The sequence below is a fragment of the Scardinius erythrophthalmus genome (assembly GCF_964197995.2).
Source record: "Scardinius erythrophthalmus genome assembly, chromosome: 21".
Taxonomy (NCBI): Eukaryota; Metazoa; Chordata; class Actinopteri; order Cypriniformes; family Leuciscidae; genus Scardinius; species Scardinius erythrophthalmus.
In genome coordinates this window covers 26,227,213-26,371,391 of record NC_138241.1, presented here as the reverse complement: position 1 = coordinate 26,371,391, position 144,179 = coordinate 26,227,213, and the positions used below count along the sequence as shown (strand labels likewise).

The 144,179-nt window shown below is 37.2% G+C and overlaps 3 protein-coding genes across 4 annotated transcripts in view; 1 reads left to right on the top strand and 2 right to left on the bottom strand.

Moving 5' to 3' along the window:
• The window catches only part of atrnl1a (attractin-like 1a), a 250,528-nt gene extending 207,110 nt beyond the window's left edge, over positions 1-43,418 (top strand). Inside the window, exons 29-30 of the mRNA XM_081351271.1 lie at positions 29,807-29,915; positions 43,284-43,418. Of these exons, the coding sequence (XP_081207397.1) occupies positions 29,807-29,915; positions 43,284-43,408 (234 nt within the window). The 3' untranslated portion in view covers positions 43,409-43,418. The remainder of the gene's footprint in view (positions 1-29,806; positions 29,916-43,283) is intronic.
• Positions 43,419-52,953: 9,535 nt separating this feature from the next.
• Positions 52,954-54,010, bottom strand: apcs (amyloid P component, serum). The gene is made up of 2 exons (XM_081350870.1): positions 53,920-54,010; positions 52,954-53,683 (listed from the first exon to the last, which is right to left on the bottom strand). The coding sequence occupies exons 1-2, from the start codon at positions 53,981-53,983 to the stop codon at positions 53,016-53,018; spliced, it is 732 nt and encodes a 243-aa protein (XP_081206996.1). The 5' UTR covers positions 53,984-54,010; the 3' UTR covers positions 52,954-53,015.
• Positions 54,011-59,421: 5,411 nt separating this feature from the next.
• On the bottom strand, positions 59,422-143,432 carry gfra1a (gdnf family receptor alpha 1a). 2 transcript variants are annotated; one of them, XM_081351001.1, is made up of 10 exons: positions 143,235-143,432; positions 142,413-142,715; positions 141,755-141,838; positions 127,565-127,702; positions 74,894-75,245; positions 73,437-73,546; positions 72,110-72,244; positions 63,364-63,569; positions 60,516-60,560; positions 59,422-59,759 (listed from the first exon to the last, which is right to left on the bottom strand). In XM_081351001.1, the coding sequence occupies exons 1-10, from the start codon at positions 143,350-143,352 to the stop codon at positions 59,616-59,618; spliced, it is 1,635 nt and encodes a 544-aa protein (XP_081207127.1). In that variant the 5' UTR covers positions 143,353-143,432; the 3' UTR covers positions 59,422-59,615. The 2 variants fall into 2 exon arrangements, with proteins under 2 accessions (XP_081207127.1, XP_081207128.1); XM_081351002.1 differs by lacking the exon at positions 127,565-127,702.
• Positions 143,433-144,179: the final 747 nt, after the last annotated feature.

The following is a 144,179-nucleotide window of genomic DNA, read 5'->3' as shown; positions in this document are numbered from 1 at the left end:
CGCTCTGACCTCAGTGCTGCGCTTCACCCTGAAACTCACTGAGCATATACTTATTTAATTAAAACTTTGCGATTTCGGTTTAATTTTGGTTAATTGTGCAGCCCTAAATTAACCTCACATTCACACAAAAAGGACACAAGCAACTCTGTTCACACGAATAAGCTGCACTCTAACACATGCAAATCTGTATCAAATGTGTGCTACTGTGGTAAATTTATTCATCAAACAATTTTTTTTCTATGTATGTGTGTCTTGGAGAGGACAGTGTAGTAGAAGTGATAGAAGTGACTGTAGATAATGCAGAGAAGGTGGTTTTAGGATCAGGAAACGACCCCGGTCAGGCTACAACTTGGGTCTCTCGTACATGTGCAGTACCTACCAGACCATGTCTCAAATTACATTTTTCCTGTCACTGCATTGCCTCAAAATATTTTGAACCCTTCAGAACTTGCACAATGTGATGTTGCATTACTTGAGTTTATCTATTTTCCCACAATACTTTCTACAGTCTACTGTTTTTTTGTTTGTTTGTTTTTTTAATAGAAGAGAGTGGAAATTGTGAATTTGCAGCAATTTCCTCATTCAGAGGTTGATTAAACAACATCTGGTGTAACAGTGTAGTCTTCATTTAGCATAATTGCATAATATATGGGTGAATATTCGCTCATTAAGCAGCAAGGCCAAAGAGCAGGGCCATCATCACATTTCATGCCTAAGTTGATGGGTAAGCACAGGCTGCGGATGGATGCTTTCACTAGCCCTGAGCATTTCTGTAGCAGTTAGAATGGAAATGTTTGTTGTTAAAGTAGCCTACTTTCCACAGAGATAAAGACAGCATTTGATCATTTTACACTATCTTTCTTTTCACAATGTTTAATTTCTTTGGTATGTGTTATAAGAGATCACACCAATTCTAAGATTAATTACTTGATATCTACTTTACTCACAGAGATATTCTTTTTACCTGATTTAACCAGGCTGTGATTGAAGTATATTTTATAGCATGCTAGCTGAATTGTTTTGATTTATTTTAATGATATGTGATGAGATTTCTTCCTCTAATCGGCCCTGTTTAAACTTCTCTCACTTCTTTTCAAAGACGCAGACTTTTTCAAGAATCTTTTAAATTCCATCTGCAATCATTGACCTTGTATATAAGTCAAACAAATGTTTGGCGGTCTGTTATTTATTTGACAGCTTCTCTACATTGTGCGGTTTTGTTGGTAGTGTGTTTTGGAAAAGAGCTCTGGGAACATATGCATGGAAATCTGGATATGCTTTCAAAATACACCTAAGCCTCTTAGACTTTTTTTTAATGGCTGCAATATAATTTGAATCCTACCATAACACTGCTAATTGCTGGAAGAACATACTGAGTGCTAGAAGTGTGCTAGACCTGCTGTGCTCAAGATCTGGACTGAAGTGTGTGAGAAACTTTCATTGACTGAGGTGTCCTCACTGTTACCTCCAGAACTCTTCAGGTGCATACAACATCTGCTGCATTGAAAAACTGTTATTTAAATTATTTTATATTTAACTACTAAAATAAGCTAAAAAAAATAAATAAATATATATTACTTAATTTATATATATATTTTTATTATTATTATTATTTGAGACCTTATTTAGTAGGGCTTCCCCTAATAATCGACTAAATGAGAGGAGGCATGGTCAACCGAGTTTTAATTGGTTGGTTGGTCAAAAAATAAAAATAATGTGGTAATTATGTCGGGCAGAAAATAAAAATTGTGGGATCATTTCGAGGAAACATGCAGGCTTATCATTTCAGGTAGTAGTAGCCTTACCTTGGTCTCTTTATATGGCCGCCAGCTCTAATGTTAACCTAGATGAATGTGTTCTATTATTAGGCGCATATCCAAGTGTTTGTGCGGAGTGTGGAAGCTAAATTAGTATCTCGCTTACTGCATGACATATAACTTAAAGTGCCTTTCTCTCTATAGGCACATCCACTATACTGTAAGGATGACAAGTCAGTGTCATCAACTTCTATGCAGTTGACACTGACTCAGAAAACACTAAATCATTAAGATGTTCAGACAGTCTCATTGCTGTTTTTTTTGACACATTCATAATCATTACTTTTGCCATAATCATGCTACTAGTCAAACAATGGGTTAAATTAACAACTACTAGTCGAACAGAAAAATCTTTGGTCGGGACAGTCCTACTATTTAGCCTAATGGAATCCACAAATAAGCCCCTTATAGCTCAGCTCAGTAGTTGATAACTGCTTGATCGAGTCTTAAATCAAGAGTGTTAAATTATTGATAGATTTTATGGAAGTGTTCCACTATAAGATCTAACAACATGCGTAGTAATAACAAGCAGACAAATCATTGGCTGCCATTCCTTAGATATGCTATTGTGTCACATCTGATTGCAGCAGCCTATGACCTTGCTGCATTATAAAACAAAGAGGTGAGCTATTAGCATAAATCTTCCATCCATATAATGTCCATACAATGTAGTAAAGCTGATGAAGCCGCAGCCCAGAGCACCTGCACTACGCCAAAACATATCTCTCTCTGTATCTGGACTGATCGATAACAGCTCAGTGTTTTTGTAATGCTGGGAGAAATGAATCAATTTAATATGTAATGTTTTAATGTGCTGTATTTACCTCCAGTGGGTGGTGTGAAGATAACGACTATTTATGACACTTATGAGCTGTCTGACTGGGTAAAGATGATTAGTATTCACACACATGCACAAACTTGTGTACACATTCACAGGCTCTAATATGGTGACCGAGATATAGGACATATAAATAGAAAAAACACCAGAAAATTAAGAAAACATCTTCATCAGTTTGACAACACGTGTGCTGCAAATACTCACAATGCAACCAAATACAGAAACTCACTGCAAATACAGCGCAACCAAATACAGGTACTCGCTGCAAATACTCACAACACAACCAAATATAGAAACAAGCTGCAAATACTCACAACGCAACCAAATACAGAAACATGCTGCAAATACTCACAACGCAACCAAATACAGAAACATGCTGCAAATACTTAAAATGCAACTAAATACAGAAACGCGCTGCAAATACTCACAACGCAACCAAATACGAAACACGCTGCAAATACTCATAATGCAACCAAATATAGAAACAAGCTGCAAATACTCACAACGCAACCAAATACAGAAACATGCTGCAAATACTTAAAATGCAACTAAATACAGAAACACGCTGCAAATATCACAACGCAACCAAATACGAAACACGCTGCAAATACTCATAATGCAACCAAATATAGAAACAAGCTGCAAATACTCACAACGCAACCAAATACAGACACATGCTGCAAATACTTAAAATGCAACTAAATACAGAAACACGCTGCAAATACTCACAACGCAACCAAATACGAAACACGCTGCAAATACTCATAATGCAACCAAATATAGAAACAAGCTGCAAATACTCACAACGCAACCAAATACAGACACATGCTGCAAATAATTAAAATGCAACTAAATACAGAAACGCGCTGCAAATACTCACAACGCAACCAAATACAGAAACACGCTGCCAATACTCACAATGCAGCCAAATATAGAAAAGCACTGCACATACTTACAATGCAACGCAACCAAATACAGAAATGCACTGCAAATACTCACAATGTAACCAAATACAGAAACACACTGCAAAATGCTCCTAACGCAACCAAATACAGATGTGTGCTGCAAATACTCACAACGCAACCACATACACCAAATAAAGAAGCACACTTCAAATAGCAAAGAGCAAAATGTTTCAGGGGGACCTGAAGTTACGAACCTGGCTGGGATCTCTTATTGTATGTATATACGTCAGTGGTGTTGTCGATGACCTGAAAGGTGAGGTTTTTTTTTTGTTTATTTTAACATCCTGATCGAATGTCGGTTGTAAGTATTTGCAGCACATTTCTGTATTTGGTTGTGTTGTGATATTTGCAGCACTTGTGATCAAACTGATGAAGATGTTTTCTTAATTTGCTGGTGTTTCTTTCAATTTGCTAGTTTTCTTCAGTTACAGCGCGTTGAGCTCTTTCAGCCACCGTACCTTAAAACATTCAAGGTGTGAACAGTTTTTATTTTTATTTAATGTACACTACCATTTTTTGTACGTTTTTAAAATGTTTCTTAAGATTACCAAGGCTCAGTTTATTTGTTATGATTAGTTTTTGTTTACATTTAAAAAATAAATTGTTTTGAATAAAACTAATGGTTTATTAAGTTTAGGTGTTGTAAGATTTTGGTGTAAACTTATTTTGTGGTTTTCATATGAGAAGGCAGCTATTGAATATTCTCTTAGCTAGTAGCTTTATTGTTGTGTATATAGAAAGAACATTCTTCTGAAGCTGCTTCAATATGAGGTAGCGCATCTCTCTCTCTTCTCTGCTAGGCATCAGTTACACCCTGCACTGTGGCCAAATATGCTTGATGTTAGGAAGCTGAGAGTGGTGGGAGCGATCAGGGAGTCCACAGAGTAGGGACCCAAACATCTGTTCTGTGAGCTGCCTGTCTCTGGACTGCTCTTATCAAAACAATCTCAGCTGTTCAAATCCACAGTGGCATCAGTGCCAACTCTCATGAGCAAAACACGATCCTCTCTGTTTCTGTCTGTCATGTCTTGCTCATCATGAGACAGAAGTGGGTGATGTTAAAGAGTGCTTACGCTCTCTACACAGATTATCTCTTCCTCCCTGCAGACAGACCTTTAGTCTTTGGTTAATTCAGAACAATGAGAACTCTTAAATTGTTGACCACAAAACGCATGCATGTCCCATATGTGTCACAATCTTTTGAGATGATGTACATATGTTTTATTTATTTATTTTTTATTTTAGTTTAGTTTTTTGTTTATTGTTTTATTTTTGTTTGGTGTGATTTGTTGTTTTTATTTTGGTTTGGTTTATTGTGTTTGTTTAGGTTTTTTTATTTTGGTTTTATTTATTTTTTATTTTGGTTTATTTGGATTTGTTGTGTTGTTTGTTGTTTATTCTTTCAGTTTTGGTTGTTGCTTTCGTATTGGTTTGGTTTGATGTTATTGTTCTTTTGTTTGGCTTGTTGTTGTTTTTTGTTTTGTTTTTGCATTTACCTGGAAGAGCTAACATTGTTTGTTTGAGCAATTTGACATGTCAAAGTCTGCCTAAAAAAATGCAGTGTTTTTAAATGGGGATTTCCACATTGTCTGACAGTGGCAGACATTTAGTCTTTCGGAAACCTGGCTGGGTCATTATTTTTGCATTTCTTCTTGGCATCGATAGCAAATGGCACAATTTCACTTTGAAGCAGCTGAATGGTGAAATCTATGATTTCAGTAGAAAGGGGGAGGTTCATTTGTTTGGTCTGTCATCTTTCACAGGTTTTGGACACTTTAATCAAAGCTAGTCCTATGCAGTGCATCGAGCAAGCTCAACATAATACTTGGCTCTATGGTTCTAATCATGGTCTTCGAAGAACCAAAATCAGGGTTTTGTTTCTTCTCTTTGGTTCTAATCAGTGTTGTGTCAGGGTGCTGATTTCTGTCACCTCTTATCTCTGTCCAAAACACCTCCTAGATCGATGATCTGTGAATGTTTTTTATGAGCTGCTCATAAATCCTACCTCTGCCCCAGAGCTCAACCGCGCTCAGAGCAAAGTTGAGCTTCAGTTCATCGCACATTTACAAGTAGCGATTTTACTGTTCCGGAGTCAGTGGGAATTGGGCATTGCGATATTTAACAGTGTATTTATTTTTTCCGGACCACAGTGAAACACACACTTCTGATTTATTTGATTAAATCTGGCATCAGTCATAGCGATATTTAACAGTGTATTTATTTTTTCCAGACCACAGTGAAACACACACTTCTGATTTATTTGATCAAATCTGGCATCAGTCAACTGAACTGAATTAAAAGCTGAACTCAATGTGCTTTTTGACCTATAGTTAATCCTTGACTACATCACTTAACCCTTATTTCTAGGTTAACAAATGTCAATTTCTTAACAGACTTAATCAAAACTCACAAACCCTACTTAACTTAACCTTGACCTTAGTCGTTTGTCGTCCCTTGAGGTCAAAGTGCCCTTGGAGGGCATTTCACGTCCATTTGGATTCTTCCCAGTCAAGCCCAATATTGATGGTGAAAGGCGATGCTTAGAAAAGTGCATACACAGATCACAGTCTATTATCCATATTAGCAGCTTTTTGACTTCATTCCTTTCCCTGTTTCCACTCAGCACTTTTGCTGCTCTGAGAGTTATTTGACTTTGCCCTGTCTCATGTTCAGCTGATCCTGCATGTTACTGTAAAACAGACATTTATCTGCTGCACAAGCCAGATCCGAACCAGATGTTCTCTTGACTGACAGGTGAAACTAAATAGTGTCTCATTCTGTTGTCCCTCTGGCACAGCAGGTTAACAAGTCAACATATGCTTGTACAAAGTGACAGAAGATTGTATTTCAAATAAATGAAAAGGAGAAGAAGAGGTTGACAGAATATTTGTGAACATTATGAAACATATAGACATATTCTGTTGCTTTTTATGGAAGGATGATGGGGAAACTGTTCTTGTCATTTATGTCCTTTTGCAAAGCTAAGTTTCCAGTAATATTGTTTTCCAATCAATCGTAAGAGCTAATTGACTTTTGGCCAATCATACTCATCTTTATTTAATAATATAATTTTAACTGAATTAATTACATGATATGCCAAATAAAATAGTTAATCAATTACAGTAGTTAATCAGTTACAGTAGTTAATCACACATCAGTATTTGCTGAGAAAAGTCCCTTGACATTTATGTTTACCTTGTCTTGCATGTCGAGGATACTGTGTCATGTTTATTATTTTTTTAAATATGTATTTGTTGTTATTATTATTAGTTATTTTAATTAATTACTAGCAAATTATTGATAATATATATTTAATTTAATCATTGTTTAATTTTAATTATTTAGTCACACTAAATTAACACATTTGAATTTGTTGCCCAGATATTAATTGAATTGGATGTACCTTGTGTTTTTGATGCAGGAAAGAACTCATTAGTGTTTGATCTTGGTTACTGACAAGCTTTCTCCGTCAGCACTGTACATTGCAGTCAAAGTTTCATTGGCTGTTTAGCCAATATTAGTTAAAGAGAGTCTGGGAAAGAGCCATTAGCCGATAGGGCTGGTTCAATAGTCTTGTAGTCCAGGGGTCATAAACCTTTTATCAATCAATCGATCCATTAGCAGTCTTAATATCACTCTATGTTTGACTGTACCTGAGCTATATCTGCTCAGAAAAGATAAGAGTGTATATCACAGTCCTCTCATGAAGGCCTGATTGGTCAGTGTGTGTAATTACTATGTGGACACACACTGTTAATGGATTTAATGTACAGTACAGTATATTTATTCAGCGCAGATAAGAGACATGCACATTGTTAACTTTTGTGGTAAAAGATGAATAAGTAAGTGATGTTCAGGTGAAACTCTATTTAAAATGTTTTCAGGTCATTAAGTTTTGTGATTTCCATGTTTATTGATAAGTAATGTGTATATTTATAAGCACAACTGGAACATTGTGTTGTAAATATTTAGTATTCAAACAACTTCAGTTGATAGACTTGTTGATAGCTTGCCCACCAAATCTACGCTGTCTGTCTGAAATAAAATATGTATAATATATAAATCTATTGATAGTGTGTGTGTGTGTGTGTGTGTGTGTGTGTGTGTGTGTGTGTGTGTGTGTGTGTGTGTGTGTGTGTGTGTGTGTGTGTGTGTGTGTGTGTGTGTGTATAAAAATGGCTTTAAAAAATAAATCTGCATCGTTTATCCTTTTGATCTTTCATTAAAAAAATTGGCAAAATCCTAACCTTTCATTTCAGTAAAAAAAAATTTAAGTGGGGGAGGAAATCACATTATGAAATAAATGTTTTTCTCCAAAACACGTTGGCCACAATTATTGATACCCTTTTATTAAATACCTTTTTGCAATCTCCTTTTGACAAGATACCAGCTCTGAGTCTTCTCCTATAATGCCTGATGAGTTTGGAGAACGCCTGACAAGAGATCAGAGACCATTCCTCCATACAGAATCTCTCCAGATCCTTCAGATTCCCAGATCCATGTTTGTGCTTCTTCTCTTCAGTTCAGGCCACTCATCAGGTCAGGGAACTGGGACGGTCATGGCAGAAGCTTCATTTTGTGCTGATTTTGATGTTTGTTTTGGATCGTTGTCCTGATGGAAGATCCAACCATGGCCCATTATAAGATTTCTAGCAGAAGGCATCCGGTTTTGATTTTTTATCTGTTGATATTTGATAGAATCCACGATGCCATGTATCTGAATAAGAAGTCCAGGACCTCCAGCAGAAAAATAGGCCCACAACATTACAGATCCAATTGTATATTAAATTGTACATATGGGGTACTTTTTATCCTTGTGTTCACCAAACCCATCTACTGTGTTTGCTGCCAAAAAGCTATTTTTTTAGTCTCATCTGACCACAGAACCCTGTGCCGTTTGAAGTTCCAGTCGTGTCTGACAACTGAATATGCTGGAGTTTGTTTTTGGATGAGCGAGGAGCATTTTTCTTGAAACCCTCCCAAACAACATGTGGGGATGTAGGGGTTGTTTGATTATTATTATTTTTTTAATAGGCTTTCTGACCCCAAGACTCAACTAATCTCTGCAATTCTCCATCTGTGATTATTGAAGAGTCTTTGGCCACTCAAACTTTCCTCCTCACCATCCATTAAGACAATATAGACACATGTCCTCTTCCTGGCAGATTCGTAACATCTTTAGTTGATTATAACTTCTTAATTATTGCCCTGATGGTCAAAATGGGGCTAAAAAAACTTTAGCTATTTTCTTACAGCCACTTTCTATTTTGTGAAGCTCAACAATCTTTTGCTGCACATCAGAACTATATTCTTTGGTTTTATTCATTGTGATGGATGATTATGTGAATTTGGCCTTTGTGTTTCCTCATATATAAACTCCTGTGAAACAAGAAGTCATAGCTGGACATGTTCCTAGTCACCCTGGTGTGCTAAAAAAAGGTAAATATTAATGGGAATATACAGTACTTCAGAGATATTTTATTCATAAAAAATGATAGGGGTATCAATAATTGTGGCCAACGTGTTTTGGAGAAAAACATTCATTTCATAATGTGATCCCCCCCCCCCCCACACACACACACTTTCAATTCTTTTACTTCAATGAAAGGTTAGATTTTTGCCAATTTTTTGAATGAAATATCAAAAGGATAAACGATGCAGATTTATTTTTTACAGCCATTTTTGATCATATTTACCAGGGGTATGATTAATTCTGAGCATGACTGTGTGTATAATGCTAACCCTTAAAAAAAGTCTGTCTATGCATTAATATAATAATTACTTTATTAATTATACTGTATAATTACTTTATTACAAGGTGTCGTTGTTACCATGTAATTACACATTTAAGTACTGAATAACAATTATTAACATCATATACTTATAGGGTTAGGTTTAGGGTTAGTAATTATGCATAATTTACTGTTATTACTATAGTATGTAACATATGTAACAAGCACACTGTAAAATAAAGTGTTAACCTGAATAACAGCAATTTACTTATTGTAAAGATTTAACTAATTTACTTATTGTAAAGTGATACCTTGTTCTTTATAATTCTTTTGCACTTTAATCTTTTTGGGGGGAAAATTACTTTCATAAATGTTTTGTGTATTGCTTTATTCTATTATAATGTTCAGTTTGTTATATAAGAAAAAAGTTATTAAACCTGTTATAGTATGACAACACGTTTTTTGCAACTTATTTCAATATCGCGATAATTCTGTATACCGTGATAAAAGCTTTAGCAATTATCGCAACATGAAAATTTGCCGTCACATGCCTACTCCATAATGCATTCACGCGCATTTTCATCGGTCTGACTTGAATCGACACCTTCATTTTTCAGTGATGTACTGCTGTTGGAAGAGGCTGTGATTCCAGTCTGCCCTAGAGATTAGTAATGCTTAAGAGTTAAACCCTCCTTTGTCAAGGAGATTCAGAGTCTTAGGTCAAAAACCCTGAAGGGGCCTGTCAGGAAAAATGCTTTCATCCAAAATGCTACTGCTCATCAAGAGTGTCTTTGCAAATCCTGATTGCTTCTCTTTTAGCTTTTAAAGATCAAAAGGTAAAAAAAAAAAAAAAAAATGGGACAAAATGTTTTATTTTTAAGAATATTCTTAAAATTCTTAAAGGCGGTATATAATATAATTAATTTACTTCTATGGGTTTGGCAGATGTTTTCATCCAAAGGGACTTGCTTTGCATTAAGAACTGAACCCATGACTTTGGCATTGCTAGCACTATACTCTATTCCTTAGCTTTTTTTAAACTATTTCTTGGAGTAGTTGTTGTCTTGATATTTGCAATGTGTGTCTTTATGTTGTTTCAGTTTAAAATGACTAAAGCTCAAAAATACACACACAAATATATATATATATATATATATTAGGGCTGTCAAAAGATTAATCGTGATTAATCACATCCAAAATAAAAGTTTGTGTTTACATAATATTTGTGTGTGTACTGTGTATAATTATTTTGTATATATAAATACACACACATGCATGTGTATATTTAAGAAATATTTGCATACATATACTGTATATATTTATATATAATTTATATTATATATAAATATAATTTTTTTATATATAAATTACACATTTTTCTTAAATATATACAAGCATGTGTGTGTATTTATATATACAAATTTAATTATACACAGTACACACACATATATTATTTAAACACAAACTTTTATTTTGGATGCGATTAATCGCGATTAATATTTTGACAGCCCTAATATATATATATATATGGTGTAGAAATTAAATATTGCCCATTTATCAGTTATTTTTCTGTATCTTCCTGAATTGTATTATTCATTTTTTATTTGTTCATCCCTATATTTATCTGTTTAATGTAATTTAAGCTAACACAGAAGTGTGAAATAGAAAAAGATCAAATGCATATAAGGGAGATTAAAAGAGAAAGAGTGGAAGAAAATAAAGAGTAAAGATATATCTTCCAGAGACAGAGGCACTTTACACATAACTGCGATAACGGCTCTTTAATCTGTGCTCAAATATGTTGTTTTGCAAAGCTTTATTTTTGCCTAGACTGTAAGTAATTATGTTGTTCATCAACAACAGATGTCTCCGTCACAGATGACACGGCCCTGGGTTGAATTTGTATCATCTTCCATAACTGGCACAGGGCATTCATATGTTGAAGCAGGTTTAGACTGCAGTTGGTTTCGCACCCATAACTTTCTGCATGGGTGAATTTAATTTCTTTCAGTACTTCCTTAAACTGCCTCTGCCTCTCCATTAAGAGTTTCTCTTATTTCCTAATGACAGCTGTGTTTCTTCTCTCCCTTCGTGTTTTTAATCAATAGCTTCATTCTCACAGCGAACCGAAAAAATCAATATTGGATTTGGAGCAAACAGTTTCTGAAATGTTTGGCCGTGTAATGTTTCATGCTTGTTTTTCTTCCGTACTTGTGAGCCGCCCATGTCTGAGACTCTGAAATTGCATTCATCTTCACTGTTAATAGCGGGAGAGGGAGTGAAGGAAACACTCCACCTTTTGTTTTGGAAGGGAGAAGTCTTGGCTTTTGCCGAGCATTAAGAAGATGATTAATTTGTTGTTCGTGTGTACCGACCTCTCTACCCCAGAGCATTTAATAGGATGGCACTTACTCTCCTTCTGTCTCTCTGTTTCCCTGTCTGCAATTAAAATGGAAATTTGGCAATGGGCCTCAGTGACAGGACGGTCCTTTTTTATATCCAGGAACTGGCTAATGAATCTGTCTGTGGAGTGGAGCTCCACATAACCAACACAATGAGCTCCCCTAAGACCTTGTGCTGTGCACTACTGGATGCCTGGAGCATGCTGGGAGGAATGTTGGAGGCCAAATGTGACTGAAGTGGAAAGGCAAACTCCCTACAGTTGTATATGTTTTTCAAGCAGTAATTCAAGTGCGGTAACACTCTCTCTTTTGTGTTCTCTCGCTGGGAACGATCACCCAGCTTCAGAATACTGCTGTCAGTTCTGGTTTAGAGTGCTGTATGCACAACATGACAGCTTCGTTCTATAAAAGCAATGGTCGACAATTGTTCTCCTAGTTTTTTGTGATATCTTTTTTATTTTATTTTTTTGCACCAGTGCTTTATGCTGAGCTGTTAGACACGGTATATACAGTAAATTATTCAGGGCTTCCTTAAAGAGATGGGTTGCCCAAAATATTATTTCTGTCATCTTTTTTCACCCTCATGTCATTACAAACCTTGACTCTCTTTCCTCTGTGGAACACAAAAGATTGAAAAATATCAGGGTTTTTTTCTCTTCCCTATTTTTTGGAAGTCAAAGCCAATGAACTTCATTGGCTTTCATTTTATTGACTAAAATATCCAAGTTTAAACACTCTTCAAGATCAGGTGAATCATCCTTTTAAGACCAAATTAGCTGATTAATTCAGGCAACTCAATGACTAATTAATTGTTTTTATTCCAATGAAATTAATGTACTATATTTTAGTTCAATAATGTTTAAATAGTATTGCTTATTCTCCTTTTTCTATAACTAAAGTGAATCTTTTTTTTTTTTATTGAAATTTTCAGGATAAAAGTACATTTCAGGACAGTCAGTTTATCTTTCATTGAATATTTTTGGCAAATCTTTCTCTGTATATCAGAGCCAAAACTTGATTGCAGTTATTTTTAATGTTTGGCCTGGAAACAAATCTGATTCAAAGTTTACTAACTCTATACACTTCCTATGAAACTAAATTAACACAGTTTCTAGTAACTCTTCACTGGAGAAACAAGAAATTGAGGCTGATTTTGAGTTCAGCAAAACAAACAACAGCTCTGTTTATTGCAAGGTACATGCGATTTCATATATATATATTTATTATTATTATTATTTATTATTATTATTATTATTATTATTTTTTTTTTTTACATTATCAAAAAACAAAACAAACATAATTTAGTATTATTTATAAGCTGTTTTCTCATGGGAGCAAAAATGTGAAATTTGATCACGTAAGATTGTTCTTTGCAGGCAACATGAGTTTTGCAATTATTTTATTTTATTATTATGGGGGAACAGAAGATTGTCCCAGTATATTATTTGACTGTTAGGTCATTGACTTTCCAAGTGTTTTTGTACTTGTTTATAAGTTACCATCGTTAAATTCCTTCTAAAATTAAATAAGTAGTTGCAGGATTAGCCAGAGTTAGTGAAGTTTGTGGCATCATATCTTAAATAAAGTTAAACTGCAAGTGGTCAAAGTTGTGTCTTAAGCCTGGAACACACCAAGCCGACGCCGACGAACTAGCGCTGATGAAAGCCGACTGTGTTGTCGCCTCGCGTCGGGGTAAAAGTGCACTTGAACACACCGAGAGAACTCCTGCCGACTGTTAGCTAGAAAGCGGGTTCTGCGCCTGCGTGTAAATGAGACAACTGTCTATTTTTGCAGATATATTCGTCTATATTCGTTATTCAAAAAGGGAAACGGACGCTGCCGGCTGCAAATACACAAACGTAAACAAAGCAGTGCGCGCTTACCGTTTTGAACATCAATCCTGCTAAACACTTTCTTTATTCCACTCCGCTCGTGTTAATATTGAAATATTCGCCAAGGAACACTCAGGTAAGATGACGTAACATTAGAACAGCCTTCTATCTGTACCGTTTTGACTTTGCTCGCTGTTTTGCTATTATTCTCGTGCACTGCCTCCTTCACTAAGCTGAACAGCCAATCAGAGTTCCCTCTTTCACCGACGGCCCGACGCCGATTCAACATGTCGAATCGGCCGTTACAAAGCCGACGAGGACCAATTTCAGCCGACGGAGGGGAACACACCGAGAAGATTTAGTCGGCCGACGCACGGAAACTGCCCGACGGCCGACCGTCGGCTTGGTGTGTTCCAGGCTTTAAAGTTTGCAACATATTTCTGTGACATATTCAGTGCTTACTAGTGATGCGCGGGTCGGCTTTTTTTCCAACCCGCGGGTCCCGCTTTTATGAAATTATTTGGCCCGCCCCAGCCCGCCCCGCACCACTGTATCTATTTTTACAACCCGCCCCGCCCCGCACCCGCGAACATTAAATAGACATATTAGGCATTGTAATGTAAATGAAAACAGCCTTTATTTCAGCCTGAAAGTGCTTGGAAACATCGCCAACTGGCAATAACAGACGATTCTGAATATGAACCATAAATCAGGTCATATTAATAAGATAATGATTTAAACATTTTCAATATTTACAAAGCAGCGTTTGTATTCATCTAATTCATCATTCACCTTTTTTTCTTTTAATTATGTAAAATCCCGACCTCAATTTCTCCCGCACCTCATCTTCCATCTTCACTTTTATTTCTCCGTCTTTGTTGTTGTGGCTGGCGGCGGGAGCTGCTTGGCGCGAGCTGCTTTGCGCGAGCTGTGTCACGTGACGCCAAAGGTTTGGGGAAATCACGCAAGTTGCATTGCTACGGCGTTATCAAAGAACCTACTAAAAAATATGATTAGATTGATATTCCCAAATATTTAATATGGGCTGGACATTGCATGCAACATATATGGATTTTTATTTTATTTTGTTTTTAATGACCCGCCCCAACCCGCCCCGCAAATAAAGTGACAATTTCTTTACCCGCCCCAACCCGACCCGCGGGCTACCCGCGGGGCCCGCGGGTTATGAGACGACCCGCGCATCACTAGTGCTTACTGCATCTTGCACAAAAAGTTAACAAATGGAATCCTCTAGTTTCTCTCGTGGTTGGCTGCAGAACGGATGTTTCTGTAATAATTTAAACAAGCTTTTAATTTTTTTGCAGAGTAAATTGCACAATGCGGAAGATTTTATGTGTGATGTTACATTTTCTGATTCAGAAAGCAGATTGCAGCTCTGAATTACTGACAGAAATTACCAAAAAAAAAAAAAAAACATTCAGGACACGTAATACGCATGTGCATGACGTCATCGTCTTCAGAGATTCGCGTTTTTGTTGTTTACATGGAGACCGTTTCAAAAACTTGCACTTTGAAATCCGTTTTCAAAACTTTGTGTTTTACGTTTATGTTTTACTTTTTAGTTGAAAACGGTGTCATGTAAACAGCCCCTAGGTCACTGGACGGAACCAAAAACACAATGAAAACAACAGAAAGGGGTATACTCGTAACAAAACCAAAGCACACCTATCATGCCGCCCACGCCCATCAAAATGAATGGGAATACCAAAGGATAGCTTTCTCTAAGTATTACAGACCTGTGACCCATTTTTAAGTGGCGACCCACCGGTTGAAAATCACTGATTTAGACCACTCAGTTCAAAAAAGCACAGCTACAAGGCAACCAGAAGCACAACAGCTAGCCTGACTGTGGCTTGCAGGCTAAAAATGAAAGACACTCGGCGAGAGTGTTTCTGACACGCTTCGGATAACCTGCCAGCCACCCGCATCCCTCTATTTTATTTAATCTCCTTCTCTCTCCCTTCTCTCTCACGTTCACTGTCTCTCCCCATCTTTCTCTCTCAGGATCTCTTTCTCACACTCTCTCCATCTCTCTCTCTCAACCAGCAGATGGCCTGTTTGCCTTTTTGTCGCCCTCTCAACTCCAATCATTTCCAGCATTTTTGCTCTCTGTCAGGCCAGCTCAGCACAAACAGGCACACACACACTCACGCTAATGTGTTTCCCAAGGTACTGACAGGTATATGAGTAAGTGTGCCTGGCGCCGTAAGGCAAACATGACGGGCTGGTGTGGAGTCTGCTCAGTTTTACAACATTACTGATGCACAGACAGAAACATAACACAGACCTGAACCTAGGAGCTGTTAAACTTTCAGTCAAGTATGAGATTCAATCTAAGCCTGATGGATCTGTATAATACATTATTTAAATCTATGTATCTGGTGGTGGCATATCTGAACATTTAAATGGGGAATGACACTCTTTAACACACACGCTGTCTTAATACTGTCAGAATAAAGATATACACTGTCTGTAGATATAATAGATTTTTAAAATCAAAAGTTGCATTTGTTAAAGTCCTCCTGTAGTCAATCATTTTACCCCTAACCCTCTGGGGTCTAAGGTGTTTTTGGGGTCCTTGAGATGTTCTGACATGCCCTGACATTTTTGCTTTTTTCAGTTGCTTATAAACATATTAATGGCAAAAAAAAAATACACACTATTTAGCACAAACAGGGCTACCATGAAATGTGAGCAACAAGAATGTACATGTCTGCATTTTTGAGAGAATAATGTTTATGCGTGGTTATTGAAAAAACTAAAAACTAAAGTTTCTGAAATAAGGCCATAAAACACATTCTAAATATGTGCCTATAAGACTTTTGTCTAAAAGATGTCATCGCCTAGTGTTTTTTCTTCAAAATGAAGTGAAAATCACCCTGCCTTATCATTCACATAACACAATACATTGATTTGAATTTTGCAAAGCACTTTCTGTTTGGAAAGGCCATATGCGGAGTGGGTGTCAACGGTCATGTATATGTAGTGGTTCACACCTGAGGAGACAATGGGGCCCGCATACTTAATTAGCCATTCATTCAGGTGAGTCACTGAGCCACAAGAATGCAAGAGCAACAGTTGGAAGCATCTCAATTCTTTTATATTTTTCCTCATATTGTGCTTGCAATTTGGCCTATAATATCCAAGGAAAACATGTCTAGTAATTGTGCAGTTAATTCTCATACTGTATTTTCAGTTTTGGAATATTTATGTGCTCCCCAAATTTGTCAATAATAAAACACAATAAAAGTTATTTAAAGAAAAGGCTTATATTTACCTTTTAATAGTTTGTTTACATCTACCTTGTAAATATATTTTTTTATTAAAAAGGTTACAATTACAACAACAATTCAAGTGTAATCTTTCTTTGTAAAAACTAAAGTATACATTTTATCATACATATTTCAAAGTTAAGGATTTGATTGATTATTTGATAACTTTATTTTTGACAAAACATATTATATTTAACATAAGCAAATATTGGCAAACAAAAGCTTATTTGAGGTGGCAGATATTTTACATTAAAAATTTATAATCTATCCAAAACTAATCAACGAAATGTTGTCTTTCATATGTCTGTAACATAGGTCTTTCATTTTTATTATAAGAAATATAAATGTTAATTTGCAGTTTAAATCCAGGAAATTTGTTAATGAAAAAATTATTAAAAGTAAGATACAATTGATACAAAACGAAATTCGTTTTAAAGAAAGGATTTGTACTTTCTGTTTTGAGGTCTCTGTGAAAGTTTGAAAGTCTTTTAGTGATTTTTTAGAGCGCTCGCGTCCATAATGGAGAACTGTCACGTAATATTGTTTTTTCCTCATAAATGCAAACACGAAAAATAAAAGACAAAAGACTTTTAAGTAAAACTTACTTCGCTCTTCAATATGCTGCCGTTCGTCGTCTGAGTTACAATCTTCCTCTGAGGAAAAGGTGCATTCTTCCTCGCCGTCCAGAATCATCTGAAGGGAGTCTTTATTACCGGAGAAGCGTGTCATACTCAAAACGCGATGAACTATCAGTAAGTCTGATGAAGAAACTTTTTATGGCATTGATCAGGGGGCGGGTGCGCTGCATACTAGATCATCTAACGATTTACATGTGAATCGCGCCGGGGGCGGGGCGGCCGCAGCTGATTATAGAGATAATGAGGCAGAAGGAAAAACGGTACCTCTCCTTGCTTTCAAACGGATTACATGAGTTGAAAACAATTGTTTTTTATATAAATTACTTCATTTAAAAGAGGAGATTTCAAGCTTCATAAAGACATATCTCACGTGCCTGTGTGAGAAGTATTCGCTGAGTTATGATTCATTTTCGGACGCGTTTCAGAATGGAAGACACGGACAGAGAGAAGGCAGAACTCGCTTCGTGTTTATTTTTCTTTATTTGGCGAAAAGCACAACACTTTGTTTTTATTGTGAGTGTACACAAAAATAATACACACTTAACAGGATAGATTGATGTATAACACAAGCATATAAGATAAAAATTAATATTTTTATTTTATTATTTTTTTGCACTCATACGGAAAAAAACGAGCCTATCGCGCCGGCGCGATAGCCGACCTCAGGGGGTTAAAACTCACCTTTGATCACCAAAATGACATATTTAAATGTTTTTTCCTTGAAAGAAAATTCTTTTTGCCTTAAAATAGCTTGAATGTAACTACATCCTTGCCTCGTTTAGTATACGCGATTCTATGAATATGTAAATTAGCCCCGCCTCCACTCACTCACACCAGCTCAGAGATCCACTCATTGACGTGATTGGTTACAAGGTAGTTTGTGACATCATAAAGACCAGCGATTTCAAACCACGTTTTTGAGACTGTCTTTGGTTCACTGTATACTTAGAAAATACTCATCAATGGTGTTGACTTATGAATTTACACAAGGTTTGTCTTAAAGCATATTGAAAACAACATTAAAACCTTGATTTTCACCACAGGGGGACTTTAACATTGTGGACTTTAACACACTGTGAACTAACATAAACATGAACATTTTTATTAAGCAACATTAACAGTGGAGAATCATCCAACATAATTGCAAATACATATTTTATTAATATTGCAAAGATGTTATTGACATGTCCTTTCACATGTAGTAGTGGCACGACTGAGTCCCATTTGCCCCATTATATATTCTGTGGTGGAAATACCAAATGTCCCTCTGGTATTTTCAGGATTCAGCCTACCACTGAACTCAAACTGAAGGTCAATGCTTACTGAAGCAAAAGATTTTTTTTGAGTTTTTTTTTTTTTTTGAAAGAAAGAAAGAAATTGACACAAGTGAAAATAAAGAAATTTATAATATGAAAAATATTAAGCAGCTTTTCAACATGAAATGTTTTTTGCACATTAAATCAGCATATCAGAATGACTGAAGGATCATGTGATACTGAAAACTTTATAGTTATAGTTATCAATATAGTTATTGTCCTTGGTGTGAATGGGCCTTAAAGGGCACCTATTATGCAAAATTTACTTTTACATGGTGTTTGAACATAAATGTGTGTTGGAAGTGTGTTTACACAACCACATAATGAGAGGGCACCCAGTGCTTTTTTTTTAAATCCCCATAAATCATAAGCAGTCTCAGAATAACCCATTCTCAGATTCGGGGCAATGTGACGTACTTTTGCACAAGCCCCTCCCACGACTGTTGACTGACACTGCCGTATGAGTATATAGACCCGAGTATATAGAGTGAGCTGTAGCGGCACAGGCCACCATTGTTTTGACGCTGGAGTAGCTGGTAGACAAGAATGTCTCCTAAGCGATTGAGGTGTTTTGTTATAAGATGTAAAAATGAACACAGCAGTCTTCATTTACTCTCGTTGTTACTCGAAGATTGATCTGTACCAACTGTTCGTGATCCAGCTTACAGTCTACAGAGATAGGCAGAAATGAAAGTGAGAGCGCGCACTTTATGACATCTCATCGAGTCGTTTTACTGATATAAAGTTTACCAGTTTATTAAGCACCCCCTGAAAAGTTGTGTATATATTTGTTTATTGTTAGTTGTAACAAGTTTTTTTGTTTAATTCGCTCATTTGGACGTGGTCCGCTACAACAGGCAACAGACTAATAGTGGATAAAAGCAGATGACAAATAAGCTATAACCGTAATTAAACTAAACTATACCAGTTATATCGCCATACATTCTCTGGCTCTGTAGGCATTATTGTCCGACTTTGGGTCGAAATGAACACCGCTACTGAGAGTTTCTGTTCTGATGTTATCATTCCATGAGATAAGATTGTCCAGCCACTGAGCACAAGCTCGTGAGGCTCCGCCCTCTGGGCCGGCAGCAGCAGCTCATTTGCATTTAAAGGGATAGTTCACTTTGAAATTAAATTTTGGTATGTTTTAGCTTACCTCAAGGGCATCCAAGATGTAGGTGTCTTTGTTTCCGCAGTAATTTCAATTTTGATATTTTTAGGTCAAACCGTTCTTGTCTGTCAGTCGTATAATGCAGGTCTATGGTCACCACCTCAAAGAGCATGCACAGAGAAGTCCAAATTAAACAATTCCCCATCGTATGTACACATTGATGGCCTAAGACACGAAACGAGCGGTTTGTGTGAGAAAACTAACAGTATTTATATCGTTTTTACCTCTTGTACACTTTCCGGCGCTTGCACAGACTAAGCCTGAACGCGCGCACACGTCACACACCAGGAAGCGCACGCAGCCTCAGATCACTTGGACGTGGTTGTGTAAAGGTAAAAACGATATAAATACTGTTCGTTTTCTCACACAAACCGCTCGTTTCGTGTCTTAGGCCATCAATGTGTACTTACGATGGGGAATTGTTTAATTTGGACTTCTCTGTGCATGCTCTTTGAGGTGGTGACCATAGACCTGCATTATATGACTGACAGACAAGAACGGTTTGACTTAAAAATATCAAAATTGAAACTACTGCTGAAACAGACACCTACATCTTGGATGCCCTTGAGGTAAGCTAAAACATACCAAAATTTAATTTCAAAGTGAACTATCCCTTTAAAGGGATACACACTAAAACGGCGCGTTTTTCTCAGCCCCAAAAAGTGACAATTTAAACATGCTGTAAAAAATTATCTGTTGGGTATTTTGAGCTAAAACTTCACATACACACTCTGAAATTATATATATTAAGCAATATATTTATATATATATATTACAGAGTTAATTTTGGGTTTTGTATATGTCAATAAAGTACAGAGTAGTCCTGTTGTTTTTACCAGTTATACAATTATTATTTTTAATTACATTTTAAACATGACATTTTGAATTTTGCTCATTCATGAAACACAAGCAGAACATAGTCATTCACACATAGTCATTTTACGAAGGATTTCATTCTGCTTGTGTTTTCACACACTAAACGCAGCGTAGTCACACGGCGTAGTGGGAGGTCACATCATAAAGCATTTTGGCCCCGATTTACACCTGGATTTAGTGCTGTCCACTTGTGATCTGAAACCTGAGTTGAATGTTGTTAAACTAATTTACTAGTCTTTCTATAGAAATACTTTCATTTAGGATATATAAAGTATAGTAATGCAATTCTCTTTGTGCTGTAATGTTTTGCACAAGACTTTAACTGGGTGCACAAGACTTTAACTGGGTGCTTGACAACCATTTTTTGCACAACCAGGTATTGCTTCAATGCCCTAATTCTGGCCCTAAGACACTGCTATTTGACTACTGAAAAGCTGAGGTATCTCTCTTAAGGCCTCTTTTAAGTTAATTAAGAATTTCACCATTGAACCACCATCACTTTGTGGAAGAAATGCAGCAAACTTTGTCAGAGTTTTCATGACTTCATGATACCCCAGAGGTAGATGACAGGGCTGAGAGCTTCAGAGTAAACAGTGTTAACTACAGTGCAGTCTGAGGCCACCCTTACAACTTCTTTAAATTGCCTTTTTCTTACTGCTTGTCTAATTGCTTGTCATTTAGCAGGCAGTTACATGTCATTTAGCAGGAGTTTATTATCCATAACAACTTACAGTACACTAATTACAGAGTCTCACTAGTACAGCAAGGGGTTAAGTGCCTCTCTCAAAGGCACAGTGTTCATAGAACCGGATGTTGGGATCAATGCTGTGATTTCAGTAACCCTCCATTATATCATGGGGGCTCTACAGGCTTTTCATTTCAGTTTTTAGAAGAAATGTTTATTTTAAAGTGTCTCACTTTAAAGTGCGGTTATTGTTTTCATGATGAATACTTTAATATGATTATGTCTAAATAATAGTTTAGTAGTTCAGTAGTTATGCAGCTAAATAATGTATTAGAATAGCGTTTGAATGACAAGGCCTATTGCATTTTTTAAATTGGCTTCAGAAATATTTTCTATAGCATAGTTTGCTTTAAAATTGACTTCCTAAAAACTATATCTTTCTTAAGACCTTAAAACTGAATGGCAGCAATTTAAAATCACATTCTGATTAAAACTAAAATTTACTACATTGTTATTGCACATTAATTGGATAGATGCTGTTTTCAATCATCTTATATAATAATGCACAAAGATATGTAACATTTCGTATTTAAGTATGAGTATGTGAAACTATTGTATAATATTTATCATTTATAATATTGATCAAGTTATCTTCATTGTGTTGGATGATTGCACCACACTTTTTTTCATTGTACACTGTAAAAATATTTGTCTGGAAGTTAAACACATTAAAAAAAGTCACATCTCTTACTTTAAACTTAACTGAACACTTTTGTTGTATGTGATGGCTTCTTGATGTGAGATATATATACAGTATATATATATATATATATATATATATATATATATATATATATATATATATATATATATATACAGTGAGGAAAATAAGTATTTGAACACCCTGCTATTTTGCAAGTTCTCCCACTTAGAAATCATGGAGGGGTCTGAAATTGTCATCGTAGGTGCATGTCCACTGTGAGAGACATAATAAAAAAAAAAAAAAAAAAAAATCCAGAAATCGCAATGTATGATTTTTTAACTATTTATTTGTATGATACAGCTGCAAATAAGTATTTGAACACCTGAGAAAATCAATGTTAATATTTGGTACAGTAGCCTTTGTTTGCAATTACAGAGGTCAAACGTTTTCTGTAGTTTTTCACCAGGTTTGCACACACTGCAGGAGGGATTTTGGCCCACTCCTCCACACAGATCTTCTCTAGATCAGTCAGGTTTCTGGGCTGTCGCTGAGAAACACGGAGTTTGAGCTCCCTCCAAAGATTCTCTATTGGGTTTAGGTCTGGAGACGGGCTAGGCCATGCCAGAACCTTGATATGCTTCTTACAGAGCCACTCCTTGGTTATCCTGGCTGTGTGCTTCGGGTCATTGTCATGTTGGAAGACCCAGCCTCGACCCATCTTCAATGCCCTAACTGAGGGAAGGAGGTTGTTCCCCAAAATCTCGCAATACATGGCCCCGGTCATCCTCTGCTTAATACAGTGCAGTCACCCTGTCCCATGTGCAGAAAAACACCCCAAAGCATGATGCTACCACCCCCATGCTTCACAGTAGGGATGGTGTTCTTGGGATGGTACTCATCATTCTTCTTCCTCCAAACACGTTTAGTGGAATTATGACCAAAAAGTTCTATTTTGGTCTCATCTGACCACATGACTTTCTCCCATGACTCCTCTTGATCCAAATGGTCATTGGCAAACTTAAGACGGGCCTTGACATGTAAGAGATTTCAGGTGAGAGTTGTCCTAGACGTGGCGTGGCGCGGCGCGGCGCTGAGCTGCGCGTCCGGTGTGCGACCCGCTTTAGTGTATTACCAACAGTAACCTTGGAAACGGTGGTCCCAGCTCTTTTCAGGTCATTGACCAGCTCCTCCCGTGTAGTTCTGGGCTGATTTCTCACCTTTCTTAGGATCATTGAGACCCCACGAGGTGAGATCTTGCATGGAGCCCCAGTCCGAGGGAGATTGACAGTCATGTTTAGCTTCTTCCATTTTCTAATGATTGCTCCAACAGTGGACCTTTTTTCACCAAGCTGCTTGGCAATTTCCCCGTAGCCCTTTCCAGCCTTGTGGAGGTGTACAATTTTGTCTCTAGTGTCTTTGGACAGCTCTTTGGTCTTGGCCATGTTAGTAGTTGGATTCTTACTGATTGTATGGGGTGGACAGGTGTCTTTATGCAGCTAACAACCTCAAACAGGTGCATCTAATTTAGGATAATAAATGGAGTGGAGGTGGACATTTTAAAGGCAGAATAACAGGTCTTTGAGGGTCAGAATTCTAGCTGATAGACAGGTGTTCAAATACTTATTTGCAGCTGTATCATACAAATAAATAGTTAAAAAATCATACATTGTGATTTCTGGATTTTTTTTTTAGATTATGTCTCTCACAGTGGACATGCACCTACGATGACAATTTCAGACCCCTCCATGATTTCTAAGTGGGAGAACTTGCAAAATAGCAGGGTGTTCAAATACTTATTTTCCTCACTGTATATATATATATATATATATATATATATATATATATATATATATATATATATATATATATATATATATAAATTGTGGTGCCATAATGTGTAATACCTATGTGAAATAAAATCAGGTGTAAAACTATTGCAAAGTGTAGACAGCATTGTCCGGGACGTAATTTTAAATAGATAGTTAAATTCCAGCCAACAGAAGAAGTAAACTGTAGACTGTCTTTGTTTTGCCATAATGTTTTCTCAGCACTGCTGATCATGCTTTACGTCCCATACGGTATATACATCCCAGTTCTTGAAGGGTAGACATCTGTTTTGGTTGACAGAGAAAATATGGCAAAGACACTTGAAACATACTCCACTGAATTGTTTTGGATTTGAATGTATTTGACCAGCTCTCTCTTTCTCCCCATTCATAATTTAATTTATTAAATTTATATTTATTCATTCGGCAGACACTTTTTCCAAAGCGACTAAAATTTAAGGTGTATATTTTACAGTGTTATTCCCTTGCAACTGAACTCATGATTTTGGCATTGCTAGTGGCATGCTCTTACAGATGGTGCTGCAGGATCTGTCCTCACAGTGTTTATTACCTCTTCATCACTTCATTTGATGAAGCCTTCACGCTTTATCCCTCCATGATTCACAGACCTGATGGCCACTCAACAAACGTTCCCACTGTTTTAAAGTCCTTCTTTGTGAACGAAGCAGGGACTTCACATTCAGGGACTGATGAAGTTCTGGCTATAACATACGACTGATGTGGGCGCATAATGTTTGAAGGCAGCACATTCAGAATTCAGGACGCACCACCTACCTCAAAATCCCATAGAGCAGTCAGAGCCCCTTAGGGCTGTTCAGCCTCTCTGAAGTGGGAAGACGGAGAGGGAAATGCAGAAAGTTTGCTAAAAAGCAAGCTCTTCCACATAAAGCACATAATGCCTCAGGTGAAGGATGTTAACACAAATGCAACTTTTTAACAAGCCTATTGTTTTTCTAAATGTCAAATATTCCAATATCAAAACATAAAGGAAGTCTTTAGTGGACGTACCATTAAAAATTCCTTTGGGAGTAAGTGTGTCGACTGTTTTGGTATTTTTATATACTGTATAATATTTTTCATGCACCTGTATCAGGTTTTTTTTTTTTTTTTTTTGTATTTGAGTGTTTTTTAGCATTTGTAAATGTCAAATATTGAAATTACTTTCCACCGGTCATGAAATGTCCAACACTATAAATGTCGCATATGAATATCCACCCATATCTTTTAGTAGATATTTCTCTAAAGCAACAGCCACTATGGGATCCCATACGAGGTATACCACTGCCCAGGACCTGAAGTCCTCCCCTGAAGGCGCCTTGTGCCCCTTTACTGATTTATATGCTGTATTACTTAGCTTGATTAATTTGGATCACCTCACCACCCGCTTTGAACAGTCAATCTCTCCATTCACACCCTGGATCAATCTGTCATCAAGAGTCCATCACTTCACTGTTAATGCCCTTCTTCTTGAAGGTGTCATTTTAATAAAATAGCTATTAACGAGGATTAAAATTAAATGTACAAATATCCTGCCCAGCTCTGGTGGATGAACAGGCTGCTTCAGCAAGTGGGGGATGGATAAATCTGAGCTAATGAAGGCTTTTAAAGAGATTAATGCTTCACCCAAGAGAAGCCAAGTCCTGCTTGGATGCACACTGTCTCTCTATCTCTTCCAGTCACTCCATTTTTCTTCCCCCTTTCCCAATGTTTGGGGCCACTGCAACAGGTGCAAATGTGAATATAGTTCCACTGCCACCTCAAAATAGAATTGAACACTTAATTCACATTTAAAATGTATGACTGTTGTTTAGGGATGCACCAATGTATTGGCAAATAATCTGTATAGGCCTAAAGCAATTATTTTCACTATCGGCCATACAGCTTATAAACAGCCGATGATCAGGACCGATTAAATCCTGTCCATCAGAAGGGGTCAGAAAAACCTCAGACTGCAACTCATACTGTGTGTAAAAAATGTCTCTTGCGTTGAATTTAGGGCTGTCAAAGTTAACGTGACAATAACACATTAACAGTTAAAAATATAGTGACGTTAAAGCAGAGTCTATTTGACCTCATGAATCACCCGTAGTTCAAGCCAGATCTGCGTTTTTTCTACACCAAACATTATTTGTAGCACGCCTCCCATCCAACTATCATAAGGAGCTTTGTGCTTTGCTCTACTTCTGATAAGAAATGTTGTCCATTTTTTCACGAAAATCAAATGATAAAAATATGACGTTGCAGGTCGGTGAAGTGCCTCAGTTCAAGCGGCAATGCAGAGCACGAGATCTCTTCCTCTTTAATACAAGTTATTGGGTTCCCTGTATAGTTTACTTTACAGCATTGAGATCTTTTTTACCTTAAGAAAATTAAACTATCGGTATCGGCAGATATCATTCTAAATAATCGGCTGTTGTTGGTATGGATGAACCACCTGTGTGAACTTGAAAACTTACTTCATACATCCATTAAACATAACTTTATAACCTGTGCCTAAAAGTAATTGCAAAGATGACTAGAAAAGTGAAGTTAGTTCTGAAATCTTTTGTTTGCTCTATTTGTTGGTCACTTGGTTTGATATTGTGGTAACACTTTACAATAAGGTTCATTAGTTAACTATAGTTAACTACCTTAGTTAACATGAACTAAGAATGAACAATACTTCTACAGCATTTATTAATCTTAGTTAATATTAATTTCAACATTTATTAATACGTTATTAAAATCAAATGTTGTATTTGTTAACATTAGTTAATGCACTGTGAACTAACATGAACAGTTGTATTTTTATGAATTAACATTAACAAAGATTAATAAATACTGTAACAAATGTATTGCACATTGTTAGTTCATGTTAATTAATATATTAACTAATGTTAACTAATGAACCTTATTGTAAAGTGTTACTGATATTGTTTCTAATGTAATGATATCCATACATTTTTAGTTGTGTCCTACTTTATTTTATTGTTACAGACAAACTATATGGTATTAGCATTAAATCGCTCCAAAATCTTATTTGTGTATTCTCAAATGAGGAGATATCGAGTGTATAATTCATTGTTATATTAGTATCATATTATGTTTCCTAGAATGTATATAAGGAGATATTGAGTGTATAATTCATTGTTATATTAGTATCATATTATGTTTCCTAGAATGTGGATGTGTTCCAATACTTTAGATAGATGTCAAAGTAAACTCTTTGTAGTTTCTTCCATTTGCATAAATTACATTACTGTATGTCATAATTAGTTGACATAATGTTTATACATTGTCAAACACTCCCCCACCCCTTTTTTTCCTCCATAAGAAGGAACATATTGCTGAGTGCAAAGTTAATGGCCATTGTATTTCAACATCTGTTCCCAAGGCGCGCTCAGTGGCGGGTTCATTTGGAAACTGATGTATGACGGATTGAGGATTAAATGGAACCTATTTCCTTCAAGTTGATGAATTCATCATCTCTGAAACCTAACACAAACATAGGTAGCACAACCTATAATTAGTCTGTACGCTTCAGCACTTAAACCTATTAGCCACATCTGTCAGAGGGAAAGGAGAAAGGGGACAAAAGAATTTGTGCTTAGTCAAATGATATGAGTTTTTAAGAGGGAGAAATAGAAAATAGGCAGATGGGGATAAAAAGAAGTTAAAAAGAAAAATTCTCTGCAGAACTTTTGTAATTGTGCACTACTTGTGCAGACATTGATTTAGAGATCAAAGGTTAAAAGCTTTAGCTGGCAACTACTGAACTGAAGCATCTCTATCACTGAATACCTCAGACAAGATGTAAGTAAACATTGCACTCCTCTTTGACCCCTGCGGTCATTGTACACCTCCCTATAGTCAGACAGTCTGAGGCATTCAATACAACAGCTCACCCTCAGCCGTGACCTTCAGGCCCCTCAAAACAACAGTCGTAAAGCTTGCACAGCATACTGCCTTTTGTCTTCAATTCATTTACTTATAAATTTTGTTTATAAACATTTGCATCATCCCTGATATTTGTTTTGGTAGCTAAATTAGTGTAATATTACACATACTGTATATGAACCCTCGTGGAGTTTTGGAAAAACACCTTAGATGCACTTTTCCACTAAGGTACAAGTGTGAAGATGCACTAGTTGCAAAAGTAGTTGCTCATATGTGTTTAATCACAAAGTTAAAGCTGGCAGATTTCATGTCCTTGCTAGAGTCAATATTTATTTGGAAAGCTGCAATTGTCTGGATAAGAAAACATATAGAAGTAATTTGATTTGGGAGACTGGCATAGAAAATCGTTTTTTTTTTTTACTACGTTTACACTAAACTCTTTAGTTCATGAATCCATAATGGAGAAAAATGACTGAAGCACTGAAGAATCCTGTCCTATGTTAAATTTCCTGTCATTCAAACACACTTTTAATGTGTATAACGGAGCTTCTATAATAAACAAACACCCAGCAGTGGGCCAACTGTATGCATTAATTTTTAAAGCTCTGCCCATTTTGTTTATGCACCATAAACAGCCCTTAAAATGCAAATGAAGGAGAAATCCACTTCCACCACCTGCTGGTGCTTCTCTGTGTAGTTTAGGGATTGGACTGCCCTCATTTACACTCAGTCAATCATAAGCCTTTATTTTACTATCGAATTTTTCACCTAAACAGGTGATGGGATTCCGACATCCGAAGTTTGGTTGTGGGCTTAAACACAAATGAATTAGCCCCTTTACCACGTCGCATGAAAAAAAAAAATCTTAGTTTTAAATGACATTGTCAGGAAAACTATAAACCTGTGGTGCCATCAACCACATACTGCTTTGAATTCACAATTATTGTTTATTGACCATCATACAGCCACCATCTAATAGTCTTGGGTATATACAAGGAAATAAGAGGGTCTTCTCATTCGGTTGGACTACTAGTATAACAAATCGATCATCCTCGATTATCCTTTCTCATGAAATTAGACAATGATGCGAGATGCTCATTCTGAGTTTATTTTTATATGTCTGTGAAGATACAGTATCTTGTTATAAATATGAATGTTTATAGCCATCAAGCCCACGTCATCTGCCTCACCACACGCATTCTAAACAGTGTTGTGTTTGGTAAATGAGTTTTAAGACATTTTGTGTAAGTGAAGAAAGCAAAAAAAATGGCACTTTAGAGATGCTACATCAATTTGAGATCAAAATTTGGCCACCAAGTTTTTCATCAGACTATTACTGATGGCAATTTCATTCAGTGGCATTTTGTTCTTGTGAAGTGCAGTTCATGGCCTGTTCTTTCAGGTGTTTTCATAGAAGGAGTGTGAAATGGTGAAAAGAGCAAGACCATTTACTGATACTCCTTTACTTTTTAAAACAGAAAGCTATTATGAAAAAACTGCAGTGCATCTTTGAACGAGACACGTTTGAAGAAAGAAAATGCTGGAAAGGCTTGACTGAAGCATAAATTACCTTAAATGCAGGCTTTAATGTGTGTGAATTTTCTTAATTGGAAGAATCACAAGTTATGGTATTATGGTTTGTTTGGTTGGGTTTCCCCCCCCCCCCCGAAGTTTGAAGGTCTGTTCACCATTAGTCGAATTAAGAAAGCTTTGCATCATTCTTATACTTTTCTCTTAGTGGCTTTTGTTGCAGAAAACTCTATATCTGTCTTACAGTAAGTTAATCACTCATCTTTTTTTTTTCTTTCTCAGGCTGGTCCCATAGCTGTGGAGCCATGTTCTGGGAATTATGCTGCTGTGCAAACATTGCTGATGAGTCTTCCACGGGCATCTTCTGGAGTGCCTCCCCCTGGCCAGTGTGGTGAGAATTCAACATTCAACATTCATTCTACATCTTAGCTTTGCTGTAGATGAAGTTGCAGTAAATCTTCCACATGCAACTTTAACATGCAGTTGTGTACTCGTTAATAATTTAGATTGGGTATGTTTGTTTACATTAAATTCACTAGAGAAAAACCCTCTAAACCCTATAAAAAATTTCACATGTGCATTGGCCGTAATCAAACCCTGGCAGAGGAATGTGGGCGGAGTTTCAGCTTAGCTTGCAGTTACTTGTTAATATTTTTGATTTGGTAAGTGTATTTATATATTTATATACTTATTTTTAGCTATAGCAAAAATCTCTAAAGCACAGTTAAAAGAAAATGACATTTGCATTTGCTGGGAATCAAACCCTGGCTATTCTGGACCACCAATGCAAATGAATGAGAAATGTGGGCGAGGAGTTTCAGCTTTAAATCTTTTATATATATATATATATATATATATATATATATATATATATATATATATATATATATACTAGATTAAAAAGTGTATAAAATAATAGTAATAATAGAAAGCATTAATTGTAAGATGCTCTGAGCAGCCAGATGGTGTAATTATGACATCTACCAGCAGGCACTAATGAGGCGAGCCAGCCAAACACTGACCCTTTAGATTCTGGCTGTGTACATCTCATATTTTTCTCCTCCTGTCCTTTCTCTTTTTCATCCTCATTTAACCAGCCAAACACTGACCCTTTGGATTCTGGCTGTCTACATCTCATATTTTTTCTCCTCCTGTCCTTTCTCTTGTTCATTCTCATTAATTGATTTTCTCATTGTTTCTGTGGTGTGGTTGTGCTCATCATGTTATCGTGATGAATGAGCTGCTGTAAATGGAACTGCAGCAGGAAGTTGCGGTTCAGAGACATAACACATGCGGCATTCGGCAATCCAGCAACATCCTCTGACTGCAATATGACACCGACACCACTGCACCTCAGTGAAAGACAGAAAAAAATAAAGATAAAGAAAGGGAGGGGTGGGAAAAAGGAGAAAGAGAGGAATAAAGGATTAAAGATGAGGTGAGAACAAGAGATAAAATGCATGTTGGGAGTCCAGTAGTGCTGACTGATCAGAGGAATAAATCTGACAAGGATAATGTTATCCCCGAGGAAAATCAAATCCATATACTCCAACACACTCAGTAAATGTACGCCTTTATCCCTTAAGCCAGCCCCCTTATTCCGGCACAGTAACTCACGCTCGGTCTATGAGGGCCTAATACCTGCTCTTTGATTTAATGAACACTGGCACATGTGAATCTGTAGGCTCCTGCGCTGCTTCTTGTGATAAAGACTGAAAAGGCGTATTTGGCCTCAAGGCATATATGACAGGTTTTTGGAGATGGTTTTGGTGAGAAGCTGGATGCCTTTGTATTTCACAGACACATATAGCAAGAGTGAATCATAAAATATGCAACAACATTTCACCTTGAATTACACTAAAATTTAGACTGATTCGGCCTGCAATGTGTGGTAATGCCACTCGTAGATAATGGAGAACATGTAAACAAGCCTTAGATCAAAAGAGTTCAATATTTTATCAGTGTTAAGGCAGAATTGTGGTTGCCTGAAGGTCTGCTGAAGTATTATTTTCTTAAAGAAGAAGTGTGTCATTGCTGCACCACCCAACAGAATTTCAAAAATAATAATGATTGATGAAAACAATGATTCAAACATTTCCATCTGTGTGGACTGTGTGGATGCAGCCCAAATAGTACACGTCATTTGTACCTAAGATTTGTTGCACTATTTGGGGGTCTAAGAGGTGGCAACACACAAAGTTAGCCTGTTGCATATATGAACTATTCAAAAATGGAAAATGGCCATAAAAACATCAGAACATTGAGATGAATTGACTAAAATGGGTATGTGAGGAGGAAGGTACCTCAGACTTGAGTTTGAACGGCAGGTGAAAAGAAAACATAGGCTTCAGGTCGCTATTCCATTTGGCACTGCTAGTGGGGCAAAAAATGATATACTTCTCCTTTAGCATACTGTAAAAAAGAATGTCTGTCTTGTCAACGCAAAGCAAGGAGATTGCTGTGGTTCAATACAAAATCAATGTGTGTATATTTAACATCAGTTATATATATAATATCAGTTATATATCAATCATTGCCTAGGAGAATTGACATCTTCACTCTTTATTCAAATTATATTTAAAAAAAAGTTAAAGATTTTGTAAGCATAATGTTGTGCTTGCTGTCCATTGTTTTATTTGTGCTAACACAATGAAACATGCCAAATTGTCCGGATGTAATTATTGGCCAGGCTGTCATAAAAAAAAAAAAATTATGAACACATGCAAAAACAAGAGAGAACCAACAAAATATTATTAAAAGATTATGTTGTAGTCAATGTATGCTTTTTCCTGTGAGCTTTTTGCTTTTTGCATAGTCAAGTAAAACCTTTTTGTTCTTCCATGATATTTAATATTTAAAAATACATATTTATGTGTGTGTGTGTGTGTGTGTGTGTGTGTGTGTGTGTGTGTGTGTGTGTGTGTGTGTGTGTGTGTGTGTGTGTGTGTGTGTGTGTGTGTGTGTGTGTGTGTGTGTACATGTACATGTTTTTCTATCCCGGTTGGGACTTCAACCTGAATATACACAGACTCATGGGGATTAGTGTCACCATGGGGACCTAAATTGAGATCCTTGTGAGGAAACAAGCTTATAAATCATACTGTGATGGGTAGGGTTAGTGTAAGGGGATAGAATATACAGTTTGTACAGTATAAAAACCGTTACGTCTATGCAGAGTCCCCACAAAGTTAGTTAACCAGACGTACGTGTGTGTGTGCGTGTGTGTGTGTGTGTGTGCGTACTGGCGATCCATTTCTTCTCAAGTGTGATACTTCTTAAAAGTTGCAGATGAAGGGTGAAGTAAGGAGAGATGTCAAAATAGAAGGCATTTGGTGTGAAAAGTTGTCTTAGTTTATTCTTTTGCTTTCATCTGAAAAGCACTGAAGGAGAGGACAGGGATGGGTCATGCTAGATCAAATCTGAACTGTGGAGTGCAAACAATTTGTCTCTGAAGAACAATCCAAAAAAGCCAGCTTGACTGTTTTTGGTATATATATTTTTGGTATGTAAAAAAATGCAGAAAGTTTTCTGTGATGGGTAGGTTTATGGGTAGGGTTAGGGGATAGAATATACAGTTTGTACATTGTGTGTGTGTGTGTGGTTGCACGGAGGTCATATTGCTTTTGAGCCGTGGAGTGATATTTCTTTTCTTTCATCATTTGCACCGTCAGCGTCTCTTCATAGGTCGCTTTGGGTCTTTATTTCACCTTTTGGTACAAACTCAATTAAAATTATGGATTGAAATCAAAATGACATCTTATTCACAACCCATTTTACTTCTGTTGTGTGACATATTTCCGAGTCAAACTCGATTTTATCCTGCAGGGTTTGATTGAGTTTGCTGAAACAATACCTAAAGAGCTATTTGGCTGTTTAATATGATCTATACTACCATTTAAAAGTTTGGGGGAAGAGAAAGATTTTTTTTTTTATTATTTATTTAAAGACACTATTCACTAAGGATGAATTCAATTCAAAAAATCAAAAGTGACAACAGCATTTATTTGAAATAAAGTGTACTATTTTGTAACTTTCTATCAAAGAATCCTGAAAAAAAAAATAGCATGGTTTTCACAAATTATAATAAGCAATACAACTGTTTTCAACATTGATATTAATATTTTTTTCTTGAGTTCCAAATCTGTTTCTACTGTATGTTTGATTAAAAAAAATGCAGCCTCGCTTAGCTTAAGAGACTATTTTCTAAAATATTAAAAAGTTATACCGGCCCCAAACTTTTGAACAATAGTATGACATCAGCAGAAAAGTAAAGTCATTCTAGAAAAGGAGCTGCTATATTCTAATTAAAGATATCGAAAGACAATTTTTGTTTTTATTTGGAATAACATGCAGATATGACGTGCGACACGTCGTATCTTTTTTCAGTTACAAGCACAAAGTGATTATGTACAATCTACCTATAACTTCTGTTTCCCTACATTGTAGCCCTCATGAGCACACACACATACACACTTACACAGGTGAATGTAGCGAGTCTCACACTGAGAGTCAGGTGGAAACAGCAGAGCAGAACATCTGTTTGTAAGATAACAGATTGTTTCTCCTGCCAGTACAACCTCAGCTCTCAGACAACATGTCAGCAGAGCACTTGCAAAACACAATCCCAGTTAAGCATCCATCTCATCTGCTTATTCTGATGAAGAGGTTCACCGCCAGTGACTAGGACGATGTGTGGTGAACAGGAAGAAGTAATAAGCACTGAAAGTCATTCCAGTCCATCCACATTTCATTTTTACTGTTAACATTTCTGTCAAACATAGATCTAAGCCACATCAGAGCACAATAAGCATGGGATAATGAACAGTCTTCTGGCCATTATGGCAAAATGAACCCCAACAGGGTGATCAAGATCCTATTGTGAAACCACCTGAAGGGGTTTATTTTATAATAATGATTATTCATTATTGCATTTCCATGGCTACTTATCAAATAAATACATGTACCTTCGATATTTATTAGAATAGAAATAATTATAAATGAAGAAAGGCAGCATGAAAAGTGCAAGCACATAAAAATTGTTCACCTTTAACTACTCTATTTAGTTTTTCTTTTTGGCAGGCCATTCAGGTTCTTTTTCTCTGGAAAAGAGGCTTTAGATTGCTTAGTTTCAATTGACAAAAATGTCATGTGTGAATATTTTTTGGTTAATTGTATTACCTTTGACCCTTGACGACCATGACATTGGCTGATGGGGTTATAGAGTATCCTCCCAGTATGTTTTTTTAGTGTTTTTTAGAACGAGAAAGCCTGCAATGTGTCTATATTGCCTGTTTACCCTTTTAAAATGTCCATTTAGTGCATTTAAAGCACAGTCAGCACCGTGGGGAAGTCGCATAGGGAATGAATGAGAGTGCAGTCTTTTGGTAGTTTTATAAGTGAGCAACAAAGCCAAATTGATTTTATTCTGACCTGCTTTATCTGCAGCTCCAATCTGTCGTGGCAGACTGACTTATTTATAACCCTTTCAAGCAAATGCATTTCGGAGTACTTTAAAAAATATTACTTCTGGTGTAATCATAATATTTATCATTTTATAAACAAAAATAATATTACAGGTTATTTTGGTTCCATTCCATTACTATTGCCAATTTGAGATCATCATTCAAAATAGTAGATTATCCATGTTGAAAATGGGTAATAGTATAAGACATGTTTCTTCGACAACAAATCAGCACATTAGAATGATTTCTGAAGGATGATGCGACACTGAAGACTATGTAATGATGCTGAAAATTCAGCTTTGCCGTTGGCCAGTGTCTTGGTGGGTTTGGGTTTTTTCCCCTTTGTTTTGGTTCTTCTGCTGTTGTAGTGAATTATTAGACTACAATTATAGAAATGATAATGTGTAAAGTGATATGGAAATGTAATCTGGTCAAGACCTTGAACTACTTAAAGATTCGGCTTTTGATACAGTTGATCATAAAACTCTTTTATCCCGACTTGAATATTTTGTGGGCATCCAGGGAACTGTCCTCAGTTGGTTTAACTCATATCTAACGAATAGAAGTTTCTCTGTTAAACTGGGTAATTCTTCTTCCTCGCCTGTTCAACTCTCCTGTGGAGTGCCGCAGGGGTCTATTCTCGCACCCATTCTTTTTTCCTTCTATTTACTTCCTCTGGGCTCCATTTTCAGAAAGCATGGTGTATCATTTCACTGCTATGCAGATGATACACAAATTTATTTGCCTCTGAAACGCAACAAAGATACTGCTCTGAAATCTCTTTTTGCATAGAAGAAGTAAAAATGTGGTTGTCTCAAAATTTCTTATTTCTGAATGAATCCAAAACCGAGGTTATAGTCTTTGGCCCCCATGACAACTTTAATAGCAGTAACATTGACCTGGATCACCTCTCTCCAACTTCATCTTGCATTAAAAACTTAGGTGTTTTCTGGGATCAGAACCTCAAATTTGAAAAAACAAATTAATGCGGTGATTAGTTCTTGCTTTTTCCAGTTACGTCTTCTCTCTAAGATCAAATCCTCTCTCTCTGAGAAAACCTTAGAGATTGCTGTCCATGCGCTCATTACATCGTGGTTGGACTATTGCAACTCCCTCTACTATGGCATACCCAAACACTCTATCGCTCGTCTCCAACTAGTACAGAATGCTGCTGCAAAGTTCCTCAAAAGAAAACGCAAATTTGATAATGTTTCACCTATTTTAAAATCACTGCACTGGCTACCTGTGCATTTTAGAATTGAATTTAAAATTCTTCTCTTTGTTTTTAAATCCGTAAATAATCTGGCACCGAGCTATTTGTCCGAGCTTCTCTGTCCACATAATCCCACACGAAACCTGAGGTCTGGTGATCAGAAACTTTTGTCTGTCCCCAGATCACGGTTAAAGAATAGAGAAAACAGAGCCTTTGCGATTGCTGGCCCTAGACTGTGGAACAGCCTTCCGTTTTACATCAGAGCGGCTCAATCTCTAACTGTTTTTAAATCCTCTCTTAAAACCTACTTTTTTTCTTTAGCTTTTAATTCATTGTGAGCTTTTGTTATGAATGTGTGGTTATGTCTTTTTGTATCTTGTGTATTGTTCAGCACTTTGGTCAGCCTTGTTTGCTGTTTTTAAATGTGCTATATAAATAAATACAAACTTGAAACTTAAAGGACAATTCCGGTATTTAACACTTTGAGTCTATTTTGTAGTTTGTTTTGGATGAACAAGAGTGGTGGACAAAGAAATTTTGACAATGGTTCCTGTCTCGACTTTTTGACTATTTTAGAATTGCCCATGACCGCTTTAGAATGGGAGTCTATGGCCATGCACAAACATGCCCTTAAAACAACCCTTAACGTTCGTTTTCAAAACTGTGCAACTCACGAGTGGTTAGTGGTGTTCGTTGATAATTAAAAACAAATATATAGGCGCAATGTATGATTTCAATCCGTTTATTTTTCTATAGTGAAACTATTTTTTCACATACCTCACAACCGCGTATAAACTTCCGCTCTTCCGCAACTTCCGTTGCTCTGCTCACGCTAGCTTTCTGAGCTCTATGCTTTTGAGAGACAACCGAGCAAAAAGACTACAACCAAATGTAAACAGACCCCTTTCCGTTTCCGGTAGAGCAGTAATATCAACGAGCAATGAGTCCTCCAACGGAAATCAATGGGATTTTACAAAATGCCAAATAAAACACGACAGAAACTGTATTTCGCTACGCTACTTGTTTTGGAACATCAACGAACATCAATGTGTTAAAGGGACCATCAAAATAAAGTGAAACCAAAGTTATTAGCCCATGTGTACTGTATTTGTTCTGCTGCTGCTGTAAACATATTATTAGCAATTATGTATTGTAATTAGTGGCATGACAGGTGTTTGGCTGCGCACGTTTGAGTGCTCAAAAATTGCTCTCAAGGTTACATTGCATACACGTACACACACCCATTTTTCTCTCTTGCTTTTTTCCCCAGCATGTTGTTTATGAGATGTAAAGTAGCTAATTGTGCAGCTTGTTAGCAAGGGCATGGAGGAGCAGACCTGTCTAATCTATTTGTGCGTTGTGTTCTGTGTTTTCTGTCTCTCACTCATGCTTTTGTGTTGGGAGGAACACTATTGACCTTATCATGTCAGGTAACTGGACTGTGGTCAATGTGGCCAGTCAGCGGCCGACAGTGATAGCAGCACAAAGAGGAGCGTGGGCATTATTGACCCTGAGGAGGGCAGTGGCTCTCAAACGCTTGCAAAAACATTTGCAAAGGAAAAAATGGCTGCTGTGGTTGCCAGAATAATTCTGTAAAAATAAAGTAAAAGGTAAACATATTAATTGAACAACCTGTAAATCGTACAATTTAAATCTAATTAAAAAAAAAATATATATATATATATATATATTTTTTTTTTTTTATTATTATTATTTTATTTTTTTTACCAGTAAATCAAACAGCCCTTTAGGCTGAATTAGCAAGGCCACGCTGCAACTAAAATATGTCTTGTAACTATTCTGATAACTGGCATAACAACATAGGGGATAAAAAGAAAGCCATATGATAAATCAAAGTAATCGCAAAAAGCTTTTCCACAAGCTTAGGTAAATACTAACATATAAAAGGTGCACACAAGGTCATTCACACTAACACAAAACACCAAAATAGTAGCCTGGCAAGCCAGACCTACATCAAGATGTTAGGTCTGGCAACTCACCATAGACATGGCTCAATCCGAGGGGCGGTCTTTCAAATTCCCTCTGCACGCAATAGGACAGAGCTTCAACCAACCAGAGCGTTTTCCCAACAGCGGAGCTAACGTTACCTGATAGATTCAACTTTTGAATCTGGCCGGCAAAACTACGAACACATCTTCCTTTCTTAAGAATGACTTAAGTGCCATTCTTTGCTCTTTTCTCAAAGAAAAACTTAACTCCAAGTCCTCCAGAGTCGCGGCCAAAGCCGATTCGAAAGACTGTTCTCCAGCAGCAGCAGCAGCAGCTCTTCTTTGTTTTCAAGTAGCAGGGAACCGTCGCAACTCTGTCGTCATTATGTTAAGCCCGCCCCGCCTACTCTATACACGATGTAATTGGCCTGACCCAATTTAGGTTTTTACAGCTCCGAAAGTCAGCGGAGAGTTGCTAGACTACCCTGGCTGCAAAATAAATTTTGCTGCCGCTAGGGTGCATCTAGATTTCTAGGCTACCAAAATATTGCATGCTGCTACAATAATGCAATAAACATTAATTTGACAACATGAGATTTAACATAAAACCCTACTGATAACAACAACAAAAACAAGAAGAATATTTATTCAAATGAAAAACCATCAAATGTTACTCAGGGAATTCTGCCAATGTCAGTTTTATGGCTTTTGACTGTAAATTCTAAGATGATTTGTTCGTTTTTACTTCTAAATTTTTTACATTTAACAGTTTTTCAAGTGTAAAATTACATGAAATGTAAGGTTAAATCAATTATAGTTTTTCCCTGTATGTGTAGTATTAGAACCAATTAACAGGTTTTTACCGTCTTTTACAGGAAGTGTTACAATAATGTTCTACAGTGTAAAGTTAAACTATAGTTTAGTAGTTAAGGCTGGAATGCTCTGACTATGACTTTTGCCTAGATTTTTGAGTCTGGACAAGACGACTTCAGTTGCTGAAAGATCCAGTCTGCAGATTTTGGGCAGTCAGAGTGGACAGATTTCAAAGGAAATTGCATATAGTGTATGATGGCCACATATTTTTTAGCTTCAGACTATGAATCCATCCAGTCGGAGGATATCAAATGTTTGAATTTTAGAACACATATTGTAGTGTATAATGTGTTTTTTTTTTTCCAGTTGTCTCTCCCACCCAAGGCCTTATCCAAATGCACTTTTTTTACAATTCAGAAAACAACACTAATAACAACAGCTGTCAGCTCCTGTACATAAATGTTTCTTTTCATCTGTCACGCCTTTACCAAGCAACAAGGCACATGTTTCTGCGTTGTTGTATGACTTTAAAGTCTGTGTGATCAGTCGTTTTTGACCAGTTTTTCTGTAACCATTTACAGTGGTAAATATAAAGCTATGGTAGGACTTCAAAAGATATGAAACATTGCACAACAGTTATATGGACTACTGTTATGTTGTTTTTATGTTTTTTGAGCTTTTTCAGGAGCTTGAAAGCCATTTGTCACTATGATTTATCATGGAAAGAGCTACTGTATGGAAAAATACAATATAACGTTCTCTCTTTGTTTTGAAACAACGTAAGAGTGAATAAATAATTGGCATAACTGTCATTTATGAGAGAACTATCCATTTAATTGCTGTGGGCCTCATAGCAGATGGATCAAAACCTTTGGTCAGCAGAAAACTGAAAGGCGAGATCTGAAGGTCTGCTAATGTGAAAAGTGATATTAGCTAAACGCAAGCTTTATCATAGAAATGAGCAGTGACTCTAATTATAAAATATGCCACATATAGCTCAATCATTTCAGCTAAAGAATAAAGATAAATCATTGTTATATGTTATATCCCCCTTTCTTCACTTCTAAACCCCATTAGCATTGTTAGCCGCTGTCATCTGAGCTGCCAGGCCTGTTATACAATAAACACCAAGGGCCCTATCAAACACAAAAGCAAGTGTTTTTTGCTAGTTTTAGCCCGACGCAGTTATCATTTTCACGTCCTGCACCACGTTGTTTAAATAGCAGATGCATTTCCGCATTGTTGGCACGTTACTATTTTGAGGCAACTGAAATAGACTGCGCCGTTGACCAACTGAAACCTAGTCTAAAGTCAATGGCACAGTATTATTTTGTTATTTAAAGGGCACATTAGTAATATGCGCCTATAGGCGGGTGCACATGCTTATTACACACACAGAGACGTGCAGCAGCACACAAACATGCCAAATATTAAAAATATCTGGTTATAAAAAGACTCTGATTGGTTTATTGCATGTTACGCCCAAAACACACCCATTACTTATTAAGAGAATAGGGACAACCCTTTTAGACCATGCACCGGGCGCTCCGACCATTTTTTCCTGTCATTAAGTGGATTCGGACACTCCCTAAGTGCACTTGCTCCCTGCGCTTTAGACCATGCGCTTAGATCGTTAAAATAGGGCCCCAAGTGATGTCATTACACTATCCTATATCACATGGGTAACATTGAAGTGATGTTGTTGACACCCACCACACCAGATCTCACATCTTCTTGACAATGGCCAGCGAATGACGGGTGAAGTCATTATGACTCAAGGAAATAGAAAGTCAGGTTGAGAGTGTATTCCCTCTCAGAATAACCTTGGCGTCACACTGAGGCTGGAGTGTGGCTGATTGCTTGCGGAAAACACTCATCAGTTGGAAGAGTGACCTTGGTGTGGCATAATGACACTTTGTGAAGAGGCAGGTGGTGCGAAGAGGACTCGCTGCAGACAGCTGCTCGCTCGACACCCACCGAGACATTCTTCCGATTATCACTGGAAACTTGTCTCACGCGCATCGCTCACGCCGAACGCGAGAAGGCATTTAAGTTTCACGTGGACAAGACAACAGCCATTTCCAATAATGCAGTAGCTGTAAAGTGTTCATTTACAGTGTCTCAGGTCAACAGAGTCTTTCTGATTACCTTTAATGGAGTTCTCGGATTCGCACATCCTGTCTCAAAGTGCAGAATTCATCGGGGTTAATCATGCGCGCAGCTCACCTGCCAAAGATCACAATAACGAGTTTGATTTTCCATTAGTCGAGAGCACTTTAGCCTTCTCCTCATGCGCACCTGATTTGATTCAGCCTCACAATTAATTCACTTGAGACGGACATCTCTCCTCAGCAGAAAACATTTAGTTCTTCCGAAGATGTTGTCCTTTTGTTATGTACAGTGTGTGCTGTAAATAAATGCAGTTTGTTGAAATATTGGGTCAAGAAGGTGAATTTGAACTTTGATATTTTGAACATGTAATTGCAAGAAATCACACTTACAATCATGCTCTAGTGGATTGGGTGTTTTATTGTTGCTCCATCCACTAATAAATTTGTTTCTTTCGTTTGTTCGTTTGATTGAATCAGTCAATGTATTTTTTGTTTTATTCTTTTTATTTCATTCAATCTTTGTTCATTACATTTTTTCAAATTTGTTTAATAAGTAATAAATAATCAATAATAGACTTGCGAGGAATCTCTGGTGTGTAAAACAAACCCAAATTACTGTCCAGATTACTCAAGGGCTCAAAGAGCCTCCACACCTTTTTCAAGTTTCTGTTCTGAATGCTCATTGAATGAAGATGTAGCATTATCTGATCAAGCAATATCAGATACACCACTTGTTGGGGCTTTTCTTTTAAATCGATGACATGTAAAACCAAAAAACACCCCTGCTGCAATTCTAATAATCTTTAGTTTAAGTATATTACTGTAATCAGACTACAGTTACTTTTTTATCGATACTATTTTATTGTTTCATATTTTTAAGTAAATCAGGATTATTCATAAAAGCATGTAAAACTAACTCAAGTCTATTTACTTTTTGTTATGTGAAGATCACATTGTCTTTATTTTTGCTACTTTTCAAATTCATTTTATGTATAGATTTCGTGTTTTGCCGTTGTCCCAGACACAGACTTTCAATCTTAAACTACTAAAATCTATTATAAAGAATAAAAACAAACTTTTAAAAAATATACACAAACCATTTCAATATGTTATGGCAACCAACAGTTTTGCAACTAATAAAGTTGTATCAAAAGTTAGTGTATGTGGTCACCATGAAATGAAGTGAAAAGCATGCTTAAGATGAAATATGAGGCCATGTTTACACCTGGTATTAAGAGGTGTTTGGTGTTTTTAGCCCCCAACGGCGCCTTCCAGGCAGCGAGGGGATGGGTAGGTTTAAGGATGAGGTTAGGGTTAGCTGCCTGGAAGGAGCCATTGGGGGCTAAAAACACCATCGAACGTATTAAGATGCGTTTTGGTCAATTGGATCACAAGTGGACAATGCTAAATACAGGTGTAAACAGGGTCTAAAACGTTTTGAGCTTGTCCACTTTCAACCACTTCCAGTGGTAGTCGAAAACACATTTGACTGGACTGCTTTCATAGTGTAGATGTTCATGTGGTCGAATGCGTTCGAACATCTGCAAAAGACCGCCAACTCTCTCCGCCTACTGACCTAACGCCAGACAGGATGATGATCTCCATACGTTTTTCTGTCATCTCTGTGCACATTCATAATTTGCGTGAGCTTATTTTGTCCATTAGATTGAAAAATCTGAAAAACCCATCCATTTACCCACCCATAGACCCTCCCCTCAAATAAATCAGGACAGAAGTGGACAAAATAGGTGTAAACGAGGATGTCTTCCTCCCTCTGATCGACCAAAATGCATCTTAATACCAGGTGTAAACAGGGCCTGAGATGTGAAGTGTGGAGAAAATATAGAAAAAAGTGTGAAAATATGATTAACTTGTCTGTATTTGTGATAAATATTTCTGTATGATAAATGATAAATGCATGTAAAATGCTATGAAATGAGTAAATTCCAAAAAGTCATTTCCATAACCGTCGTTTTGACCGCAGAATGAGTGGAAATGAGGAGAGCTTATTTTCTAAAATTCCTCATGGCCAGAAGGGCCTATAGTTTTAGAAGAAGAAAAAAGAACAAATAAGGATATGAACTCTGCGCTGATGATTGTAAGATGATATTGATATACACAGGTTTGATTGGTAAGCGTTAGTATGCTCTTATCAGGATGCTGCACTCCTCTTCTTTGAAGCTCACTTCCATCTCCTCCTTCTCCCCACAGGCATTACTATAGCCAGTGCTCTTATTGATACGTCTCAGCAGAGGCCCGGCGACTTCAAAGACAAGGGCTTGAGTCTGAAGAGCCGCAAACAGCAGCACACGGTGCACCAGGGAACCTGTGTTTGAACCAGCCGACTGACCTCACAGGAACCTCCGGGACGCACTGATTCTGATTCCTTTTCTCCTCTCTCTCTCTCTCTCTCTCTCTCTCTCTCTCTCTCTCTCTCTCTCTCTCTCTCTCTCTCTCTCTCTATCTCTCTCTCTCTCTCTCTCTCTCTCTCTCTCTCTCTCTCTCTCTCTCTCTCTCTCTCTCTCTCTCTCTCTCTCTCTCTCTCTCTCTCTCTCTCTCTCTCTCTCTCTCTCGTACCACTAGAAGGAGATGGTGTTGATGAGAGGGGAGCTCTTGAAGTGTAAATGACAAAGGAGGGTCGAGACATTAGTAGTCCGTGTGTGGATCCTCCTGAATTCCACGCTCCATAGTGGAGCTCGTATTCCCTCAGTATTGATTGAACCTCTGTAGAGGACATCTGCATTTTGATTGTGCCCACTGTGTTTCTGTTTTTCAACAGCTGCTTCTCAGAAGGGGAGTGAAACTCACTCTGACCCAAAATAGTAACAGGTTACAGGCCAGAATTAATCATCTGATCACATATGTAGAGGTAAACCTTTCTCTGCTTTTACTGTAGGGTTTGGTCCCGTCATTTATTGAAATGTCTTTTGATGACTCTTTGATACAGTAATTATCGTTAGCCGAGGACTGTATTTAATACATATGGTGCTTTGTAATAGTCTGGGTGAGCGGAAAGGCAGAACCTGATTTCACCATGTGCAACGTGTTCCTGGATCAACATCTTTGCTGATTCTGGAACAACATTCCAATCAACCAATCAGATCTGAGGGACAAGTTTAAAGTTTGTCAAGTTTAGGCTTACAACCAAGGTTAGTTGCTTCTACATCAGAGTTATTCACCTGTCACTTCCCTCTGATTTTAGACATAACTTAGGGGTAGGGATATGGTTAGCACAAAATCTTCGAACAGGAATGTTTTTCCAGAAACAAAATATGTTGAACGCGTCTAACTCTGCAAAGTCAGGACGTGTGTGTGGAAAGTTTAATTTTGTCTTGCAGAACTGTCATTTGTATCTAGTGGCCATACACTTAAATTCAAGAACTGAAAAGACCACATAAATTTAAAGCTAGTGTTTTTAGGCTTTTAGTCCATATCATTCATCTTTGAACTTGACTGCATGCTAGTATGCGCTATAGTATATGCTAGATAAAACGATCTGAAGGATCATGTGACACTGAAGACTGGGGTAATGATGCTGAAAATTCAGCTTGCCATCACAGAATAAATTGCATTTTAAAATATATTAAAATAGAAAACAGTTGTTTTAAATGATAATAATATTTCACAATATTACTGTTTTGGATTAAATACATAGTCTTAATGAGCATAAGAGATTTTTTTTTTCTAAAACAATAAAACAAATCTTGCCAACTTTTGAAAGATAGTGTACACATATACATTTTATAAATTGTTCTTTCCGAGAAAACAAACCAATTTTTTTGTCCAATCAATGTTTCTAGAATGAAAAAGATTCTCATGCTCAAACACAACACGTGATGTTTTGATGGCACTACAGGGAGAACGTTTACACTTTTTAGGAGTATTAACCTACACAAATAGCTTGTGTGTGCATGAGATAAAAGAAAGCGTTTTAATCATCAATTCCACAGGGTTTTTCAGCGCTATATGATTGCAGACAGATCTAGTACTGTAGTTTTGTACAGTTAGTTGTCAGAAAGTATTATCTGTTGATCATCTGTTATGATCAACTGATAATGCCAGCAGAGAGTTAACAAGGTTACCCACAACTGAAGTGAACTTCAAATATTATTATGGTTCTGTGGCCAAAATCATTGGTTTCTATTTGAAATGTCTGGAGTCGTCAGACTAAAATTTCATTAGTACATAATACAAATGTCAGTTTAACTCAGTATTGTTCAACATGTTAATAAAGCCTATAAATTGTTTGCCTGTATTTGTAACTCTAATTATGTATTGTCATAATGTTTTGAGTTGTTTCTCTCAGATAGTCAAGACATGTAAAAACTGTATAATTTCTATAAAAAACTCTTATTATGAAAATAGATTAATAGTTTGTTAAACTAAAATATGCCCAAAAACATTCTCACATGTCCTCTATAAAATTGTTTTGATTATTATTTCTCCATTGTTTTCACAACCAAAATGTGTTGCACTTAAATCCTTAATTTGATTGAATCCTTTATAATATATATTTTTTGTCTAAAATGTCTTTAACCAAACCAGCCTAAACTAGTTGACCTAAAAAATGTCAATTCTGTCATCATTTACTCACCCTCATGTTGTTCCAAACCTGCATGTCATTCTTTCTTCTTTTTTTGAACAATGTTGTTAACCAAACAGTTCTGCTTCCCATTGACTTCCATTGTATAGACAAAAAACGCTGAGACATTTTTCAAATGATTGTCTTTTGTGTTGACGACAGAACTGCAGTTTTCGGGAGAACATGGGAAACTTTCCAAAGAGACTTACTGATCCATTTTTGTTTTTTTCATTACAATGTTGATTCAAATTCAAGCACTTGTATATAAATGACTCCCGTCCAACTTCAGTCTAACAAATGTATCGCTCATTGGGCTGTTGGCTCTTTTGCACTGTTTCAACATTCCATGCAGGTTCAATGTTACTGCATTGCAGAAACAATAACATTGTTTTGTCTCTCATGTCTCAAATGTATTTGTTTTAGTTTATTTATTCTCATTTGCATACTTGAGTCATAACCTTTGTAAATTGTATAAATGTTGAGGAGATTTCTGGTCTTACAGCGTTATGTAATAATTTACCTTATACATAATCAAGTTTGAACAAATAAAGAGCAGCCAAAGAAAGTTCATGTTTATGCAGAAATAAACATTTTGATAAATCTGGTGTATGCTTTAGTTTTCTTTCCGAAACTGCTCTCTCTAGGAGTGAAGTAGTTTCAGCTTCACGTCGCCCACGGACCGTCAGTCTGAAGGCGAGGAGTCGAGGAACATTTACGCAACATCAGAAGTGAAGATCTGTGTAATGAGATGCAGCGAGTGACTTGCTGGTTCTTACAGGACAAACCATGTGGGTTAAATGGCTTGTAGACTGTTGGCAGTGTTTACCAAGAATAAAATACAAATATCAATTTTGTTGTTGAAAGTTACCTACTTTCATGCTCAGATTGTCTACTGATGAATCATCTGTTAAATCTGTCTATGTAGCTGACTCACCAAGTCATTTGAAATATGCTACCAAACCCAGATGAGATTGAAAAGCTGTTCAAATATTATCTACACAAACATACAATAGTTTAATGCACTGGTTGCTATATTGATTTTTCATTTTTAAAAAAGAAAAGGAAATCACATATGTTTGTAATTAAGTTCTGTTGCCATAGGTGTTAAGCGGAACAGAGTATTTATATTCGTACATGACTGATTTAAATGACTTTTTCAGTGAGTTTGCAGTACGATAGTAGACAGATGTTTAAATGTTCTACTTGCCGATGCTGTTATCAGATTGTTTGTCAATCTGGATAAATCCAAGCAAGTTAAACACCAAAGAAATCCTTCCAGTTTGACCTTATTTGACCCTCTTGCAGCCATCTGCTGTGCGTTATGGGTTATACTGTAGAAGAAAAAAAATGCATATATATATATATATACACATACAGTATGAGCTATTGTTCTGCAGTTCTTCTTGTCCCCCCTGCTATGATCATAATGAATGAAAAGATGAACACAAAAATAAGTACTCTGAAAGCTATTATTAAGCACTCTGTGAGTAAATTACAATGCTTTGTTTTAATTGCATTACTTAAATTTCAGCACTCAAAATATGTAGAAATGCACATAATAAAATGATGTTTGCAAGATGCATTTTCATGACTCATGCTGTGGTTATTCTACGAAATTGGGTCATAAGATTTTTAAAGCACATTTTTGTATAATTTTAAACATGTAAATGTGTTTATGTGTTAATAAGCTGCTCTCTGCCATTTTAAAATGAATACATTTTAATATTTGTTGGGATGTAATTATGTTCAGGAAAGTAACAAGGTTGACTAACTTTGAGTCAGGAAACTACTCTGCTTCCTAGAAAGAATTTTGCTGCTGATATTTCCATTTTTTCAATTATCACTTGTGTTCTATACACAATTGCAGCAACTGAGATGTAAGATCATCCCCTACTGACCGACATAAAGAGTAAAGATCAAATATAAAAAAGAGTATCTTATCTTCATTCACAAAAAGATAAGATGATGATTATGATGATTTATGGAATAGTTCATTACTTTAAAAATGTGATGTCAACAGGGTTAAAGCTGTCAACTAAAATATATAGAAAGAATAAAGAAAAAATATTAGCTTTTTTTAATTGTAATTTGCTTTTATTAAAATGTGTATAATGCTAATACAAAATGGAAAAGATTAATACACAGGGGGTGGGACAGAACAAAAATTGCATCTTCATGGCCAAAAAAACCCCTCAAAAAAACATAAACAAAAATTCTGTAACTTATTTTTGATTTTATTTATTTACCTAAAAAATACAGACATATTTAAAAATGTCTGTATTAAGACAAAGTCACTACACTTTGTGCAAGAGGGACACAAATTTAGTAAAATATCATGGTTTGTCTCATATGACCGCGGCATTATGAACCCATCATTATCAACCCTCCTCTGCCCATTGTGTTTGAATGGCAGTGGTCAGAACGCCTCTCGTCTAAAGACTGATGTCTAGGCCAGACCTTAATCTTTACACCATTATGTTCTATTTATGTCTGGTAATTGTTGTCATCTGATGGTGAATGGTCAATCACAGTGCAGTTGGACTACAAAGCCGGCAGTTGTTTTAGGGTCACATGTACCCACACAGTGAGAAGAAAGACTGTCCTGTTGGGCCGGCCGTTCACAGCAGCCTACATGACTGCTGACAAGGCCACCGCTCACTGTCCACCAGGCCACAGCCACAATGTGCCATTATGGTAATAGGATTATAATGTCAGTGATGAAGTCACATCGGTCAGAGTCATCAGGTTGCTAATGTGAGTCATGATGATCCGTTTGGTTTTTTTAGTTCAGATGATTATTATAGAGTGAGTAAAAGAATGAGAAAGCTACTCAGGATGATTATCACGCATCTTTATTGCAAATGAAGTTGGAATAATAGCATAGCTGTTGTGGAATTCAGTTAATTAGTCTTTATGCCTGTGTGAATATACTGCCCACAAATGATGGAGCAAGAAAAAAGGTTTTAAAAATCACACTCTGCAGTCAGCGCGCTTCCAGATGTGTAGCCTATCAGGGAGTAAAATCTGTTACACAAATTTCAGTTCTCATGAATGGATTTTTCATTTGAACATAGCAGGTGGTAATAATGTTTGTCTTGTAATTCAGACTAGGCAAAGACAAGACAAGACTGCAGGGGTGGACGTAAAGGTGCTGTGAAACATTTCTTTATGGAATGGCATGCAGAAAATGATCCTAATCCCAGAAATGTATCGCTGAAATAACTATCCTGAGATATCAGTTAAAGCAGTTAAATAAACAGTGGCCACGAAACGGGGTCAGAGATTCTTTGTTTAGCCAATCAGAACCTTTTGAGGTTCTTTCTGCCTGTCAAAATTTTTTCTCATTCACACGAAGGGAAAACAGAAGCCATAAGTCGTCTAACAGAGTGCAAGTATTCTTCCCATTAATTTTTCCCATAGGGATTTTTAAAAAGTCTTCATTACAGAATTATAAGCTATGACCAACCAGCTACGAAAGTGAATCACAACTTTGATTTGAAGCAAAAAAGTAATGGAAAATCAGACAAAAAGACAAAAGGTACACTGCATACTTCATGGCTTTAATGGGGGAAAGAACTACAATCCCATGAAGCACTGCGGATGACATAACTGAACTAAAAGCAATGGAGAAATATAAAACTATTGATTTATGATGCTGATTTTATATAGAAACAATATATTTTACTATAATTGCAAAATAAGCATATCATGCATACAAATATATATTTTTAACTCTTTCCCCGCAGTGTTTTGCCAGCCACCACAAGCATTTTTGATAATAAAAGCTGAGAAAATAACGTTTGTACTTTGGCCGATTTTTAAATGCTATTTTGCTTCCAGTCGAAACGTAACGTTATGATCCATCTCGTAGCTGATTGGTTTGGTTCATGGCTTTAACGCTTTAACGAAAAAAAAAAAATGAAATCCATATTGGAGAAATAAATGGAAAAATGCTTCCGGAACCAACACCGCTGAAAAAGTGTGTGTGTGTGTGTGTGTGTGTGGGGGGGGGGGGGGGGGGGGGGCACTGTTGCACTCTTGCTTGGCAAAACTCTCTGATTGGTGGAGAGTTCTCTGCAGAATCATGGGTAGGCTAATGCATTTTTTTGGCCAGGAATTCTGCTGTTGAATGTGATTCTTTCAAAATATCAGATATTTCAGCAAAAGCATTTACGTAAGGGATAATGTAGAGCGAGGCGGTTGTTATAGCGAATACAACCCCGACAGGCCGATCAGGACCCCGACGCGAAGCGGAGGGATCTTGAATCAGCCTGAAGGGGTTGTATTCGCTATAACAACTGCCTCGCTCTACATTATCCCGCTTATTACATGGCTACCTACCAAATAAATCAATAATTTGACACAAAAGTTTGAGTTTATTGATTTAAAAACGATTGTATTGCTTCCGCTAAAGAAAATAGTCCGTTCCGTCTCTACGGTTAGAATCCTGCGTCCATAGCAACGCTCTGTTTTTCATGGCAACGGTGTGTTAGACTTTGCAGCGGTCTGTTATCAAGAAATAACAGACCGCATTCTACATTAGAATTCAACCAAGCCATGTAATAACATAGATTAACAACCTCTTAGCTCACAGTAAGTCTATCTTTAAAGGTTTATAAGTAAGTTATTGTTAAAATAAATAAATAATAATAGATTTTTACTTCCAGAACCCGGTTGTTGCACTCTATAAACTTGGAGCAGTTTTCATGAGTTTGGAGCGTGCAAAATGTGTGCTACATGAGGAGAATGCAGAGGCCGAGTAAAAATAAGTTGACAGATAAAATACCATGATTACGCCAAAGCAGTTGAGCTGTAGAAAGAGGGGGCGTGTTTTAATCAATTGTTCAATCTGGTGCAAGTCTCTAGAATGGCTTGCATCTTTTACAGTCCCTTTTAAAAGGAATGTTTACATACCAAAAGTTTCACTTTAGTCCTTTAGGATCTTCAGCAAACTCTTCTGGTTGAGTGCTGGGACCTGCACACTCAACCATATCAGACCTCTCTAAACAAACAATTCACTGCATATCAAAGAAACGCAGCAATCTTCCGCATACATATTGTCCCTTGCATTTCGAGTCTCAAACTTTGCCTCAAGACACTGATCAGACTTGCATGAGGTGGGTGTTCATTATTGGACGGTTATGGATGCTGCCATGTTAAAGATAGCTGTTCTCCCCTGCTGATGTGTGTGAGGACCCCACATGCCCGAGGCTCCTGAGCCTGGCCCCTGACACCACACAGCATGAGCCAATATGAGCCAAGCTGCCAGTTCTCTCCATGCTAATGCAATATTATTATTCCATATATGTATACATATTACAGCCCATAAACTGCACACACAAAAATTATTTGTAGATATGATCTAATTCGTGCATGTCTGTGAGGAGCCACATTCGTTCATTAGTTGGAAGTGTCAAGAGCTTAATTTTCATATCATCAGTCTAAATAACAGTGGAGAAATCTGCTGAAATTCAATCAGCAAGTTAGGAGCTACTTTTAGCCTTAAGATGTTTTATGGATATGGCCCCTGGTCTTTTGCATGTGCTTCGTTAAATATAAAGCCGTTTTACTCAAGATGCCTTCAAAGGAGCGAACAAAGATGAGCATAACCAATGTCCATCACATATTGATATCTTGAATGTTTTTTTGTTTTTTTTTCTTCACACTAACATTCGGTCATTAAAATTTAATAACACACCAACCATAAAAATAATTAGCTATAGGTTAGCTGATCACCTTAAAAGTCCACAGATACTGCTGTCGTACAGCTGTTAACACTTCTCTGACACGCGGATGCAATGAGACCTGTTTATTTGTTAATTCATGTGACGTTCGTTATAAAGCCAATTAAATGCACCTTAAAATATTTTTACCCAAAAATGTAATTTAATTTGACTGCTTTTTCGTTTCCTGTATTTTCTTGTTTTTTCTTTTTCTGACATGCTGATGGACGTTTAAAGAGGACATTTGTAATGTGGACTCAGCAAACCAGTGCATTTTCTCCTGTCTCAGGTTATTATTAAGAAGTGTTATTTTTGTAATATTTATAGTATTTATTAATATTTTAATTTTATATGTTCAGTTTTCATTTTAATTTCAGTTTGAGCTTAAAGGGATAGTTCACCCAAAAATGAAAATTCTGTCATTAATTACTCACCCTCATGTTGTTCCAACCCCGTAAGACCTTCGTTCATCTTCGGAACACAAATTAAGATATTTTTGATTAAATCTGAGAGTTGTCTCACTCCTCCATAGACTTCTAAGTGACTGAAACTTGCTGGCCCAGAAAAGTTATTAAAGAGATCGTTAATATAGTCCAAGTGACTACAGTGGCTTAATCTTAAGTTTATCAAGCGACGAGAATACATTTTGCGCGCTAAAAACCCCCAAAAATAACGACTTTATTCCACTATTCATTTCCTTCTCTCTGGGCCTCGAGTGAGTTAATGTAGTGTTTTTGCGCAGCGCGTCACACACATGACCAGCGTCGGCCAATAGTGAGCCTACGTGGTGACGTGCAACACTGACGCGCTGCGCAAAAACACTACGTTAACTCACTTGAGGCCCAGAGAGAAGAAAATGATTAGTGGAATAAAGTTGTTATTTTTGGGGTTTTTTTAGCGCGCAAAAAGTATTCTCGTCGCTTGATAAACTTAAGATTAAGCCACTGTGGTCACTTGGACTATATTAACGATCTCTTTAATAACTTTTCTAGGCCAGCAAGTTTCAGTCCCTTAGAAGTCTATGGAGGAGTGAGACAGCGCTCAGATTTAATCAAAAATATCTTAATTTGTGTTCCGAAGATGAACGAAGGTCTTACGGAGTTGGAACAACATGAGGGTGAGTAATTACTGACAGAATTTTCATTTTTGGGTGAACTATCCCTTTAATGTTAGTACTTTAACTTATTTAATTAGTTGCTTTCCAATGTTTAAGATTTTCATAAATTGTAAATAGTCATTTTGTACCTGTACTTGTTTGTTTGTAAGTACTGTAAAAAAAAGAAGAAAGATGCAGGTTGACAAATTAGGGAAGTTAAGTTCAACACAATAATGATTTTTTGAGAGTGCAAAAAAAGTAAACCTCACATTCAGAATGTTGCTAGTTGATCAAATTAACTTGCGTGGGTCATTTTACAAAATTAGTGGTAAGTGCTGCCACTCTATCATTTAGTCATTAGTGAGTGAGTGAGTGAGTGGGAATAATTTAGAACTCAAGGCCATTGTGGCAACTTTACTCAAGCTGATCATTAAACTGCACCAAAATATGAAACCCAAGTCTGTTCGACTGCTCTTATTTGGTCAAGGGATTCACTGTCAAGATGTTTATTCATTTCTCATGACATTACAACACAGCAGCGCTTATATCTGCTCTTCTTTGGTATGGAAGGTTACTTGCTGCTTTTCTTCCACTTGTGCAGACCCAGCAATGGTGAATTTCAGATTGTGCCAGTTAATGTAATCACCATGTTTGTATTTCTTTCCCTCCATGTAGGTCTTAATCTGACGGGTGGAAAGGACTTGTTTGTGCATGTGCACATCTGATATAAAACCCATGAAGACATTGACTTGCTGGAACCCTCCATCATAGTGGGTCTGATACTGGCCGAGTGTTATGACAGGCTCTCCTTTAAAAGAAGTCTTAGGGCCCAACACCTTCCTAATGCTGGCTACTTCATTCACAAACATCTGTGCAAGACCACTTTTGGCATCCCAGGTCGCACACACCGAGTTCCACTGATTTAAATTGAATGTCAACCCTTTGAATTCAACTTGGGTTTTATGAATCACCATCTGGTATTGTTTGAGTTCAGCTGACCAAGATAAAGAAAAGTCTTGAGGGAGGGATGGCGTGGCCAGAGAAAACAGAGATGGGTGGCCAGTCACTTGGTCAGAGTAGAATCTCAAACACACGGTGACTGCAGACATATCCATGGATTCATTCGGGTGGAGCTTCGCCCAGCTGCTGGTGGTCAGTTGCGGGAATGTGATGACCTTCTCCCTCAAACATTTTTGGTCTGGTTTCGGCTCTGTTGTTCATGTAATAAGATGTTTTGAAAGCTTAAGGCATTAAAAACTCTTTCAAACAATGTGAACCTACACTGGTTGACCCATGATACTACAGTAGTTGATTAAAGAGCAAATATGCAAAGGCAAAAATGAGATGAAATAATGAAAGCAGTCGAAATTAATTCTCTTTGCCTTTAATTAGATGACCTCTGCATTTTAAAAATCGTATTGTTAGTATTACATTGCTAGTACTTACGGGATAACGCCAGACCGCAACAGACAATAAAGACAACGTATGAAGCGAGCCTCTGCATGGTCATCTTGGGTCGAGTCAAGCACGAGAGAGGTAGCCTACCTGAGCTCTTCACTCGACTCTTTTTATACTACACTACCGTAGTGAGGACACAGCATGTCAGTGCTGATTCGGCAGTTCAGTCACAAGTGTAGTTAAGGAGGGGGGCTGCACGATTTGGGCTGCCAAACAACTACCTTATGCAACACAGGCTCACAATGTTCCTTGCACAAATGTTATTACCTTTTCTTTTTTTTTTTTACCATAGTGCATGATTTGTAAACATACTTGTTTGGAGTTTCTTATCACGTAACCAGCTCCATACAGTATGTACGGTTTGAGCGTAGGCTACTAAGCTTGCTTGATAGCTCAGCTGGTGCAGAATTGTACTTGTGATGTGGAGACGAGTCACGATAAAAGAGCTCAAAGACAACCTAGACAGCAACATACTGTAGTGTCGGCCCATATCCGGTACATGCAGATTCCACGTGTGCTGGATGTGGGCCGACACCATCTGGGAAGAGTTCAAAAACGAGCTAAAATGCCATGGTTACAGTACGTTTGCTTTGGCGTTTTTGTCACATTTGCTTTTCTTAACACTATCTGGTAGGTTTAGGGTTTAGTGTAGGTGTGCGTTATTTTAAAATGGAGCATATTAAGCTTCCATTCAGAACTGCGGCGTCGGCGATACGTATAAACTCCAACGTAATAAAATGGTGCCATATTCAAGATCATCAGTTCCGGAAAAAAAACGAAACGCTTTTAGCTCCACTCACCAGACATTTCACTCTGAAACTGCGAAACATGAAACGACGCAACGTATTGCGTTTTGCAAATATTTTGCCACTTACGTTTTTATTATGAGCCTGGGTTACAATTGCGATCTGGGATAAGAACTAAAATTGGAGCCAATGGAGTTGCTTTTTAAGAGTGAAAACACTTGGGTTCAGTCTTTATAAGAACCAACTAATACCTCTTTAGTGATGAAATTGAATAGAGTAAAAAAAGAATTTTTTTTTTTTTTGTTATGATAGTGTCTCAGTCCACATCACAGTCACACTGGTGTTTTACAGCAACTCAGTTTGAATAATAGATACTTTATTATAGCTTTAACTCTAATTATAAAAATGAAGATGAAAACTCTAAGGATACATGTAATAACACAGTTGTTCTGTAAAATACAAAAAATTATATTTTAATGTAACTTTATTTTGCTTGCAAAATGCATGCACATTATAAGTTTGCAGCATTCACTGTGAACCGAGCCACTCTGAACCGCAACATAAGCTGAACCCATGTAAATGAACACAGTGCCGCGGTTCACTCGGAAACACAGCGCAACAGACTTTTCATCGAATTAATTAAATCTCTGCGTGTTATGATATGGTTATTGCACAAAGCCACAATGGCCTTTTATTTAGATTTATTATGTAACCCTCAAAGCAGTTTTCACTGATGTACTGCTGTCTCCTTTTGTGAACAAAACCATTGCCTTGGCTATTTAGGCTAAATTATTCTTATACATTCTGCACATAAAAAACTAAACAAAATGAAACACTCATCACAAGAAGAGACAACAACAAAGGTGAATGTGTCAACATCTGTAATCGGTTTCATAGAATACTTTTTACATTTTCACAAGCTAAGAAGAAATGTGACAGATTGTGGAGGAGTCTTGTATTTGCATTTTAAATGCTGTGGAGCAATAAGATGTGAATATAGAGAAATATAGATTTTACAATGTGGGATTCTCACTTTCCTGCTCCCATCTGAAGCATACAGCAACTTTGTGTTGCGTTCAGAGCCAGAAACACCAGCCCACCGCAGAATGCCTGTGTAGAATCCACAACACCAATAGCCTTTATTGCATTTCCATCTCTCATGCTTGGTTTTTTAATGTTCATACTTTTAAAGTTCCTGTACTGCTTACCAGCAGAAAAGACAACATTACAATAAATAAACCCATAATGCAAAAAGATACAAAAATAAGAGTTTCTTTCCTTTTTCTTTTTGGCGTACCATAAAACAATAGCATAGTGTTATAGTAAATAAATGGCTGTTGTACATTTCCTTCATTTGAGATACTACTGGACAGCAATAATAACAGATGTAAGTCTTCGGTTTGTAGTGTTATCTCTAAACAAAAATATATACTGTATATATAGTTACTGAGAAAAACAATAAATCCTCATCCAATATGATAATACATTGTACAACCAGATCCCAATTCAAATATAGCAGGCTCTATAAACATAGTTCATGTTGAAGTATATATATGTGTGTGTTTTTTTTTTTTTTTTTTTTTTTTATGTAGCACTTAAAATGTTCTGTAAATAACATGAAGTACAACAATACATTATTATTATTTTTTGTTGTTCAAAATGCCACATGGACCAAAGCAGCATGTCATAGACTCTTTTACCGTGTACCGCTGAGGTGGTTTAACTGCACATGCCTCATACTGACATACAGAATTCTCACTGATTTGAAGTAATTATGGCGCAGGATCACTGATACTGACTCTTTCAGTAACTTTTGTATAGACATACAGTACAAAAAACTGGCTACAGTAAATAATACACACATGACTAGTTTGCATGTTTAGTTTGGGCCGATGTATGAAAATCCCTGTCAAAGCAACATCAGAAAGGCAATATACACGTGATAGATATGCGGATACCGGTTGGTTTAGCCTGGTGAGTGGTGATGTGTAATTTACAGATACTTGTATAAGCAATTGTAAAATAGAACCTTGACATACTGTCCGATTACGCAAAAATCAATAGCTTTCTAACCTAAGTCCATGTTTTCTCTGTAATCTGTGCCAAAGGAGTTAAGAAACCCCAGTTCTATTGACATATCCATCCAGTCAACCTGTGACCTCATCCTCATGTTCAAACAAAGACAAACAAACAGCATTACGCATTCATACGTGCAGCCACACACACAAACAACATAGGCCTCGTTTACACTGCAGGTCTTGATGCCCAATTCTGATTTGTTACCTTTATCTGATTTTTTTGACCGTCCGTTTACACGTTCTTTCAACTGTGACCCATATCCGATTCATGTGTTTACACTTGCCATACTATCTAGCTTATGTTTCCATCCACACGTTTTTATCCGAATTAAGTGATATCGAATGAAAAATGCCTTATGGAAACAGTAAAATTCGATTGAATTTCATGAATATCGACTCAAATGAAATACGTTCGGTCTCATCGGATTTTATCTTGATCGATATACGGCTTATGCGATAAATGCTGATGGAAACGTTATTTTCCGAAAAAATAATGAATTGCGATTAAGTTTTAGGTCATTTTATGGTTGCACCCCGCCACAAAACATAGAAGAAGAAGTTTTAGTTCATTTCCGCCCAGTATTTCCGCTCTGTTTGCACCTCTTATATACTGTCTTGCACACATGGAGGGTGTCAACAAAGACAGATGTAAGTGGACAAACGAGGAGACGAGATACTTTTTGAATTTAATTTACCAGAAAAATATAACGGCTATTTTAGATAGCAAAAATCTAAGAAATGCCATAATTTATCAGGAACTCGCGAAGGAAATGGCCAACAAAGTGAAATGTCTCTGAACCACGATCTCCCAGAACTGTTTAGAGCGCTGTCGTTCCCACACCACAGGCCGCCTCCGTTGTCGTCGGGCATTTACGTGCATCTGCATCATCATAGCAATGTGTAGATAGCGTTGTTGTTTTCTTATTATATCTTGATATGTCGCTATTAGCTGGCACATAAGCACTATTACAACTTCTGCAATATTGATCATTTGTTGGTAGATGGCGCGATCCATTTTGTCTAGCAAAACTTTGTTCGCAAATGTTTGCTTGAATGTTGTGCGTTTCAGTGCGAAAATGAATGGAAACACCTTAAAATGTCTCAAATCAATTCGATATACCAATTTGATCGCAAAACAGCATGTGACGTCATTACGCACAGGTTTTTATTCGCTTTAAAGGGATACTCCACCGTTTTTTCATATTAAACTATGTTATTCCCTTAACTAAGACGAGTTGATACATTCCTCTCTCGTCTCAGTGCGTGCACTAAATCGCTCTGTCTTGCGGCGAAACTTTGTTAGCCCAGTTCATTCAATATGTGCCAAGCAGAGAAGCTACAAAACACCTCCACGTTTTCCCTATTTAAATACAGTTACTCGCGTAGTGTAACTCGACCTAGGACGGTGACACAAAACAAAATATTGCGCTTTTCTAAGCGTGTAAAATGGATAACTATATTGTATGGCGGAATACCATAGCAAGTGCTTGGAAGCACTTCGACTTCGGCGCAGTAATATCTTCACTAGAGGGAGCGGGGGCCGGTGAGAGGATTTTTCACGAGTGAAGATATTACTGCGCCGAAGTCGAAGTGCTTCCAAGCACTTGCTATGGTATTCCGCCATACAATATAGTTATCCATTTTACACGCTTAGAAAAGCGCAATGTTTTGTTTTGTGTCACCGTCCTAGGTCGAGTTACACTATGCGAGTAACTGTATTTAAATAGGGAAAACGTGGAGGTGTTTGGTAGCTTCTCTGCTTGGCACATATTGAATAAACTGGGCTAACAAAGTTTCGCCGCAAGACAGAGCGATTTAGTGCACGCACTGAGACGAGAGAGGTATTTATCAACTCGTCTTAGTTAAGGGAATAACATAGTTTAATATGAAAAAACGGTGGAGTATCCCTTTAAAGCCATTGGATGGAAACACATTTTCACCAGCTTTATTCGCATGATTTTTTTTTACCGAACTTCAGGTAATTCGATTGACAAGTGGATGGAAACTTAGCTACTGTCATAGAACACATCGGATCTGTGTCACATATGAGAAAAAAATCGGAATTGGGTCACATTTCACTGACAGTGTAAATGAGGTCAAAGGCTCCTTCTTGTCTTATCAGACAAGCTACTGTCCTTTTGGTCATTCAGTCAAGCTTGGGCTGGAAATTTTTTATAATTAAACTCCCCTCTAAACCCACCTTTCACTTTCTGTGACTAGATGTTTTGCAAATGTTTTTTTGATATGTTTGACCTACAGACGGGACAATGATGCTATAGAAAAACTACAGAGGACAAGTACAATTTGTGAGAATCTAATTTTCACCAAAACATCAACTAAAATAAAAGATAGACAGAAGACAATTTGTGTAAATAAACAGTGACCACATCTCTATAGTGTCTTGTTCTCACTTTTGCTGTTTTTGTGTGTACCAGTGAGCAATGGATGGTGCACACTGCATCTTTAAGTACACATCCGCACAGATAAGATTAATCTCTACTGCTGTGACAGGAGTCCTTATGATTTCTGGCCCTCGAAACACCAGTGGTTGCGTAGATGGCACAATATCACATGGGAATGCTGCAATGAATCCGAGGCACTCTTGCATTTCTTTCACGTTTCATCTTCCAATGCAAAATCAGGAGGGAAGAGACAGAAACTCGAGTACACCAAGACCACTTAGTTTCATTGCATCAACAACATCAACAAAACCTCTTAAAAAACAGACCAGTGAGAGAAAGAGAGGATGGGATAGGCTAAGAGAGAGAAAGAGAGAGAGAACTGAGTACAACAGATTGACCAGGAACAGCAATTGACTTTATACAAATTGTGACTGTCCATGTTTTATGTTCTTAGGTGGCTACAACATCGCCGTGATGAAGATGCAGTGCAAGGAGGTAGCCAGTAGGAGCATCAGAGAGCTAAGGGCTGATAAAGACACCTGCCGAGTGGACGAATTCCTGGAGATGGCATTGGAGGAGCTGGGGTCATCGATCTGTGGGTCCTTGGAGGAACATAACAGTAAATATGTGAGAAAGCGGATAAGCAATTATTCTTAACAGCCAAGAGGTAGTTAGATAAGTCACAAATGCACATATTTTTCCATTATGATGTTTTACCTTGAACTGTTCTATCAGAAAATGTACGCATATGTGCTTTCAAGTTTTTTAATACACCGTAATGCGTCTTCTTTTTTTAAAACTGGACTTTCACCTTGCAAACAACTGCAAATGTCTTGAAACACTAAAAAAGTGTCCAACAGAACAGCAAAAAAAAAAATTAAAATAGTGATAAAAACACTTCAAATTCTTTCAAAAATAAAAATGCCATTCTGTCGGAGTTAACATGGGTTCAGATGTCTAAATGAGATTAAAAAGCTCTTTGATTCCGCAATGAAATTATTCGCAGAAAAGAGGTCCTCATTTTTAGGGGCTGGTTGGACCTGCCGTTGCAACACTAAATGTCATTCTAGCATATAATGTTGCTTTTATTATGTACAGTGACATTTAGTGAACTTTAAAAGGCAGAAGATAAGCAACGTTCACATTTTGCCATCGCCCACCGCAAAGATCATGTGCATACCGGGCGGGAAGGGCCCTCTATTGCCGGGTCAAAGTTCAGCAGAACTGGGCTAATGTGACATGAGATAATTACTGCTTTATCTTTGTTTTCATTCATTATAATTCTTTCTTTCAATAGCACTTGACATATATCAGATGTATGTCTGGTTTGAGATGTGCATTAAAAGAAGCATACTTACCACACATAACACATCTATTGTGTTGTTTGTCTTCTGCTTCTGAGCCTAGAAAGGAAACATAAAGCTCTATTAAATCAATCTGATCGAAATTAAATAATAACATCTTGGACCAAGAAAATCCTTGCCAAACAACATTCTGTGTTGACATACTGTATAATGCTCAAGAATGATCCACACCAGATAATCATTTACAAAAAACTCAGACTGCTGTTTATAGCTGCAATTTTATAGCTGTTAATTGCACTGTATTAGTAATGTGCTTTATTATGCTATTGTGATTCTGTCCTCAGATACAGTGTCAATATAACCATTGAGAAGTAAATGCGCATGCAAGTTGATATAAATACTAATCATAGCCGGTAGGTTCTCATCTGAGGCCACCTTAAATTTCTCACAAACAGTAATCAAATTTTAGCATTTTAAATGTAACCCCTCCAGTAGCATACAATTAAGTATGGATTTCACATCCTTATGTGTGTGTTCTTGTTGTGCATAAGTATGTGTGTCTAAGGAAGTGAGAAGCGGTGGTGATATAGGAGAGCTGGTGACAGTATAATGAATGGATTCCTGTGTGTTGGCGGTTCGGTATCCTCCTGAAAGAAGCTGACTTGAATCTAAGCCAGAGCCCAGCATGATAAAGCAATGCCTCGACCAGCATGAAACATTATAAACAACCGCATCAAGAGGCAAAAAGAGGATTTGAGGTTTAATATCTATGATTAATTTCTCCCAGAGTGGTCCTAGCACCCTTTAAACATTTTCAAAATTGAAGAAATAAACCAACAAAAAACAACAAAAAAAAAGTATAATTCTCAGGCACAAAAAAAGTTGGATAATTGTTCTCTGAACACATCAAGTGCTGTTTTAATTACAGCTCCCGAAGCGCAAGATATGTCACTCTAATAGTCCAAAAAAGGAAGAAAAGGAAAAATAGAACAAAACTTATGAAATTGGCCCTTAATCTCACTGAATCACTTGACAGCATACTAAGCAGAGAGTTTCTCACTTTAATTGTATATTTAGAACATGAGTTCACACTGAACCAAGAGATCTGATTTGTACGGCTAAAGCAGAGCATTCAGTAATTTAGAAAATGTACGCAATACTTGCATTTTGACACTTTTACACAAGACGAGGTATTACCATATGTCTCTTTGTTTTGAGGGAGGTAATGCACATCTGGCTCTGTCATTTTACCCACACGAAAACACGCAAAGGCAAAAACCCTTTCTACCATATAACTAAAGGGGGACGCAAGCAGTACAGCTGGCTGTAAACATCTCAGTTCTAAACGAGAGTGAGAGAGAGGCAGTTTGATATGCAGCAAAGGCCACGTTAACATGGCATTTGCATGCTGCAGTCGTCTCGCTAGTTTTCCTGGAGGTCAGCTGCATGTGCTGCGATCATTTGTAACTGACGAAGAAAGACTGACAGACATCTCCCATGAGTCTGCACTCTCTGTATCTGTTCTTCTCCTCATTTTCACACTGACAGCTGCTCCCCCTCAGAGGACTACGTTTAGCAGCGAGGCTAATACAGAAACATGTATACTCATTAATTTCACTTTCTCCTGCTGCTGTGCTGCTCTCTGTTGGAGTGTACGGGTGTGAATGTGTGTTCGCCCTAATGTCTGTGATTATATATTTGCATTGTCTCTAATTAAAAGACAAATGCCGTATATATGGCCAGCTCTGACAGTCATTGTAAATTGTATGTGCTGCAGGGCTAGTTGTCACAAAGGCAGTGCATTCACATCTACGCATTTTGCAGACACTTTTAAAAGTGACTTGCATTGCATTTAATGTATACATTTTAATCAGTTCGTGCATTCCCTGGAAATCGTTCCTATGACCTTGGTGTTGCTAACCATGTAATGAAGGCAAATTTTTATAAAAACAATGTTTTGTCATGTTTTAAATTTTTTATTGAACCTATGTTGTTGACAATTTCTGCAATTTTCTGTACAGTATGTTACCTTACATTTTTGCTGTTTTATGAATCATTTTGTGTTTCATAATTGTTTTACTCTTTACATTTTGCTGAGAGACATTTAGTTATATTGAAACATTTAGCAGACAGTTTTATCCAAATCGACTTACAAATGAGAATAATAGAATAAGTTAAATCAACAAATGGCAACAATATGTAAGTGCTGTGACAAGTCCTAGTTAGTCTAGCAAGGTATTTTTGTTAAGAAATAGAAAAAATAGAATAGAAATGGAATAGAAAGTGTTAATGGGCCAAGTGTTTTCGAAGAAGAGACATGATATAGCATCTAACTAACAACTAAAATGGGAAACTTGGATTTTGGCTGTTCATTTACACAACGTTGTTTTTGGGGCCTGAAAATGGAAACTTTTGAAAACGGTTTCAAAGTGCAATTGACTCAAAGTAAAAACAGTGATATAGTACGTGTTCAGTCAAGGCGCATAGTGTTTCTTTATAAAGTGACATTGCCATCTATTTGCCTAGCATGCATAATACAGCGTTTTCAGTTGTTTTTGACAACATGCCCCAAAAGGTCATTGATAATAGCTTTTTTTTTGTAATAAAGACTTTAAGGTTTTTACTTGAAAATTTACTTACCCCCAAATATTCAGTGGAGTAAGAAGTAACAAATCGTTCTCCCCTATATCGTAGTATAGCTCTCTCAAATCAAGCATACACAACTGAAATATTCCCTTCATAAAAGCATTATTTTCAAGATCACCAGAGGTATTTATTATCTGCTAACACATAAGACATAAGGACCACAAACACATAGGCTTTTTTGCAACCCTGCATTCCCTGGGGCACATACACCAAACCATGAAACTTGAAGATCTATGTCTGCAATAGTTGCACTGACCTGCAGGCTACCACAGAACTGGTAGAGGGAGTTATCAGCCGGGTTGAGATGGTTGATGTGTGTCGCCGGCTCTATGGCATTAGGTGATCTTTCTCGATCCCTGGCCCTCTGGGATGGTGTTGTTATAGAGGTGGTGGTTTGCACTGGGGGCATCGGCTGCCACACACTCACGTCTGTCCCATTTCCAAACGCCTGGATCGCATTGCCTACATACAAAGAGCAAAGATAGTATTTACCTCATAATTAATTGGAGGGCCAATAAAAAGATACACAGGATAAACACTGTGGATAGGTTTTCCTCCTGTTTGCTGTCAGAGGCCCAACGTGATATTCTAGGAGATGTTTAATATAAAATCAGAGTGCCATGAGATATCTATGTCTGTTTATTAGTGTTTCAAATGTGTTCAACTGTAAATCAAGTCCTAAATAAATACTGGAATTCATAAACATTTATGTGCATGCTGTATATGCATGTAGCACAGATTTCTCAAAAAAAAAAAAAAAAAAAAATTACATAAATAATTAAATAAATATATTATTCTGGTATAAATATAAATATATCAGGTAGGGCTGGGCATTGAGTTCGATACTTTTTAGGCACCGACTGAATTGCATCGATCCCATTGATTTCGATACCTAAGGGGTTAATTTCATCAAGGTCAGAGAGCCAATAATCATTCAGCATGATTGGCTATAGCGAGGCATCAAGGAAAAACCCTAGTTTACACCGATTATGCCCAATAAATAGGATCATGTGTAAGCGTTCCAGACCCCTTAGATGTAAAATATGTGGAAAAGATCAAAAGTGTGGCAGCATTTCACCAGGCTCGATGCCAACAGCGCACGATGCAATATTTGCGACAAGATAAATGCTGCCAAGACCGGCAACACAACAAATCTGATGAAGCACTTGTATCAGACACACACCATTTTTTTTTATTTTTTTTTTATGAATAATCCAGCAAACTCACTCTCCCAACAAAGGCCTATGAAACTTCCCGCAAAACTAACATCACAAGTGAAGCTAACACACTGGCAGAACCGGTGTCCTGTTACAGGACACATTGAGACTGATAAGAGTTTTATGACCCCAAAAGAAAATTCCAGAGAGCTGTGACTCTCACTTAATTCTCGCTGAGAAGGAAAAATAAACCCTGTTAATCCTATATATTCTATATATAACCACTTGAGAAATGTATAAACATGTATCTAATTATCCAATCTCATACTTTTCCTTTTATGTTGTTTGGCCTATGTTTTCTTGTAAACTCTAATGGGTTAATGTATCAGACTTTGCATACTATGGTTAACCAAAATCAAATGTGTGGCATGTTTGGTCTCTATAAACTCCAATCTTCATTTGTTAATTTACATTACATTTAGCTAACTTTGTGACGCATTAGTATTATAAGAATCTTGTAGATTCTTGTGTTAAACATCAAACTACATGTTCAAAGGCCTGCTTGAACAATGGGTCGTAAAGAAATTCCCTCCAAAGGAAAAAACTTCTTATTGGCTCACACACCTCCAGAGGGTGTGACATCTTCACGCTTTAAAAATCACTGATCACAAGATCAGCTCTTAGTCCCTTTCTGAAATGCTGACGTGAAGATGATGCTGAACTAGAAGTTTTCTACGTTTTCTAAGGACAAGCTTCCGCCAGGCTGAGGCCTTGTCTTTCCATTCACCAAAGATCCTCTGACTCCCACTGGTTCTTTCTCATCAAGACACCCCTAAAGCAAAGATCAACTGGAGCCTCAACAAATTGCATCAAGACAGTTTAATTCAAATGGGCGAGACATGCAAGTATCAAACTTAGTCTCATTATTTGATACATTAAGTATCCTTAGCGCTTTTAAAGAAGGGAGTGTTAGAACTAAGCAGATGGTTTGCTCAAGGCTGTTGATCTGCTGAATTCCAAACAATGCTATAACTTCTTGCTTTCCTGTATTCTGCTTCAGCTCTCTTTCTCTTGGTAAACTGTATGCATGTATGTATGTGTATGTTAGAGTAGTTTAAGTGTTTAGTCTAGTTAATAAAAGCTTGTTCATGTCACATGTAAAGTTGTCTGTGTATCAAGCTCATAACTGGAGTCTCTAATCATAGATTTTGACTACTTGCTCTTAGTAGTACTGTAAATTAAGAAAGACATTTCCCATGCTCCGGAAATGTACATTTCTTAGAGTTAATAAACAATTAATCCTGAGTGTTCACGGGACAAACAGGTTAATTGATTGTAATATTCATTTACGACAACTGATCCAAATATTAATAATCAATTATAACCAGTTATTATTGATTATTAATATTTCGTAGAGCTAATTTGCTACACACTTGACAGTGCACAGAATAAACTTAAGAGCAGAAAGTTGCTCTGTCTTCGACTGCAAGAACTGGAGTGCGTCACAAAAGAACCGAAACTTAGCGTATAGGCTACTTGCTTCACAGACATGAGAAATAGGCATATAGAAAGCTTGAAATATCTATTTTTAAGCAAAACCAATTCAAATAGAAAACAAACAATCCGATTATGTAATCCAGATGAACGGTCCATTTCTCTCTATAGGCTTGCACGTTCAATATACTGCGGAGATGACGAGTCAGCAACGTCAACTTCATCTTTGTAGTCAACACTGACTCAGAAAACACTAGTTTATTAATAAACAATTGAAATGTCTCCTTGCTGTTTTTTTCCCTGACACATTCATAACCATTAGGTTACTTTTGCCAGTTTATTGCGGAAAGCTTTATGTGTGCGCTTGAGCGTGAGGCATATGTTCGAGGTTGCTACGCTACCTCTTAATGTTTCTTTTTCATCTCCACCTCTAATTTTATCATACTCAAATGTAAATAGTATGAACAAACACAGGATGAATTTGTTGTTTCTATTTTTAGATGCTTTTTTCTCCATCTCTCTAGGAAATACTGGAAAAGACCCACAAGGCTCCGAGCGCTTTGATCATTGTTTTGAGTCTATGAGCCCTGACACATTTTCTTCAGCAGATGAATCGTGTAGTTTCCTCTCATGTGTATGTCTCTCAATGAGTCATGTTCTTTGAATCCAGTCTACACTCCACCAGCTGATGTCTGGAGACCTTTATATCCACAAGGTTTTATGTTTCAAAGAAAGGAAAATGTCCTGCAATATCAGGCTACTGGGTTTTTTTCTGATTAAATGAAGACCAGCTTAAAATAAGCAAATTGTTCTGCAACACACATTAACAATGTGAAAGTGTAAAATAGATAAATAAATAATAATTGCGAAAGTGTTCATGTAATACACACACATGTGTATATATATATTGCTGTACCACCAAAGGAAAATAAATGTCTTAAGTTTTACAATGCCTTGTATTTTTTAAATAAGTTTTATTAATAAAGTAAAGGCATAGAACCAGTTTATTTGTAGTGCATGGATAATAGTTTTATATAATTAGTTTATTAATTAAATTAATAAAAAGACAAAAAGACTTTGAGATATGTTTGGTAACTGTACCTGAATGAATTTAAAATTAATTTGCTATATTTCAGATCAATATATTTGTTTTCCTTAATTTTAATTAACACTAACTTTATTCTCATCTGAATTATAGATAATTTATTTCTGTATAAAATAATACTACTATTAAAAACAAATTTGATTTTCTTTTAATCAATGTAGAATGTGTAACTTACTCACTGTGGGTGACAGTTGTAGGTTACAGTTTGACAAGAGTTTAGAGTTTGACAAAAGCACAATGTTGTGTTCTATTGCGAGTGTACACAAATATAAGTAAACACTTTGCAGTTTGAATGTTGTCCTATGAACAAAATGACGGATTGTGTTTTTATGTTTCCACTGTTCGATCGCGCCCGCGCCTCTCTCAACACACACACACATGCACGCACGCACGCACGCAGGCACACACACAACATATTCCAGCATTGCAAACTTGACATCGTAGCCTGTCCATTATAGCTAGCCTGTCTATGATTATAGCCACGGAGCTTCAAAGCTAAGGCGGAGCTACAGATTAGGTGTCCCTAAAGCACCCGCGTATCTAACAGTAGTTCCGCATTACATTAATTAATTTGCACGCGAGTTTTATTTATTTTTATACCGTGTATTCTCCGTGTGTATTCATGCACCGAACCGTGACGCCCGTACCGTTTCGGTTCAATACGAATACATGTACCGTTCCACTCCTAATATAGGCTATATATAGGCTATATATAGGCTACATACAGTATATATATATATTTATATATATTTCATGAACACTTTCGTATTGTTACAAAACTGCTGTTCTTTTGAACTTTCCATTTGCCAAAGACTCCTGAAGATATTTAGAGGGAAAATAAACATTCCCAACTTAATATTTTTTAAAACTATTAAACAATCTCACAGTTTTACTCGAGCTATCTGTTCTGCTCCATCCTGTGCTGAGGACAGCGTGTTCCAAGGGCAGACAGACGCATAACGCTCAGGGGCGAGTGTAGGGTGTGAGGCCAAAGCGCTTCGTCATAGCCTCCTAAACACCCAGATACTGACGGCGCTGGGAACAAACCCCCAGAACTGTCAGGATGCCTTAACACTGAAATCCGGTAATGAGACACGAGAGAATGAGGTAATGAGAAGAAGAGAGAGGGGGGAGAAAGATAGAAAAATAAAGATGCAGTTTAACCCAGTTTAACCTCCTGAAGAGTCTCCTTCAACATCCCCTCAAAGCCCTCAGCACTAAAAGAAACAAACCAAATTAAGCTCAGACTGTTCACAGATACACTCTTCCTACAGTGAATCCACCCTGCCCTGTGGTGGTACACGCCAAACAGTCTGATTTGAAGATCTGATCTATTTGCTGTTTTGATTGAATTGGTTTAGAGAAAGTTTTCCAATTCCTACATTTATCATTATTTTTAATTACTTTTTTGCCTTCAGTGCTTCATTCAGTGTAAATGGTCCTGATGTGAAACAGTTTGTTGTGTGCATTTTTAAAAGTTCAAATATTCCATGTAGACTCTCAATCAGGTTGGGAAATAAACTTTTGCCCACCATCCACAGTGGCTAAATGGTGAATTTTACCAGCTACATACTGCCATTCTTTAAATCAAATATACATAATATATAAGTAACAAACTACAACTTAAACAGCATGATTACTTCGTGATTATAAAATCACAAGGGCTGTGATTTTACCAAGTGAAGCTATGAAGAGCTATTCAAGTGTGAGAACGCAGCTCTGTAATTTTTGTCAAATAATACAAGTAATAGTTCCTCTTTTTGTTATAATTTTGTTTTTATTTTGTAATTTTTACATTTTTAATTTAGTAGTAGTTATAATAATAATAATCATAATAATAATAATTATTGATGTGGTAACACTTTAGTTTAGGGTCCAATTCTCACTATTAACCAGTTGCTTATTAGCATGCATATTACTAGGATATTAGCTGTTTATTAGTACTTATAAAGCACATATTAATGCCTTATTCTACATCGCTACATCGCATCGCCTACCCAATACCTAAACTTAACAACTACCTTACTAACTATTAAGTAAGGGTTAATGCCCGGCGAGGTGTCCAATATCAGGTATTAATGGACGACGGCGAGGCGTGAACCGTCCGACCCGCAGCGGAGGTAATAAGTCCATTAATACCTGACAATGGACACCTCGAAGGGCATTAACCCGCTTATACCTGTACCATGGTCACTTACGAAAGAAAGAAATATTTAATCAATTAATAATACTTTAATGTGTTTTAGAGAAAAAATCGTGAGGGTTTTTATTTATTAAGTCGAGCGCACTATTTAATATCTCCCGTATACAGGCGTTGCCAAGCAACGTGGCCACAGCGACCCGACCGCAGCAGTTGATCAGTGAGTTTGAGCCAGCGCAATCATTTAGAACTGTCATCAGGCAAATTGACGGGACGCCTTTCCTAGGTGTACATTATCACTTTTTAATGGACACCCTGCAGCCAATCAGAATCGAGTATTCACCCAGACCATGGTATAATAAGCATTAATTAGGAGTTTATTGAGTCAATAGTCATAGTTAAAAGTTAGTAAATAGTAAGAATTGGACCCTAATCTCCTAATTTTTCATCAGAAAAATCACAATTCGATATTTCCCCCCCACTGTGAACAGATCTGACTGTAAGCAGGGAATTGAGCTGTTTCAAAAAGCCCTGGGCATGATGGTTGACAGGACCTTCTTTGTCCATTATTATTTCAATTCATTTCCACAATGTCCTGCACAAGAAACTTAGTTCAAGTGCTTTCTAAACTGATCCCTTCATGGATCTTTCAGTACTACAAGCCCTCCCTGAAAGCTCGCTCTTTGCTGTTTCCACTGTCTTTCACGGCATACTAAGAGTTTACGGGAACAAAAGGAAACACTTGGTGCAGTTAAGGAAGTGTAGCGAGCGAGAGACGTACAGGAGAAAGGGTAAAGAAAGAAGTGCACATAAAAGGAAGATGGAAGGGCCTTTTTAGAGGCAGAGGTAAAAACGGGCTGACAGCAGGATAGCTAAAAGCCTTGAAAAACAACTTGCTGGAGTCTGAAGAGATGGACAGAGCAAAGGGAGAATGAGACAAATGGACAGTTAGGAGAGAGATGGCATGGATGGACGCACAGAGTATAATGGAGAGAAAACAAGACAGAAAAAAAAAACTAACAGAAGATATGAGGAGTGTTGTTTGAAGCTCAGATTGATGTGCCTATTTTATGTACTATATACGGGACTGTTGAATGCTTGATTCTGATTGACTGATGAATGTTCTAAGATGTGCATTTTTCCCCAATTAAATGCACAGATAAGTAGTTCCAGGCAGGTCTTGACTGCATTACAGTTCCTTATAACTTATAAGCCAAATGATTTCAGTTATTTCAAAGGTCCTTACAGCCTACAACAGCAAATTAACCAAAAAACCCTACAAAGACATTGACCAAGCAAATAAATATAGTAAAAAAAATAGGATAAAAAGGAAAAACTATTTCCATGTTTTCCTCTTGATTTTGCATTTCATTATCTATGAAAACATTGCTCTCTTCCGCTCTCTCTCTCATAAATGCACACAGTACAGACACACAGACGGAAACATTCACACACAGAAACTTCTTGTCAGCGCTGCCCTACAATTTTATCAATAATATAGTTTCGCATCTGCAAAACTACATGACATTCTCAGTATCGAGGATTTACTTTGTTGAGACCAATCAAGCAATCTATCAATCTCTATCTGCATATCAAGTCTCTGTTATCAGCTCTTAAATTATGTTTTGGAATTAGAAATGGAAACTTGGGATGAGATGCTTAAGAAATTAGTCCTACACACAAGAGAGTTTTAAGGACAAAAACCTGACAAATGTCTTGAAATAAATCATCTGAACAAAGTATTGAGTTGTGGTAAATGTTGTATAAGCGAATAGCCTAATTGCCTTCGGGCGGTTAAACTATTTGAAAAATAACACACACCCGAGGTGTTTTTATTTGCTTGGTCAATGTCTTACATATAATATAGCTTACATATAAATGAAGCAGTCACTTTTTATTTGGCCTTCTTTTCCTAAAGAGCCTGTCATTCTACTACAGTACTTTCACAGCTCAAGTATGAGACCATTTAATAAGCAATGTTTTAATACTGTCTCTTATTTAAACTTCAGTTGGAAAAATGCAATTAGAGTTGGTAAGTTTAAAGGGATATTTCGGCCAAAAATGATATTTAACCCATGATTTACTCACCCTCAAGCCGTTCGAGATGTATATGTCAATCTTTTTTCAGACGAACACATTTTCAGTTATTTTAGAAAATGTCTTTGATCTTTCAGTGGTTAGGGTGAGTAAATCATGGGTTAAATATCATTTTTGGCCGAACTATCCCTTTAATCATTTCAAAGGGCTTATTTAATGAAGCAATTCCAAACTGATTTAAAGATAAGTTTGGCATCATCACTCAAAATGTTCCTAAGTGAAAACACTGTAAATTGTTTAAAGGGGTCCTATTATGCTCATTTACAGGTTTATAATTTTTTTTTATGGGGTCTACTAGAATATGTTTACAGAATTTGATGTTCAACAAACTCAATATTTATAATTTAAATAATTTAAGTTTTCACCCTCTGTCTGAACATTCTGTTTTAATTTTGGTTTCTTTAAAACCTGCCACATTTCAAATGTGACGTTAACTTTGTCATTTATAACCTCTGACCTGCATTGAACTGCATGGTTCAGAGAGCAGTCGTCAGAAAAATGGTAAGAACACAACAGAAAGTTGTGGTTGTATACTGAGGAATAGTGTTAAAAATACATTTTAACTACTGGGAAGAGTGAAAAAAGGAAACACACTACTAATACAAATGATCCAGGCCTCGTCCCCCTTTTTTTGTGTATGCATTAGGCGGGAATTATTTAAATGAGGAATACTGTGACGTGTGTGTGCCTGGAAGAAAAATATTTAAGACTACAATTGAGGCATTTTAGGTAGTTCAGAAACAGTGCTTACTGATATAGTTACTGATATAGAGAATCACCTTTACTGTTTTCATTTAATTGGGCCCTAAACATTTTGATTTGGTTTTGCAGCAAAACAAATTCAAAATGTTTAGATCTCATCAAAAGACTGAAAATGTAAAAAAAGAGATCTATTTTTTTAGCTATATGGCCCAGCCCTAACACAAACTCTACATGTAAATCAGCGAGTGTGCCTCCGATTTGACTTTAGACAGAAGCAGGGAGAGTCGGGGCCAGAGCAGTAACTCACGCAGGCAAGTGTTGTCAGTGAAGAACTCTGTGAATCTGTCGCATTCCTCTTTGCTGTTGCCGCTGCTGCTGCAGTCGCAGAATGGAGACACGCTGATCTTGGGTGAACGCAGATAATTTGGGGTCATCACCGTACCTGGATAACAAAAGAATACATGTTCCAACATTCTTTAGGAATATTGCATTTGAAAAATTAAAGCATCAGTTTCAAATTTTAAAGCTAAATATATGCTTGATGTGTGCCTTGTCATCTTAGATTAGCTGTTATATTGTTCTCACTGAGCTTTCTTAAAAAAATAATAATTTTGGTGCAGTGTGCCTCATAAAAACTATGCTGTGGGGATGTGACACTGTTAGCCCACAAAAAGAAACAGTCTCCCACTGGTAGAACAACAACATGAGCTAATCACAGATTAATAGCTGCACTGCTGTATTCCCATGTGTCCAGCTGCTGTTTCTGTGTAGTGCTGCACACACGACATTGGGAAGATTTCCAGCACAAGCAACACATAAAGAACTAGAGAACAAACACGTTTTCACATAGGCTTTCTCTATATGTATCTCAGTGGATTGTATGAAGAGAACTAGCAGTCACCCAGTATTAGTTAATGATCATATATCATGGTCTGTCTGAACTGCGGGAACGTCTCCAAGATGCTTGAAGAAACCTTCCTGCAAAGCTACAGTACTGTGAAAAGTACTGCCCCTTGTGTTAAAATGCTGTAAAGTGAGAATGCTTTCAAAAATAAAATCACAAATTGAATTTATTTATGACTGAACTTATATTAACTAATTCAAATCAATATATGGTGTAAGGACCCTTTGCGTTTAAATAGGCTTTTGTCCAGGTACACTTGCACAGTTTTTCAGGTAGCTTTGCAGGAAGGTTTCTTCAAGCATCTTGGAGACGTTCCCGCAGTTCTTCTGGATTTAGTCTGTCTCAGTTTTTTTCTGTTTCTTCATGTAATCACTGACGGACTCGATGATGGTGAGATCAGATCATACCGGCTGTTGTCAGACTCCTTGTGCATACACAAATCTCACTGGATTATTACAATTAATGGCAAAAAAAAAATGTTTGGAAATGTAAACGGATATTTCCTACTGACACACTACAGCAAAAGATATAAATAACTGACTTAAAAACTTTTTTTGGGGGGGGGGGGGTGTATTAACATGCCTAAGACTTTTGCACAGTACTGTATATATTTGCAATTTAATAAAAAATATTTTTTTACGCTGTACAGCATGAAAGATACACTTATAAATGCATTGTTTCTCAGATGTTTTGAATGAACTTGTTTATCCAAGTTACAAGACAGACTCACCAATGAGACCAGAGTACGACAGCAAGCAGTCAGCGTAGTTCTCCTTTAGACAACCAGAGAGAGAGCGGGGCTCAGACTGACAGTTAGTGAAGAAATCAGCCAGACGAGACCTGAAACACCAAATACACACTTTATATAGAATAGTTATCACCTTTTCTTGACATCTATTCTGGTACAACGAGAACTAGCAACATTACTTTATAATTAAATACTGTTCATTATAAATGAAATAAAACATATGTTGCCCAAATCTGTGTTTGTAAAGCAAACAACACACACAGTTCTTGGCTGTTAAATGTGTTGGAAGACTCTCAGCAGCAGTCTGTCATAGTGTTAAGGATGGAGAAGGAATGTGTAAATGAATGTGCTGTGCCGTGTGTCCTAAGACACATGGTGTTGGAATAGTGTGGGATCTTTGCACAACTACACAGAAAGCTCTTGGTACAGCTAGGGGCTACACCTAGCATCAAAATGATCATGGGTACATAAACAGGATAGCTATAAAGAGAAAGACAATTAATGAGAAAAAAAGCAAGCAGAATGGAGAATGTGAACTGTACAGACCCGGAGCACAAGTGCAAATATATTCCATTTATTTGTATAAGTGTCTGAGTGTGCCCCCAGAATGCCAAGCGGTGGCTCTTCTGATTGAGCAGGGTCATTAGCTATCGCTCTCTCTCTGTGCCTAAAGACGTTTGCTTGGCAAAACTACATCCACGTTGTGCCAATGAATCCTTAACAAGCCACTTAGAGGACTCTGGGGTTGCTTTCTTCCTGCACAAACCAGATTTAGGGCTGCAGTTTTTATTGCTAGACTTCAATAATCACCTCGATTGTCCTCGCAATGTGCTCTCCTGCCTTACCTTAATAAACACTTTATTTCCCAATAGATGCAGCTTAGCTGCTCATGGCCATTTCTGTCCCTAGTGGTGAATATGTGTTAATACAGATGGCGTGTTATTACAGATGACATGTTGTGATCTTGCCTCTCAGATCCAGTGATGCATTTCTTAGCACCTCTAAATAGCTCATTTTGCACTGCCATGTGTTAATACACACAAGATAAGTGTTGCCGTGAAGTGTGGATGTATGGACTTTACTACTATATATGTATTGAAATGCTTCTCTTTTCTGCAGTTTTGTAATGTAATAATATAATAAAAAATTATATACTATTATAACAATTTAAGTAAAAAGCAGACTTTATTTTATATATGTAGTTGTGTTCAAAATTATTGTTCCTCTTGGTAAATATGAGCAAAGCAGGCTGTGAAAATAAATGCATTGTTTATCCTTTTGATCGATCATCCAAAAATTTACATCTATGAAATCTAACCTTTCACTGAAGTAAAGTGTTAATGATTTATTATTTTATTAGAACTTCATTAACCTAACAATATTAAGAAAATGCACAAGAGAATAACATTTTAAGTTGCCTTTTGTAAACCAGTTCAGACCTGCAGATGTAGTTGGTCTTGCATGATGCTTGCAGTGTCAGGCAGTTGGGCCTTTCCTTGTCCTCATATGAACAGGCTGGCACGATGGTCTGGCGTCTGCGCTCAGAGCAGGCTGACTGATCCCCAAGAGGACATGAGCAGAAGAGCATACCGTAGCTGTGCTTGGGCGGCACCTTGTCGAAGAACTGTCGCAGGGCCTTGTGGCACTTCCGTTTGTTGCAGATTTCAGCCGTTGAGACTCGACTTGTGCAGGGGCTTATGTAAGCTGAACGGTATTTCTTACAGGTGTCGTTTAGGTTGCAGGCCTTTGCTGCATTCAAGCAGTTGTTCTCCTTTGCTAGCGCAGGCTCACCTGCAAAGACAGAGAATACACAATATAACTAAAATCAATAGGTGAAGTGTGTTCCTATTGACTGTAGTGTACAGTATTTAACAGTGTTAAGTTTGACAGCAAACTTTGATTTAGTTTTAGTCATAGTCTGTCATATTTTAGTCATCTAAACTGTTTTAGTCTAGTTTTAGTCAACTAAATATCATAAGATTTTAGTCGACTAAATCTATAGTAAATATAATGGGTTTAGTTACATTTTAATGCATCAATTAAGCATTACTCTAAAATTTCCAAACTCATTATATACTCTTTTGAACATCCAATACAGACAGATTTAACTGCTTTGACATAACATGTCTTTATCTTAAAATTAAATAAAACCACTTCTCATAAAGAAACAAGAACATGTTCTTCTTTTCAATTGATATATGCATTCTTCATAACAAAATTGCATTGAACATTCTTCAGTCTTCCAAGCAGACATATTTATTTGCATACATTAAAAATAAAGATTAAAGCTATTAAAGTTATTCAGTCAAGAGCACTGAGTGATTCTCTTTTTCTTTTGTTGTTTGATTAAGATTAATGACAGACAGCAGCAGGTTTATTAGACTGCTGTCACTTTAAGGCGAATACTGTACACGAGTCCAAAACACTGATTCACATCCAATATTCTCCCAACTGTTCACGTTTAAGACATAACTGACTGTTTACGTGAATACTCACCGAAACTTTTGTGTGTATTAGTCCATTCAAGCGCGAAAAGATGTACTCGTACTGTCTGAACTGAATTTCTCTCTTTCACGGCGTCATTCAGATTTATCTGTATGTCTGCTCTTTCTCCCAGATGTTCACACTGAATGTTTTATGAGACATGCAGCAAGTGTATGCCAACTTATATTCCGCAGGGTAGAACAGCACGTTACAATTTAATTGTGCTAATCAGAAGCCAATCAGAATCAATAGCCAATTGCAGACACTCTTTCTGTCAATCATTTTGCAAGTCTTTTGAGGTGGGGTTTTGCAGAGAGGGTGTGTGGTTGAAATGAGCATAATCAGCAGCTGAGCTTACATCATCTTTAAATCTGTAAAAATAAATAAATAATGACAAATATATGTAAACTTTTAAAAGTAAAAAAAAAAAAAAAATAGATTCCATAAAATAAATATAAAAGAAAGCAGAACAAACAGACAATGAAAAACAAACAGTCTGATACTATCCACAGCTCTGAAACCCCTGCTCCACAAAAAAAAATAAAAAAAAATCTTTCATTTGAATACCCCACGGCACTGTCAGGCATGTGAATTAATCATCCCTATTTCTGCAGGTCTGCCAAAACACAGAGGCTGTTTATAAGGAACCTGTTTTTTGTTTTAGGCTGTTTTTTTTTATGTTAAATGAAACAGTGCTCGTCCCTCTGGATCCCTGCAGCCTAAACAAACAGTCATCTTGGCCGAACAGGGGAGTCATCAAAGCGGCCAGCACGGCTCTTCTCTCGCCTGTCAGCTGCGGCTAATTGCTGGCATTCTAGCACATTCCACCATTAACTAACATTTCTGGAGACTTGCTGAGCTACAGCAGCAGTTTTGTATATAATGAGAGCCAATTAAAAACAAGAGATGGGTTGTATTAGAGCGAGGGTGGAGCGTACATGTGCATGTGTGTGTAAGGCCAGTGCTAATAAGATGGCTGTCTTTAAGGGAGCCCAGGAGGAGACTGTATCCACAGAGCCTCTAGCAGCAGGAGGTGATGTCATTTGCTCATGTAAGTCATGTTGGATCAGACCAAGGCTAACAAGTGTATGAAATGGCTTAAGCCACTTTCCCACAATCTCCAACATTAGCGTACAATACGATTGTCGCATTTCGCCCCCTAGTGGCAGTCGCACAGATTTTTTTAATTTTTTTGTTTAGCAGCTGTTTACCTTCGCTTATGTAAAATCAATGAATAATGAATGTATGAATATATCCACACAAAACAAATAGGCCTACATCTGAAAGAAAAGCACAGTAGGTTTTCTAGGGCTAATCATTGTAAATTATGTAAAAATTATTATTTCTGCCCATTTTACAGAAATAATAATTAGTAATTCTCACCTCACGCTCATAGTTTAGATTATAATGCATCACATTGGGTCACATGTGACCTAAAAAATTCCCATACGCAAGAACTCCATTAAAATCTCTCCATTCGAAATTAATGACATCCAGTCTGTATTTGTTGGACATAGTGAAAAGGAGGCTTCAAATTGTACACAATGCAAAGCAAAATGTAGTAATATTTTATCAAAACGTATCCAAAGTTCTGCCTCTGAAATGCCTTAAATAATGTCATAAATCCCTATTTACCCTTTTAACCCCTTCCAATACCTGACTTCTTGTGGCATGTAGCTTTTCATGATCTAATCAATTCCTGTCCTGGATTTTTTCTTGTTGAATATCCTGCTTCACTCAGAAATTGGAAAAGTAAAATTGATTGGTAACAGTTTTGCGGTACGCTTCTGATAATGATGCACAATAATAAGTAGATAACTTAGATCAGTGACTGTCTCTATAACAAATTAATGTCAGTCTGTGCGGAAGTCAATAGCACAACAAAATAATTAAAAAGTTTGAGGTCATCAAAAAAAAAAGAAAAAAAAAAAAGAAGAAATTAACAATCAGCAAGGATGCATTAAAGACATTTATAATGTTACAAGAGATATATATATATATTTTTAAATGCTGTTCTTATGAACTTTCTATTCATCAAATAATCCTGAAAAAAAAACTGCATCAAGGTTTCAACTAAAATATAAAGCAGCAAAACTGTTAATATAAAGCAACAAGAAATGTTAATTGAGCATTTATCAATATATATATATATATATATATATTTTTTTTACAATAGTGTATCATTATGAGATGCACAATGACCCCTTGACCTTCCATAGAACACTGTAAAACAACACCGCTCCACTCCATCTGTTAGCGGTCTGGACTGTAATTCAACACACACACACACACACACACACACACACACACACACACACACACACACACACACACACACACACACACACACACACACACACACACACACACACACATAAGCTTTTGTACCCATGGGGACCTCAATTTAGGTCCCCACAGTGACACGAGTCCCCATGAGTCTGTGTGCATTCAGGTTTAAGTCCCCACCGGTGTAGAAAAACATGTCCACACATATACACACAAACACACACACACACACACACACACACACACACACACACACACACACACACACACACACACACACACACACACACACACACTTAACGTCTATCTGCCCAGACAACATCTGCCCATTCAAGCCCTTCAGCACAGAAAAGTCTCTGTCTCTCTGTTTTGCTCTCTGAGAGTGGGTGCTTATCTTTGTGTGGAAGAAAAAGTGGAATGCAATCTCACCTATTCATAAACAGTGTGATGTTCTCAGTCAGAGCATCAGACATGCACACAAACTTTCACACAGACACTCAAAGCCAAAAAAAACCCCATCTCTGCCGAGTTACACTACTGTCAGATGTCATCATCAAAAAAAAAAGCCATTCTCTGTGTGTGTGTGTGTGAGTGTTTGTGTGTGTGTGTGTGTGCGATGTGCCCTTCTGATCCGATGCCCTGAGGCTGACAAGAATAAAATACCTATTCTGTGGCTTGGCACAAAGGGCTTCGGGTTGAAACAATCCTCTACAGCTGTCTGCATCTTTCACCTCTTGTATGAACCCTTAGAACCAGATGTCACACAGAAGAGACTGACCAAATCACACATGAATGAATGAATGAATGAATGAATGAGGCATTTATATAGCGCTTTCATATGTACTACTGTACACCCAAAGCGCTTTACAATCCAGTCAGGGGATCTCTCCTCAACCACCACCAGTGCACAGCATCCACTTGGATGATGCGACGGCAGCCACAGTACAACGGCGCCAGTGCGCTCACTACACACCAGCTATAGGTGGAGAGGTGAGAGAGTGATAGAGCCAATTCAATGGAAGGGTGATTATTAGGAGGCATGACTGGCAAGGGCTATGGGATGGAATTTAGCCACGACACCGGGGTTACACCCCTACTCTTTACGAGAAGTGCCAAGGGTTTTTTAATGACCACAGAGAGTCAGGACCTCGGTTTAACGTCTCATCCGAAGGACGGTGCTTGTTACAGTATAGTGTCCCCATCACTTTACTGGGGTTTTAGGAACACACACAGACACACAATCCATATAACCAGTGTCTAACATTTACACTCGTCAAGCACCACATTAAAGTAAAAAGGGGCTATGACGGGTAAATAAAACATATTTACTTGCAGTTAGTTGGTAATTGTGTGAAGAATTGCTATATAATACAAGGTTTAAACCCAACTGTAATAGCAATTTAAACTTTTTTTTACTAAATCTGCGGGAATTAGTAAAATGATGCTCAATACAAGCACTATTTAACCGGAGCGAATGAGACGCGCAAATGAGAGGAGGCGGGTGTGTGTCAATTCACCGTCGTAGTACGGAGCCCGGGAAGTCACCTGCATGTGGGAGAAAAAAAAACAATCCGTGGCGGCGGTTTTGCAATCCGTCCGCTCAGTTTAAAAACCGTACTCACGAATTCTCAAACTGTTCCCTCGGTTTAACAAATTGTGCCCACGGATTAATAAACCGTACCCACGAGTTTCTAATCCGCGCTCTCAGATTTGTAAACTGTGTCTTCAGTTTTGCAATCTGTACCCACAAATTCACAATCCGTTCCCACGGGTTTGTAATCTGTACTCACGGATTCTCATTTTAGAAGAACACGTTGTTAACGAATCTTATTGTATATTGTTTTATTGTGTAATAAGTGGAATACATCAAATTGTCTTAACTGCTTCTGCATGTTTAAAGTGATTCTCAATTGTAGCGGGTATGGGTGGAATATAGGCTACTATTTAATAGGCCTATGAATGATGTGCATCAAAATCTTTTGTTTATTTGTGATAATCGTAGCACTTTATTATTATTTTCTAACCTGTATTATGACTGATATTTGACGAATTGCTTTGTTCCTTTTTTGTAAATTTTGGACAAAAGCGTCTTCTAAATATGTAGCCTAAAATGTAATAATAATAATAATAATTATAATAATAATAATTATTATTATTATTATTTGAGTTATAAATGAACTATAAACGAGTTCACTTAGTAATACAGTAATATGTTTGTCATCAAATAATTTATCAATGCTTTATTATTATAGGCTATAACCGTCCTAACCTTTTACAGTTTTGGATAAAATAGGCCTAAATTTTTTGCATAATTTTTGCTTAAAAATAAAACATTCATAAATTATTTTATGATAAAAATATTACTGTCTTAAGTGAACTCATTTATAGTTATTAACTCAATAATAATAATAATAATAATAATTATTATTACATTTTAGGCTACATATTTAGAAGACGCTTTTGTCCAAAACTTACAAAAAAACTGAACAAAGCAATTCGTCAAATATCAGTCATAATACAGGTTAGAGAATAATAATAAAGTGCTAAGATTATCACAAATAAACAAAAGATTTTGATGCACGTCATTCATAGGCCTATTAAATAGTAGCCTATATTCCACCCATACCCGCTACAATTGAGAATCACTTTAAGCATGCAGACGCAGTTAAGACAATTTGATGCATTCCCCTTAATATTCAATAAAACAATATACAATAAGATTCGTTAACAACGTGTTCTTCTAAAATGAGAGTGAGCCACAAATCCGTGAGTACAGATTACAAACCCGTGGGAACGGATTGCGAAAGCGTGGGCACGGTTTATGAATTTGTGGGTACAGATTGCAAAAACTGAAGGCAAGGTTTACAAATCTGAGAGCGCGGATTAGAAACTCGTGGGTACGGTTTATTAATCCGTGGGCACGATTTATTAAACCGAGGGAACAGTTTGAGAATTCGTGAGTACGGTTTATAAACTGAGTGGACGGATTGCAAAACCGTTGCCACGGATTGTTTTTTTTTTCCCCACAGGTGACTTCCTGGGCTCCGTACTGCTACTACCGGAGAGAAGATAGCGAGAACGCGCAGCTGGTGTTTTTGCCTGTACCGCTGGACACAAAACGGACCAGCACGGAATTGGAAAGACGCGAGACTGACGGGCCAGTCACCGGTCCGGGCTGATCATGAGAAACATTTTCCGATTCCGGTCCCTGCTTAGTCGATCAGTGCATCTCGAAATCACACATTCACCCTACACCTCACACACACTGGACATCTTGCCTGGTAGGTAGAGCACGAACCCCCTCCCCTACTGTCTCTCATCTCTGATAAAGCCTAAAATTGATTAGTGTCTCCTATTTCCTTCCTCTTTTGGCTCTAATTTTCAGTTTGCAGGAGAATCAGTCTGAATAATGACCTTGAATGCTATTAGCAAACCTGAGTATTTACAGATCTGCTTCTTGTGTTTTATTTGGACCTCTGTTATCATCTGTTCTTTCCTTGAGCCAGTACAATAGTGATCCAACTGTGGGTAAGTAAAGTTTTTTTTTTTTCAGATTTTTTATTTATTTATATTGATTTACATTAAACAATAAATTGGAGCCTTAGTGCAGCAGATAGAATGTGTGTTCTTTAGACGGTGAAGCTCACATTATCTCACAGGTTTGTGTTCCTGTAGCAGCTCAACCTGCAAAGTGTAAGGCTCTAGCAACACCAAGGACATGGGTTCATTTCTCAGATAGATAGAATGGCAGGATGGATATAAAAAGGCAAAAAGCTCCAAAATATAAATGAAAACAATTAACTTGTTTTGCCAGTGTGTAGCAATACAGAGAACATACACATTCCAATTCAATAAAATGAGAGCAAAGGCACTGTAGTCACTCTTTTAATTCTCTCTCTCGTCTCTGCTGTTTTAACATACTTTCTCTCCAGGATCAGAAAACAGAGGCCTGATTAAATCCTAATAAAAGCCTCACCTGAGGGTTAATGGGAAACGTACAGTGAAACGAGGAGGGGAGGCCAGCACGCTCCTCTCCCACTTTATCTGGAACTGTAATGTCACCAGCGATTAGCGGAGAGGTCGTGGATTTGATTAAAACACCACCGTGATTAGAACCTGATGTCCTCTTGAGTGTGTGCACTGTGTGTGTGTGTTAGTCTCTCACTGTAACTTTTTATGTGCCTTTCAGGTGATTGTTTCTATAATTGTCTCATCATTTGCTTTCTCTGCAGTCCAGTGACTGAAAACAAAGACATTTTAATAAGACTAAAAGGATGGGAAACATTAACAAATACTTCGAATGACACTGCTGGTGTGTGTCCAGGTTTTCTTTCAATGTGTTCATCCTCACTGGAGATGTTTGATAATATAAGGCAAGGACTGTGATTGATAATGTTTTGTAATTAGGCAGCTATATAGGGGCTCTGCCAAAGCCCCGTGCAGTCCTTATGAACACCTTATGAATAAAATAAATACAAAAGCATATAATAAAATAAATACAACTGAAACATCATGCAATAAAAGCTATGAGTAACAGGTAATTTTGTTGATGGCTTGATTTCTATTCCTAGCGTTGTGTTCGGTAGCCTCACCCACAGCAAAATCTCATTGGTCCAAAATCCTAATCCCAATAACTCTACATTAAACATTAAAAATATTCTCACCACTGGTACTCAGTACAAGAGCTTTTTCCTTGTTTACCATCAGTGAACCAGAGAAGCCACATGGTTGGAAAGAAGACCCTCGTTTTCTCCTGTCTTTTGGTTCTTTGTAGTGCTTAATAAACTCTCTGTTTCTGCAAACAATCCTCCAGTGTAATAACCGTAAATGAAACAGTAGCCGTCCTACAGTATAACTCAAGACCTTTGTAATTGATCCCTGAAGCCCTTGTTTCTGTCTCTCCTCACTCTTTAGATCAAGGTGGCATGCTCTCGGAGAAGGACATTCCTCTAAGATATTTCTTCGGGGTGCATAGGGTTTCGGCAGTGATTGGTTAAATCCTAGGGTAATGGTGGGTTTGGTAAGGAAACCGGTGTTGACAAGATTATGTTGGCTTAGAAAATATGATACTTAGTATTAGTAACAGTTTGAGTAATTCTGAGTAAACTAGCAATTGATGCCTTGGCTATGTGATTAGCCTGAAGGACTTATGAGCAGTACCCATTTTATTTTTAATATGGCAGATATCTCCACTCCCACCAAAATGGGAGGTTGTTTGAGAAGTTAACATCCCTCACACACATACCCACTCCCTCCAGCTTTAGCTTCACCATCCTGCTAGAACTCTCGAATGATGAGGATTCATGGCCCAGACTGCCTGCTCGATCCTGGCCCTGTACACAAACATGATCTGTGAGGCATTAATATGCACAGTCCCCCCCCCCCAGCCTGTCAAAGAGATATACTGTTCTAGCCCCAGAGTACCAGCACACTAAGAGACCTCCGTTTCAGGGGAAGTTATACTAGTGAGAATCATTAGACCTGCTGCTGTATTTGCATGGATGCAAGAGATAGTAGAGCTGTGATCTATTTCCCATGATTGGACGTGATGAAATAGAGCATGCAAACAGAATGTTGCTGAATCATAGCCCAAACAAGTTCCCTTTGACCATGTACAAATAAGACAATACTGTTCTTGTTTGAAAAAGAATATAGAGAAAGTAATGCATTTTTCATTCATTGTTTAAACAGAAAATAGTTTAGAATTTGTGGTCAATATAAGAAAAAACTGATCAAGTTCAAAAAGTACTTGGGGCTGTATGAAGTATTTTTTTAATAAAAACAGTAATATTTTGAAATATTATTACAATTTCTATTTTAATATATTTTAAAATGTAATTTATTCCAGTGATAGCAAAGTGAAATTTTCATCAGCCATTACTCCAATCTTCAGTGTCACATGATCCTTCAGAAATCAATCTGATAGGCTGATTTTGTGCTCAAGAAACACAATTGTCTCATCAATGTTGTCTTATCAATGTTAAAAATGTTTGTGCTGCTTAATATTTTTGCCGAAACTTAGATAACCCCCCCCCCCGATGAATAAAGTGTAAAAAGTAACATTTACGAATAAAAGTATAACTTTTTTTTATTTATTTTTAATTACTGACCCCAAACTTTTGAATGTTTATTTATAGTTTATTTAGTGTTTATTTATTTATTAATGGAGGTCCTTCACACTAGGCAAGGCAAGATTGTATAGCACATTTCATACAGTGGTAATTCAATAATAAAAGTTTAATTTAGAAATATATTAAAACAAAACATTAACCTAAACACTTTTCAACATATATGGATTTTCATGTTTTTTCATTGGTTTCATACATTAAATGTGAACATATATTGTATTTAAGATTATATTTCAATATTTTTTGTCAAATTTTAATGAGCTCAACTTAAAGGTCCCACAATGGCATCAGAAAGAGAGTGAGGACCATCTACAGCACAATGAAGCAGGGCATGCAGTTTGCAGGAGCTTAGCTGCAGGTCTTGATAAACATGGCCAAAAACAACATCATTACTGTAAGACTTGAGAAATTATAAAATGCCGGGCAGTCTGGCTGAGGAACGACCACTCCCCGAGAAGACAAAGGACCTTTCTGGAAATTAACATTTGAACTCTCTCGTGAAGTTAGCATCACCATTTGAGACGCAAGTAAGTCTGGGAAGGTGATTAATGTAAATTCCCACTGTGAACTCATGTTTAAATTTGAAAAGAGGTTTCTTCTTGATCTGAGTATTTAGGGAGATGCTGAAGAAGTCTCATGGCGATTTGTTGCTCAAATTGGCCCGTGATGCTGAGAGTGGCTGAGACTCTCAGCATCATGTATTTTCTAATGTCAGGTTCACATCTTTTCTCTTTATTCCAGAGCATTTGATGTTTTGTATTTATTATCTTTGAACTGATTATAAAATTGGCATGATACATTTACATGACATAATAAATTGTTACATTTGATTTTATTCTGACTGACTCTGCAATTGTTTTCCCAAGTAGATTAAACGGATTTGTATGTTCCCGCAAGTTTTGCTTCAGATTAGTGACGACTAATATTTGGCATCAATTCAAGTGTACTTGGTTTGCAAAGACAAGAAGTGAATATCCGTTTAGAACAGCAAATGCTGCTTGACCAATCTAAATTTGGGTGTGTCTTACCTCTGTTTTAATTTGATGTTACTTTAGATAAGTGTACGTGGGAAACCACGGCATGGCCAATCCAAAGCTATTATGAGAGAAGTAATGTTGGTCAACTTATATATGTAATAGTGGCCATACCTCTACTGAAGTAAACGTTTAAATTAAATTCAAGTGTATGCAATTCCATGGGTGCTATACCAAAGTATATTTGATTGTGTAAACGTGAATGTGACCTATCTCGGGTATATAGCAATTACCTCTGATTGATGATCAAAACTGACGGGATTGTGATCGTGAAACCCGTGTTAAAAACAAAAAACGTGAGGACCTCTGAGCGACATAGTTTCCTAATCTGAACGGGGTAAAACATACTTAAAGCTGCAGTCCGTAGCTTTTTTGGGTTAAAGATCCAAAATACATTTTTGAGCAGGTACATAACCAGCCAGTGTTCAAAACTATCTGTTTGCCTTAGCTCGATTCAAAATGGTAAGCTTGTAATAATGTTTTTAATTCCAGTGGTACTGGTGGATTTCCGCTGGAAATTCAACCATGTCTTTGTGTCTTTACGTCACATCTGTACAGATAAAGAAGGTGTCTCAGCTAGTAGGCTATATTGCGTGTGAGGATGTTGGAGGTGGAGATTTATAGCCTTTTCTCACAGCACTTGATATAAACTTATCAATTTGATGGCGGATCCAGAAAGGTTCAAACGACAATCACCAGTGACAACTGGAGATTCACCCGTAGTAAAACACGAAAGACTTCGGAGAAAAAAAGAGACTGCAACCGGGCCATGCGGATAAATATCGGAAGGGCATTAAATGTAGTCACGCAATGCTGATGTTGTTAACATTAACAATTTGAGAACAAAGTATAATTTGCATGGTTTGACGTGATATGATAAGCAATCGTTAGATTTAATCGGCACGATTTACTGCAATGATTTTTTCCCCTTTGTTGGTCAGAACAAAAGTGGATGTTACTTACTTGTTCAGACGACATTTTCCGGTGATAATTCTTATGTTGGTCATACTTCCAAAAAGTAGAATCTGTGATTGCGAATAAAAGTATCCACACCGGCGTGGTGATTGACAGCCGCTCATTCTCCTCAAAACATTGGATTCATCCGCGCTGTGCCATGCCGGGGCACAATGCACGTAAAGTTGATAATTCCGCGAAAAACTGCAATTGCAGATTTCGAACAGAGATGGCGAGTGTACTTGGGGAAAGAGGAAAAAATGCGGACTGCAGCTTTAAAGAGTTCAAAAGAATAATCAAACATTCACTCACTTTTAATGATGCCCAGATATCATTAAAACCTTTTTCATTTATGGAGTCAGATGAAATAATGAGGTAATACATATGAGAAAATGTATTTCATTTAATCTTGTTGTGTTGTGTAAAAGGAAAGACAGTAACGCACAAAGACCTTCACCCGTATTATTGGAAAACCGTCATTGGACCGATAGTAAGTTTGGGCAGCTTGTGATATAAAAGTTTTTTAGGTCCAAACCCAATGCTTTCATGACTGTGAATAACTTTCCATTTAATTTGGAATCGATCAACTCACCAAAGTGAGACAGAATGGTGAAAATACGGTGAAAGTGCATCTATTGCCAGAGGCTTAAAGTGTAGTATATAAACCTCCACAGTGCAATCAGGCTAAAGCAGCAGTGCTTGGCTCTGATTGGCCAGTACTTGTTGCATCAAAACTGGCAGCACTGATAGAGGCCATCTGCTCTGAAACTCAGAGGGCTGTGCGGCTTACCAAGCGCCCTTAAAATGACAGCTAAAACTACTATTGAGACTTGTGAAGCATCAGACAGCTCTAGTCCTATGACATCTGACAGACGTCACAGTCATCACTGCACTCTTTATCACTGCGCCTACTGACTATGAGTCGAAGGTCACGCTTAAGTGAAGAGACATCGCATCAGAGCCTGTCAGGCAGCTCTACTCGTGTGTGAATCCTCTAAGAGAGAAGGAACGATGTGGGAGGGAAAATACTTAAACGGCAGTCATGTTCAAAAGGCGCCCACCTACTGAACTGCTCATAAAGGACCGGAAAAATTAGAGATTGCTCTGAACTAATGCGGAAAACCACAGGGAGTGGAGTATCAGTGTGGCTATTTAAACTGGCAGTCATCTGTGTCTGCTGCACTTCAAAATCATACAAGTACTGTTTCTTTCTGGTCACATTCACAAACAAAAATACAGAGAGCTGTTTAGCAGACCCAGGGGCTTTTGTAATGAGAGAGCAAAATGTGGCTGTGAGATGCAACAAATGGCACGTTTTAATGTGCATTCTCACATCATCTCACTTAAGTGTTATTGCTCTATGAACTCAGTTTAAGTCAAGTCAAGTCAAGTCAACTTTATTTATATAGCGCTTTTCACAATACAGATTGTATCAAAGCAGTTTCACAGTATTAAATAAAATAGTACATCAGTGTTTGTTTCTGGTGTAAAACATCCACGTTTGGTAATGCAGATCAATAGCACTGGTGAATCGATTAATCAATTTAAGCATCCCCAACTGAGCAAGCCAAAGGCAATAGTGGCAAGGAACCGAAAAACTCCATTAGGTGACCTAATGGAGAAAAAAAACCTTGGGAGAACCCAGGCTCAGTCGGGGGCCAGTTCTCCTCTGGCGTTTATGAAGTAGAGACCGGATTTAACTGTAAGATTAAAATATTATATGAATGCCTGGCTGAAGAGATGCGTCTTTAATCTAGTTTTAAACTGGGAGAGCGAATCTGAGCAACGAACAGTATCAGGAAGGCTATTCCAGAGTTTTGGTGCTAAATGTGAAAATGCTCTCCCTCCTTTGGTGGATCTGGATATCCTAGGTATAACCAGAAGCCTCGAATTTAGTGATCTTAAAGAGCGCGATGGATTATAGGGCGATAGAAGATCCGTTAAATAAACTGGAGCTAAGCCGTTTAGGGCTTTATAAGTCAGTAGCAACACCTTGTAATTAATACGGAACTTTATAGGTAACCAATGTAGTGATGATAAAATTGGTGTTATATGGTCAAACTTTCTTGATCTAGTAAGAACTCTAGCGGCGGCATTTTGGACTAACTGTAGCTTGTTTATTGAGGATGCAGGACAACCAGCTAATAAAGCATTACAGTAATCTAGTCTCGAGGTCATGAATGCATGAACTAGCTTTTCTGCATCAGAAACAGATAGCATGTTACGTAATTTAGCAATATTTCTAAGGTGAAAAAATGCTGTTTTTGTAACATATGAAATATGATTTTCAAAAGACAAGTTACAATCTAATATAACACCCAGGTCTTTTACTGTAGAGGATAAAGTTACAGGACACCCTACTATGTTAAAGTTGTATTGTAAGAGGTTTTGTGGGCGGTTTTTTGAACCGATAAGTATTACCTCTGTCTTATCTGGATTTAATAAAGCAACTAGATGGTCTTAAACAACTTATCAAAAGAAAAGTGTGCTTTCTATTAGCGATGGGTCAGCATGGCCAAATTAATAGTTTTTCTAGTCGTTGTTTTAGATTTAAATTGGACACTGCATTGGGTCTCATTCTGTTTTTTCAATGTCTCACACATTGAGTTTTGTGTTAGGAAGCTGTGTCAAGTTAAAAATAGTAAAACTTTTAAAGTCGCAATGAACAGAAGTAGTTTCTTCCATATTGATAGATCTAAGTAAAACAGATTATCGAAAAAGGAAAAAAATGTAGGGTGTGAACTTGGTTCAACCCAATGGTTGTTGATTGGATGCAGGCAGATCTGAATAAAAGCTTGCGGTGATTGTAAAGACGAGCAGAGTTTGAGCAGTGAGAGAATCAAAATGATTGGAGAAGTCACCGGAAGATCAAGTTTCTACATTTTGATTAAAATTCACGAGGTCAAATATATGAAAATAAGGAAAGCATTGAGGAATCGTTTACAATAAGACAAAAAAACGTTTTTTTTTTTTTTTTTTTTTCATGCCGACTTTAAAAGCACATCTCAGGACCTCAAGCATTTGGTTACATTCAGATGCAGACCATCTAGTTGCTCATTAACGCACACATTTTTCCTATGTGTTGTGGACCATAAATCAGCCCAATTATCCAAGGCTAAGACAGTGAACTCAACTAGTCCTTCAGACAACCCATGACTAGTTGATTATGAAAATATGTAGTTCTATGCATCCCCACTTTCTATTTATTAGGCCAAAATCTCATTTTCGCAAATGAAACAAAATAAAAAAGTTATGAATATCCATTTTATATAAGTTGACAGTTATACATACTATATTTAAATCAGTGTCCCACCACTTTAAATAACTATATGAGACACTTGTAGTTGGGTGCGCTCAGCGGTGCAAAAGTCATCAGAGAATGTAATCTCGCTTGTTCTCTCCCCAGCTTTTTAGAGTCCCTGGTCTATTATTATCTCAGTGATATGATATTTCTCTTTGCCATCCTTATCATTACTCAGAATGTCAGCTGCCAATCATAGGAGCCATGCAGAGGAAATGAACAGTCTGTTCTAAACGCTGAAAACTACAGCTTTCATTTAGTTTGAGAGGTTACGACAGGGATTCATTCATCTAAAGGGATTTTCAGACACCTGAAAAAAAATAACTCTCAAAGCAGGAATCATTTGATCTAAACTTACAAGAGATGGTTGAATATAAAAACTAAAAACAACATCAACATAAAATACCTAAAATGTATTTCAGAGACAAAGTTAAGGATAGTATTTGAGCTGAATTGTTCTAGAAGACAGGAACAAGAGCTTAAAGATAACAAAGTGATTAACATAATGCGACATAATAGCAAACGTTTAATCTACACAGTTGGTGGTTACAGTTGAAAAGTTTACATTTTGCCGAAAAACAAACATTGTCTCCAGTCTATCAACCTTTATAATTGGGCTGTAGTGTTGCTGAATTCACAAAGCATTGCAGACTCACAGGTTTGATTGATGATGCTCATTTTCTAAGCGCTGTCTTCGACACTTAAAGTGCATATGACCTAGTTCTGTTGGCTATACATTTTTAATTTAACATTCACAGTGCCAAAGTATGCCCTGAAGATGGATGACTACTGCACTCCCAATTCTGGCAGGTAAAGTTGAGGATCACACAGCAAAAACAGTCAGATTTGGCAGAGATGTAGGCAAAGAGAAACAGACCTAGAGAGCGACACAGAGGCTGGTAGAGACTAACTTTCATACTGTACATTATAACATTGTGATGCCAACTGTACACCACTATTTATTTTTTATAATGTTTTTTTTTTTTTTTAATTAACAATAGTTAGGGTAGTACAGATTTAGTAACACTGTAGTAGTAACACTGGTCATTTATCGGACATAACATGAACGTAATTATTGGCTTATCATACTGGCCATCCTGAAATTTCAGTATGATCAAGAAAGAAAGAAAGAAAGAAAGAAAGAAAGAAAGAAAGAAGGTGCACTTCACTTCTCTCATATCTAATTGGAGGAGATGTAGGGTCTCTAGAGAATCTGTCTCTCTGCCCTCAAAGAAACAGCAATGATGCAAAGATATTTTTTTCACATCAAACACACCAACAAGTTACTCTCCTGCATTTTGTTCCTTCTTTGAACGCTAAAAACTGCTGGTGTTTCATTCACTGTCACTGTTGCTGGAGTTTGAATATTTGGTATCCTACTTAAAAAACTAAAGTATAACAGAAATGGATGGGAGGAGAGAACTGAAAACAATGCAGATACGCACAACATCCTGATTTTATTTATTCCCAGATTGCTCGCTTACACCAGTTGGGAGGTAAAGGAACAAGCCAATGAGGTCATTATTACCTAATGAGATTACCTAATGACTTCACAGGGGTTCCAGAGCCAATAACTGCCAGATAACTTCCCCTGTAATTATTTGGAGACACCAGTGTGTGCTTCCTCAACATTAAGCCAACATTTTAATCACATTGTCTGAGTGTTTCATAGAGCACAGCAAGGCTGGTTTGTTGAAAACACTCTTTGATTAGCTGGATTAGTGATGTTCATGATTTAAGCCACAAAACCATCACCATGCACCAATACCACAGTTTTTTTTTTTTTTTTCTCTAAAATACTAGAAACATAAATCTAGGGTGCATATGATCGTGCAAATTTGTAATCCAAGCATAATCTGACATTATTGTTTAATTGTGATTGGCTGATGAAAGTTTAACTAAATTAATGTCTAACAATCATAGAAGCAACAAAGGAACATTTTAGAAAGTGAGCCTGCTACAGTATGATTGCATTTGAATCAGACTGAGTACACACAGATTCATCTTACTTCCCTTTTTTAAGTTCATATAGTGGCACATTCAAATGAATGTATAGATGCACAAGCGCTTTCCATAAAATTCGTTCCATCATCTTCATGAATTCATGGCACATAATTAATGGAGCTGCATGGGAAGTGAGAGGATGTATACTCTGAAACAGTCGCTCGTCTGGGTTTGTCAGGCATTTGGCGGCATACTTTACTGTGGTCAGACCAGATATGCTTTATGACCTCTCATTAATACCCATTACTATGGAGGTCAGTCAGGACATGCTGGTGGGTTATCTACAGGACTATAAACCACAGCACAATGAGAATGACTGCATCCATCACTCATACAGCTCAAACTATGACAGAGAGAGATGAAGAGATGGCGAGGGGGCTAGAGCAGGAAAAAAAGAAAAGAAACAGAAGACATTGATAATAAATGAAGGGGTGAATCAATAGCTAGGGAAGATGTGATGATGAAATCTTTCAGTGTGAGTGTTAGTGATGAAACCCAGACACACATAAATAAAGAATTAACAGTCTGAGGAAAAACTGAATTGCAGTAGGCCTAATTCTTATACCCATGCATCAATATATAAGGAAATGAACAGTTTTACAACATTAAGTGCTGTAAAAAGCCAAACAAGGTTCTAACACTTAATGACCAATGAATTTCCATGACTTTTCCATGACCTTCCACATTCCTTTTTTTTTTTTGCACGTGTGATTTGGCTTTTTGAGCCTCCAAGCCCACTTTACCATCTATAATTATTATCTATTAGCTTGTACCATGTGCTGTCCCATGAATCACACAGGATGGATCACACAATAACACTACAAAAGAGCAATATATATCCAATGAAATATGACCTTTCATGTTATACATTTCTGATTTAAAACTGATTTTTCCATTACTTTTATTTATTTTCACATTACTGTTCAAAAGTTTGAGATTGTTAAGATTTGTTTTTAAAAGAAGCCTCTTATTCTCACTAGGTCTGCATTTATGAAAAACAGTATTAAGAGTAAAATTGTGATATATTATTACAATTAAAATAACTGCAATTTCAGCAGCCATTACTCCGGTCTTCCGTGTCACATGATCCATCAGAAATCATTCTAATGTGCTTATTTGCTGCTCAAGAAACATTTCTTATTATTATCAATGTTGAAAACAGTTATACTACTACTTATACTACACTACTTTATGGAAACTGTGATACATTTCATTCCACGATATTTGAGGAATAGAAAGTTTAAAGGAGCATTATTATTATTTGTAAGTAATAGAATTCTTTCTCAACATTCTAAATGTCTTTATAAAACATTTGACCAATTTAATGCCTCCTTGATGAATAAAAGTATAAATTGCTTTTGAACTTTTGAATGGTAGTGAATTGAGTTTTTTCATAAACCCTGTACAAACCCTGTACTAAATCATGGTCACAAATCTCTTATGAGAGACCATAAATACAGAATAAAAGCAGCAATAAAAGACAATGAGATCCAACTATCCAGCACAAGACTGACTGCACTGCTCTGATTTTGGATGAAAGGAAGCAGTTGTTCTCAAAGGTGGAAACATATGGCAGGGATCACTGCACATAGCTCAGATTGAGTGAGGGTGCCCTTTGCTTTTGCCTGCTACTTCAAGAAACAGCTAAATGGACCCTTAAGGAGTAAGAAAACTAAATCACAATGTCCTGCAAGTTCTGTTGAAGAGCCGGTGGCTATTGCATTACTTATCAGCCAGCCCAGACAAAATCTAAAGGCTTTTTAAAGCATTTCCTCAGCTGAATATTTGGGTGAAATGGATTTAAACACTGTAAAATGTGTTAAATGAAGCTGAGATTACCACATTCTAGTTAAGCATAATCAAATAAACCAAAATATCCTATGAACACACACACACACACACACACACACACACACACACACACACACACACACACACACACACACACACACACACACACACACACACACACACACACACACACACACACACACACACACAAGGGTAGAACTCTGGGAATAAGGGTCATTTCAATTCTGTGGAAATCTGCACATGCATATCAGTTCACTGTTTTCTATCAATTTATCCTGTATATCAGCGATGTAGCGAGTTTTTAGTGTGGCTCCATTATAATCAAAAGAAACCATTATTTTCCCTCAGGAAAAAAGCACTGTCGTTTGTCCTTTGATAGTGAAGAGGGAGGAGATCAGACATTTTAGTAAGAGTTATGAGTTTAGTATGAGCTTGTCTGACAGGACGAACTTCAGTCTAAAGGAAACTGGATGACAGGAGATTAAAGTCACAGTCTGGACTCTTTGCAGCATTACAAGACAAGTGCCAGGTCTTTGATTTGTACTTAGAGTTAAGTGCCTGTATGCTGTGATGTATATTTAAAGACCAGTGCAGTACTTAACAGTAGAAAGGGATTTTTTTTAAAAGGAGGGAAGTTTATAAATGGTGAAATCAGGGGGCTTGAGTCTTGCTCTGTGTCAGGTGAAAGTGTACGCTGGTGATTTTGCATTAGTGCTGAGCCCTGACCTACTGTAATGGACTGAATGATGGAAGAAATGTCTAGTTCAGCAATCGCTTTGAGCCAGAACACGAGGAATTGACTCGTATGCCGATCAATAGTCTTGTAGCATGCCGCTAAACGAACTGGACACATTCAAAGATTTGTGTTCATCAAAGAACAAGTCGATTTTTTTACTTCATGTAATAACTCTACTCTGGATGGAGAGCAGAATTATTAAGCACAACTTAACATGTCACCCAACTTCCTTTCCAACCAACTGAAAAGGCCAATGCAATGCAATATGAGCCACTCGCAGAGCTTCCAGCAATAATTGATTCCAGAGCGCCATTGATGACTTGGAACATGGGCGCTCATCTCATCTCCTAAGGGGTTTGACATCCTGTGGGTTTTTATTCCAGCTGTGTTCTACTACACACTTATTTGACTAAGTAGCAAGTTTTTAAATACAGTGGATGGTTATTAATAATGACAGCAAGGGCTGTGTAAAATCATAACTTGAGCAAGTACAATAGATATGAACAGTACACATGGCAACTTTCACAAGTCATAATGTAATCTGTGGATTTCAATGGGGGCCACAAGGAAGCGTTACAGCGTCTATGGAAAACAAGAGATTTTTTTTAGGGCTGTCAAAGTTAACCATATATATATACCATTCAAAAGTCTAGGATTAGTAAGTTTCTTGAGAACCAAAATAGCATATTAGAATGATTTCTGAAGGATCATGTGACACTGAAGAGTGGAGTAGCGGCTGCAACTAAAATTCAGCTTTGCCATCACAGGAATAAATTTAAATTGTAACATTATTTCATTGATTAAATAAATGCATAATAGATAATAAATGCAGCCTTGAAAAGCATAAGAGGCTTATTAAAAAAAATCGTACCGATTGTCGCAAAGATAAACTGTGAATACACTGGGGGGAAAAGTGAAAAAAAAAAAAAGATATAAGTGGACCTCAGAGGGAAAAAATAAAACATAAATAATGTGTGACATGATTTTAGAATGTATGACATCCCTGACAAAGAGTATGTGACGTATGATCTAAATACCCATGACAGCTGGCTGTTGGTCTGTAAGTTATCGGGAGAAAAGTGAGTGCCAGGTACTGACTTCACTGGAGCTGCCTACACAAAAGGTGTTTAACTGTTTCTCTGAGATGTGTGTTTGCATTTATTTGTCTAGAATCCTGCCCAGGTCTATGCTAGGCAATGCCAGGCTATAATCTTTTCTGGCTCCCTTGTCTGTAATTAATGGCTCTATTCTGGTGTGTGGATGATGAGAAAACACTCTGGTAAGCATCAATGTGATGCTCTGAGTTTAAATTTGCTCCTGAGTAAAACGCTCTGCCATTATGACTCTGCCAAAGGTCATACAAACTCTCCCCCTTTGTGCTTCACCTCTCTATTTCTCAGTCTTGATATAAGCTGCGTCAGAGAACATCTCACTTTTTCTTTGTGCTCTTAATTGGGGGAATTAAGACCTAAAAATCTTCTGGTGCACTTGGAAAATCCATTTGGCAGGCTGTAGCTCTGCCGTGGTTATTTTAAAACCCATAATGTATCTTCAAGCTTAATCAATCCTCTCTATTTGTTTAAAACAATTTAGGTTTGCATGATTCTGGATTTGTGTTTAAAGGTTCTATTATGAAATAGATGATAAGGGAGAAATAAGGCCCTATCTTACACCCGGCGCAATGCAGCGCAATGCAGCGCCAAGCGCGACGCAAGAGTTTTTTGCTAGTTTCTGTCCGACGCAATTATCATTTTCATGTCCTGCGCCATGTTGTTTAAATAGCAAATGCATTTGCGCCCATTTGTGTGCCCATGGGTGTGAAAACGAGGTGTGTTCAGGCGCATTGTTGGCACGTTGCTATTTTGAGGAAACAGAAATAAACTGCACCATTGACCAACTGAAACAATTTTTTTTTTTGTTATTTAAAAAGCGCGTTAGTAATGTGCGCCTATAGGCGGGTGCACAACGCGTGTACACTCTGCTTACTAAACACACAAGGACGCACAGCAGCACACAAATATGCCAAATATTTTAAATAAAAGGATTACAACGTAAAATATTATTATTGTGTACATAAAGACATGGTGCAATCCGGCTTGTCCCGTAGATGGTCTGCTTGCGCACTTTTACCTCGCGCGTGAGCAGTTCCATTTGCGCTCTGGAGACGGCTTTGGTCTTTCCACTATCAAATTCCGTCATGTAAATCCGCCATGGCGTGAGCGCAACTGGCATTTAAAGGGAATGGGAGATGAGACTCTGATTGGTTTAAAGCACGTAAATCCCAAAACACACCCATTACTCATTAAGAGAATAGGGACAACCCTTTTAGACCATGCGCCTGGCGCGTCAACCATTTTTTCCGTCGTTAAACTAGCAAAAGTTGGTTTGGACACTCCCTAAGTAAACATGCGCCCTGTGCTTTAGACCATGTGCTTAGATAGTTAAAATAGGGCCCATAGTCTCTCTTGATTAGTGCTTAGGCAGGTGTGTGAGGACAATATGCACATACCCGCAGAAAAACAGAGACCACCTGCTTTTGTTTAGATCCCATGAGCCTAATCTGTGCCTGTCTGACATTTTAAGAACATAATGAATTGAACAACCCCCTTCAAATCTCCTTTAGAGTTTCTATGGCACTTTCCTTTTCCAATGTCTTTTCCTCCTCTCTGGGATTGTGAAGATTGGAGTGGTACCAGACGGCACTTTTGTTGAAAGCTTTTTGGTTAGCTGATGCAGTGTGCTGAGCTGTTGCAGTGTTTGAAATGTGTAGTATGGTGATGGAGCATTCACAGGCCCAGGAAGAAATGTGTCTTTCTGCACAACACTACTCCTGACACGGTGTCTGGAAAGGAGAGCAAACCTGCAAGTTTTAACAGGTCAAAAAGCTCAAGGAAGCAATCATCCATTGAAACCAGTGACCTGTAGATGATGGAAAGGGTGCCCAGATGCAGGGAAGTGAAGTGTTATCTAAATGTTATACATTCCTTACGCTGATAAGCTGGAATGGTTTTAGTCATGGTTGTAAAGATGTAGATTAGATGACAACATTGTCAAACACGTTCATTAGTTCAAAATCCGAAGTGTAAAAGTTATTGCATATACATCTGTTCAAAAGTTTAGGGTCAGTTAGAGTTAAAAGAAATTAATACTTTGATTCAGCAAGGATGCTTTAAATTAATCATAAATTACAGAAAACACTTTTACATTATTACAAACAAAAAATATATTTCAAATGTTGTTCTTTTGAACTTTGTATTCATCAAAGAATCCACAGTAATATTGAACAGCACAACTGCTTTCCAAAATAATAAGAACTGTTTCTTGAGCACCAAATCAGCATATCAGAATGATTTCTGAAAGATCAAGTGCCATGTGACACTAAAGACAGGAGATATGGCTGCTGAAAATTCAACTTTGACATCACAGAAAAAAGAGAAAAAAAAAATCTATATATAATAATAATAATAATAATAATAATAATAATAATAATAATAATAATAATAATAATAATAATAATAATATTATATATACACACTACTGGTCAAAAGTTTTAGATCGGTAAGATTTTTTATGTTTTTAAAAGAAGTCTCTTCTGCTCACCAAGGCTGCATTTATTTGATAAAAAACAATAAAACAAAACAGTATTATTGTGAAATATTATGACAATTTAAAATGACTGTTTTCTATTTTAATATATTTTAAAGTGTAATTTATTCCTGTGATCAAAGCTGAATTTTCAGCATCATTACTCCAGTCTTCAGTGTCACATGATCCTTCAGAAATCATTCTGATATGATGATTTGATGCTCAAAAAACATTCATTATTATTTTCAATGTTGAAAACAGTTGTGTACAATTTTCTTTCAAAATTCTTTGATGAATAGAAAGTTCAAAAGAACAGCATTTATTTAACATAAAATATTTTCTAACATTATAAATGTCTTTACTGTAACTTTTGATCAGTTTAACTCATCCTTGATGAATAAAAGTATTGATTTATTTGATTTATTTCCCCAAAAAATAAAATTACAATTATTACTGTCTCCAAACTTTTGAATGGTAGTGTTTAATGTTACAAAAGCTTTCTATTTCAGATAAAAGCTGTTCTTTTGAACTTTCTATTCATCATAGCATCATGAAATAAAATTGTAAAAAACTGTTTTCATCACTGATAATAATCATAAATGTTTCTTGATCCTCAAATCATCATATTAGAGTGATTTCTGAAGGATCATGTGACACTGAAGACTGGAGTAATGATGCTGAAAATTCAGCTTTGATCACATGAATAAATTACACTTTAATATATATTCACATAGAGAACAGATTATTTAAATTGTAATAATATTTCACAATATGACTGTTTTTGTTTGTATTTTTAATCAAATAAATGCAGCCTTGGTGAGCAGAAGAGACTTCTTTTAAAAACATTAAAAATCTTACCGATCTAAAACTTTTGACCGGTAGTGTGTATATATATAATTTAAAACGGTCATAATATTTCACAATATTGCTTTTTTTACTGTTTGAAAGACTATCATTAAAATTATATTAAAAAAAATCTTACAAACCCCAAACTTTTGAATGCTAATGTTTGTGTCATCTAAATTAATTTTAAAACCCAATACTTTGCACACTATTTTTCATTTCTTAAAAAGTAAACACTTGTTAATGTGTGAACGATATTTATGATATACTGTATTTTCAAATTATAAATCTATCGACAGTCAATGGTTTTATTTCATAATCAATGCTGTATATTTGTTATTAGTTGCCTAAACAATTCGTATCATCAATTTCGAGGTTCAAGAGGCTATGTATCATAGAAAAGCCCACATTTAGGTATATTTGACCCTATGTGGTATATCTAGAAAACTAGTTAGATCAAAAGAGTAGTCTTCTTTAATGTGTGTATAGTGTCTTCCCTGTCAGTTAATTTGCTCTCACAATGAAGCTAATTTGATGATACGAAAGATCCCTACAGAGGGACTGGACACATATGACCTGCACATAGCATTGTGGGATATCTGCCCAGAGTAATCAGGATAAGCTTACAGCTACGAGCTTTAATGAGGCAAAAATGGAAACAAATGGAGTGTGTGCTCCCATTACTCTTCAATGTGTCCAGGGAGACAGAGGAAAAAAGAACAGACGAGGTGCACAGGAGAGGTAAAGAGAGCAAGAGAGACTGCACTCACATGAATTAAATGTCTCTTAATCTGTTTGTGTTCCACCTGAGCTCAGATACATCAGCTCCAACTTAAAAAACAAAAACAAAATTGATGGTTAGGAGAAAGTATAATGGGGGAACAAAGAGACATGAACACTAAACTTGAGGGTAAAAATGAGATGTGATAAATGTGATAATTGTCTTCATGTGGAACACCACAATATGCCAGATTCAGTGAGATTTCTCAAATGTAAACAAATCTAGATAGCAGAGCATCACAGGGTTTGTGTAGTCAGAACCCAGTGTTAACAATACCATAAATACACACACACACACACACACACACACACACACACACACACACACACACACACACACACACAAAAAAAAAAAAAAAAAAATCTGAGCAAAAAACAGAGTATAAGCATATTATTTTCACATTACCTCCTCTGACAAAACTTAATTTAGACTATAAACGTAACGACACAAAAAGTGTTATTACTGTTTTCACAGCATTGATTAACAAAGGATGTTATGTCTTGAAGTTTCTTTGCAGTTACAGTAAGTGGAGATATTGCTTCCTGTACAAGGTGACTGAATGCACATGAATAAACTGAGGTTTTTCAAAATACTTGGTTGTAATAAAAGTTGTATTGTGCATATGCCTACCGTGTCTGTAATAGCAACATTAGTTTCTTGAAAGTCAACATACTTACACATTTGCTCCTCCCCATTAAAACATTCTGTCATGTATTTGCCCTCATATCATTCCAAGCTTGTATGACTTTCTTATGTGGAACACAAACAGTGAGGAAGAGAAAAAAGCGGTCAAATTGATTTGTGTACTATAATTCTTCACACTTTTTGATCAATGCATTTTCGTGACTTTTCCATGACAGTTTGAACTGTTTGTAATTACTGAAAGATGTTAATAATTTTTATTTATAGTAATTTAGTAATGAATCACTGATATATGAACCCTGTCAAACTGTCTTTGAAAAGAACTCAAATGCTATCATATGACTTAAGTAGACTTGGAATAAAGCTCACTGGAAATATGGTTGATGTTTATGATACTGTTATGGTGCTTTTGCATGTAACTGTATGAAAAAGTGCAATCAATACATTATCAAAATTTCCCACTTTAAGTTTAAAGGGGGGGTGAAATGCTATTTCATGCATACTGAGTTTTTTACACTGGTAAAGAGTTGGATTCCCATGCTAAACATGGACAAAGTTTCAAAAACTAAGTTGTACGTTTGAAGGAGTATTTTTGTTCCAAAAATACTCCTTCCGGTTTGTCACAAGTTTCGGAAAGTTTTTTTCGAGTATGGCTCTGTCTTACGTAAGATAGAGCGGAATTTCCTTATATGGGTCCTAAGGGCACTTCTCCGGTAAGATCGCGGGCGCGCGCGCACTCGTAGACCAGAGCAAGAGAGTGAAAGCAGTTCGCCATCAAAGCGCCCTGCCCGGCTTTTGGGAAGTCAATGTCACCAAAGAAGTGTGTTTTTGGTTGCCAGGGCAAGACAACCCTGCACAGATTCCCAAAGAACCCAGCGTTAAGGAACCCGTGGATGGAGTTTGTTTTCCTGAGCATAAACGGAGTTGTGTAAGACTGTTGTTCCCTGCATTTCGATGAGGACTGTTTTATAAACAAAGCCCAGATCGACGGATTTGCAGATCGTCTAATGCTTAAGGATCGAGCAGTCACAATGATAAAGGTTCGCGGTCGTGCGTTGGAACGGTGAGTAAAACTGTTGAACAAATGTCTCTGTGTGTTGTTAGCTAGGCGGGTAAGCACAGCTAAGCTTCGCCCACACGGCCCGCCCCCAGCCGCTCGTTTTTTTCCGGAAAGACTCGGTACAGCCTATCTTTCAATTAAAAATTTAATAAAACAAAAGACTTTTTGGAGATATGAAGGATGCAATATTACTCTATAGGTACTCAAGATTAACAGGAGATTGAGTGAAAATGAGCATTTCACCCCCCCTTTAAGAGTTCTGTTATCTGCTGTTGGTTACTGCCGTGAGTTACTTGTGATTGGAAAATTTGGAAGTGGAGCCATGACCTAACTTAATTGGTATTAGCTACAATAGGCTATAGCTTAAGATTTATTATGCTTGGATTACTTTGTTTTTGCTTTGTGGAATAAATGTTCAACTTTGTTTACAGATTTGCTGACTCATGCGTTTGGATGACAAGAAGCTGGAACTCTGCCGCTGTTGTTAATGCATCTGTGAGAACATTTACGTCCCGTTAGCAGGGGCTTAGAAAAGTGGGTTGTGTCATTACATATCTATACTGCTGTTTCTGTAGCAAGCAAAAGCCAGGGGATTTTTTCCCTGAAAAAAGTCACGAACAAACATACACGTGTGCACACAGACCGAAATGATTCACTCCATGAACACAGTGATGAGGGTTTGGGGGAGAGTTGCATAATGTCCAAGGATTTATGAGAATGTGCAGCATTCTGTTGCCATAGTAACTTGCAATAAAAGGTATTCTAAAATGCCCTATTAATTTTGAAAATTCACCAAACATCTCCAAGGCAAGTGATTATAATACATTATAAATCTAATCTCTTTTTCCCCCTCACAAAACCATATTTGAAAATGCATTACATGAGTCAACCCACACATTATTAAAATATATCACAGCAAAACCTTTGCTGGGAAAACTATGATGCCTCAATATGGTGTCTGTTGGAAAGAGGTCATAGTAATGCAATCAACTTTAAGTCTCTATAGGAAATCTATAAGTTGCATGCAGTGTTCAATTGTAATTTATTTCTAAATACAATCTCAGATGAATAATTATCTCAAACTGTTTGTCAACTTTCTAGCTGTAAATCCATTCCATCTGTCTGTCCAGTCCAGTTTATTAGTGTAAATGCATGGATAAACTGACATATTAAGTCAAATCCCTATATTGAATTCCTCACAAAAATCTGCACATGCTATTAATATGATTTGTGAACAGTGGAGAGAATGAGAAAATGTATTCTACATTATCCCACAAAGTACACAATAGTGTATTTAAAAAGCTGGACTAACTTTCACTACTGTTCATTATTTATTTATATAATCAGTTTTCTCCTCACTAACATAAATGCATGCAGTCCAAAAACATCTTTCTTTTTTGCATGTGAATCCAAGTAATTATCATAATAAAACGCCAATCTGAATAATTCTGTTTCATGGTTTAAAAACAGCAAATACGACTCGTTTTCCAGAACCTGTATTTCATTATCTTTCTCAGTCCAGCCAAATCTATAACAATGGCACTGTTTCAAGAAAAACATTCATTGTCATTTTTATTTGTTTAATATGATAGGCAGAGAGAGAGAAAGACAATAAATGAGTTTGCTTTTAACTGCATGCTCCTGATGTGCACAATGACTGAATGTGCATAAACATTAAAAGGAGGCACACATTAATTAAGCATGCAAAATCCACAGATAATGGGAGGCTTTCATTGGCCTACAAAACTAATGAAGACTTAGTGCATTGCTGTGTTTGAACCTGAAGTCAGATTTCCTTTCATTTACTCATCCTCTGTTTTTTTTTAACTTGACGCTTTTCTAGGAAAACAGACTTCATTATTTACCGTTCAGCCACACTGAAGTACCGACACTCATACAGTTCAAGTATAGGATAATGTACAGCCAGACAGTCATTAAGACAAACCCAGACAGGGTGACCAGGACACTGACTTGAATCTACGTGGGTATAAATAAATGCATGGATATTAAATATTAATTTGTATGGAAGCTTGTTTCCGCCACGGAATAAAACATGTAAAAGGTAATTTTTATAAAGTCCAATGCTGAGTCTTACCAACTTATGGCCTCCTTTGCAGAATAATTTTCATATAATCGACAGACAGACAGACAGACAGACAGACAGACAGACAGACAGGTAGAGATAGATAGATAGATAGATAGATAGATAGATAGATAGATAGATAGATAGATAGATAGATAGATAGATAGATAGATAGATAGATAGATAGATAGATAGATAGATAGATAGATAGATAGATAGATAGATAGATAGATAGATAGATAGATAGATAGATTACAGGGCACAAGTAAGGTTTATAAAAGATTTGAGTTTAGGATGAGTGGGTCTGGGAACACATAATTAATCCCTTATGTACCCCCTTCCCCCCCACAAAGTACCATCACTCTCAGCTCTAAAGTCCCCACAGTTTTTGAGTCTGAGTCAGTCTGTTTCTGCTCTGCAAGAGACAACATTAAGTTAACAAATCTAGATAGATTAACACCTAAAGTGTATGACAGGCATTAAGGGGATAGTTCACCCAAAAATAAAATTTGCTGTTAATTTACTCACCCTCAGGCCATCCAAGATATAGGTGATTTTTTCTTCAGTAGAACAGTAAAGATGTTTTTTGCTGAAACCGTGGTCCAGTTTCATGTAAGTCAATGGCTATCATCCCTTTAAGAGTAAAAAAAAAAAAAAAAACACAGGCAAAACTAGTGTACATTAATACTGGTGGCTCCTGACAATACATTCAGGTCTTATGAAGCAAACCGATCGGTCTGTGCAAGAAACTGAACATCCTTTACAACATTATTACCTGTAATCCACAGCCTCAGGAAACAGTCCTGAGTGTGTTTCCGAGCGTGAGCTTCCTGACATATAATGACGTATGAGCAGGAGCTCAAACGTTGGGAATCTTTTAAAAGTCAATCTTCCCCGACTGAGATCGTGCAAACGAACTTAATCTTAATTTTTTAAATAGGTTACGGTATCCAGGATAAGCACAAGTAAGTGCAATTTTGATGAACAACACAACACACACGTCTTCCCTATGTGTTGTAAACAAATAGTGTCAGCTCATGTGTGAGTTTTCTATAGCACATACGTCATACTGCGACAGGAAGCTCACGCTCTAGACTGCCGTGAACACACCCAGGGCCATTTGCCGAAGCTGTGGATTACAGGAAATAAAGTTGGAAATAATGTTCAGTTTCTTGCACAGACTGATCTTTTTGCTTCATAAATCCACAGTGTATTGTCAGGAGCCACAGGTATCAATTTGGTTTTGCCTGTATGTGTTTTTTTTATTCTCAAAGTGACGGTATACAGCCATTGACTCTCATTATACAGTATGAATCACCAAGGAACACGATTTCAACTAAAAAGAGAAAAAAAAACCCTACATCTTGGATGGCCTGAGGGTGAGTAAATTAAAAGCAATTTTTATTTTTGGGTGAACTATCCATTTCAATTTATTTATGTTTACTGTGATACATATAATGAAGTCTAGATGTTTTCCGCAGTCAGCAATTCCAATAACAGTTGCCTATCGGCAATAAATCATTAAAAAAAATTGTTCACCTAAAAATAAAAATTCTGTCATTACTTACTCAACCACATGTTGTTCCAATCCATGATGTTTTTTCATAGAACTAAAAAGGAGATTTTTTTAACATTCTTTTCCATATGAACATTCATAGTGACCTTTTTTGTCAAGTCATTTTAGTGACAATTTTTGTGAAGCTCCAAAATAACAAAGAAAACATGTTTGAATTGTTCAGTCCATTTTCTCAACCAAATCAGCTGGTTCACTAAAAATAACTGATTTTAAAGAACGATTCATTTCCTGATCCAGTTCTCGAGTTCAACTCATTGATTCTGTAACCCATTTGCCAATTCTCAAGTTAAACACTCACTCAAGGGGAAAGATTATCAGTAAATAAATTACTTAAATTTATGCATGGCTATATAGAGATCCTGGAATATAGTGCACAAATAAAGTGTACTTATTGAAAGTCATTTCAACAGCAACATGAGAGTGAGTAAACTATGGCAGGATTTCAATTTTTGGGTGAGCTATCTCGTTATTAAGTGAAAAATAAAAGCGTGCACATCCTACCAAGGTTTTTTCCCTCCCTTTATAATACTATAGTTTTAAGGCCTGTTTCTCTAGGCAAAACAATGTCCTCATATGACGCTTAAGGTTTACAATACATGTCATTCAACTAGAATGATTCAGAACAGTTGTAGGAGAGTATAGTATAAACACAAGTATAAACAAGCCCTGACTCACTGCACCAGAGTAGGTCTTCGAAATTAAAAGTGGTTGATACCACTGTGAACTGTATATAGAACAATACAGATTGTTTTACTGTATTTAAAAGACAAAAACAACCGTCAATTGACCTTGATGTGCCAATCTATGTGCCAGTCTCATTCAGTCAGTCACATTGCTGGCTGCCCTTCAATGAAGCATTCAGCCTCACTTACTAATTTCAACAACTCAAAAAAGACAGTAGCCCTCTGGGTGTTTACGGTCTAGCCTCAGAGCCTGGGATAATAGAGGCTAATTGGGGAAGAAGTTCATCTACTGACTGCTAAAATAGTGGCGAGGGGAGAAAAATTAGAAACAAAAATAGAAAATCAAAAGTAAAGACCACAGTGGATGGGAAGAGACAGTAGAAACGAAAAGGACTATGTGCACAGAGGGGATTAAAAGAAAACACGAGAAACATGAAAGAGTAAGTACTGTATGTAAAAAAGACTGACAATCATGTATCATAGACAATATATGCATGTGTGAGGGTGAATGTGTGCAACTCAGTCTTTCTGTTAAGCTGATAACGGCATTACCGCGTGCATTTTAAATTCATTGTGCTTAATGTTACGAGACCTCTTAATCCGCAGAAAATCAATGCCTAATAACCTATGAAAATGTACATTTGCTCTTTTACTATTGCCAGAGGCCCAGTCACACACCCCGGGGGCCCTTTTTTCAATTCCCCCGCATTAGCAGTAAAAACCATAAACCACCATTAACGATGGAGGATTTGTGTAAAGCAGTGAGGGGCTGGTCTGTGCTCAAGCCATTTGGGACAGAGATCAGCTCCAGGAATGATGTGTGCATGATAGAGACAGACAGGGAACGTCTCGCACAGGTCTCATGGATATTAAAAATCAAGATGAGAGGAGCTGGAAGAAAGTGGGTTTACCAAGTGAACGGAAAGAAGACAAAAATAATGTTAATGTTAAAGTTAATTTCACCTTTACATTAACATGATAAACTCTGAAATACATCACCTATATCATAGTATATGAAGTTGATAACAGTGGCAAGCTCTAGATAATGGCAAGGAAAAAAAAGTACTGTGACACTTTCTAGTCATCAGATGTACAACAGGTTTATAATGTAAAGAATCACAATTGTTAGTTAAATTAAGTGATGTTAATTCTTGCATTGACACCTTGATATTTAGAATAATATAAATACATTCAGACATTTAAGTTTGACATAAAGTTGTGATTATTTTTTTTTAACAGTTAAAATATTGCTGATTGAATGGAGGTAGATCTATATTTGGTGCGATCACCTTGTCCTCGGAAGTGGGAAAATCCTAGTCCCCGGAAGTGGGAAAATCCTAGTCCCCAGTAGGAACTTTTCACTGGAATGCCCCCTCAAGTTGGAGTTGCGACTGGGAAACTCAGGGGAAGCAAACTACCCCGACTTCAGAATCTAATATGGCTTCTAAGCGCATCAACCGTAGTGAAACAGTGGTAATATATAGTTTATTAGCACTACTGTTTGACTGTGTCTCAATAAACTCAGTGGTCCACAGTACTATCCAACCTATATTTGTGGACAAGATACTTCGGCATTTTCTGTGCACAATACAGCTTTTTTTTTTCATTTTTATTCCGAAAGAGTAAGCACAACAAAGGTTTGCCTGGACAAGTCCATCTTAGTTTTCTGAACCGTTTACTGAAGCGCGGTCAACTCAGGTAAGACATCAGTCCCAGCTATAACATCCCTCTTTCCAGGTAAAAGGAATGCAGCATAAGCTGGCAGTGGATTGTATGAAAGGAGTGGAGTTTAAGCTCACTAAATAATTGGAGAAATCTGGCAAACGTACTAGAGAGAAGTCCGTTGTTTCACCGGTCGTTCAAGTTCACATTTTGATAAAAAAAAAAAAAAAACACAATAAGATCTATAACATGAATTTACAAAATAGATGCCATTTTAAAGTGCCCCTATTAGGCTTTTTCGGATATTGCCCTTCATGTAGAGTGGAATATAGCTGTTTGTGAATGTAAAAGGTTTGAAAAGTTTAAAAGATCAAAGTGCACGATAAATAGAGTTATTGTCTACCAAAAGACAGAACTGATGCCTAAAACGATGCATCAGTAATTCCAATCTTACATCTTGCACGAACCTATAGAGCTTATGTAGCCCCGCTCCTTTTCAGCGCTGCGCTCGTTGTCTTTTGACTTCCGGTCTGTATTTTCACAGCGATTTTGCGCGTTTATTAATGAACGGCTTGTTAAAATCTTCCCGGTCGACTGACATTTGTTTAGTCATCTACTTTAAACATTACAGTCCTCATGATAACTTTCGTTAACTTTACATTAAGTAAATCCACTTCAAAAGCTAATTACTCCTGGACAGCAATGCCATAGAAATATACAGAGCGACAGCAAAACGTAAGTTAAAAGACAATATTCTAAAGATGGCGGCACCCTCGTTTCTCTGGCGCATAAGGTCTATAGGTTTGTAAAAAATGCTAGCCTATGGTCTTCATTGGCAACCTATACGAACAATATCTACTTTGACCTGCTCTCAAACACTGTAGTTGTAGCTGAGACCTGGAAGTGCAATCCAAACAATGAAGACTCGACTCACATTTATATGGTAAAACCGCCGCCTTCGCCTTTCTAGAGCTGAAATTCAGATATGGTAATGGGCACTTAGTTTCTGACATACAGTGTAAGCACTAGACCAATCACAACTGGGTGGGAATCACAGGGTACCTCACGATATGATACATAGCTCACACAATACCGATAATACCTAATCACAACAGACTGGGCTATCTGACCAATAAAAGCATAGTAGGCTCTCGGGAAGGAGGGTTTTAGAGAGACAGAATTTTTTATCGAACCATTTCAGACACTGTGAGAAAAGAGGTGATGCTGCAATGTAGCCTATATTATGAGAAAATGAAAGTGTTTTTTGATCATGGGTGCATGTAAATCTATTGTAGGAGACCTCCAAAACAAAATTAGGAACCTTTAAAAATGTGTCCCAACATGTTTTAGGAGATTCTGTAAATACCATGTTTTTAGCACCACAGTATGTTCTGTCTGCTAGTGTCTGTTGAGGTTTTTTTTTTAATTACATTTTGAGTGCTGGCTTGTTTGTTGGTATGCTTGCATGACCGTAAATGTGTTTTTGGATAAGCCTGTGTGTATGAGCTTGTATAATTGTGTTGTCTCCGACTGTCAGCTCCACTAAGCCCCAAACTCCCTATACCCACCCCCCAGCACACGGCTGACCTGTTTCCATATAAACAAAGGATGCTGGAGGCAGAATGCTGAACGGCGGAGCTAAAGCTTAGGCATCCTGAGGATGGACGCCTCCGAGGCTTAGGGTCCCTCATCTCCCAGCGACAGAGCTACCAGACCCAGCCGGCCATCCTCCCTGCCACCCGACTATAATTACCGGCAGAAATGCATGTACATGCTCACCGCCTGCAGGGCTGATCTCCAGCTGCCGTGATATTAACTCCATCAGGTCTTGTGCTGAAAAGAGCTTTATCCCTCAGCTCTCAGGAGAAGCTCGGCACAGCCATCCCTTAATAACATACATAACTTCTCTCAAGCACAACTTCTTCTCCATGTCCCTGACAACTGAAATACCGCTCATAAGAGGAGAAAGAAATCGATGTCCCTATCTTATGCCTGTGTATAAAGCATGGAGAGGTTATTGAGAATGTGAGGAAGGACAATATAGGAAAGAAAGAGATGGAAACTATTAATGCACTGCAAAAAAAATTCTGCATTTTGTCAGTGTTTTTGTACTAATTTTCATCATTTAAACAAGATAAATTTACTTGACAAACAAAAAATGGTTAAGATATTAAGATGTGTATTTTGAAATAAGCTTATTGTTCTTAGCATTTTTCCTGTTTTAAGCTCATGACTTTTACCAAATTGTTAGACTCTCTGGTTAGACTGCTTGAGTGGAGCTGATGAGGGTAAATGTTGGCAGGTGTGGATGATTGTGAAGTGTGTGCACTGCAGGTGTGAGCCAGGAGGGATTATGGGAAATGTAGTGCGGAGGCGACCAATGACGGTGAAGTGACTGGACTGGTGACTGAAGATCATGCCAACTGAGGTGACAACTGGTGAATGAGGAATGAGACAGAATTTTTGTCACATTTCAACTAAAAAATATTTTAAATGTAAAAAAAAAAAAAAAACTTTTTTAACTTGTTTAGTTACAAAAATCTCTCTCAAAATAATGATACCACGGTAAAAATATATTCAGGTACATCATCACTGAAGAAAAAAAGACACCAAGACCTTAATGTGACCTACAAGCATAACATCTAAATGATTGATGAATGAGCCGTCATATAATGATGTGGCTATGAAGACTCCTGTTTCTGGTTAACAACATGTTATTAATCTTTCCCCCTGCTGAGCAGATATCACAAGGTTATTAGCTGAGTGCCCTTTCATGGACAACCCCAAAAAAGGTGTTGCAGATGCACATTAACAGTTATGACAGCCTATAGTCGGTTCATTTGGGCACATTTAACACCATACAACATTACCTGAACATATCTACTTAAAGCATTTTATCACTACCAAACAACATATGCAAATAATATGGAAATGAATTCAAAGGCATAACTCCACCAACATGGTAAATGTGGATGTATGAAATGAACATGCTGAAGTGTAAATATATGTTTGTCTGGGGATGTGTGCTACAAAATCCACACATGCAATTACTATTTTTTTTATTGTGTGGTTCAGGTATACCCTATATTATGGGGACAAAGGGAAAAATGTTGCCACAAAGATGGCAATATCCAAAATACGTTTCCTTGTGGGGACATTTTTTTGTTCCCATGAGGAAAACAGCTTATAAATAATTAGGGCTGTCACTTTTGTGAAAAAATCCTTTTCGATTTTTGAGACATAAGTGTTTATTGAATCGATTGTTAAATCGATTTTCCATGTCTAAAGACGTTTCCATTTTAAACGCCAAATATGGGCAAATCCACGGACAACTAACAGGCATTAGGATGAACGTAAAGAGGGCGCTTGAGACGCGCACAAGCAATATTCCTGTTGATTTATTGCCGTGAAGTTTCGTGCACAATGACAAACAGGAGTGCAACATTCTCGAAAAACAATAAGAAGAGTGGACTGCCATAACATCAATGAAAAACATTACTGCAGTCTTCAACATGCCTGTGTTTACAGTTAGAAATGTCAAACAAATTTCGCCTACGTAGGCGATTGTTGACCGTAGCCCGAATCTGTATCTGTATGTATGAGACTGTCTGAATACTGGCAGAATTCACATTTTTGTAGTAAAAAGAGACACATTATGCAGAAGTTTAGTTTGCTGTTATGTGTGTTTGTCAGAGTTGCTGTGTGACGCGCGTTCGCTGCGGGCGTATCGTGACGAGCTGGACACGTTCCGAGAAAAGACCATTAAAATCGATTCCCTATTTTCGTGTCCGAAACTTGTCTTGGTTGGTCCGATCGATTGTGCAATCGATTTTCGAACGTAAAGTGACAGCCCTATAAATAATACAGAATAATGTTTTTTGAAAATGTAAAAATGCAGAAAGTTTTCTGTGATGAGAAGGGTTAGGGGATAGAATATACAGTTTGTACAAAATAAAAATCATTATGTCTATGGATTGTGATTGTGTGTCTGTGTGTGTGTGTGTGTGTGTGTGTGTGATTGTGTGTGCATAGGTGCGTGCGCACGCAACATCAAAAGTCTATAATTCTGCATCTGTTGCTTGTGTAAAGCTCTCATTAAAGCCATGCCCATTGGGAGATCAATCTTTGTTGCCCTATTGATCGGCATCTAGATGCAAGGCGGCTGAATGGCAGTGAGGGATTTCTGTGACTTACAATCCTTATGATGTGCAAAGTGTGAGTGCATGTTTCTGAGTGAAAACAAAACTGCAAGACAGAATGCAAACTGATTGGATAGTTAAAATAATTCTCTCAACAACTTATCTCCTTCTAATTTCAAACAACAAATCTCTCAGCAGACCCATGGTCTCGCTATCTCACAGTTGCTGATAGGCTTTCAACATTCATCTCACCACCTAAATCTGCAAGGAAAAGAGACCCAGATGACATTTTCCCACCAGTAAGCCACCATGTCCTCGCATTGTCCTGAATTGTTCCTTCAAATAAGCACATAGATTGTGATGTTGCTGGTGTCTCATAGGCTGCGTTTACACTTGGCATTATTATGCTATCACCGTGATCCGATCAAGCAGATCGGATCATAAGCCAATCAGGACACGGTGCGTTTACACCTGTCCACATCAAGTGGCTTCTGTATCTGTATAACAGATTGGATTTCGCATTCCCGCGGAAAAAAAAGTCGACCTGAAGTGGTGGGTTTTCTTTTAAAAACAGTTTTCAGTCAGGGTACATTTTACAAATCTCTCAAAATGAGGAGGATGAAGAGGCTGTAATAATGTTGATAGATGCCGTAATGGAAACGGTACAGAGAAACGTATGGGTCTGAGAACATTGCCAGCTGTGGTGGGAAAAAAGCGCGTTCTTTACAGAAACTGAATGGTTCTGCAACTTTTGGGTGAGAACTGCGAAGGCAAACATTTCAGTATATTTGGGATGTACTTCACACTCGACTGTATCGCAAAACCACGCAGCTACGTGCAGCAATTCCTGAAGTGAGGAGGGGGAATAATGACAGTGGGCGGGGTTTTGTGTGACGTCCACCTGTGAATGCAGACACAATGGCTAGACTTTTCAATGTGTATGTGGACAACATCCGGATATAGGTCGCATTAATGCCAAGTGTAAACGCAGCCATAGAGTGGAATACTCAAATGTGTTCAGCTGCAGCAACATACAAAACAGGCGGACATAAAAAAGGTATTATAAATGCACAAAAACAACCAGACTATACACATTCAACGTTTGTAGTTAGAATATTTTTTTATGTTTTTAAAAGAAGTATTTTATGGTCATCAAGGCTGCATTAATTTAATAAAAAATAAAGTAAAAACAGTAATACTGTGAATTATCATTGCAATTTAAAATGTAAATGATTAAGTTATGTATATTACAGTGGACGGACTGTGGCTGATACATGGGCTCACTGACACTGAGATTACAATTACATTCATTCACAATCAAAATTTAGACAATTCAGGAAACCGATTTCAATATTTGTATAAAGCAGTTCATTTATGGAGCTAGAATTGTCTCTTTATTACATGCGAGAAAATAAATGATCTGAGAGAGAGAAAAAAGTTTGAGAGAAAAAGTTATCACACTGATAGCAAAAAAGCATTTCATGAGAGAAAAAAGAATATTTGAGAGAAAAAGTTTTCATACCAATAGCAAAAAATTATAATGTTTGAGACTAAAAAAAGTTTTGAGAGAAAGTATTTTCTCATAGAAGATAAAAAAAGATACATTTGAATTTTTTTTTATTATTTCTGAGAAAAAAAATCTCTCTCAAAATACTTTGAAAAAAACTCTCAAATATATATTTTTTTGCTATCAGTGTGAAAACATTATCTCTAAAAAAAAAGTGTTTCTCTCAAAACGCTTTTCTTTGCTCTCGATGCAATTTCTTGCTCTCGTGTCAGATTTTGCTTTAACTGTGAAAATTGTGTCATGGGCGGGGCCACGTTCCTATTGGCCAGTCGGGTGAGCATCATCTTGTCTTGGGAGTCGAACCCCTAGGAGTCGAACTGAATCATTATATGTTCGGTTCACCGGCATAGATGCCGCCTCTGCCTTAGTTGAGCACGGACACTCCAATGTTTGTGTAAGATGATGACACACACAACTAGATGGGTAGCTGGCTGAGCAAGTTCAGCAGTGCTCTTCAGGTGCTTTGAGGCTAGCAAGTGCAAAGGTAGAAACTAGCTCACTACTCATTAAATAAGGAGTGAAACTATCTAAATCAAAGCATTTGTTTGGCATTTGATTTAAAAATAGTATAAACCAGGCGAGTTTGCAAGTTTACCTTGCATGATGGCTAAGTAGCGATTAGCTTTAGCCTACTAGCGATTAGAAAGCTAATAATATAATACACATTCATTCTTGAATATGAGTGCTATTTTTTAATGTTTAATCTTCAGTGATGCTGAACTTGCTAAGCCAGCTACCCATCGAGTTGTGTGTGTAGGGCTGTAGTCAAGACTACCTTTGTTGAGTCCAAGACCAGGACTAGTAGAGTCCAAGTCAAGACCAAGTCCAAAGAGGTTCGAGTCCGAGTCAAGACCGAGTCCAGGACAGGACAGGAAAAAAAGTCTTATGCATGACATTATCAAGACAATCATTTTGGGTTAATATTTGTTGATCTAAAAGCAAAAACAGTGTCACAACACCCAGGATTTTTAAGTATAGATATTCTCCTTGATATCATATAATCTAGTGTTAGAACTAGGGTTGGGTATCGAGAACCGGTTCCATTTTAGAACCCGTAACAAATTTCCAAAAACCGGGTATTCGATAAGACGCACGCATTACGATTCCTCTTATCGATTCCTGACTATCCGTTATTTCAAATGTAGGCGCGCGGCAAGCACGTTCATAATAGAAGCGACATGGGCCCTGTAGCGCGACGAGCATACGGTGCGTGGCGCTCGTTTTTGCAGGCGCGCCTATGCCTCGGCGAGATGAGAACATCTCAATTTTCAGAATGGCGCAAGCGGTGCGCAGGTCAAGTGACAAAAAACAACCGACCTTTCTGTAACATCAAAAGCTCGGGTGAACAGCTGATCATAGCTGAACAGGGCGGGTTTTTATTTCTCATCTCCATATATCTAGTAGCCTAGTAAATGGTTGGTTGCATAGCAACGACAGACGCCATGGGAGCGCAAGCGCTTGTGGAAAGAAGGAGAAAGCGGCGCGGCCGTGCTTTTCCATGCATTTTTAGACGCGATATGTGAACGGTCCCTAATTCAGGAATCTATGTGGCTTAAAATCATTTTTGTTTTGTTTAAAATGGAGATCACGATTACATGCATCAGACAACTACTCAGAATAACATGTTTAGTCTATTTTTTTTTTTAAATAGTTTGAATAATTAATTCAAACACTAATTAATTCAGTGTCTCATAAATACTTTTTTAATGAATGAATGATTCAAAATGATTTTTTTCTCCCTCCAAAAAATATTGGAATCGGAAACAAGAATCGATAAGAACCGGATTCGATAAGCAGAATCGGAATCGCTAAAAATAAAACGATACCCAACCCTAGTTAGAACTGATATACAAACACTAACCCACTACTATTACCACTGCTAGGTACTAGTACTGAGCATTTGAGCAACTAAATGACAATAAGCTTCACTCGGAAGCTCTGAAGCTTCACTTCAAACCGGACTCGAGTACTACAGCCCTCATCATCTTACCCAAACATTGGAGTGTCCGTGCTCAACTAAGGCAGAGGCGACATCTATGCCGGTGAACCGAACATATAATGATTCATTTCGACTCCTAGGGGTTCGACTCCCAAGACAAGACGATGCTCACCCGACTGGCCAATAGGAACGTGGCCCCGCCCATGACACAATTTTCACAGTGAAAGCAAAATCTGACACGAGAGCAAGAAATTGCATCGAGAGCAAAGAAAAGCGTTTTGAGAGAAAATGTTTTCACACTGATAGCAAAAATATATATTTGAGAGTTTTTTTCAAAGTATTTTGAGAGCGATTTTTTTTCTCCGAAATAATTTAAAAACTTTCAAATGTATATTTTTTTATGTTCTATGAGAAAATACTTTCTCTCAAAACTTTTTTTAGTCTCAAATATTATTATTTTTTGCTATTGGTATGAAAACTTTTTCTCTCAAATATTCTTTTTTCTCTCATGAAATGCTTTTTTGCTATCAGTGTGATAACTTTTTCTCTCGAACTTTTTTTTTTCTCTCAGATCATTTATTTTCTCGCATGTAATAAAGAGACAATTCTAGCTCCATATTCATTAGGCTATACTATTTTGTAGTCATGGCACGACATTTGTGATGGTACAGTGAGTGTTGTGCACCAGCCTGAGAGTGTTTTTTTTTGTGAGTTAAGCCAACAGCAGATGGTGAATGGACACATGACCCACCATCCTCATTCAACCAGCACTGGTTCAGAGGGAAGAACAGGTGCGTCGCCTGATACAGTCCCCCCTGAAACCTGAACTCGTCCTTTCATTCCCCCTCTCTCATTCACATGGCCTGTCTGCTGCTATGCTTCACGGCAGACTTTTCCAATTAGTCTCACCCGTGTAACCCTGGTGTCACTTGAGATGGCATATGGACCATTGTACTTATAAAACTCAATCTGACATGAGACACTGCACTGAATCAAATCCCAGTTGTGGCAAAATCATTTAAGCCCTGAATAGATGGAAAAATGACACGGACATAGATGAACATGAGAATGCGTCAATCAATTAGTGACCAAGTAATTCCATTCTTTTATCAGCCCTACAAAAAAAATATGACCTATGCAAGTGTGAATTCTGTTCTGTACCAACTACCTCAGGGTGGACTAAATGCCGCTAAGTGTAAAAAACTGTAATTTGCACTACTGTCGCTTCAAAATAAATTGAAAGAAACCTAGAATTAGGGATTTGTTGCTTTTTCATGTTGTACTGAACTTGTATTGAACTGTGAGCCCAAAACCGAGGTGCGTACCAAACCGTGACTTCTGTGTACCGTTACAAACCTAACACACACACACACACACACACACACACGCACACACACACACACACACACACACACACACACACACACACACACACACACACACACACACACACACACACACACGTTGAAAAGTTGAAAAGTTACACACGTTGCACAGGAATAAAATTTTAAAATAAATAAAAATAGAAAAAAAAGCTATTTAAAATTGTAGTAATATTTTACATTTTACATACAGTTTTTACTCTATTTTTATCAAATAAATGCTGCCTTACTCTGCATAAGAGACTTCTTTCAAATCCATAAAATCACACAACCCCAAACTGACTATTTATCACAAATCTGAAATATCATACAGCGGTAGTATGCCATTTTCTATCTTTCTATCCCCCCCCCCCCAGCTATACAAATTGTCTATGCATTCAAAATTCAGAAAATGGCATAAATAAATAAATAAATACATAATTTGTGTTTCTATGGTGCTTTTTCATGCAAACCACATTAGGCCTTAAAACAGCTTAAAACTTCTGCACCTTAAGTGTCAAATTATGGTTAGGATTTTAAATCATGTTAGTATTAGTAATAGTATTATAAAAGTTTATATAATATTAGCTAAGACATCTAACCTGTTACACATGCACACCTTCAGTTTCCAAAAACTTTCAAAGAAATTACCATGCAAAACACAATAGAACATCCACAGAGATGTTCTCATAAAAGGGAAGTGAGGGGTAAAATCAGTAATAACAACAGAGTTATTAAGCCACCAGGCTGGCATTTCCCATTATGGATATTAAACTGTGCTTCTGCTGCACTTAACCTGCTGGGGCATTTCTAAGTCATCACTACTATTTCAGACCCGCTTTCTCCCATGCACTCCGTTCTTTGTATGTAAATCTGAAACTCAAGCACAGAGTCTGGTGCGTCTCTCTCATAAGCAGCCCAGTAAATCCCTCCTCATCACACTGTGGGGATTTGGCCTGTAATACAGCTGCCGTGACTCACCTACCGCGAAGAGGGAAGGAGAATTAAAGGAGGAACCCAAGTAAAACCACGCTTTCAAGTTTGTTCTTTCCTTCACTCTTTTCTCCAGTCTCGTTGATGGGTCAACAGTGACTTTCAGGTGGTCGAAAGAAGGGTGAGTGGACGTAGTCAGTACTACAGTACAAGCCTAAAGCTGCTGCTTGGGGCAATCATTTCCCACAGGGATCTGTTTGAGGAAAATTGCTCTGCCCGTCATTTAGTCAGCAGAGCGGTATGGCGGAGAGGCAAGCACGCAGTGTGTGTGATTATAGAAAACGCAAACAGCTGCACAGGCAGCTTTAGGACCCACAACGCACAGAGCACTGAGCACTCTGACATACCCTGCGTCCCAATGTACATTCTATCCATCCTAATTTGTACTGTATGAGAGATTCAAATAAATGTGTCGCAAAGCATAGTGCTGTATGGTGAAGAGAGTATGCCAAAACTACGCGGATTGTCAACTGATTCTGGTAGATTTTGAAGTATGGATGCATGCACACTCTACCGGCTATTATGCGCACAACCCATTGTGCTTTGGATGAGGATTCGGCCCAGAACTACAAACATGGCAGATGTTTGTGAGACCAGTGGTTAAGCAGAGACGCCCTGAAAGGGGTTTAAGTGATTAATAATCGATATGTAACCTGATGAAAAATATACATTTGTTTATATTATCTGTGTCATATTTCATCTGTAACAACATTGTAAACAATGAGATGAGTTGTCTTTTCCAAAGTTATTGTTAACTAAAACTATTAAAATTTGTTTTCGTTAACTGAAATAAAATTGGAATAAAATAAAATATCATTATTAGACGAAAAACTAGAAAATTAGAAATGCTAACTGAAAAAGTAAGTTGAAGTTGAAGTAGAAATTAAAACTAAAAACAACAATTCCAAGAGGGTCTAAATACTAAAACTAAAATTAAAGTGAACTGAAAATATTAAAGCGGATTCAAAATATCAATAAACAACAAAAGTATATAAATGATACTAAAACAACACTTTTTTTCCACTCGATATGATAGTATGTTGAGGAGCGTAAATGAAATGAAATGTGGAGTGTGCATATGAGGATGATATCTGTGACAAGATCACAGGCCAGTTTACAGTGCTATGACGCACGTAACTATGCGACAAAACGGTGCGTGGTTTCAAGATGGAATTGATGTGGGAGTATATCCCAAAGCTTGCCTACCCTTCTGCTACAAAAGTATGTACTTTATCTTCACAAAAATAGAGCAAAGTATAAGTAGGCAAATATTAGGATGTAGCAAGATATACTTAAAGGGACAGTTAACCCAAAAAATTTAGAAAAAAAATCTCCATATCCTTGTTATATATCCTTGTCAGGGTTATGTTTGTTTTTGATCTGTTTCCCTGTGTTGTTTTACATGTTCCTTTGTTCAGTTTCCAACCTTTGTTAAGTTTCCATGGTTACCGTCATTAGTTCATTGGTTTCAGCTGTGTGTCATTTATTAGCTTGTTTCAGTTTATTTAAGCCTCACCTTTGCCTTCACTCTTTATCCAGTCTGTTATGCTGAGGTGTTTGCACTGCCTGTTTGCTTGCTTTTTGATTAATTAAACTTATTAATCTCTTTTCTGAGAACCTGAGTCTTCTGTCTTCAGCTATTCCTTTAAGCCTAACACCTGCCGCATCTCAGATATACTCACATAAATTCACACACTGCAGGCTTTCTATATGCTTATGATGAAGAAACACACAACCACATGTATAGATGTACCCCAGACAGGTCCTATTACTGCCCTCTTCCTCTATACATACTCTATCAGTTTCCCTTGTTCTTTCACTACCTCTCTCATGCGCCTGACTTCTCAGGTTTCAGTGAATCAGATCTGGTGAATAATGTATAAGGTACAAGCTGTGAAAACCTGGACAGCACTGCAGGCAGCGACAAAATGAAAGTTTAGAGCAGACAGACGGTATTCTGTGCAGTATCCACCAACAGACACTGGTATCTTCATCAGCTCTGCTTTGCTTAAAGGGACCTGTCATAAAAATAAAAATAAAAAATAAAAAAAACATTTAAAAAGTGAAATGAATTGCTCAGTGCCTGTTTGTAGAAATTATGCCATTAAGGGTAGAATAACACCACTGAAGGAAACTGCTAGGGGAAAAATGGTGCTTTAAAAATAGGCAGACATTTTCTTGTGCTTAAAGTCAAGAAGATTGCCAAATTACAAGTTAGCAGGCTGGGATAAAAGAAAAAATGATAAAACTTTGATTTATTTCACATTAGCACAATGGAGAGGTTGGCATGAGCTGTTGAAAAGCTGTCCGAGAGGTATGCCACAAAACATTGCTTTCTGTAAGGTTTAGTCAGTGGTTGGAGATTTGATTCATTCTAGTGACTTACATTTTTTAAATCCGTTCGCTAAAAAGATTAGTTGAAATTTGTTCAGTGCAGGTTACATTATTTATGCCAGTAGGTGATGGCAAAGTTTTTTTGAGTAAATCTTTACACTCGGTCTACACTCAACAGCTGGTTACTAGGGAATACCCATGCACTGTAAACATTATGCCGAATGAACAGACCGTTTTGGAGCAGACGTGACAGTTCTAATAGAAAGATTCGGGAGGATTCTCGTATGAATAGATTTTATTTTGTAAAATGATTTTACAGACAAAATAAATAAGTAAACCCTCGATAAGCTCCGTCTCAAAGTTCTTTGGCATAGGCCAAGCTGGTAGGTCCTGCCTGATGATAGAGGCAGGGGCGGAGCCTACCCCCGGACGAGTGGACGGGAGCCATCCTGGTGGTGGTGGGGAGGATGGAGGGGAACTTTGCTACGACACATACAGGCAGCAAAATAGGAGGGTAAGATCAGTCTTTTTATATTTGATGTCAAGCTGTGATTGGCTGCGCGAGATTATAAATTAATGACGTGGCAGTGGAGTCTTTCTGGTAGAACTTACGCTTACGCTTTCATTTCCGTCACTTGCAGCTGCATGCGCATTGTGGTGGAAGAAAAACAGTGGTAACAAGTGAAGGAAAATGGGCAAAATCCATGGAATAAGACAAAAAATGTCTTGTGCCTTTTTGGATGTCAGAATCAGAAAACAAAAAAGATAGTCTCCATTTTTAGCGAATACCATTGTTGAAGATGCCCTTTGATGCTAAATTCAGACATTTCTGTTTGCAAGCCACAGACTGGACTGATGAAACCTGCAACGTTTAGTCTACTATTAAAGCATGAATATGATAATATTCATACTCATAAAGCATATACAGTGCTATGCATAAGTTTAGGCACCCATGCTAAAGTTGACTAAAAAAAGGAATAAAAAATCATCTTTTGGAAATTGAACTTAATGCCTTAATTTAAAAAATTAGGAAAAATCCAACCTTTAAGGACACCAATTTTCTTTGTGAATGAATAATGTATTGTAAATAAATAAATGTTCTTCCTTAAAATACAGGGTGCATAAGTCTGGGCACCCCTATGTTAAATTCCCATAGAGGCAGGCAGATTTTTATTTTTAAAGGCCAGTTACTTCATGGATCCAGGATACTATGCATCCTGATAAAGTTCCCTTGGCGTTTGGAATTAAAATAGCCCCACATCATCACATAGCCTTCACCATACCTAGAGATTGGCATGGTTTTATTTCAGTTAGCCTAATAGCTGGTTTGATTTGCATTGAGAGATGATCTTATGGAAAGTACTCCATGCCAATCTCTAGGTATGGTGAAGGCTATGTGATGATGTGGGGCTATTTTAATTCCAAAGGCCAAGGGAACTTTATCAGGATGCATAGTATCCTGGATCCATGAAGTAACTGGTCTTTAAAAATAAAAATCTGCCTGCCTCTATGGGAATTTAACATAGGGGTGTCCAAACTTATGCACCCTGTATTTTAAGGAAGAACATTTATTTATTTACGATACATTATTCATTCACAAAGAAAATTGGTGTCCTTAAAGGTTGGAAGTTCAATTTCCAAAAGATGATTTTTTTTATTCCTCTTTTTAGTCAACTTTAGCATGGGTGTCTAAACTTATGCATAGCACTGTACATAATATTCACATGTGCAGTTCATAGGGGATATAATTTATTAGCCATAATTAGAAATAATATTTAAACCTGTAACATTTTACATAGATAACATTTAAACATGTATTTGGGGGGGTGGGGGGACTTCATTAGTGGAGTCAAGTAGGGAACAGTGAATGAGGGTATATGATGCAATTTCAGATACAACTATTGATTCATTATGTGAAGAGGGCATTCAATAAGTCCAATCAATGAAATGCTTCTTCACAGTTCGCACTTAAAGTCCGCGTGAACCGGAAGTTGCAAACGACTTTTCTCCAGTGTTGCGACGCATTTCCCAGTGAAACGGAATATTGAACAGAGGGCAGGGTTTTACTCTAATGCTCCTCCTCTCCATCTCTGCTCATAACAGACTAACGGTTTGAGGGGAGTGGTTAAGCGTTGCCCAAACCAATTCCTCAAACCTACGTCATCAGAGAAGGTCCTCCAATGCAGAGGGGAGGGACATTTTCAGATTTTGATTAAAGATTATGAAGCCAAAACATTTTTTTGTGTGGATTGACTCATAGACTGTAAAAAAAGATGGACGACGCCCCTTCGCTCTCTTCCATTGATGAGAACTGAAGCCGCCAGAGTCCCGATATGGCGCTGACATATTGGAACTTGAGTCTGCGCAGTAGCGATCTCGGGACCAGACCTGCGCAGTAGTGAGCAGGAAGTAAAGCCGCAGAATCAACGCTCCGCCCTCACCCTCGCAGAATACACTCAGGGAGAGTGGATTCTGCACACTTTTTAAAAAATTGATTGCAGTACGACAAGAGGCTTGTTAAAATAATGTAAATACAATCTCCTCAGTCCTCCGAAGATCCCGAAAAAAATGTCCGTTGGTGCTTCAGTGACTACTTCGCTCGGAGAACCTGTCAATCACAGCTGTCAATCATGACGTTACACCACCGCATCACGTAACTAACTAAAAAACAACTTATTTTTGAAACAGACACTTGAACTTGCATCAGCGTGATAAAAACGACAGCAAGTGAAAGAAACCACCTTTAGAAAAAAGATATTTGAAGTATAATTTAATTGTTTAGTTGGTCTCGCGTCCCGTTGAATAACATGGGGAGGCGGGGCTTATGACCTATACTAGGACCAGTCACCGGGGGGCGATCGAGACGTTTTGGCTTCACTTTTCAGGGCTTGTGCGGCACGCTTGGGATTGACTTGCATGGATGAATTGTTCACCACAAAACGATCAATTTAGGCAAACAAAGTAAATATGGTCAATTTTGATTTCATGAGGACTTTAAAGGCTACAGTCTTTGAAGGCAGTAAAGCAGATGAGGGCATCAAAATGAAGAAACTTGAATGAACAAATAATATGAGTGAAGTGTATACCTTGTAATCAATCACGTCAACGTGTGATTGTCAACGAGTGGATCTCTGAACTGGTGTGAGTGAGTGGAGGCGGGGCTAATTTGCATATTCATAGAACCGCATATACTAAATAAGGCAAGGGTGTAGAGTTACATTCAAGCTATTTTAAGGCATGAATATTTTTTTCAAGGAAAAAGCATTTAAATATGTAATTTTGACGATTAAAGGTGAGTTTTAAGGGATACAATTATTGACTATGGGGGACTTAAAAAAAATTGTTTCAAAAACAGCACTAAATGACATCATATCTGCTTCCCTACACCAATGTATGAAAAATCAATCAATATCTGTGTAGTAGAAACTACAAAGTCATTAAATATGAGCAAAATTTAACAACACTTTTTCTGTGACAACCTCCCTATGACGTTTTTTCCAGACAATGCTCATTTTAAAGGGGTCATACAATGGTACATGCACTTTTACTGCAACTTAAGTTGATTGTACTGAAATGTGTGTTGGTAGCGCCTGTACACAACCATCATAAAATTATAAAAATCCATCCAGTGTTCTTTTTTTAATCTTATTACATGTTTTCCCCTCCCTCAAATCAAGCCGTTCGACCGTGTGATGTCACACGGTCGGACGCCCCCCCACGATTGTTGATTGACAGCAGCGTTTCAACACAGACCCGCCCTCGCTCGTGAGTGAGCTGTCAATCATAGTCTGCGCGTCATTGTTGATATGCTGGAGCACTGTCTATGAGCAGAATGGCGTCTAAGCGATTGTGGTGTGGTGTTCTGTTCTTGGGTGTAATAACGAACACAGCAGTCATTTTGATGTTCCTAAATCCGAACCGCTGAAGACGCAGTGGCTGAGTTTTGTTTTGAGCAAAGCTCATTATCATTTAAAGACACATGCACTTAAACAGCGTGCTGAAAACAGAGCTGTTTTTGACCAGGTAAAATTAGTGTTTTCTTACAATACTAATGAGAATTTTTAATTAAAGTATATTACAAACTTTTAATTTAGACCCTAAAGAATCATATTAGCTTGTACAAAAATGGCATTATATGACCCCTTTAAGAGTAATGGCTTTTATTCAGATCCACAGTCCTGTTTAGCCAACACAGTCATTTAATTTGAAAGAAAATAGATGATTGTGATAACAGACAACAAGCATCTAGAAAAAAGAGAATAATACTTGGCTGGTAAATTCTTGGCTAAAACCCGGCACTTTGTAACGAGTGGCAGTGAGACTGCTCTCTAAAGCTCACACCATACTTCTATTACCCCTCGTCTATTGCCCTGTAGGCCAGCTGCCATGCCAGCTTGGATCCAGTTAATGCTCTAAAACGGGAAAATAATTTCAAGGTCTCCGGGAATAGCTAGCGCTTTTCAGCCTTTTTATATTTATTTATTTTATCCAGAGTCACCTGTCGAGTGGCTGTGATTATGTATGCATGACTGGGCCTGGCCCATGCAAATCCTCCAGGCTCTTTCGCAGAGAGCTCGCTGACCTGCTTCCTGTTTTCATCCCTCCTCTTAATACTGACGCAAACGGCCAGGAACTAAATCAACAGCACATGAAAGGCGCGGAGCGTGGTGGAGAGGGGCCACATGGCTAAACAATCCCCTCCCCAGTCCGTTGTAAACAGCTTGGAATCTTCACGCAGAGCTGAGCACATTCACCAATGCCTCAACAGCACTGTCTGTTATGCAAATGAGCTGGATTTAATTTCTATTCCACTGTTCTCAATAAAATTATTAATATTACCCAGCCCGGTCTGTGTGTTTACTTGGCCCATGTTTGGAGGCTCTGAATGCTAATATATTTGGCTATATATTTAAAATATTGATATACAGTGTAGCACACTTCAAAAAAACTACAGTGAGGATCATACAGCTGTCTGAGGAAATATATTTTAAAAGCAGAAGGGAAGGATGGGAATGAATTATCAATAGTGATGATAAATACTTCAAACTACGATTTCAAAATCAACCAGTCGGTGGGTTGCCTCAACTACTAGTCGGCTAATTGTCTTAAAGTGTCATTTTTTTCTCATTATTTATTTTACCCATAAAGCAACAAATAATATTTAAAGGAACACTCCACCGTTTTTTTAAATAGGGCTTATTCACTTTCTTTCCTACATTTAGATAGGTGGGCAAATGCATTTTTGTCTCAGTGCATGCATTGTTTTAGTTTGACAGGGTCGGCGCTAGCTTAGCTTAGCACAATGAATGGAATCCTTTGTTGCCAGCTAGCATGTCCTGAGTAAAAGTGATATAAAAAATTAAAAAACCCACCTAATTACTTCTTGTGGCCTGCGTATTCACAAGAACAAATAGTGATGCAGATTAACACTAGGCGATTTCCTATGCAGATATTGACTTATATATTAAGGACTATATTAGGGGGAAGCACAGGCGAAGCACTGCTACTTGGGCGTGATATCTCTGGGCGATATATCTATATAGTCCGAAGTCAATATCTGCATAGGAAATCGCCTAGTGTTAATCTGCATCACTATTTGTACTTGTTGTGAATACGCAGGCCACAAGAAGTAATTAGGTGGGTTATTTAAATTTTTTATATCACTTTTACTCAGGACATGCTAGCTGGCAACAAAGGATTCCATTCATTATGCTAAGCTAAGCTAGCGCCGACCCTGTCAAACTAAAACAATGCATGCACTGAGACAAAAATGCATTTGCCCACCTATCTAAATGTAGGAAAGAAGGTGAATAAGCCCTATTTCAAAAAACGGTGGAGTGTTCCTTTAATAAACAATTTACAATTAATTATTTGATTAACATTTTTAAATAAAATAATGCAAATCAATTTTACATTGAGCCTCATGGGTCCAAAAATGACATCACCTGATCAGCCAAATGCTATTTTCTTTACTTTACCTCTGTAATCCTACCATATTCGGACAATTTCATTAACAGAATAAAGAAATCATGACAATATCATTGGTTACTGAACTATTTTTAACTTGACACCATACAAATGCAAGATGCTCAGAAAACATTTCACGATGCACTGGCCAATGACAATCATTGACGTGTATGGCTGTTTCAGTGTTTTTTTAAAGACACAATGCCTCTGACAGGGTTTTATCATGCAAACAACTGAAGCACATCATGCTCATGCATAAATATCATAATTTTTTATCCCCTAAGAAAGAAGACCTCATCAATTTCTGTTCAGTGACTCATGGGTTAGTTGACTCCATGTTAAATATGAAATAGCTCATCTGACATATTTCCATGTCTGTGCCCTGACAATTACGATGCAGAAAAGATCTGAGAGGAAAACTTGATATACGTGTGTATGTGTGTGTGTGTGTATTCCTGTATGCATCCATGTTTCTCTGAGGTGTTCCCTGTTGCATACGGCATACTAATTTAAGTCTTCCATTCATATTCATTTTGTACAGAAAACTGCTATTCCAGACAAAATCTGAATAATGCTCCATATTCAAGTTCTCTTGTCACTGTTCTGTTGGTTTAACATCAAACCCATGAATTGCCATTTACATATTTGCTGTTTTATAACCTTTTGAGTTCAGAGCATGCCAATAACATACCATTGCGGCAATCGGAAAGCAGCATCTGAGGCCCAGGGAATGAGCGCCACTTGTTCAGCAGTACAAGAGGGAAATTGTCTCCCTCTGCGGCACACACAATATTGCAGGTGCTTAAATTATTCATCATGTACGAACGCGGGGGTCTCACTCAGAGCCCAAACTCCAGCCTCTTAATCTGTACTTTATATTCCATTTTATATTTTACAGCTTTGTTTACTCCGAAAGGGAGATAAAGAGCTTTTCTTTCCTAAGACGTCTAGCTATGTTCTTACTTTTGACAACAAAGAAAACAGTTCTGTGTAATTTTCATATATCACTATGTAACATTTTCCGTCAATTGCCTTCACCTTGCTGGCAAACAAGGTTAAAAATTGCACACATTTGTTTTTTAGTAATTGTGATACAAACGAATGCCAAATCCCAGTTGCTTGCACAACTACTAATTTTTAACAGTTAACTAGTCATCTAGAAAACTAATTGACTAGCTGACTAGTTGATTGTTTGCTTTATGCAAATGATTCACCATATGCCATCTAGCTTTCTTTGCTGTTTCTGGCAAGCTTTGCTGATGGAGAGGGTTTGAGTGGAGATGAAGAATGTCAGTGCAAAAAGCTCATATTTTCATTGTTTGCATTGAAAATGAAAAGTCATACATAGCAAAAAAGTAATGTTCCTCTTGTATTATAGTTTCTGTCAACATTTAGGCAACGTTTGACTTGGTTCAAGGCAGTTCACACACATTTTGTCTTATATTTGAACACACCCCAAAAGAAGGCCATCTAACCTATGGCATGTTTTATGACAGCCAAAAATTTTGGTTTCATTTAAATTCAACTTTATGTTAAATTGCCAAATTTACTGGTGCACAAACTCATAACCATTTACCCATTTTCTATTGAACCTTAGAGATCATTATGTGATTTGCAGAGGACAGAGACTAAACAACCAAACAAGCTCTTGTTAGTCTGAATATCTATTCATATTTACATTTAGGGCATTTACACTCTTATCCAGAGTGAATTACAAAAGTGCTTTAGTACTAAATATAACAACACTGTGATCAACAGATGGCAAGTATGCAACTTGGAACCCTACCTGTTTAGTTGAATGAGTTCATAAATACCCCATTGCGCCCTTTCCTTGGTATATCTGTTTGTTGTCAATGATCAGGTTCAAGACAAGAGCTCATATTATTTGCAAGACCTTTTGAAATTGAAGTGGCTCCTTTTGCAAATAGGTATTGGTTCCTGTAACGGAATAACTTTTATTTTAATGCGTTCCTCTTCTATTTCTATTCCCTCAACCACCTAGAGCAAAATGAGAACACGACCCCTACTGACATTACAAACCAACGTCACAATTAGTCATCGTGGCACACAATGGAGAATGTTAACTTTATTAATGGCATGCACACTTATCCACTTACTCCAGTCTTTTTCAGCGTATTTATTAGTGACGTATTTACCCAGAATTGCCCAGTTTGGGTGTGCCCTTCTGTTTCTACTGGGGTCTTGAGGCTCAAGTGGTCTTGACCTGCCCTGGGACCCTCGCCCTGGGCCCACGGTGACAGGACTGCTCCAGGGACCGCCACCAGTCCCTCCCTCTGCAAAGAGACTAGTACTCAGTACCTTCCAAAGTTATTTTAAAAGACGCCAACTAAGATTAGGAAGTCCATTTTGCGGGCTGTATCAATTGGTTCTGTTTAACAAAGTAAGAATAAACTAGTCGTTTTTACAGATCTTCAGATGCTACTGTGATACAGATTATCTTGTTAATGAAATCATTTTTGCTATCATACTAATGAAAGTAATTTTTGCATTCAAAGTCACTCAATCACATTGCAGAGCAATTAACATACCATCTGAAACAGACAATGCTCAGCTAAACACAAAGACGAAGATCTGTACATTGGGGAGGCGAGGACAAAAACAAGATTAAAATCATGTAATACAAAGCTGGAAAGAGCACAAAAAGATCTGACAACCAGGAACACTCAACAAACAGAACAAGGGAGCTAGTCAGACCCAAAAACTGTGTATAAAAATGAGAAGAAGATGCATTCAAAAGCAAATAAAAGGAGATGGCAAGGTTAAAACAGAGGGAATCAGCATAAAGCAGAGGTGACACAAAAGAGAATTATGGGAGTATAGTTCTAAACAAAACAAGAGCAAGAACAAGAAGTTGAAACCCAGCATCTGAATGTGTACTTCTCTCCTTATAGCATGAATATAGTAACAATATAGTATGTCAGCTCAAAAGTAGTATGTCAAATGAGTATTATGTCCAAATATGCAGTGTTCATGAAATAGTAAGAGAAAAAAGATGGACACTTTACTATTCCATGAGGCCATGGGAGAGGAGTAAGAGTAGTCATATTCATAAATAGCGCAGAACAGCAATGTGGCTGACGTTGTACAGTAGGTCACATGCCAATACCAACATGGTGGATGTAGTACACTGGGAAAAAAATGCATTTATTCCTAAGGTAGTATGTAACTTCATTGATTTTTTTCAAGCCAAAAATAGTAAAATCACTGAATCCACCTAAATACATTAGGTTACACTAACAAAAATGAATTTAAAGGTATTCAAAATTAATTTAAACATTCAAAAGTTTAGGATCGGTATATTTTTATAGTCTCTTATGCTCACCAAGGCTGCATTTTATTTGATCAAAAATAGAGTAAAAACAGTAAAATTGTGAAATATTATTACAATTTAAAATAACTATTTTCTGAAATAATTAATTTAATTAATGTATTCCTGTGAAGGCAAAACTGAATTTTCAGCAGCCATTACTCTAGCCTTCAGTGTCACACGATCATTCAAAAAAGATTTCAACATGCTGTATTTGGTGCTCAAGAAACATTTCTTATAATTATCATTGTTGAAAACAGTTTTGATGCTTAATATTTTTGTGGAAACCTTTTTTTTTTTTTATTCTTTGATGGATAGAAAGTTCAAAAAGAATTTGAAATAGAAATCATTTATGTAACAAAATGTCTTTACTGTCACTTTTGATCAATTTAATGCATCCATGAAGAATAAAAGCATTACTTTCTTTTTGAAAAATCTTACTGATCCCAAACTTTTGAAAGGTAGTGTATATTTGGTAGAAAAAAGCACCTTAAGGTATTAATTAATTGTATTATTAATACTACACACATGCATAAAGCGCACTTTATTAGCAGTCAAGTATTGCAGTATATATACTGACAGGGAACAAATTTGGATGCAGTGCGAGATATTTTACAGCACAATACAGACAGTAACAGAAAGTCCAAGAAACTCTTGGACACAAATTCAAGGTACTTTGAGATGTGAGATAAAGATAAAGACCAGATAAAAACTTTGAGATAAAGACCAATTGCAAGTTGGTTACATGAGAAATGCACAAACTATTATATATTACAAATTTAAAAGTATCAAATTTATTTTCTAAGAATAACTATTTAACAGAGAGAATATATTTACTCAGCAGTCTATGAAATATTGTGACTTGGATTGATGGATTAATGGCCTTTGTACTTTATATTTCTAGCATAAAAAGGAGTGAAATGAAAACACAACAGAGGATTTGAATGAGAGGGGTTGATAATTTGTAAGACTGGAACACAGCCAGGAACAGCTGGATACCAGGGCAGCTGTTTTTTCGTTAATTATTTCATTTATTTATTTATTTTATTTCTTTTTTTTTTTGTAGGTCCTGAATATTTGTGGAGAGCAGCTGTGATTAGATGAACAGAGAGAATAAGGGATGCTCTGAGAGGAAATGCGATGAGTCTAGACTGGTCAAATTGTAGGTCATGAAGCAAAGGCATGATTAGAAGAGTAGGAAGCATGCTGAGATGAAAATCATGTATTAATGTGTCTTTTCCCTGGCTTTCAACGTTCATTAATTTGCAACCTTTATCTTCCTTTCTATCTCTTGTTCTTTCAAGCCCTGCCAGCCTCTCTTTTCCCCTCCCACCAAGCTTTCGCCAAATTCTTGGTGAACCAGAAGTCTTGGTGAGACAAAGCCAACATTTCTCAACTGTCTGTACAAAACCACCAACAATGGGGTGCAGAAGTCTGAGACCATTAGTGAATTGCTTCTAATCTGCAATTTTTTTCTAATTTAATGTAGTTTTATTTAGTAGAAACTGCATTTATCAGAAAAGCAATTTGAGTTAAAGTGTAAACCTGAGGCTGGTTGCATAAACTGAAGTTATTTTTTTCTTTACCGAACTGATAGCGAAAAGTAAGACTGATTACCCCAAACTAACTGTTGGTTGGTCATACTAGTTCTTTATGGAAGCATATGGGTAGCAATATTCAATTTGAAATGTAATATGCAAAATGACAATGCAATTTGTAAATTGACAATGTATTTCTGTATTTAAATTAGAGCCCGACCGATATGGATTTTTGGGCGCCGATGCCGATACCGATAAAAAAAAGCCAGATACCGATATATCGGCCGATATTATTTATGTGTATATTATAATACAGTAGCAATATTATTTATGTGTATTATAGTACAGTAAGTTTGGACACACTTTACAATTGGTGTGTACAAACTTTTGATGGCTACAAGAGCCCGACCGATAAAGGATTTTGAAGGCCGATACCGGTACAAATATTTGTTGGTTTTAAATTTATTTTTTATTTTTTTTCAGAAACGCGCAACAAAACATTAACAAATTTCCCTAACATTAGTTATTTGTAGTTATTTATGAGTTTTAACTAAAATATTATGATAATGCATTTTAAAAAGAAACTTGTTTCTTTTATTGTCACAACAGAACAGAGGAACATCAAAATATATTAAAGTTCTGATAAATAAAATGTATAAAAATACAAACTTAAGATTTTTTTTTAAGACTAAACGTTTAGTCCTTTGAACAAAAACAACAATTTCACATTCAAATTGACAACAAATTCAAATTGTCATAATTTACTCTCTCAAGTTGTTTTTTTCTTCTGTTGAAAATAAGTTATTTGGATGAATGTGGGTAACCAAACAGTTGATGTACCCCAGTGACTTCCATAGTATATTTTTTTTCCTTTGGAAGTCAATGGGGACCAGCTACTGTTTGGTTACCCACATTCTTCAAACTATTAATATTAGAAAAATATTAGAAGGAAATTAATACAGTTGGAACAACATTAGAGTGCCTGTAAATAATGAGATCATTTTTTATTATTGGGTGAACTATCCCTTTAAGGACAAGCGGCAATGTGTTTACAATTGCTACTGTCTCTTTAAGAGCTGAGCACGACACGTCTAATGTACACGCATTTGACAAGCAGATTTTCTCTCAATTTTTGCCTTTACTTTAGACAACCGACTTTGTTTATGTAAGTCTTGTGTGTATTTAACAGTATTAGCACAATAATACTCGAAAGATAACTTAGTCCAGTATCCAGGCGCTGGTAGAAAGGCTTTTAGTGCATGTGAGCTTCACATGTACGCGCTGAGAAACGCACACGTTAGAACAGCGCATCAGTATTTAAAATTAAATGTTTAACCGACAAAGCATTAAAGCACATGCACATTATGAACTTTTGTGAACTGCAGTGTTTACATTTTATGTGAATATAGCCTACGTCGCGTTGTTCCGCTTCACTCTCGGCTTATTTAACCGCAGCAAAACTGGACATGAGTCACGAATTTTGTCATCCTTATTTGAGTTAAGAGAACTGATAGGGATGTTCTTTTAATTGTTATTCAAGCAATGTATGTCTCGTGAGTCGTGACCAACTCACCATGAACACACTTCACCGCTGATCTCACTCGCGGTTCTCTCTGCCCGACACGGGCTGGATCAGCAGGTTGCAGAATGTGTGGCGCGTTATACACGAGTGTTGCCAACAGGGACGGTGTAGAGTGCCCTCTGGTGGACAAACTATACAACGCCAACACTCATAACATGGTTGAAGGGTGTTTCGTCCGTTTTTATTTTATTTTTGAAAAATTCATTTATCGGCCGTTATAAATGCCGATACCGATAGTTTTGAAAATGCCTAATATCGGCCGATAATATCGGCCTGCCGATATATCGGTCGGGCACTAATTTAAATTTACATTTTTCATTACATTTGTGCAACGTTGGTGCAAAATGAAAAATCAATTATATAATTGATCACCTGCAGACACGTAATAATCTTCAGAAACACTATAATTTCTCTGTTCACGCTCCACTTCATCTGCTAGTGAATTAAACCGCCATGTTTCCTTCCAACACCTCAAAATACGTAACGTATATAGCCTATGTTAACCTGTTGCCGAGCCCCGCCTTGATGCAGTGACTGACAGAGCGGGGACGTGATCGGCTCGGAATGCATTTTCAATTTGCACACTGAATTTTGCTACATTCATTGTGGGACATTTAATGAAAATGCAATCACAAGTGTCTTAACTGTGAGTGTAAATGCAATTACGAAAAATAACATTTAAATGATCATTTTGCTTTAGTTTTTGCTTGAACATGTTAAACATATCTAATAATTTCTGTAATACATTTTAATTTTAATTTAGCAACTTATTAAGCGTTAAAATATGTATTAAATTTACATATTAAAACTAGTGTATGAAAGGGCAAATGTAAATTATATAATTGAATTATCATTTTGCACCAAACGTTGCACAAATGTTATGGAAAATTTACATTTAAATACAGAAATACATCGTCATTTTAGATATTGCATTGTCATTTCGCATATTACATTTCAAATTGAGTATTGCTACTTATATGCTTCCATAGTTCTTATGACATGTCTTTCCATCTGTACAAAGGATCACATGATCAAGGTTACATTTACTTATTTGATTAGTGACCCAGAAACAGTTAAAACAGTTATTTTATATTTATTCATATATATATATATATATTTTTTTTTTATTGAAAACCAATAAAACATTGTTTAAAAGTTTTTAAATCCCTGATTTTCAATGTGGTCTAAAACTTATGGACCCATATCTTCCACAATACTGATGCAGAGTTATGACTGGCTTTCGTGAAATTTACTTTGTACTTATATAATATATATATATATATATTTATTTATTTATTTTTACCCAAAATCTTATAAATATTTTTTTTCCAAAGCAGCTTTACAGAACAGAGTTCTGAGAATAAATGAGAGTTCTAAAATAGTGATTAGTGAGCAAAATTAAAGGCGACAGAAGAAGAAGAAAAAAACCTAGAAACACAAATATTATTTATTTTTTATTATTCATTATTCAAATATTATACTGTACATATATATGCTACAAGAAAGAAGAGATGAACATTTATGGGAAAAATATATTTATCTAATAAACAATCAAATAAAATGTATATAACAGAATATATAAAAATTATTTAAGAAAAAATCAGTTTCGGCGTAGTCATATATAGAAGCTGCTTATAAATCCTTGTAGAGTGATTAACAGGATTAGTTTCTATGCTATTGCCTAAAAGTCCATTTATTACTGTCTCCTGGGTGCATCCCTCCCAACTGTTTAAAAACAGAGTAATTATGTGGTTGCTCCATCTACCTGCTTCCTGACTGGCACTTGTTGCCTTGGTAATTGTGTAAATTTTGCATGCATCTGTGGTGACTGGCCGAGGCTGGAGCTGGCACAGACATCGCCCCTACTGATTCCAGCTGTCAGCAGTGTCTATTAACAATGATGAATCACTCCCCCACTTCTCAATCCAATCATAGAGACCACAGCAGGACTTAGATCTGGTCACCTCTGACTAAATGATTTTTGGACAGCGTGGGGCGGCACGCCAGAGCACCCGGTCGACGTTTTGTGTTAGATTACGCTATTAGCCAGCAGGCTTCTGAGCTTCACATCCTCCAGCCTACCCTTGTAACTGTGGTACTCAAACAACAAAGCAAGACACACAACCAAAACATGTAGAGCTCACCGTTTTATGTAGTTCTTTGTATTTATACTGTCATGCACAGACAAGACACAGCAACTTCACATGTTGTCAGAACTAAATTATACCCTGGTTTTGGCTGTGAGGAAAACAATCTATCAAAATTCAGTCCAATAACTTTTTTTTTGCCAGTTTCAGTGTTGGTGCAATTCCTGCAATGATACTTTGGCAACTAACTGAAATAAAATATGTTTTACCTGAAGTACTAAAATGACTAAACCTGAATTAAAAATAAATTTAAGTGAAATATAGAAATATTTAATAGAAAATAATGAAAATGACAAAAGCACATAACAAAATGATTAAAACAAACTTAAATTAAATTGAAATTAAAACAGAAAATAAAAATATAAAATCTAATCCAATCTAATTATTCTAGTTAAAATAATACTAAAATAACAAAAACACACACAAACATACTGGGTTTTCATGTTTTATGGGGACTTTTCATAGACATCATTTTTTATTGTATCCCCTAACGCTGTCCTTAAACAGTCCCTCAGAGCCTCAGAGGAGTGCAAAACAACAGCATGAATAAATGAGGAAAGCGAAGAGTGGAAACCATAACACTAAAAAGTGCAAACCTGCAAAAACTTGGTAGCACAGCTGTATATGCTACCACAGCCATTACATTTGCTAAAACAGACACACAGTATCGGATATTGGTTTTGCATGACTTTTGAAAGTCTAAAATAAACATTGCAAGCATTTAATTGCAACTGAAAAAATACTACATGAACAGTCGTTCCACCACCATTCTGCATCATGAAGTAGATATGCTATCATCTCTTTGGTCTCACTTTTCATTGGTGTGGTCCTGCAAGTTAGAAGTCAAGGTCAATGGGTATCAATCACTTTCCTTAGCTTTCCACCTTTCTCTCACCATCTCCCCCTAGGCCATGGAATGTTTGACCTCCAGAAAGCAGAAAGACAGATGGTGGACTGGATGTGATTGGGTTATGTGATGAGCTCTATGCCACATAAAATCTAGTTGACATCATGCTGTATAGCCAGTCTGTTAACATTTCCCTCAAGAGCTCTCAGTCCTCCATCAAAGCCCTAAATGTACTCTGCACATCTCTACACTTCATCATTGGCATTTAGCCAATAACAAGCTCAGTGTTGACAGGGGTGAGCTGATCTCTTAAAGGGGAACACTGTTAATAGAGATCAGTGGCTCTCTATAGTTTTTGGAGATCAGTGGATCTCTACTTTTTTTTACCCAGATCGTACACTGGACATTATCTTATGGCCCCCCAAAAAAGTAATAAATAAAGAAATATAAATATTACCATGTACTGCCCAGAAATAAGCCAAACTATTAACAAATGTGTATATATATATATATATATATATATATATATATATATATATATATATATATATATATATATATATATATATACATACATACATACAGTATGTCAGACTGGAACTACTGCATTTCACTTGAGTTTTAAAATGTTCTATACTGTACTGCAATTGTATACCTGAGCATTAACGACAGACAGATATTCCTCTGATCCATCTAAAAGGAAGGAATGGGAGGAATAAGAGAGAAACAAAGAAATCAATGGTTTCTTGTACTCACAGCTTCAGGTTTCTATTTTAACATGGCCTGCTATTGATTAGCTTTCATATCTGAAGTCTCCCTGAGCAGCAGCTCGCTCAGGAGGATAGAAGAGATTTTAGCAGAACAAAACCCACAAAATAGAGAGAGGGGAGCTGGGAAACGATATAAACTGATGCTTCCTTGGCCTGCTTGATCTGCACTAACAGTTCCTGCTTAAGCACAGTTAGCGTACAGTTGCCAACATGAAAGGCTTTTGTATTGGGTGATGGACTTTCCCAGAACAGCACCGCAGCACACAAAGCTTTTATAATGGGGAATAGAGGCTGACTTCGAAGGGTGAATCATTTAAGGAGCGCTTGCAGAGTGCTGTGCTCCCACTCCCTATGAAATGAAAGGAGTTCCGGTGCTTTGTGTCAAGAGAGGCATCAAATACCTGTGCAGTGGAGAGCAATGCTGGGAAGGCAGTGGAAACAGCAGAGCTGTAAGTGGCATGTGAATGTCAACACTAAATACTTGCTAATTAAAAACCCAGAGAACATTATGCAACATTACTGGTATGGTACTATAATCTTACACAAATTATATCCATGTTCTGCTGTCATGGTGAGTTTACGGTGATCAACGTACTCCGTGAAACAACGTGTTCTTGGTCTGGAACTGATTAACCGAATGTTGCTGCAACTCTAGCAAGGTGTCGACAGCTTCACAGCATCATGTCAGTATAGGGATTTTCAGAAGTGTTACACGGCTTGCCTGGAAGGTCATACAACTCACACTGCACAAAGTTGACACCAAAAGGAAAGTGAATTCTATAACCTTCTGCAGACCCCAAAATTACATAAAAATTACAAAGTAAAACAAGACCTTGATTAGCCGAGAAACATACCAAACATCGAACATAACACCATGTAGAGATGATGACAAACTCATACAAACTTAATTTTGTGTGTTGCATTCTGAGATGTGTTTGCCATTCAGAACTGAATTGAGAATATTTTCAATTCCTGAATTTGAACTGAGAATTGAGCCGCAAACAGGATGCATAATTACTCAATGATAATGACCATCACACCACGCTCTCTCTTGTTTCAGTCAAATGCAGCTGGTGCCATCTTGCTCCTCAGTTATTGACTGTTTTTACTGTAAAGTGAAACCAGAGGATGTCAGTATTAAAGTCAGCATGAAACGGAAGTTAATACAGTCTTTTCTTCCCTATTGTGACGTATATCTGAATAAATCAGCTTCTTGAACAAAAAAAAAAAAAAAAACAACGATCAGAGTAGAAAAGGTTTAAACCACCCCTTATAATCTGAATGAAATTTTAATTGAATTTGGCAAATTCATTCCGATTGACATGGTTACATGTAGCACAGTCGGAATAAGAAAGCCACTAGTCCGATTACAAGGGTCTTATTAGGGTCCATGTAAACACAGCTAGTGCAAGAGATGTTGCTGCAAGAGGGATGGGGAAGTTATTTTAATTAAAGATTACACATGAGTTTAAAATAATAATAATAATAATAATGATGATGTGCATGGATAAATGATTTATAATAAATACGACAATATTCCATAAAAAATAATAATTGTCACCTTTAAATGCCTCTGTACATTATCCATTTGAATTTGTTCGTTCGTCTAGGCTCAAAGCTGCTTGCTAAGAACTGTTTTTCTTCGCAGAAGCTTTGTGTTTAATGAGCTAATAAAATATTTCAACTCAAATCAATATTTCATGTCTAATTGTTTACTTACATGGCAAGTAACTGTGTAATAAGCTTATTACATGGCTACATTAACTGGCTTGATGTACATTATCCCCAATTACTATAGTTAGTCAAAGCAAAAAGTTTAGAGTCAGACAGACAGAAGAATAGACAGATATAGTAAGACAGACAGACAGACAGACAGAAGGATAGATAGATGGATAGATAGATAGATAGATAGATAGATAGATAGATAGATAGATAGATAGATAGATAGATAGATAGATAGATAGATAGATAGATAGATAGATAGATAGATAGATAGATAGATAGATAGATAGATAGATAGATAGATTTCGCTCTGAGAGCTATGTCTCTCTCAACAATGACAGACAAACAGTTGTTATAACAAAAAGAGCACTCCAGAGAGGCCAAGACACAACACATTTATACGGCACCTCATCCTTATTCATAGCCAGCCGTGCTTTCCGAAATAGTTTGATGTCCTGTTCTTTTTCTCATGGCTACCCCATCATTTAGGCAATTTCATCCCAGACAACTCAAGCAGCATAGCTGGCTATTACATTTTGTGTTACATCTTCCCCCTACATCCAACAAACCTAATCCCATTTGTTTTACAGGGCCACTGAACGCTAAATGGCAATTGCCTGATATTGCCAAGGACTTTATCAACAAACTCCAAATTTTACACCATGCATCTCTCCATGACAATAACAGCTTTTGTTTTCCAACCTTGTGCATTTTTATTTTCCCCTGACAAGGTTAAATTACTACTGCCGAGGCCAGGTTCAGATATTCTGCAACAGAACACTGTAGAAACAGATACTGCTGAGATACAGTACGAAATGTTGCAGCATAGGAGAGTAAAGGGTGCTCTGAGTGTTCAGGCGCTTCGTTTCTCTCTGTTCTCCTCCTGCATAAAGCCTAATGATGTGGAGGTAATGCAAAGTCAACTCAGATCAGAGGACGAGAAAGTGCCAAATAAGTGTGAATAAACTAGCTGTGAAAAGTGGTGGTTTCCTCGCTCTTTTAAGCATACTGCTTCCTAACTAATTCTCTGTTTACATCCAGTTCCGTTAGTGAGAAAATTCTACCCAATTAGGTGTCATTTTTGTAAGTTTTTGTTTCATCACACCTACAACCAGCTACTTCTTTTGAAAAGACCAGCATACATTAAGATGCATTTTGGATGGCAGTGTTCTGGTGTTCCCACCAGGCTTCTTAAAGGGATAGTCCGTCCAAAAATAAAAAATCTGAGGTAACCAAACAGTTTTGGTTTCAATTGACTTCCATTGTATTTTTAGTTTAAACATAGGAAATTAATGGGAATTAATGGGTGTTGTTAACCAACAACACTCTTCAAATCATCCTATTCAATGTTCCACAAAAATAAAAAGAAAGTCACAAGGTTTGGAAAGATGTGAGGGTGAGCAAATTATAACATTTTTAGGTGGACTATCCCTTTTAAATAGCCTAACTGGCAAAACTTGGGAAAAGAAAAAAACTGGAACACCTCAGGAAACATTCAGGCCAGGCGAAATGGATCTCTCAAACAGTTTACATTTCCCTGTCCTCACCTATTTGTTGACATTTCAGGCCATTCTGAAGCAAGACTTCTGCACTCAATCTATCTGCAGCAGCTCTGCTACAGAAAATGTAGAAACTTTGACCCCTGCATTACCCTGTCTTTGGATTTGTTTTATTGGCACTGTGACGGAGGCATACGAGGGCACTTCAGGCAAATAAGGGCCAATAGTACCAAGAGAGAGGAAGCCCTGCAGCATTCAATAAGTCATTTAATCGAGTGGAGAGCAGACATCAATACAGCTAAAACACAGCAGGATACTCAGCAGGAAAACGGACATGGGAGAGGTAGTTTTCATGAGAACTCAGTATGTTTCACATAGAGAACACACAACCATGCTCCACACCCCAATAGAGCACAGCTGTGTTTTTATAAAGGCAGACCGTTTCATGAACAAAGTTTTTGTGACCCCTGGCTGTTTCACCTTTTATTTTAAAATATGCTCTCAGTGTTGTCACAAAGAATATATTTTCACACGTTAAAATGTGGGATTTCAAAAACATGAAAATTCAAAAAGTTCTGAGGGGAGTAGGGGACTGTCCTGCAAAGTTTAGCTCCAACCCCATTTAATCACACCTGAACCAGCTGATCTATATCTTACTAGGCATACTAGAAACTTCCAGGCAGGTGTGTTGAGGCAAGTTGAACCTAAACTTTGCAGAACAATTCATACTTTGTAGTCACGTGACTACCATGGATTTCTGGCGGGCAACAAACGGGTATTTTCAACGTAGAGTCCTGTAGTTCCAGGTCTTTCTAGTAGCTATCAAGTCTGTTAGCGAGCTAGCTGCATAACTATGGACTAGGATTAACTCCAAGGTAGCTAAATTGTGTAAAGCAGACAAGGTTTTTTAAGATAATCGAGCAGTAATAATTCCTCCGTAAATAATCTAGCTCTACTGTTGGGTCATCTCTGTTCTCATTGAAAACCATAGATATCACAAACCTCAAAACAACCTATCACACACTTTTGTTGTTGTTAGCAAAAGACGACAGCTGTTACTGTGCGTTCACAACGCCACCGGCGAGAGCGTCAAAGTGCCCGGAAATCATTCATTTTCAATGAATTTTGCCACTCTCGCCGGCTGCGGTGTGAACGTACAGTTAGCCTAGCTTAGACTCATAACACAAACAGCTGACTCACCGAACCAGCTGGTGGTGTTGATTGACGAAACTACAGGCTAACTTAAAGACAAGATTAATTACATGATCATACACCCATTGTATTCAAACAAATGTTGAAATTACCCTTGATGGAGTGATGGAATGATCACTGCACTGCAAGATCCTTGATTAGTTTACTGGGTTTCGTTGCTGGAGAACGACATTCTTGCCCACCAGCCAGTACTTGTGACGTCACGTGTAAAGTATGAATAGTTCTCCAGGACTGAGTTTGGACACCCCTGATCTAAATTGACATAAATTAATTATGCAACACTCAGCAGATCTAACAAATCTAAATTCTCACATCCTAAACTATAAATGTAAAGTCTTAATCCTCTACGTTCGGTTACTGACCAGACAAATTAAAGATTTAGTTAATAGTTCAATAAGGGGCAGAAATTATAAATGAATCATAAGCACAACTATATTGTGGAGACATTTCCTTTATTGTTACCATTATCTCCACCACATTAAAAACGGACATATGTAAACAATTTAACTAAATTTAAAATTAAAACTAAATTAGTTCAGACCAATGAATTATTTTGAATCCTTTGGCTGTTGAAAAGAAAGTGCTAATCAAACAGACCTACTACTTCCAGACACCCAGAATGTAGTCTGGCTTGTCTCAGTGTATATGTCATAAATCCCCATGTAGGTGGGGAAATGATTCCCCGCTTGGCCTGTTTCTTAGCCATGGAACTCAGCCGTCAATCAATGTAAAAAGCTTTCCAATGGGGAATAAGGAGCACCCTCAGATTTAGAGCAATCTGCCGTGACTCTCTCTGTTCTCACAACCACAGAGTGAGAGAGTCTGAGGGAAGTAGCAATCTACATGTTATTTTAATTACCACCTTATTCCGGTTCCCTGAGGGAAGCTCCAACCAGGATTTGCAGTTCTCGCTTTTGTTATTTTGACTGACATGACTTACCAGTGACATTGAATTTGGAAGGTTTAAGTTTTCTCTCAAGTTTTTTTTTTTCTTTTACAACAAATCTCTAACAAATGCTTTAATAGTTAATTAAATTAAGTGTTCTCTTTATCTACACTCTCTCATGTTGAGGAAATCAATTGCTTCAGAAAACTCAAACTTTCCCTCTTCATCTGGTGCTCTTAAACCTTTGCTGTCACCATCTGTTGTGCACACCTTTGGCAGTGCATCTCTGCTCTTTTTATTAGGGCCCTTTACATGGTGAAGTAGGGAACAACATTGCCACCTAGAGGACGATCCAAGTCAGCATCCAGCATCTCAGGCCAGATTCACACAACCCCTGCTACCCTAACGACCATTTTTCCTAAGTAACCCCAGGCACATTTAAAAAGTAATTTCATTGCAACCCCTCCCCCAAATAAAACACATTCAACTGCTACTACTGTCACATCAGCAGCACCTCACATAGGCTGCATCCCAGAAGCGAGCGATTTCCATTCCCCATAGAGTTCGGTGAAGTGTCAAGCATTTATAATGGTTCATTGAGCACTAACCATGAACATTCAGAACTATATCTCCCCATGCAAGATCCAGAGGATCAGTGACCGGAAGATAGCATGCATCCACAAGGGCATATAGAGGAAAAAGAGGGAGGAAAACAAGTATGACATGAGATACCAACCCCACTGGTTGAGCTGTACAATCTCAAAGTCTTATTTTTTCTTCTTCTTAAACAGCATCTTTATTAAATAAGCACATACCTGCATAGATGGGGGCCAGTCGAAATATATCTGAAAGCCGGCTGTTCATAGGCTCATATGGAGAATCCTCAAGTAAATCATTCCCTGCAATATTTAACAAATGAAATGTGATTAAATACCAATAATGAAATGCTATATGAATTATTAAAACTGTTTTTCTTAACTGCACTCTTAATATTATTATTAAACAACAAAGCTACAAACTGTCCTTTATGTTTGTTAGTATCTGGGCCATTGATTCATGGGACTGGTTTACATTTCTGGAGCCAGTTTCTGGTTGATTAGCTACACTGGTCAGTTGAACTGAAAAAGTCCCCTCCCCCTCCAGCACACACACACACACACACACACACACACACACACACACACACACACACACACACACAGACTAACATAAAGCATCAGATGACCTCACACTCCATAAACTTTAATGGAAACACTTCAGAGAGGCATCTGAAGACTTACACCGACCCTATCTGATAACAGAACCCAGAAAAGCAACTCCTTGGCTTAGTATTATTGCTTACTAAGTATTAAAAATAAAGAGAATGTCAGAAAAAAATGATGTGTGTAACTTCAAACATCAATCTAAACTAAATATGATCCCAGGCACAGCTAGCCTATAATTAATGATTATTAGTGCATGAGGTCCGCGCACCCTGTAAATGCTGATAGATCCCCCAGTAGACGCGCAGGCAGTTCTTTTCTTTCTTCATGGCTCTTTTACAGCGGCAGTTATACAAAGGGCTCTGCTTTAAAGCGTCCAAGGCAAGCCGACATTCATCCTTCGCCTCCATTCCAGTCACCATACTGAAGTTGGTCTCCCTCCCCGCCACGCACTGCCTCATAGTTCGATACTTTGTGCTGCATCCCGGCTCCTTCAAACACAGCTCGTTCGCCTTCACACAGTCCAGCCGGTTTGAACTAGTAAAGTAAGACTCCTCGGCAGATAACAGCACATCTGTGGAGGACGACAATACAAAAAATAAAATAAAAATTGTTTTATTTAAAATGCTCCAAGAACTAGCTTACTCAGACTGTTACAACAAAACAAGATCTGTTAGGCTACTAACAAATGAACAATTCATATTTAATTTGTAGCCAATAAATATTACATTTACTGTTGTCCCATTAAACATTTGTTAATATTGTTCAAGAATAAAAATGGATTTAATAAACTTTAGGTGCTTTAGAGATTAAAATATTAACACAAGAAGATTTAAGAAGACTTAAGTGGAAGTAGGCTATGACAGAGCCGATTCTCAATAGCTAAAATTTGTCACCAAGTGCATAGCTAGAATATAGTTAGGCTATATATTTGACGGGATCAAAAAGAGCACAGTGTAAAAACATTTTTTTATGGTCTTATGATGACATTTGAGTTTTAAACTTAAATACAATAGCTATACCGCGCGTCTATGTACCAGTAGACTATATAATTTACCAATCACTGAATATGTAAAACCGCACTCTAACTCACCCAGCAGTGGTAAAATTATGTAAATCGCGGAGATGATCATTGCGCTTTTTATCCGTGGGTAAGTTGGTTCAAACACGCAATATATAGTTTTGACGATGAAAAGAATAATCCTTCTCATTCAGGTCCATTGAAACATCGTTGGTCCAATGTACATCCAGAGTAGGCTGCATAAGAAAAAATGCTCCGAAACCTGGTCCAAAACTGTCAGTAACCTATATTTAGCGGGTTCTATGATTAAGACGCATAAATTATACGATGTAACAAACAAGCAGAAAATGAGTCGCGAGGCAGCAGAATAAAACTCCAGCTCTCAAGATATGCTCGTGCGACTGAGCGCGCGACAGCACTGTGGCATTCAGTTGCGCTGTAACCCAAACCAAAAACCACACGCGACTTACTGCACGCTCAGCGTTTCTGCGTAAAACACGGCAACAGGACAAAGACGTGTCGTTTTGCCACTCCAAACCTAATGTTTACAGTTTATGATATAATGCACGACGTTTCTTTCGTTCTTTTCACGTCAATTATTGAGTGTGTCTTGCCTCATGCAATATGCTTTTTTCCCCAATTGGTGATCTGAGTAGGCTATGACTTAGAAATTACATTGCAGACGTTGAAATCGCTTTTGTTTGCCTTACTTGTAGATGTTAGTAGGACAATCTGGTCTGAACAGAATTGGGAAGATTATAGCCTGCATATTTAACCAGTGACCAGTAACCAATGATTTGCGAGTAGGCTATTAAACTGTTCAGTGTATCAAAGGCTATCTCGGTTCTTGTAAATACTTATAGGGAACATGCCATAACATTTGTAAAAAGTTTTTTATTGTAGGTCCTACTTATACAGAATGACAATATATTGAAGTTATGATTTCTTTCCTTACGGATAAACATACTTCACAAAGTTTTGTTGCGATCTGGTTCACGGTGAAAGACTGGTGGAGGT

Bases quoted from the DNA above. Each gene is read 5' to 3' on its own strand.
- gfra1a (XM_081351001.1), bottom strand. From the start codon at position 143,352: ATGAGAAGGATTATTCTTTTCATCGTCAAAACTATATATTGCGTGTTT. The intron at 75,246-127,564 runs GTAAATACGTCA...CTGTCTTTGCAG, and splicing joins CCCAAACTGGGCAATTCTGG to GTGAGCCTGCGCTAGCAAAG. The intron at 63,570-72,109 runs GTGAGTTACTGC...CTTTGTATGTAG, and splicing joins CACTGACAACACTTGCCTGC to GCAATGCGATCCAGGCGTTT.
- apcs (XM_081350870.1), bottom strand. From the start codon at position 53,983: ATGACCATGCAGAGGCTCGCTTCATACGTTGTCTTTATTGTCTGTTGC. The intron at 53,684-53,919 runs GTAAGTACTAGC...CATGAACAACAG, and splicing joins TTGCGGTCTGGCGTTATCCC to AGCCGAAACCAGACCAAAAA.